Consider the following 144,179-nt stretch of genomic DNA (forward strand, 5'->3'; position numbering starts at 1 on the left):
TTTTTCAATGACGGAAGGTAAGGTGTGTGTGTTTGCGTGTGTTTGCCTCAGCACACACTAATGAATGATCCCTTCCTGTAGGTGGGGGGAAGCTGATATTGCAAAGTATTATCATCAGTCTGGTTGCCACTACTGCGTGCATTTCCATCCATACTGTCAACTGATGGGATTCATTAAGATTGGCGCCATCCAGTATAAGTAGCTGTCTAGGGTAGGTGTGTGTGTGTGTGTGTGTGTGTTGGGGGGTGGGTGGAGGGGTGGGGGGGGGTTCCTCTATTTCAACAGGATGATCTCACCTCCTGTCTGCAGCTCAGGAAGAAGAGTTTTCATTCATGAGGTTCATCCATTCACACATGCTCAGATGTGCAGGTGCACGTGCACACACTCACACTCACACACACAAGCAACATATCTCCCAATAGGATGCAGAGGAAGCATGAGACAATATTCAGGTGAGATCACTACTGGACCTGGACACCAGGATTCCGCTTCCTATTTCAAAACTCGATAAATGAAGGATGAATCAAATCATCTTTGATTATTTCATACAGTACCACAAAAGTGTTTTTCTCTCTATGTTGGGTCTGGGATAGGCTGCTCTAAGTTGTACTGTCAGTGGATCACCTAAATTCTAAATTTCAGTCAAATAATTGCGTCAGTCATTGTTAAATCCACTACATGATGTCCCATTCTGTAGCATGGCACCACCCAAAGTATTAAAAACTTCCAACTGGAGGAGCAATCAGAGAGTTCAGATCCAATCCAGTGTTCAGGCAGCAGAGCTCAGAAAAGGATTTGCCCAAAAATGGGCCGTGTTTGTCCATGGCTCATGCGCTATTCCTCCAACAGGTTTGGTGACTCAGTTCTCTTTGTGTTATCCTCACAAACAGACGTGGTTGAAAACACAGCCTCCTTGGTGGAGGTAACCACTGTCAAGGACAAGAACAATGAGTGCTTACTTTCATTATTCTATTCATTGCTAACTGATAAATAAATACTATTCATACTGTTATTTTAAAAGCATCCTTACTTTACCTTTCAAACTTTTGTGCAGCACTGTGTGTAGCTTTAAGCTTCAGAGAAAAGTGTCACAGTGTTTTCTGAATTATGCTAATCTAACATTGAGATCAAGCACTACTTTCATCTTCCAGGGAGATGAGAGATGCATCTGATTTCCCTTTGAAACCCCCGAGAGGCGAGAAGACAGCTCGGCAGCCTGCTGCGGAGAGCCTCTGGCTGCATTCTGGTCAGGAGAGGGTTAATGACAATAAAGGGGAGGATGGAGAAGCCTTCCTGAAAGTCACATGGTCTGTGCCAGGAAGGGACGCGGGGGTTGGGGGGGGTGTGTTGAGGAGGGGGTTAGAGGAGAAGGGCGCTGGACAGGATGGAGAATGGGTGGCTGGGGATGAGAGGAAAAAGAGGAGGAGTCCAGAGCATGTTGCCGTAGAAACAGAGCCAGCAGTTGGCTGGTGTGAAGTCAGAGGTGTAATATTAGGCGGTGACTGCAGTTAGATGTTGCTGGTGGTGTGAGGTGGGTGGATGGGAGGGGACGGGAGGGGAGGGGAGGGGAGAGGAGACGACGGGGGGGTGACTCACACTGCAGGACACACTCTGCATTCTAATAGATGGATACACACACACATGCTAACACATGACCACACAAACACCTTCCCTGGCTACATCTACAAAAACCTTCAACCATCGGTCCTTTTCTCATCTTTGAACCTCATGTGCCCCCCCATTACAGCTACTGCTGTTATAGCATGGCTCAGCATTACCCTGCGACGCTCGGGCTTCAGAACATATAATTAATTCATCATGTCGAAGGAAAATCCATTAGTGTACATCTTTGCGGCTTCACTTATGTGCCTTGATAAAGGGCATTTATTAGGGGGAACCAAATGCTTAGACAGGGTAGTAAACTATAGTCATGTAATTGGTGATGGTATAATTGTGCAGCACACACATGGCAATTAAAGCGATAATATGTGTAAACCACAGTCAAGATTATCATTGGATTAACTACACTTCCTAAATGCCCTTGAGTGCAGAGCCTTACCAGCTGTTACAAGGCAAGTGTAAATAATTATGTTGACGATTTTCAGGCTGTTTTGTGTCTCCTCTTTTTGGCTGCAGGGAAGTTAGCTTGCGTCTCATTAGACAGGCTTTGGGGAAATACTTCATGTTAATGAACTTTTTCTCTCAGGGTGGAGGACACGAAAGCATAAGCAGAAATGCTACACATATTTTGCCAAGCACAATTTTTGATCTTAACAATTAAAAAAATGGAAATTGTCATGCTTCGGGGCTGACAAAACAGTTCATTACAACAATCAATGAACGTGCTTAACCAAGATATATTTATATATATGGGGTTCCTGGCTTTATTAGGACAGTTTACAGAGTCACAACAAATGGAGGCACAAAAGACGAGAATGACACTGACCAAACACAAACCTCCATATCTATATAAATGAGCAAATCTGATAACCAAGCAGGCAGATGCTTGAATTAATTTGCATCAATAAAGAGTTAATAATTAATTATTGAGATTTTCATGTAAAAGTTATTTGGAAATTGGGGTTTTGTCTTTTGCTTGTTACAGTCAGGTACACTTAGTTATTCTATCAGTATCTATTGAACTTTAAGGGAAAAAAATTGATTACTCTGATCTCTCTCTACCATGATCCATATCCACTCATAACAAATTATTTGCTGCTTAAACCTAAGTGATGAGATGCTTCAAAAATGATTGTAATTAGAAATGTTTCCTCACAAGACAAGAAAATATCCTGTATTTGTAATTCAGTTATAGCTCCTGCAGTTCAAAGCAGCCACTGCAGTGTTATAACTCAGGGGAACGTCACATACACTTGCCCTGTAGCAAATAATTGACTTTTTGATTGAACCCTGCTTTGCTTTTCCTTTTAAGGAAAACAGGGGCAGGCTCATTTCCCATCAATGCGGCTTGTAAAACTGGAAGCAGCAAGAAATTCTCAAGCAGTGTGATGTTTCCACCCACTCCTGTATCTCATGGTGTGATGCTGGCCAATGGGAGCGCAGGCTCACTGGCTGAAGAACATCATCTTCAGGCTTGTTTATTACCCATTTGCCTGTGACTGTGACTCATTCAATTTTTGGGAAAAGGGAGCAGCTGCAGTACCCCTGTGGCAAAATGCAGTCTGATACCCTCCTACATGGAGCTCAGCTCCTGTAAAGAACTCCAGAAAGGCCTAAAAACTCAGATTTATTTTGAAACAAACAAAAACAGAACAGAAATGTACTTGCCATTTTACTCAAATCATGGCTCTTTACTTGATTTTGTCCTTACAGTCAGATACATGACAGGTTTGTTTATTAATTAGATGTATACGTTCTTAAATATGTTAAATGGTGCCATTCCTGAAGACTATTTTATCTTTGTTACATATGAGACATCCCTCATGACAGGTGTCATTGCTCTGTTAGGATTGCACAGTTTAGTTTGGACTCCACAACAATTATGTTTAAACAGCAACATGTCCATCAAAAGCCCATCAACAAACAACACAGAGTCTATTTCCTTGCAAAGTTAATACAGTGAAGTAAAATTTGTATTCTGTAGGAATCGGAGTCACCAATTAAAGTGTTATGCCAATTATCCACTTGACTCCATGAGATCCTGGATGCATTATGAGTCATTAATTCAGCCGGAATAAAGAGGCCAATTATGATTCGTTACACAGCTGTGGTGGAGGTGATCCACTACACAATGAATGTGACAGTAAACATTCTAGTTTGAAAAACAATAGGTTAATTTAAAAGAAACGCCCCACTGTGCAGCATCAGGAAACAACTTCAGCTTGTTGTTTCAGAGCTGTGCGCTGACCATGGTGCTGATCAGGGCTTTCAGAGACATCCCCTAAACTTCTGTTACCTGAGGCTGTGAATGTGAACAAAATCTTGAAACTGCTACAAATGAAGACCGAGCCGCTAAATCAAATTGCTGCAGTTTTCTTATCCTAGTAATAATAATAAATAATAATAATAAAAATCCTTATTTTTAGTTGTATTCTATTAAAAGCAGTACCTCTGTCAAGCATGCCACACTGACAAATAACTTTTACGGCTAAAAACAAGTCTAACAAAACAAGTTCTTTGGCAGTTTCCAAAATCTCAAACATGCCAAATCTTGTTTCTTCCTACATCTACATCCACATCCACCACATTAGGTGACTTGTTTAAAAGAATCAAATCAAACGTCAGATGTCAGAGCACTGCAACAAGATTCCAATAAGACACCAATAAGAGGAAGGTGATTTTCAACAGAAACCCCTTCACGCTTTCAGGAAGCCCCTTCAAAACAAAACAAACAATACTCATCGATTTCATCTCATAAATAAACGGCTGTCAATATTCCTGTTGGACTGGTGATATGCATTTCAGGCAGCCAGTGGAATGATTGAGCCACAGCGCCACCCGGCTCCCGTAAACTGCAGCTGCATCTGTACCCAACAGCTGGACAACCACATTTACTGATGTACATATTGAAGCTTTGCAGGGACCCTCGTCGCCCCGAGATAAAAAATAAAAAATGCTGCTTGCATTTGCAGCTGTATAATTACTAGTGCATTATTTACAACATCGGACTGATATATCCATACCGAGGAGCATCGGGAGGATGAATCCTGCCGTGCAGGAAACAGATTTTAGGAAATAAATAAATAAATAAATAACATACCTTGTGCAGGCTCGGTGATGTTGACTGACACCAAAAGGGCCGCTGGGTTTCCACTGATGGGACGGCTTACAGGGAAAGCAACAACGTTTGTTCTTTCCATACATAAGACAGTCCCGAAACGCGTCGCATCTCTCAGCAGCCCGGTTAAAACACGGATCCCATCTGGCTAATTACCTTGTCAATAAATTCGCAAGGCAATATCGCGAGAGCGGCATTGAGTCTGACCCTCTTTAATAGCCACACCCCGATTCCAATGTTGAAGTTCACATCTGCCACGATAATGCGACTCTCAGTCTACTTGTATGGATTCGATGTTGAGTGAAAAAGAACCGCAGAAATTATCAGTCAACACAGAAATAATTCGTAATCTTTCGAACACCAAGTCGAAAAAAATCAAGGCAGCTGTGTGGTTCGTCAATATTGATATTATTATAAATAAATGGCTGAAATGAAACAAATAACCAGGATTAAAGAAAATTAAAGTAAAAACAACAAAAGAGCTATACTAGCTAAAAAGCTACTATGATTACTTGTGCCTCCGATTAATTGATTGTGTCTTTATATAAAATCTGACCAAAAGCGATATACAGACCATATATTCAGTTTGGATGCAGTTGTGATATTCACGCAAAGTAGTTTATTCTGCAGAAGAAACATTTGCACACTTAAAACCAGGTAGCATGCATCCACCGAAAAGTCCAAAGTTTACTTTACATTTAACTTGTTCACTCCTGCAAGCAACATCCCCAAAGTTGTTTAAAATCCGCTCTGAGCATTGGTCTGTGGGTTTACACTAGATTGCTTTTTCACACAGAGGGACTCGGTGTTTTACTACACATTACCGTGTTAGTATCAGTTGAGGTAAAGATGTATTTTTTTTTCTCTCGGTGCCAATACAGGAATAACCAGCACTAAACATTCTTATTTGTTTAACCATTTATTTGCCAATCAATACATCTAACATCTCACAACATAACTGTTTTCTTTAATTTAACCGTCTAGAAATAGTCAGAAAATTTGTGCTACCATTATTTCCAAGAGCCCATTGAACTTGTCTAAATCGCTTTTGTCGTCTGACAAAAAAATATTATGGCTCCTAAATGATCTTTTATAAAGCACTTTGCTACAGGCGCCTGTGCCATCATCGTCTATATCAGCTTCTCCATGCTGTGTGTTTGTTTACAGCGTCCTCTGCTGTCATGAACTGATATAACATAAAAATGCACTGATATACATGGAGTTAATTAAACCCGTGCAGATATTATTAGGTATTCATTGGTTTTACGCCCATTTTTATTATTATTATTATTTTTAGACGTATTTTAAAAAACAGAACAGTCGGTTCTCAAAACAGACGGACCATATCCGGCCCAATTCCGGCGTATTTCCGGTCCGTCGGTCAAAGCCGTCCCCCGCAACGCGTGCACCCCGCCGTGTTTGAATCAGGTTTGAATGTGGCGTTTTTATGTCACGTTGCTTAAATTATCGAAAAACACGCCTGTAAGCAAGCCGGCAGTTGTTTTTCGGCTGCCACTTTCACAGACTAACCGCTGCTTTCTCTCTGTTGGCTCCACCGCCGCAAATCCTCGATACATGTCAAGCGCAGCAAAGAGACTGTGCTCAGAAAACATGACGGTGAAAAAGATCGGCACCCACAACGGGACCTTCCACTGCGACGAGGCTCTGGCCTGTTTTCTCCTCCGTCAGTTACCTGAGTACAAGGTAGGCAAAGAAAACCGAGGTGTGTTTATCGGTTTGCTATCTCCTTTTTTAACCGCAATCTTCTACTATGCAATTAAAATGCTTTTATTGCAACTCCCGGCATGTAGATGTTGTGTAGAAGTGTTTTTTTTTTTGGCTGAAATATTGTATTTGTGTTTATGCATTGGGTCCCATGTCTTGCTAAAACACACCTAATGGGGGTGCTGCTCTACAGATAGATGGATTGATCTTGCTGTGAAAAAATGAAATGCGTCTGTAATTATTCCAGCAGATATAGAAAAAAGTGAGTCAGGTTAATGGGTTAAGTACATGCAATAACAATAAGGCAAAACCGTCTGCAAATTATTTTGAAAGCGTCTTTAATATATAAAATAAATATATAAATATATATATATATATATATATATATATATATATATTTATTTATATATATACAAAGTTATATCATAAAGAAAATTTGCTTGTTGACTTAGAATGATCAGTGCAACCAGATACTAAAGGGCCAGCACCTTAAGTAGTATACAAAGAAATAATTGCATAATATATGGGTCATGACTTTATTTCATGGCATGATTTGGCAACATGCTTATTATTACTTATTATCCATCTACAAAAAAAAACCCAAAACAGTTATGTTTGTGTAATCTTTATTATATAAAAGATTTACCGGTCATGTCTTGAACTTAAGGTTAGGTCTATTTTTGGTGGGTTGAATTAAGGACACAGTATCTGTATAATTGGTTACATTGAATTTGTTTCAGAACTTTTGGTTTATAAAACTAAAAAATGAAATGAAAGAATGAAAATATGCTTCATTTCCTGAAAATGTTAATGTTTGTTTCATTGCTCAGGATGCTGAAGTTGTTCGGACCCGGGACCCGGCACAGCTGGCGCAGTGTGACATTGTTGTTGATGTGGGAGGAGAGTTCGATCCCAAGAGGCACCGATATGATCATCATCAGAGGTACAGCACTGACAGGGAGCTGTTAAAAAAGTTAGGAACTTTTTTTTTTTTTTTACTTTGAAATTTCGAGACTAATATTGACTTTAAAAGTTTCATGTCAGGTTTGCTGTCTTTGTATTGTTTTCATTAGTGGGAAAGTATCGAACCGACAGAAGTATTGTTGAAATGAAACTTTTAAGACTTCAGTGTAAGTCTGCACATCTTTCCTTCACTCCCATCTCAGTTTCATAATCTACTTTGGGAAGATCAGAGCTTCTCTTCCTTTCTTGTTGTCCTTGAAAACAAAGTGATTTTTTTTCTTTCTGGTTGCCAGGATTCTGTCATCCTGCACCCTGATTGCATGATTCATGAAGGAGCAGGCTCTATTTTTTTCTGCTAAATTTCATGCCAAAGTTCTGAATGATTGCATTCACTCGAAGTCTCATCACGTTAGTAATCAGCCCATTCCAGGTGTCTTATCACCTTAATGTCCTGATGATAATCAGAGACAGCTTTTATGACCACGGTGATAAAGACATGCCAGGGTTCTCTTCCCGGCAGGTGGTTAGTGATAATTAGCACTCCTTCAACTGAATGCCCCCCTGCTGTTGACTCACGAGTCCCCAACACTGTGAGGGGCCATAGGAGAATGTGACTGTCACTCGCAAGTACAGATAGGGGCAAGGTAGTTGTGATGAATGTAATTAGGTGGGTTGGTGTAGGAAGATGGAGAAAGCTGACAAAAGCGATTGTCATCTCAGGAGCACTTTATGAAAGAATAAAAAAAATGAACAAAGAAAAATGCATTGAGTGTGAACAGATGAAGATGGCAGAAAACCAAATATGTCATGATGAGAAATCGAAGCATGACCTTATACCAATGAAAGAGAAGCATAACATTTTGGGAAATGCTTCTGTATGCTTCTCTCTAAGACTGAAACGAGAAGAGTGATACCGCTGACTTAGAGCTTACGTGACTGAACATAGGAAACTGTGAGTCTGGCTGTCTTCACTGGTAACCAAATCCAGTTGACTATTGACAATGTTTATGGGAGTTTATGTGCAGTATTATTGATTGTCAATTTCCTGGAGTCTTGTCATTACTTTAAGCTTACCAGGAACAAGTCTATACTTCGGAAAGTCACTGCAGCAACCCTCCATTAAAGCAGGATATTTGTCACTTTTTTTTTATTCTTAAACAGAGCCGGTACAGCAGGAAACAGCTCCATCCTATTTTCAGTCTTTATGCAATGCTTAGTGAAGTCACTGTTTCCTCCAGCTTCACATTGAATTCACACATTTAGAGTGCAATATTAATCTTCTCAACTTCTTCTACAGAAGGACCCAAATTATTTCTGTAATGGTTGAATTATTCCTTAAAATCCAGGTCATAGACTTTATGATTATTATTACTGTAAGAATGTTTTTTTTTTTTATCCTTGAGGCACCATTTTATAAGAAACTGCTGCAGATACAGAAAACATTTATATGAGAAGAGAGCTGCAGGAAAATTGCTGCATGAGAAGTGTTCTCTGAATACAGATTGAGAGTTAATAAAGCACCACAAATCAGATCTGGCAGGGATTAAGTTTGAGGTTGAAATGGCACTCGCTGCTCCCACACAGCAAAGGAATACATGTAAAAGAAAATTAAAAATCGGTGACAGCGCAGCAATTAGGAATATGGTGTTCATAGTGGCACCCCATCCACAGAGAAATATAATAGTTATTCCTAAAAAGTTAGAAGTTTAAAGTGTCTGTCAGTGGATGTGAATCACTTTTCAAACAGTACAGCATGCCCCCCATTTCCCTCCCTGTACTGCATTATTATGTTCCTAAATTAATGTTAATGGCCAGCACATACATCTTCTGTACGTAGGTCTAACTTAACATGTATGAATAAGGAATGTCAGATTAATACAAACAGTGATCTTACACAAAATGCCATCCCCATTCTTGGAGCACTGTACAATTACAAATGGGCAATTGGTCTCAAATGCCGTTAAATGATTTATCCAGAAATTCAGGAATAAGACCAGCAAAGATTCAGTCTGCCACGCTTCCCGAAGACCTCCTAAATAAACATTTATTCTACTGTACAGCACCAGAGGTCACAGTGAAGTCTAAGTGAATTTAAATGCAGCGTCATCCTCTCAAAGGAGGACACGAGTAACCAGATAGAAATTTCTCAATCCAGTTAAGAGTTTTCAGAAATGACAGTTGCTAGACTGAATAATTTTTGTCAGCGTGATCAGAGAAAAATAAAGACTGGAGATGGAGTGTCTAAAGTTTTTCCTGGATGAATTAGATACCAACAGGTAATTTTGACTGGAGTAGATAATTGAATTTGAGTAGTTACAGTTACATTAACCATTGGTGACAATATAATCGTTTAAAAGTCACAGTTTCTGTTGTGTAACTAAGTGTGATGCATCAAGTTGGGTTATATTCAAGAGTGTGATGAGGCCAATTTTTGAGGCAAAAGTGGCCCAGCTGCCGCAGTATGGAAATCACACATCATTATATTCAAACAATGCTTATCACAACAAAGTTTTTGTCCAGCTTTTCTCTTCTACTTCACTGAGTTGGTTTGATCTTGTCCAGTGTGGGGAAATGCTAGTGAGCTCAGAGATATGACCAGCTTTGATTTCTCACAAATATTTTCAAGGCTTTCTTTAATAAGCATCTCTTTCAGCCGTTCTCCATTCCACTGTTATTTCCCTCTTGCTTATTCACTCCCATCTCCTGATAATCAGCATAGAAATGCCTCAGCTTGGCCAATTAGTCCTTTAATGGCTGTGATTACCCCGCCGCCCCCCAACATGTCACTCATTCATTTGTCGGTCTGTTTTCCGCTGTGCTGCAGCCCAAGCATCCTAATTAAGCCTGAATTAAATGACCAGCAGTGGCTCAGTGCTGGAGCCCACCCATCTCAGCACGTGGCTGAGGAGAGACCTCTGGTGGCTTTTATTTATGTGTGCTCACGCTTACAAACACAGCTGAGCACAGTCTCTCTCTGCTGTTAATGCAAATGCACTTGCTGAAGCTGAAGGGAATATTTATGGACACATCCAGTCATGCACAGCATAGAGCTAAATGCACCAGATACTTGACTGAAGGAGCTTGTTATTAGGAAAAGCGTGAATAGGTTCTGAGCAGCTAATAAACAGAACACTGAAGACTTCACCCAAGCCTTGGCCTCAGTATTGAATATTGGAAATCCATGGCCTGTGGGGACTGAATTAGTCCAGTCAGTGTCTCTCAGAAAGTATTGGTGTGTGTGTGTGTAGGAAAGTTAGCTGAAGTTGTTTTGAATTTTTTTTTTTTTTTTTAATATGTCATGATTCTTTTTTAACCCTAGAAAAGAAAATATTGTGAGAGTCAGAGTTCAATCCATACTAAAAAATATCAAATAATATAGTATTTTCAGCCGCACTCTTTGTGACCAGGGCTGCAATTGTAGGATATTTTAATATTATTGATTGATATTCAGATTGTTTTGGGGATTTCTTGATTAAACTGGAGTAAATACAATTTGAAAATATATTTAATTAGTTAAACAGTAAATACGGTAATATTGACTCATGTTAAAACTGACTGCCACATCAGACAACCCCTTGCCATCTTTTTTTGCTCAGATCGTTTGCAGAGACCTTCCACAGTTTGCGTCCAGAGAAGCCATGGATGACCAAGCTCAGCTCAGCCGGCCTGGTCTACTTGCACTTTGGTCGTCAGCTGCTGGCTCAGCTGACACAGCTGAAGGAGGGTGACAAGCAGCTGGAGGTGCTGTATGACAAGGTGAGAGCAGAAAGGAGGGAGGTTTTAGCAGCCAGTGGATTACAATTAAATGTGTTTTACTGCTTCATTGGAAGCAGATGTGTTCCATTGCCCCACTCTTGCCAAAATGTTGTCCTCTCTGGGATGTCAAATGTAAACATTTTGAATTTTCTCGTGGACATAAACTTGAAAGGAAATTAAATTATCAAAGCGTGTCTAACAGTTGTTGGCCATTTTCAAAAACACAAACCATGCATTTACTGTCAGTGGGAGATAGGACATTTTTAAGTTTAGTTTATAGCAATATGCTTCCTTCAGACACTTGTCTGTAAAGTGGGACCTAAAGTGTGAGCATAGAGACAGAGATGTGACAGAGATTCATCTCCAGATTGAATCTAAGGGCACCACTGTTATATTTAATGCATTTCATAGAGCTTGGTCAGCAGGAAGCATCGCTAAATGGAGCATGCCCAGGCACATTAAGCCGGCTGATTCTTAGGACTTGCATGAATATGAACTCGCACTATCACTGGCCTTTTGAGTGTCACTCTGCCTGGAGCACAGAATAACCCATTTATTGTAAGTGAGGGCTTTTATTTATTTTAGGATGTTTTATGTGTCACCCACTTCAGACAAAGTGAGCCTCTTTTTTTTTTTTTTTTTTTTTCCCAGAAAACTTGCAGGTCAGTTGTAAAATGTGATCTCTTGAGTGATTGACCCTTTGACGTACTGAGGAGTTCACTTTAAAGCCGTAAATCTGTTTTGGCTTTTCTGCCTCTCATCTACTTCTTCTTGGAGATTTGCCAGTGAACTTTAATGTAGCTGCAATTAGCCAAATTCCGTTTGGTTTAATAATTCAGATGAGCACTTCAGCCTTCAATAAATACCCATGCACTGACCAAGTGTGTTTCGATCTAGATAATCTAATCCCTGTACGTTTCTCTCTCCCAAAAGTCCTCTATGTCTTTGCAAAGCTGATTTTAAAATAGGAATCCAATTCTTCTTTTTAAAAACGGGCATTATTATAAAACCACCAATTTCCATCCGTTACAGCCTCATAACCTCTGAATTCTCTTTCACTTCTTTGCAGCTGTATGAGAACTTTGTGGAGGAGGTGGATGCTATAGACAATGGCATTTCACAGTATGACGGGGAGGCCCGCTACTCCATCTCCACCAACCTCAGTGCACGTGTCAGTTATCTGAACCCATGCTGGAACAGCAAGAATCAGGACACCGAGGTGATGGCATGAGAATGACTGATAAGTGAATGTTTATCCACTCTTAGTGCACAGACTGGTGGAGTGCATAACTTTTATATTAGTGTGAAGAAAATTGATGTCTAATATCTGAAATCTATCCCAGATTTGAATTAATGTCTGTTGGTTTGAATCTGTCATATGAAATGGTCAAATGAAAGATGTGTCATACATTATATAACTTATATCTTTGTGGCTTTAATTTAAAGTTGTTGTAGTTGATATTTTACAATATATCAAATCACAGCATAAAACGTTGGGTGTTCTTTAAACCAAGTTTCAGGTCATTTGTGATTAACACAGCTTCATGCTTTCTTGGCACTTGCCTCCAGTTTCTTCTGGAGTGGTCAGAGATCAGGCAGTGTGCACTTAGTGGTGCACTGACAGGGTGAACTCACAACAGGAGCTGCCTGTAATAATTGAAAAACATAGTGGAGGTTATGGTTGTCTAACATCTAAGCCTGTCTAACTGCAGTCATAATTAGATGCATGATGCGTGACAGACGTGTGTATGAAGTGTTCCTGTCCCTCCATCACTATCTTTCTTTTATGCACTATATATATTTCTATTCAAAATAAACTGCGATAGGGAGGTCAGACTGAGGTTTGTGCTGGGCATGACAGGAAGCTTTTAAAGCAGGGCTGCAAAGATCAGTGAGAAGTTGGCACTATTGTTGTTATCCAGGTTTTATCTCACTCAAAGTATTTGACATCAAACTACAGTGGAATTCAGATTTGGTGTAATATGAATGAGCAAAAGGACTTTCATCAAAATTACATCTTAAGTCCAGTAAAGTTTTAAAACATTTCATTATTTATCCCAATTTGTACCTCCATATTGATTCCTCTGTGTTTGACAATAGCCCGTATGTGTTTCCATAGGAGGGTTTTAAGAAGGCAATGAAAATGGTCGGTGAGGAGTTCCTTGGCAAGCTGGAGTATTACATGTCTGCCTGGCTGCCGGCTCGTGCGGTGGTGGAGGAAGCTGTTAAGGAGAGACATCAGGTACAAGACTGTCCAATTTAAGTTTACATTTTAGTTAAGTTTTCCCTTTCATTGTCCCTTTAACTTAGGTCCTGAGACCACTGCACACAATAACACGGCTAACAATGCTTTATTAGTTAACAACCTTTCAGTGTTTTCCCCTTTTTGTGTGCCTTTAAAATAAAAGCTGGCAGTAAAAACTGCGTTGCCTGATCATGGTGCTATAATGTTTCGTTCGTATTTTTTTATTCATATACTAGAATTAATTTGTAATATGGCGACTAAGACCAACTATACTTGTATATTACAATGTTGTTATTAGAAAATAAGACTGACTCTCCTGTTCGTGTACCTGCAATCTTCTTATGGCATCGAATTTTTATTCACATTTTATTTTTAATCACAGTATTCAAGAACAACTATATTTAAGGAATCCTAAAATACACAAAACCATAACTGTTGGTTTCCACTAACACTAAAGAACTTCACTCTTAAGGATTCTCCTTTATCATGCACATTACTAACATACGGGTTTCTGGTTCATCCCTCAATACTAGGTAGATCCCAGTGGAGAGGTGTTGTTGTTCCCCAAATCTGGTTGTCCCTGGAAGGAACATCTGTTTGCACTGGAGAAGGAGCTCAAAATTGAGACGCCAATCAAGTTTGTCCTTTACCCAGACCAGAATGGTCAGTGGAGGGTCCAATGTGTCCCTGCTGGGCTCAACACCTTTGAGAACAGGTGATTTTTTTTTTTTTTTTCCCCCCCTCCTATTCCAAATACAAGAGCTGTGTCTTTGTCTTGATCTTAAGTTTTTCTTTAGTTTGATCTGATTACAAGTTGTTTAAATGCCAATTCTGCTTCATGGGGCACACCGTGTGATATGCGAGGTGGAGGCACCTTAACTGACTTACTGCCGCAGAAATTAAGCATGCAGAACGCACAGGGATGTTGTGACACTCACTCACAGTTAAATTCTCCCAGAATGAATTTACTTTAAACATTGGAAGAGAACACAATCGCAGACGGAGCTTTAGAGTCTCCCAGGTGTGCTGAATTGAGTTGAGCTCGGGTGACAGGGATGATGGTGTGTGATTTAACTTTCATGCTTTTTGGACCGTTTGACAACTGCTCACAGTGGGCCGTCATGCCATCTGATGAGAGAGAAACTCCTGCTGGTGGAGAAAAACTTGTTTTTCGAATGAGGACAATCCTTTAGTTGATGCTGAGGTTTTCTTCTCGCGTTGCTCTCTCAGGGTTAGAAAGGATGTAAACTTACTACTTCACACTGAGTGAACCCACCAAAGCCCTTTCTTTATGCATACCCCTCTCATTCAGGTGTCTCTTTGTTTTCCAAATGCTAATGGATTGCTCTGCTTCAAATGCACATATACTGTATGCTGCTTGCTGGTTTGGCAGTTTGATGAAGTCCTTTACATACAGATACTTATTTAAATGTGTTCCAGCATTTTTATGAAAGTGAATATTAATGACATGAGATTCATGCTCTATTGAACCACAGACACACTCTCACAATCATAGCCCTCTTATAATATGAATATAATTTAGCCATCTCAGGAGTTGCATAGCAGCACAGAATAAATCAGTAGTTTGTGTGCAAATGCAACGTGCAAATATTTATATTCATAAATATTTTCTTGTCACTGAAGAGAAAAAACCAACCAGTCCTTTTTCTGAAGTCTGAATTTTAAATCAGAAATGTACTGTAACAAGAGTCTACCCGCAGCACTTCCAGATGAAATGGTGACATACTAATGTGGACCACCCTAAGGTGCTAATTTGCTGTAATATCTGAATACACAGAGGGTAATGTAAAGTGATGGATTAAGTATGAATATGATGGGGGCATGAAATAGAGTGATTGCGCTGATTTCATTCTAAACCTTTATTTATTTATTTATTTATTTTCTCAGCTGTCTTTTAGTTTTGTTTCTTCTTTCATATCGTGACACATCGGTCTACTTCTTACTGTCAATGTTTCAATTCCTTTTTTAAGCATCACAAACTGTCGAACACTTTGAATTGTGGGTGTGTCACAAATATAAATGCATCCTTCCCTGCAGCTGCAGCTGTTAAGCAGCATCTTCTAGCAATAATTATGTTTTGAAGCCACATGCCTTAAACACAAGGTGCGTCGTGCGAGCTCATTAAATTGCATCAGTATTCTTGTCAGTCAGTACATAGCGACGGTGGCGATGTGACAAAGACGCTCTGTGTGAACTTGTTGGATGATTAACACCTATCAAATCTGTGTTGGTTACCGCTGCAGGTGAATTGTTTATTTGCGGAAAATGTCTCCGTCATGTGCTGCTGTTCTCATAACATCGTCAACATCCCCAGTGAAGTTTAGTTGGTCTGATGTCTGACCTCCACACAAAATCTTCCCGAACACATTCCTACTTTACTTTTCAAATCCTCATTGGCCAAAATACTTGCACTCGAAAACTTGCAAGTGTGTGACACATTTTATTTTTAAAGTTCATTTTTATTGTCGTTTTCATCTCTGCCTCGTTGTGCAGATTTGTAGCAGGCTTTTTATTTTATGTTTCTGTTTGTGGTTAAAATGACAAGATGCCACTGTCAGGCAGATTTGATCAGCTGTAATAAATTAAAGTTAATTTGGTAAAGGCCTAAATGGCAATTGGTTGAAGAGCAATCTGCAGCTGATGTCTGCGGTCAGCCAGTCATAAAATTAATTTCATACTGTATGTTTTGCTTCTCTGCCACTAAAACAGCAGAGCCAATAAACACATTATTTTTGAGCTGTAGTAACTTTATCATGTAGTTATTTGAATAGCACACGTGTGATTTGAAAGAATTCAGATAAAATAAATTAATTCAACACTGAATTCACTGTGTTCAAAGGTTGTCAATCTCCCCAAAACGCCGCTCTTATGCTGTCGCTGGAAATTAAAAAAGGGAACGAGGAAGGAAATGTCAATATTGTTGTCTGTGGATCAGCTAATGAAGTCACTCAGACTCGTCTGTGTGTGCTGAATATTTTTTTAACGTTGCTCATCAGCCTAACCTCTCGTCATTTGCACTGAATACACATGCTTTTCTGATTATTATACGGCGTGTATTCAGCTCGATGAATTCTTTGATTCCTGTGACTGCCTTGTTGATTGAGTGCCTTTTGAAGGCTGGCAGCAGTATAAAGAACACAGCGCTGCTGGGTCAACAGTGAAGCTGATATCGATACGACAAAATTACACACAATAATGTGTATTGTTTCTTGTCATTGCCTTTTGAAATTTTAATACCACACAGCAAAGGTTGATTGCTTCACAAATAATGGAAACTGCGTTGTAAAGAGGGATTATAGATGATATATAGAATGGGTGGAAATCGATGAAACAATTGTGTCCATAAATAGGAAGTATATTGAAGACTTGGTGATTCTGAATGTGCACCAGGTAATAGTTGTATTTTTTCCTCTCAGCCTTCATTTGCTATTCTTCTCCTGTCTGTTTTATTTGTGGAATTTTCAAATTTTTTTAAATATGTTGAATACTGTTTGGATCTGAGGCGGATTTGCAAAGTTGGATGTACAAAGATTGATTTCATAAATCTAACATCTCTGATATCTGAATCTATGTTTGTGAACTGGCAGTCACAAACAGACAGATAATCCACCTGACCACCTTGCTCTTAACTGTTAGCACCTCTGACAGTATGCTCCCTTGTGCTTTTTTCCGGATTTGACATGTCATTATTGATACACTGTGAGTTGCTTGAGAGCAGAAGGAGGTCCCTTAGCAGATTGTGCCTAAAGACGCAGGATGAAGGTAGAATATCTTTTTGATTCAGACCTAGCTGCTTGGTTTCACACTTTCTATTATCACTTGTTTCCCTGAGCTCCCCACTGTCCTAATAGTGATTCCTTCTGCCTCTGTCCCCTCTCTCATGTACAGTACTTCTGTCTTTCCCATAATCAGCCTGTTCCTTTCATCACCTTTTTTCTTATCTGTCTTTGTCTCATTTTATTAATCCAGTTTCTCCCCTTGCTTTTCATCTACCCTCTCCCCTATCTTGTTGTCTCACCTTTCACACCTCCCCTTCTTCATTCCTTTTATTTATTTTCCAACCCTTCGCTGCAGAATCTCATGAGGCGGTCAGCAGCGCTTTGAACTAAAAAGACACAGGCACCTGTTTATGGTGGTTTAGTTCTTCAGAGGGATAATTCAGTGCAAACACACAGTTGGGGTGGAGCTACACAGGAACAATGGCTTGTGAGATGGATTAAAAAACATAGCTCCAGATGGCTCTTTCTCTGGGTGGTGTGCTTCCTCCCAGTAGGCATGTGCCATCTCCACGAAAGGGGTGTTGTTATCACCTGTGTCCCTGCCACTGCACCTGTGGGGCGGAAAGGGTCTATTTTTATCAGGATCACATTGCTGAGGAAATGTGAAACAGGAGAGGGAAGAGGGGAGTGGAAACAGCCCTTCCTCAGAGGTGCACAGTATCGGATAATATGGTAGGTTGACAGCAATACGACCTAGACCAGAACATTTTTAGAAATACACGCTGACCCAGTTACCCACTAAACCTCCGTTTTAGGGTTTCAGCTGATGAATATTGACCTATTTATTTATTAACTTTCAATCAGTCGTTAGGCCATTCAGATGTATTTCATTTCAGATCATTTCAGAGGTTGACACCTCACAGAGGGTTATGATTCTGTACAATCCCTCGTCGACATCAATGTTTCAATAAACCATTACCTCCAGTATATCTAATCCTGAGGAACATTTTTTCCCTAATGAAGCAGTCCTTCTCAATATATGTCTCATTATGGTATGGTAAATGTCTGAGGAGGGTCTTATTCCATCACAAGAGTAATTTGCTAATTTTCTGTATATTTTTAGACCGATCATCTTGAAGAATTGGAGCTTCCTGTCATAACAACAACAGTCATCCCCTCCTACTCCTTCCCTCATTACCAGCTCTGTTGACCTTTCCTTAGAGCTCATTTTCCAGCCATACTGTGGAGCTATCGATTGGTTGATTCATTTAACAGGGATTACTGGTTTGCCATGCGTCCCTCCACAGGTTGTCCTACAAACAGTCTTAATAGGGATATGTCTGTGTAACCTGGAGTTCATGGCATGGAGTTGGAGAAAAACAGTTTCAGTGCCTGTGTGCATGTCAGTCATCATTTCTGATCGTTTTAAAGCTCCTGGCACTCTGATGGTTGCAATTATGGATGAAAAATATTTAGTGAGAAGCAGAATATGTATGAACTGAACCCTTCAAATCGGGGAAGAGAAGACAAGAAAGTACTTACCTTGCTTCAGACTGGCAGCCTTTTCATTTGAATCCTCACAAGTTTGACTCTACAGTTCCATAATTTAAAAAGCATCTGACAGAGAGGAACAGAAGAATGAGGATGGCAGCGCATGTTTAGTGAAATCTGAAGCTTTTAGCAGATTTAGATGCGTTTGAAGCATTTAAAGTCTATTTCAGAAGCAGTGGAAGAGCAAGAGGTGAGTGATGAAGCAATGATTTAGAATAGAATCAGAATCTGAATGAAATATGTTTGAATGTATCAGTACGTTTAGGAACAGTGTTCTGAGATAATGGAGATAATAATCCCATCGAGGAAATGCGCACGCACACACTCAGAAAGTGGTAATGTGTTTTAAACGACGTGCTAAGCTATAGACAGGAGTCTGTGTTGCATCCAGTGGGTGGTAAATGAGCTGCTCCATATTTTTATGAATTTCCAGCCTCTGTGTGCTGCATTCACAGACGCTTTGTCAAGGTCAACTCTTAAATTCTCACAGAGCCAATCTTGTCCGCACTTTGTAAGATTGCCTGTTGACTCCGCCGCATTGTATGGCTCTCCGACTGCTGGGTTGATCAGTGATTTTCGAAATTACTAGAGAAGAATAAAGCTGATTCTGTAGGTCATTTTGCTGGGGATGATTGCGGTGGTGGTATGTGAGAGGGTTACTCTAGTTTACCTCTTATAGCAGCAGTTTACCTCCCATATATGTGTTCAGTTGCACAGATGAAAGTAATCAAAGTCAAAATAAAAATCGTAGTTAAAATAATTGTTTCTTTTTGGGCCTTTGTTGTTAGCAATATTTTTCTTTCTTTATTGATGAATACAATGCCAGAATATGGGTAATTTATTTATTTTTTTTAAGTCAGCATGCTGAAGCCCAAGGAGAAACATTCATATGCTTGTTTTGTCCAGCTAGCAGTCCTGATATATTCAGTATACTTTTATATAAGACAGGGCAAGAGGGGAAGTGCTTATGCTGACATGCACAGCACAACTTGTTTTGCCAAAGTAATGCGTCAACAGGAAGTGAGCAGCTGACCACACAGTGTCCATCTGTAAGCCAACGTGCTCCCCTGTTTTCCTTTCCTAGACTGTCCTTGCCAGAAGAGTGGCGTGGCATTCGAGATGAAGCACTGTCGGAGCTCAGTGGGATCCAGGGCAGCATCTTCGTCCATGCTGGAGGCTTTATTGGCGGGAACAAGACTCAGGAAGGAGCCTTGGAGATGGCCCGGAGGACCCTGCAGGCTGCCGCCCAGGCTCCTGCAAATGGAAGCAGCTGATTGGGCCGTATAGAACGAAACATTTTGTTCTCGTGGTCAGTTATTGTAGAGGATGGGGGGATTGATTTGTTAATTGGCTAGCTTCCAGTTTATTTGTCCAAACCAGGGCTAATGTTTTCTGTCTTACCAGAATGGGTATCGTAAGGAAATGGCAGCCTAATAACTTTGGGTCAATTCCCTGAATCCTATTCTCATAATACTGAGTCATATGGTGACTCCTTCCTGTTATCTCTTCTCTCTCTCTGTACTGCTTTTGCATTCATTTTCAATAAACTACTATTTGGATTATAAATTGGTCCTCTGTGAACAACTCAGTATTAGTCCATAAATGTCATCTTGTTTTTCCATCTCTGCTCACATCAGCTGAGGTAATACACTGTGGTCCGTCTAGCCAACCAGCATTTTAAAAGCCTGTGAATATGACGGCCGCTCCTTTAAAGGGCTCATTTACACGGACACCTGGATGCTGGTTCATCTTTTCATTTCCAGAATGCTGACATTAGCTGCAGCACTACAAAGAGATACGGACACTGCTTCCGCCGCTTCCGAGATCAAAGCCTCAATAATGAGGCCTGATTAATTCTGAGTTGGAATAAAAAATGTAATAAACTTCCAAGCGGCACGTAGAAATGGTCCTTGTGGCAGCCAGTGTCGTGCCAAGGTTGCTTAATGGCGCGAAGAGTCAATTTCCCTGTAATGAAGTTATGGGATGCGCCTTAAATTTTCTCATTAATTCTCCACATTTTCTTCCCACCTGGCTGTACCTGTTGCTCTCCACAAGGCTACCCTCTACCTCTTACTACATGTAAACTATCACTCATTTCATACCTCTAAATTTTATTTCCAGCGGTGCCGGATTTTGTTGTGTAAATACCACAGCAGAAGGAGAAGAAAGAAACGATTACCGTGCTGTGACTGAAAGCTCTTAGTGTTTCTCTGCTTCTTTTACCTGTGTTTGTCATTTATTGGTTTTAGTTGTGCGGTTTGTTCATTCTTGAGTTGCAAGACCTTTTTTTTTTTTTTTTTTTTTCCCCCCCCACTCACTTGTCTCCTTCTTTTTCTGTTTTCACCAAAACAGACGCTCTTGAATAAATCCAAACATCTGATGCCTGAGAGGCAATGTCTTCATCATGAAAACAAAGTGCTCATTGCTATCTAATCTATATTTAGTCTCAAGTTTCAACTGCGTGGTTATTGCTTCCCTTTTAGCTGAGAGTGCAATGGTTATTTTGAGCAGCTCTGGAAACATATTCTTCCCCCCAGCGTTTTCTTTTCCTGACTTCCTGTGTCTCACACACCCATTTTAGTGTTATTGCGCTGCTCTTTATTCCGCAGATTTTACAGTGACACGTATTATGTTGTAGTCTCAGCCAAACGTTTGTGTTGTTTTGGGAGGTACAGAAGATGACCCTATTTTCCCAGCAGGAGCCACTGAAGGCGCATTCACCATAACGGTGTAATTTCAGACAGTCTGATAGGAGCATCATTTTGAAAGGTCTGGGAGGGGACTGATGTGTATCCTAATAAGTATTGATTTGAGTTTCCAGCCACCACTTTACCCTTGCATGCGCACTTTCAGCCTTACTCATGATCAAGTGCACTTGCCTGATTGCCTTGCACAAGAAATTCACAAGATGCTGCAACTTTATTTTTGAAATTGAAAATGTGCTCAAAAGCCTTTTCCTGTATTTCTTTATTTTTTTTTTCTTATTTTTACTTTTTTTATTTTAGTCTTTGCTCTGCTTTGTCCCCCTGCAAAGTCGAAAATGAACTAGCCAGCATGAAGTCCTTTCCTGTCACCTAAATCAACCACAAAGCAAAATTCCTTTAATGCTTTTCATTATGTTTTGTCAGCAACTGTGTTTTTTTTCCGTCTGCGTTGTGGTTTCTAACACAGCACCAGTCCCCACCTTTGTGTTGGTCCTTAGTTGTAAGCGTTTTCAGACTCCAGTGCGAGTCCCAGTTGGCCACACTGTGGAAAAATGGTGCACTGAGAGCCTCAGCAGAGCACCTGCCCCCAGCACGACCTGTTGTTAGTGGATTTCATCCCCAGAGAATGATAGGCTAACAACGGGAAACGCTCCACTGCCTTTTTTTTTTTTTTTTTTATATCTCTGTCTCTCCTGCTTCAGCAGACGTGCTCAAACGCACAGCCAGGACAGGTATTTTGTGGCTTCTGTGCTCCTACATATTCCTACTAACACACAATGGACAAAATCATAGCTAAGCAGGGGCTCCGTGTCCTGGAGGATCAGATTTCTGTTTGTAGCTGTCAGAGCTTTTCCACTGCTTCTACCTGTTTACACATTTTTTTTTTGTAAGCTTCTTTGATTTGCACACTCTGGAGACCACAGCTGAACTGCTTTGCTTCACTGAAGTCAGGTTTTCCAGTCGTAGAGTTCACATTGTCTCCTTGCAATGCTCATCTCTTCCTGATTTTTTTTTTCCATATCTGATATGATATTCCATATCATATATTTTTTTTTTCTTCCCTCCAAGTAAATTGAACTTCTCAGAGATCATCATACCATTAACTCTCAATTTAGGGACCAGAAAAACAGACAATATGTCATTTCTTTTTTTTTTTCTTTTTTTTTTATTTAATCTTTCATTTCCTCATCATGCAGCCCTTTGTGCCCTATTCTCTTTCTGACAAACCAAAAAAAATAATAATAATAAAAAATTGGGCTTGTCGGCATCCATGTCTCTGACAACCATGGAGAGAATCACTTGTCAAGGGCATTCACAACATGCAGCATATAAAGTGACAGCAACAAAAAAAAAACAAAACATTATTTTTGCAGCATTTTTTTATTCTATTGGTCAGGAAGAGAAATGTCAGTTTTTGGCTGAGTTCTGGCTGAGAAGCTAGAGGAAGGACATGAGGAGCCACCATAGCTGTCAGACTCATCCTTTCCTCCCCCAAGGGCTCTTCTGTAGATCGACAAATATTCTTGCTGCTTATGTTGGAAGAGCAGTGTGATAGCAGGCCACTTGTGCCAGGAGTAAACCCTCATTAATAACATTTTTGAACACACACCGTGTCTGTTTGTCTATGTCCTTGCCATTTAAATGGAAATTTCTGACCCTTTTAGGTGTTGGGCTCCCAAGGTTGTAATGTTGTCCTTCCTCTCCTCTGTGTGTCTTCACTGGAAACCTAAAATTGGTGATTGAAGGAGGCAAATCTTTTAAAATTTGTATATATATATATATATATATATATATATATGTATATGTATATATATATATATAGTTAGTTTTTTTTTTCCTGCCTCATGATATTCAATCACATTTAGCAGGAAGAGCTAATACATGAAAAATAATCTAATCAAGCCTGCAAGTAAATCGGTTAATATCTCATCCTGAGGTGAGCAGTGTTTTCTTAGAAACCTCAGACTGATGTGATGATGACACACCTCCATGTTTTCCTCCTCGTTACACACAGACAGACGGAGGGAGAGTTTGCCCCACATCCCTTTCTCTCTCTCTCTCTCTCCCTCTCTCCCCCCTCCCTCTGTCTCCCTTGCTCTCTCTACCTTCCCTCCAGTTCGTCAGTCCAGGAATAATCCCTCTGCAGGCGACAAAAAAAGGATCCAGCACTGATTCTCCTCTCATCGCCTTTCTTTTTTTTTTTTTTTTTTAGCAGTATCAGCATTGAGGAAGAAAATGTCCAGTGACAGGTCCATTCTGCTGTCAGAAAAAGTCCAAAGAAAAACTGAAAAGGGAGTCTAGGACATAATAAACCAAAACCCCAACCCACCTTCAGGATCACAAACTTCATAAGAAACCGTCTACTGGTAAGTTATTTTTTGAATATATATTAAATAATAAACAGCATGGAGGATCGTTTAATAACCATGAGCTTCACCCTGTTTGGTGGAGTCAATGATTTCTCTTCCCTTTGTATTAACTTTTAAGGTGGAACAAAAAAATAAATAAATAAAAAAGGAAATGCCTTAATAGTTCACTTTGCTAATTTCAAAAGTTCCCAAACTGCGAATTAAAAACAAAAAAAAAATCTTTGTCTGCATGAAGTTTAAAATGTGTGTTTTGTTTGGTTTTTGTTTTATTCCAGTTTCCTTACCTCCATGGCCAGTCCTTGATGGTAAAGATGACATTTTGTCCTGAAAGTGCAGATGAATATGACACTCCAAATGAAGTCAGACTCAGAAAACAGGGATTCTTCCTCTGACATCTGAGCTATGTTATTATTTTTACTCAGGAACATTTCAGACGTTAGCTGTAATCACACTGGCAGCTGTATTTGCTTTTCAAGTCTCTCCCCATTCCTGTCTTTCAGCCTTTCTCATTCCCTCATCTCCTCATTTCCTCATTCCCATTCTTATTCATGAGCTGATAATTATTTTTCTTACTTGGGGATTTGCATGCATCTTCATTAATATGTTAATAACTGATGGATAATGAGTGATGAACCAAATCATCACCTCTGCTCACACAGAGACACACAGTGCCACTTGATGGGCATCACAAAGCTGTCAGTCAGTCAGACACACGGCCTGCTTGTCTGTCTGTCCGTCTGTCATCTTTGGAAGTATCAGACAAATCGAGGCCACTGTTATGGAAGAGAAACCTTTACATGTACCTTCTGTTCAGGGGAATAAGGAAACATGACGGTTTAGATTCTATTATGAAGACGGGGACGAAGCACAAAGTGCTTGACATTTAGGACGATGGCCTTTTAATCAGATTGGTTGAGTGTATTGTGATTTCCCCGTCTTGGAGCGAGACCACTATTTGGCCACGCATTTCAACAAAACAAAGACGCCCCAAGTGTATTTAGAGCATCACCCACATTAAAAAAGGAAAGAAATCTGTCTGACAGGCCAGCAAATAAGATGGAGCAGCTCCAAAATAGCTTAACATACATAACAGAACACGTGCAGTTTTTTCTCCAGTGGCTTTGAGTCCATCCATAGTTTTATCTATTTATTTATTTATTTAGCCTCCAAAGCATCTGAGCAGTGAGCAGACACTAACACCCAGACTGCTGCTGGGTTATTTTTCCAGCTTTGTCACTTATTGACACCATGCGACTTGGCCAGGATTGATGTTCTTGCTGTTAACAGTGTAGCAAGCAATACTTGGACTATTGATCCCGCTCCTCACTAACTCCCACCTTCACTTCCTACACCCATGGAATATGATTAAAGGAGCATGTCATCATGGGAAAGCAGATGGAGGGATAAATGAGAAGAACATGTATTGATGTCTCTAATGTGATGCCTTCCTTCTTGGGTGAGAGAACGTCAGACAATCATGCATCATGATTTATGTCCTTTAATGCAAAAATACAAGAGGTGTTTTCATACTGATTGGATCACTTAAAGTGCCATTACTGCTGCTTGAACAGTGATTCACCAGGGATCAGTGCAATAAAACACAGTTGCCTGCTCTAAAAGTCCAATTTCTTTTTTTAAGGTACGAACAAACGCCAGCACAAAATATGAATTTGTTGCAGTGCAAAATGATATAGAGGCATTCCTGCGCTGACATTTTCATCCTGTGGTTGCATTTTTCAGCTAAACTGGTTTAAGCTCATTTCAATGTCTCAATCTCTTTGCCCACTGACCTTCTTTTGCTACTCATTCTCCTCTTATGTGAATAATCTGCCCTGCCAGCAGTTGATTGTAAAGGTTTTTTAAAGGGTTTGTTGAGACTCGTCCTTCCACACTGACCCCCTTTTTCTCCCGGTTTGCCAGATTCTCCCGGTGTGGCCGTGTGTGTCTGTTTGGGACCTGGTGTGTGTCAGGGGGCTATGGTGACACGATGTGCGCAGGCTGGTGTGAGGAGAGACGTACCAGCATCAGTGGAGGTAGACGAGAAGCTAAAGGAGTGGATCTTCATTTATGGTTTCACATCTCGCTCTTGTTCTCTGTCCTGTGGGGCCAAGCTTCCCCCCACTGCCCGGACAGCTGCCTCTGCACCTGGGACACGGCCACCGTGCAGTGCTCAGATGCTGGGCTGCGGGAGATCCCAGAGGGGATCCCACCTGAAACTGTCTCCCTCCACCTGGAGCGCAACTACATTCGGAGCATCCCAGAGAGCGCTTTCGTCGGCCTGGTCCACCTGCGGGACCTGTACCTGTCCCACAACCGCATCGATTCGCTCGCCTCAGGGGCGTTGCGGCACCTTGGCCCCGAGCTGCGCCTGCTGGACCTCTCCCACAACCAGTTGAGGCAGGCCAACAGGGAGGAGTTTGGCTCCACACGTGCAAATACACGCCTCTACCACAACCCCTGGCACTGTGACTGCGCTCTCCAGGAGCTGATGGAGAGTCTGAACCTGGAGCCCGAGACAGTGAACGGGATCGTTTGCGAGAGCTCTGTGCGGGGTGTGGGCGAGGGCAGCAGGTGGGAGGACCCGGGGTCGCCGGGCGAGCACGCAGGTCAGCCGCTGGTCAAACTGTTGGGCTCTGGGGTGAATTTCTGCAGCCTGCATAGGAAAACCACTGATGTTGCCATGCTGGTGACAATGTTTGTGTGGTTCTTTATGGTCATTGTGTATGTAGTGTACTATGTGAGGCAGAACCAGGCCGAGGCCCGCAGGCATTTGGAGTACCTGAAGAGTTTACCCAGCCCGCGCAAGACCCCCACTGAGACGGACACCCTGAGCACAGGTTTCTGACCTTCTGCTCAGCCGTGATTCGAATGGAATCATTGAATTCCAGTTTTAAGCAGAGTGACTGATGAGCGCTGAATGGACCTTTCACTGCTGGGTTTTGTTACTCCCTGCACCCATACGCAATTAACTTACTATTACCTTTCCAGTTTATTGGTTTCCTCATTTCTGCATCACCACCACCATGCACAGAGACAAGAGAAGAAACTGAATGACGATGAGACGATGGAAAAAGGACACCTTGAAAGGAATTGTCACATTGTAACCCTCTTCTCCCGTTGTAGTCACTCTCTCCTGTTCTTTCCTTCACACATCATGTTGCTCCCTTTATCTTTCATTAAGCCCTAATTAGGAGTCTTTGACCAACTGACCTGTAATGAGCACTTGAAAGGCTCTAATCAGGTGGAGTGTGTTTATCAGGTCAAAAGGGATGGCTTGCAAACACAAATGTGTGTCCTTGTCTAATTGCTTGCTTCATTTGTGCGCATGTGCACACGTGGTGTTTTTGTGCGTCGTCGTTGTGGCAATTTTTAGTTTCATAGCACAGATGTCATTTAAGTCTTTCCAAGTGCTCAGCCGCTAAGCCAGCTGTTTCATTTCTTGGGGAGAACTGCTGATCTGGCTTAGCACTTGTACAGCGATCACTGATTGGTACAGAGACATTTTAGCAAGAAATCAGTCACTCTTATAAATGACATCGGTTTAGCCATTTATCCTGAGAGAGGCTGTTAGTTTAGCTTTAATTCATCTCTTGAGTCCTGCCTCCTTTCTGCACTGATTGCTGTGAATAAATTGTTCGGTTCTCCGATTTCCATACAGACTGCATAAAAGATTTTTCTTATCCACATTGGTAAAGAGCACTTGAAATGAAAATGCATTTTTTTTCCCACTAAATGCAATGCTTGTTATTTTAAAAATATTTTAGGTCCAGTGAATATCCAGCTCAGAGTAAATGGAACAAATTGTGGATGGATTAACAGCCTTTTTTCATTTCACTTGAGTTCATCGTAATCATTTTTACTGTGAGCTGGAACATTATTCTCTGAAGGGAGGGGGATGGAGGGCTGCTCGCCTTTCTCTCTCAGATTTGTAGCCAGAAATATTTAATCTGAGTTTGGATTTCTCAAATTGGGGTCAGACTAAAATTTGATTTCATTTTTCAGATTCAGTGCATTTTTATGCATTTGTGGAGTTTTAAAGCCTTTGTTGAGGACATGTTGGCTCTAACAGGGTGAGGAGTGCCCATCAGTTCATTTTATGGGCTCTCAGGCCAAAGGGGCTGTGAGCGACTGGTTTAAGAGGACATTTTTAACCATGCTAGCAGTGTGTCTGCTGATGCTTCTCAATGAACGTTCACATTTTCTTCTGAACACCGTACCTTAATAAATTTAATTTAGTCTAAGAGTAAATACATGCAAATTGCCTGATGTTATCAACGTGCGGCAACGTGCTGCTAACATGGATGTGAACTCCTTCTGTTACTATTCAAATGTCTTTAATGCCCGCTGGATGAAAGTGTGCAGCGACAAACTTCTAAGTATTCATAGATATAGTAAAATATAAATGTACTCCATTTTAGTTAACAATTGGGTCGGTAAGTGAAGACGAAATCTAGAACAGGCCAACATTTTGTGTCTGTAAATGTACTAAATGTGGTGTGTGCGTAATGTGAAATGGAGCTAGAGTCAGTCAAACTAGGATCACGATGTTGACATTGTTAGGATAAATGTAAAACCCAAAAAGGAGGATATTCTTTGACTTAAAAAAGAAAAAAATGTGTGGATAAGCCCTGTTGGTGTAACTGCACATGCTCTCATGAATGTTATGTTATCTGTCAGTCACAAATCAAACATTTAATGTGGATGTTTCCAGAGTTCAGTTTCCTGAAGCACTGACATAATATGGCCTTTGGCTCATTATGGAACAATGATGCTGAGAACCCACAACACAAGAACCAAGCATGCCATCTGTGTGTAGTTTTTTTCTGTAGGTACTTTTTTTTTTTTATTATTATTGGTGATGTATCTCTGTTCTGGTGGTTTTATTTTTTTTTCTCCTGTTTGTATGACATTTATGACCTAAACAAGGATCATTTAAAGATGGGAAACCATTACATTAAATAATGAATGAACTATCAAGGAGCGATGTCAGAAAAAAAAAAACAACAACAACAAAAAAATACATAAAAAATAAAAGAAACGTTGCTCTACGTTGTTCAGAGAAATGCTTCTACCATTTATTGCTACTGTTGAAAAGGGCAAGAAGATGAGAAGTAATAGAAATACAGGAAGACATTGGCAGTTCACAGAACGACCTGATCATGGTCGGCAGTGTTTCCTATTTCTACTCTACCATGCGTTAAAATGAAACGACTGAAAAACTATTTTACATATATAATAAGTACATGATATGAACTTTCACCACCTCCTCCTTCAACGGTCACTTTGTGTTTCTTTTTTTTTTTTTTCCATTCACCATCAAACAAATTCAAAATGGCCCTGCATTCATCCCCCTCTCCACTGCCTTTGTTTGACATCTGAGCCGTTTCTCCCCCTGGAAATATATCTGGACATCATCTTGAAAACACCAAGTGGAAGCAGGGCACAGTGAAATGTTTTAGGTGGGATTTTTCTGTTTTTCAAGAATTTCCTTGGGGAGGAGTGAAACCCATTGCTCCAGATATTTCAACACGGGGGAGAACAAAGCATGATATGAATAAAAAGCAACTTCAGCCTGTTACTTGGTTTTGTCTTTTATTTCCAATTTACATTAATTAAAACGTAACAAAAACAAGTCATGATCATAATAATAATATAATAATGCTATTATTATTAATAATAATACTATTATTAATAATAAAAATATACACAACCTCACACAAACGAACCCTCTGCACTGGCTGTCGAACTGCAGCAACAAAGTTAAACACACCTTAAATCTCTTCGGCTGTGTGCACGCCGAGGCAGAGGGCACGCCCTGTGTGAGGGGACTGATGGGAGGAAGTCGAGGGGGATGGGGGAAGGGTCAAAGGTCACAGCAAAGGGGGGCAGCAGACTGGGCTTTCCTGACAAATTTTTCATTTTTTTTTTTTAAATTGGTCATAATTTTATTTGCCTAAAATATGGGATTGGTAAACAAAGATTCAAAGGGCAAAGGTCTTAGATTAGTTTGTGATGTTTTTTTTTTTAGTGTGAGGTAGCTTTAAAATATCAAATAATATAAAGAAAAAAACAACAAACAAACAAACAAACAAACAAAAAAAAAAGAAAAAAGAATGAAATGTTCCAATTGGACATGCCCTGATTGCAAAATGGCTGATCAAGTACATGTTTGTTTGCTAACAATGGTTGAAGCAGAAGGGTGGGGCGAGGCAGGGGGCATTTATCATCCTGACAGCCAAATGCTCTCTCTGAGAAGCTGCATATATATGTATACACACATATACATATACATACATATATACAAGTCACTACAGATGAGTATCTGGTTGTTAAAAATTACAGACTGTTTTACAACAATAGCACCATTGTTTTTTTATTATAATACACAGTAACTTTTCGATACACTGTGGCGGTAGAAATAGAACACCTGCACTTTCTGAGTCGCTAGATTTTTGGTTTTTAAAGAGATATTAATATTTTAGTGGATATGGTACAGGAGTGACATGGTGGGCAGTTTGAAGAGAGGAAGGAAGCAAGAGAGGAGGTTGGTGGAAGGTTTTTCTTTAAATATGTGTAAGTGGGCTTTTTATTACTTAGCAACAAACTCAGTCCTATCGCACCTGGGACCCAAAACCTAAACAATAAATAAATAACACCAACACATTTTTTTTTTTATCTCTCATGTTCCCTGGAGTGCTCCCATGCTCTCCACAAACTTCCTCCTTCTTGTTCGTGGGTGTGGGGTTTGGGGTAGGTAGAGAGGGCTGCTGTTTACCCAGGGCAAAGTGGGGGGCATTTAGGGGGGAATGCTGGGTGTCCACGGGGCGGGGCGAGCTGACTGGAGGCAATGCTGGATGAATCACAGATGACAGTTGCTAGTGCCATTCAGTGCAGATATCCTACGGAGTTCGACTTGGAAAAAGCACTTTTTATTTAGAAAAAAAGTCCCATTTAAAAAAGTGTCTTGATTTTTCTTTTTCTCTCTTTCTCTCCTTTATCTGAAGTGTGCTCCTCTTTTGTTTTTTTTTTTTTTTTTTTTTGTTTTTTTTAACCCCAAATTTCCACTTTTTTGTTTCTCTTTTTTGTGATCCCTCATTCTCTACAAGAAGCAGACAGGCCCAATGTCGACGCCAAACTCCTGGTCTGCTCCACCAATATCCATGGGGGCAATGTCCACAATGGGGAGACGGGAGGTCTTCTGCGATCTGTATTCAATCACTGTCTTGCCCCACTGTCCTGTGTGTTTCTACTCAAAGGTAAAAAAAACAAACAAAACAGAAAGTAAAATGTATGAGAATGAGTTCAATTAATTGAGCCTCTGATCACCAGAGTAAGAAAAGCTCCTAATTTAAAGAGAATCTTAATTATGTTACAATTTGTCCCAGTGTCTGTGTTCTGTCTACATCTGTGTCTCTGCCAGCCTTACCGTGCAGCCGTCATCCAACACGCTGTAAGTGAAGCGGCTGTTGCCCTCCGCTCGAATCTCCACGTCATTGGAGCCCTGAAGCAGCACGGCCTTCTTCAGGTTGCCCACAGAGGCGTCCATGTAGGCCACGCTGTTCTTACAGTGATAGGTGAGGTTCTGAGAGGCCTCGGTGGAAAGCAGTCTCAGGAAGGTCATCTGAATGGCAGCAGTGTTAGGTGCTAGGCTGTCATCACCATAGCTAAACTGCAAGAGAAATAGGAAAGAGGAATACTTTTTTAAAATTTCAATTAAAAAAAAAATTTGGATTACAGATTACAATAATGAAAAAATCCATCACGTACCAGTACGCAATGGGCAGGGTAGCATGCAGGACTGGGTAGGTAGAGTGTACCCAACCAAAGTTACATCAAAGCACTTTAAAGGTAGGCCCTAACCCTAACTGTGACTAGACTGTGTCCCAATGGACAAGAGGGCAACAATCAATGTAATGTCTATATATATATATATATATATATATATATGTGTGTGTGGGTGTGTGTGTATGTGTATAAAAGAATGCAATTAACTTAAACCAAATTTCGGCTGACGAATAAAACTCATGATGCGACTTACGTGGAATCCTCCATTCATTGTCCCTCCAAACCAGATGTGTTTGCGATCTTTGCTCTTGCTGGACCACCAGTTCTTGCGAGGGATCTTAGAAGGCTTGGGGTGGACACAGGACTCTCCTGTCTCCATGTTGCAGAAGACCTTGATTGCATCAATAGTGCAGCCCTGATTGGGGTCAATCCAGTACTCTCCTACAAGTGAAAAAGGAAACATAAGCTTCTGATATTTTTCGCTCACATTAAAGCCAATGTCTAGTTGATAAAAATCTGTATATTGTATATACAAAAACAAAAATGTTTTATATAATTATATATCATCCACATGAAATGCCATATAAATTGTGTTTACTTCATCATCTCTCCCCCATCTGGCCAGTTCTGCCAGGGGCCACTCACCGCTCTTCCAGTCAGGATGGCAGAGCTTCAGGTCCCTGCAGGTACGAGCAGGGTTCTTCTTGGATCCCTCAGGGCTACGGATGTTCTCGATCTGGTTGTTGAGAGATTTGAGGGTGGCGTCAACCTCAGCATCATGCTGACGGAGGTTTCCGGAGGCCTGGTCAGCCCTCATGTACCTCAGAGGATCAGGAGACTTCTCAGTTTGACCCAAGCCAGCGAAGGCAGACATGTCGATGCCAGGGCCAGGAGGACCAGGGGGACCAGGGGGTCCAGGGTTTCCAGGGGGCCCCTGAGAGGAAAAGAAGAAAGGGAAAGACAGAAACATTATATTTAGCTTGTTCTCCCGTCTGAAATTAGACTAGACAAGTCCCTCCAAACCTCCCATGACAGGTGCGGAAAATGCTGCCATCTGCTCTGCCATCTTGTCTCTCATTTCAGTTTCCTAGTATTGGACTTCAGTCTCAGTTTGAACAGTGCATGTGTTGCAAACAATTTCAAATGATGTCATCAAGAGCTCTCACAACATCTTATTTACAGTTCTCTCATAAAATTCTTTCAAGATGTTTCTACACCTTGATGTCAGTGTAGCTTGATAAGTGATTTCAAGATGACTTTGCAACGTAAAACAGTAAAATTGTCTGAATAATCACTGAGTGAGTTTCTTTAAAACGCCGTTCAACTTAACTCCCTGACCTTTGGTGTTCTTTTCTGGTGTATTTATTTTTTTTTTTTGCATAATTACATCTGTTTAATTGTTTAATTAATCTGTTTAATAATTACATATGCTTTATTTTATGCATCATTTGATAACTGACTCTTTTTGTGATTCCTCTCTTTAAATTCCACTACTATAATGTCAGTGAAGTGACTGACTGACATGAATGATCTTCAGATGGAAACTGGTTTTTATTCCTTTGTGAAAACATAGAAACAACAACAAAATTGTGAGTTTCTAATATGTCTTATATTGTTGTTGTTGTTGTTGTTTTTTTGTTTTGTTTTTTTTACAGTATTTCAGGATGTGAACCCGTCATTGTACATCTTCAAGTGGTATCAAGACATTACTATAATTGATAATTTATATATTCATTAATATTTCTTCACCTGCCAATATGTCACGGTAACCGTGGTTTGGATTTATTGTCAATTCCTTTAGTGTGTTTATGAAATATTTGTCTCTGGAAGCAGGAAAGCTGTGCCTGCGGTCCCGACATTGAGCCCAGTGAACAATAGCAGCATGCAGTTTCAAACTAGTGCCACAAAGCAATTTTATCATTTTGGGCTTTGAATTTTGGGTGCCGTCCTGTGTACTCACAGCGGGGCCGGTCTCGCCACTGCGACCACGGGGTCCAGGGGGTCCAATGGGTCCTGGCAGACCATTTGAACCGTCCTTTCCAGCAGGGCCAATAGGTCCAGGTGGTCCCTATACACACAGTTGCAGAAAGACTTGATATTAATCTCTAATGACACTACACCTAAGAAGCTATTCCAATTTTATTACAACTGAGTATTTTCCAAGTATTTAAGCTCACTCTTTGTCCAGAAGGTCCAGCAGGTCCAGTAGCGCCCTGGTCTCCAGCTTGACCCTAGAACAGATGATGAACACATTTATACATGGTAAAAATAAAACCAAAACATCAATGTGAAGGTGCTACTATGTAAAAAACTGTAGCAAAATCAAGAATCACTAGAGGGTGGATGCATATCTATTCTGCCTGGATGCTTACCGGGGGTCCGGGCAGACCCTGCAGACCAGTGAAGCCTCTGTGTCCCTTCTGTCCTCTCTCGCCAGCCTCTCCAGCCTCACCTTTGTCACCACGAGGTCCTTGGGGTCCCTGAAAGCAAGTAGAGAACATTTAAATTCACCTGACCTGTATCTGCCATCTAAACTCCAAATATTCATTTCCCTACTGAATGTGTGTAAATGTTCAGAAAGATACATACAGGCATTCCTCTGGCTCCAGCAGGTCCTGAGGGTCCAGAAGGTCCTTGTGCGCCCTTAGAAAAAAACAAAAACAAAAAATTTCCTCATTTTGCATTAGAAGCTTTGTTATTACTGTCATCAGGTGATACTGTTTTTCCTTTTTTTTTTTTTAAAGCACCCTCGACCAAAAGCCTGTGTACACCTGTATGCACATACTGCACAGCCTGCATCTGTGTCCTACTGTGCCTATAAAAGTGGGTGTGGAATTCTTGCTTGATACAATTAGTATTAAAGATAAGAATGTAATTTTCCAAAAGCAACCCATGAGGTCAAATGTGACTTCTGGAGTAAGACAATTATTTTAAAGAACAATTAAAGCAGGACACAACTTTTTCACAGGCAGTAAAACATTTCCAAACATTTTTTAAATACAGTTTCCCTTATGCTGGAGCTAATACTCACAGCCTCTCCTCTGTCTCCTTGTTTGCCAGTCGGGCCAACGGGACCAGGGGCACCGGGAGCGCCTGGAGCACCGGGAGCGCCACCAGGACCAGTGTTACCGCGATCACCCTGCAGCACATGGACTACAACAGTTAGGACAGGGAAGCTATAGACACAGGATTGTCCATCTCAAGTCTGCACTGCAAGAGGCTACCTAAACAATGAAAACTAAATAAATGTAATTTCCTGGTCCCATGAAACAGTGCAAGAAAACGAAAAAAGAAAACAGCCGCAACAAGAGACAGGGCTGTTGTCTGCCATCAAAAGGATGAGCAATTGCTTATTTGTGGGATGAGATAAAGAAAACATAATGATGTATGATTCTGTTTGCATTTAAGGACTGAGTTTATAGTTATATTACTGCATTTTCAGCGCATTTTCAGCAATTTAGTCATTTTACAGGCGGTTTTAGAGCAGCTCTCGCAAGTGATGAATAAAATCCATCCCATAAAGCTCAATTAAAAATGAAACATATTTGAACCAGAGATGGTGATGCTGTTGTGCAATCAGGATCCAATAAGTTGATTAATTTCATGTCAACATAATTGAACTTTTGATATTTGTAAAACTTTGTGAAGCGTATCAGAAGCTTACAGGCAAGGGGCCTTGAACACATTAGCTACAATCATTTGCAATCACACCACACAGCGTTTGATGTGGCATTGTGTGTCTCTCACCTTGATTCCAGTTGCACCATCTCTTCCAGGGGGTCCATCAGATCCAGGGTTGCCCTGTCAGATGACCGAACAATATCCATTGTTAATAGCTTTCACCAGATGGCCTACTGAATACTGATCAGCTGTGTTGATGATGCGGCGCGAATACAATGCAAATATATATATAATATACAATATATATATATATATGATGCAAATTTCTGCGCATTTTAATGGTCTTGCTATCCAGAACAAAATTCTGCTATTTCAGCCCTCAGGTGTGAAATGACCAAAGGTTACATGCTGAGTGCTTTATGTTCTCTGACCTCTCTGCCAGGCTCTCCTGCAGGTCCAGTGAGACCAGGAGGGCCGACGGGTCCAGGGGGTCCACGGTCTCCACCACCGCCAGGAGCTCCCTGTTTTCCAGGCTCACCCTGAGAAAAGAATTATTGCACTTAAACTAAATGTTACAAAATACTATTACATTTTAAGACAAATAAATTCAACTCATTATTGGATCCAGTCCTAGTCCGATCTTGTTCAGGTGAAGTTGTTTAAAAGTAATGCTGAAGATATTACCAGCACATCTGCCTAACAAAGATGAAGGATCCGTCCATCCCTTGCGGGGATGATTTAACAATTACACATCGATAACACAGGCCAATTTGAATACTAATTTACGCACACACAAGCAAATTAATCTAAAATCTACATATATATGTTATTTTTTTGATAGCATGGAAAAAATGAGAGATGCCAAATTCAAACACTTGCTGCCTTCAAGGACACCAAACTTCACAGAAAATCTTCTGTTAATGAAAGCATATTCTATCGTTAAAAGATTTCTGGTTGAGCTCTGTTGCTTTCTTGGCATCCCCTTAATGCATACTGATGAATAATTCATGTTAAGGACATACCCACTGAGATGTAAGTAGAGAACTTGGTTCATAGTGAGAGCTCTAAGTTGGGGGAGCCAGCTTGCCTTGTGTCATGCTGAACATCAAATAAATCAGCAAAGCTCTGGCTCATGTTAGATGTGATTTCACTCTGATCTAATTAGGGGAACAGACTGACAGTCCAAAGCCTTTCTGAACTAAGCAACAAATCTTTAAGTACTGTGCTCTTTGTTTGCAACTGTGAGCCTGTCCCTGATTTTTTTTTTTTTTAATCCAATGACATTGGGATGTACGGCTGTAACTAACGCTCCTTTTTTCCTTCAATTGATCTGTTTATTGCTTTCTTGAACTTTTAAATGTAACCTACAAAAATGTCAGAAACCAGAGTGATAGGCAAGTGAGCTCAACACGCTGCACCTTATGGGAAGACAAGCCAATATGTATGTTAATATATGTGTTACTAAATTGCAGTGTGATGAGCTCTACCAGCACAAAAGAAAAAGGATTGCCAGATGATAATAATTACCAACACCATTAATACTTTACACAAAACAAGCAATTTCAACATGCCTCATTCCTCACATCTCTTTATGTTATTATAGGCAGCAAATTATTCAAATATTTTGCAGGTAATTAAGATAATACACTGCTTCTGTATATTGATTGCTTGAGAAGATGAACACTGTGTTTACTTACAGAAGGTCCAGGCAGACCAGGGAAACCTCTCTCACCACGCTGTCCTGGCAGACCAACAATACCACGCTGACCAGCCAAACCCTGAGGACCTGAAGGACCTGGGGGACCCTGTGAAGGGAGAAAAAGAGGCCGTGGTAAATGTGTTATTTGTTCCATGTACCAATGTTTTTCTTTCTTTTTTGTTATAAAACAAGCCCCAAAACAATTGATAATAATAATCAGCCTATGTCCTTTCTGATAAGGAAGCCTTTACTTTTATTAAACTGTAAAATGTACAATAAAGGGTTGAATAAATATATAAGTAAAGATTAAAACTAACCTTTTGAACGAATAAATCAATATAAACCTAAACAACCCTTTGCACACTCACCTGATCTTTCATTTTGTCTTGGCAAAGACAAAAAGTGTTTACTTTATATCTGTTCTTTTCAAAATTGAGCAAACAAAAAACAAACAAAAAACCTCTCTATAGGTTATTTGAGTATTAGAAAACAATAGTATAATAGGGTGCACTTCTGGGGTTTTGTTGTTGCAATGTGGTTGTACACCATCTGTCAAAGACAGAATCGCCAAGCATTATAGCTGGTTGACAGATGCATACAACTGAATTCAATAGCAACCTATTGTTAAGCTTGTTTTCAGCAAAGTTTTATTTGTGTCCTGTTTTTTCTCTTTGTGCTTCTGTTTCTGTCGTGTTTCTTGACTTTTGCGAAGACCTCTGATTTACTTATATCGTCTGTCATTTGAGAAATCGAGTGATGGAGCTACACAAATCAAGATGGACCTCTCCATCCATCCTTCTAGGTGTACTTCATCCACACCAACTAAATCCACTCTGTCACATGTACAGAAGTGTTAAGTGCTGAAAGCTCTCAAATGTCCACCAAAAAAAAAAAAAAAAAAAAAAAGTCTAGCTATATGGCTCAAGATTTCATACATCCAATCAATAAGTGGGAAAGGTCTGGACCCAGCAGCTTTCTCCGTGAGTATGTGATGATCAGTCATGTGTGATTATCTTGACATCTCTGTGTTTATGACAGGTATATGTGCTGTGCAGAGTGCAGGAAAGATAAAAGCCCATTGTGAGTCTGTCACAGGGTCTGTGCTGCCCCATGCTGTCATGAGTCCTGTCCCGGTATTACAGTCAGTGATGGACACTGACAGCTGTGTGTATTCACTGAGAATTTGTTCCAAGGATGTCCATTATTGATTGAATTGGCTCTTTGTGCAGACAGAATTACATAAGTTGTCAAAACTGTGGAAAATAAGCACTTTCAATATGTTTTTTTCTGCCCACAATGGACATCTGAGTTCACTTTGACAGTGTTCAAGAAGATGAGTGGTCTGAAAATGTGCACGTTGGTGGCACGTGGCGGGATTTCAGCAGGGTTTCATGTTGCAAGGTCAAGAAATCCCAGTTTATGAAAAAGCCTGACATTGTTTTGACTGCTATATGATTAAAGAAAGACAAACTCACAGGAGGGCCATCCTCTCCAGCATCTCCCTTCTCTCCAGAAGCCCCAGCAGGACCACGGAGCCCAGCATCACCCTGTCTGCCTGGAGGTCCACCATCTCCCCTCACTCCCTTGGGTCCATCTTTTCCAGGAGGGCCTGCAGGTCCAGCAGGTCCAGGATTACCCTGAGAAGTGTAAGGACAGTAACATAACATAAAGTCAGAAAATAACATGCCCATATGTGTCAGTTCTATGGAGTACAGGCCCACATTTACAAACAGTCGTGTTCTTGTTATTTCAATGAGCCTTAGGGCATCTGGGCAATAACTTTTAATAACACACATCTCGCATTTGCAGATTTACACGTTCAAACTTGTATCTCACAATGTTTTGCAATTCTTTTTAACAAGTGTATTCAGAATAAGCTCAACCAGTCCCATTGTGTCAGACTGTTTTGGCTGTGTGTATCTACTGAAACAGCAGGTGTGTTTCACAGGTACAAATTAAAAAGGCTTCCGGGGCCACAATAAATCAGGTGGCACTTAAGAAATGTTCATGTATCTGCTCTGTTGCGCCTGCTTCTTTCTTCAAATCAAGCTCAATTTCTTGTTCTTTCCCAATTATGGTGTACAGTGTATTTATATGTGTCTATATATACGTACATCTACACACACACACACACCATATGTGATATTCCCATATCACCGGATTTTGTCAAACAGATTAGTTAAGTCTGGGGTTGTTCACATCAGTGTGACGTATGTGGTATTGTGAACTTACATTGGGACCAGGAGGTCCAACACGGCCAGCAGCTCCAGGGAAACCAGTGGCCCCCTGACAGAGAAAGATTTATTTAGACAAAGGCAAAAATAACGCCACAAAATTATACGTTTATTCATGCCTCACTATCAGACAAAGCCAGCAGCATTTTTAAAGTCACTTACAGGAGGTCCCTGAGCACCGCGAGCCCCTTTAGGTCCAGAAACACCTGTAGGACCCTGGAAAACAGAGAGGTACATCACTGATTACCAATTCTATTTCTGCTTTTTTTATTTGGAGGACAATAAATTCTACCGAAAAACACTTTTAGTTGCTGTGAAATAATGCAGGAATATATTCAGTCAGCAGGGAGGTAGTCTGCCTCAGTTGGGGATCCGTTTTGTCTGGTGTGGCAAAAATCCCTGACAAAGGCAGCTTTCACCCTGCTGTGATGTTTGCCTTTCCACGATGTTCAACAAAGTGACAAGGGAGATTTTTTTTTGTGCATATTCTATTATTCATAAGAAATACTGTCAATCATTGTTTTTCTCACTGTTATCTGTGAACCCTTGAAATCAAGGGTGAAAGAAGCCTTTGTTTTAGCAGCAGTGAAGAGAAAAAATCTCAAGTGACACTCACTGCAGGTCCAGGAGCGCCAGATGGTCCTTGGGGTCCAGGCGCACCAGCATCTCCCTTCTGACCAGATTCTCCCTGCTCTCCTTTGGCACCAGATTGACCATCAGCTCCCTGGAAGAAAAAGACCGGAAGACGAAACATGTCGTCACCAAAACTACAAATGTTTGTATTTGTGAGTAAGCTATTTGTTAAATATTTACGGTGCTACATGATACTGGAAAATAAAAGTGTTCAAGGTGCAGTCGACCATTGTTAGACAAGAAAATGTGTTTATGGAAAGTGTCATAAAAATATGCTAATGTTTTTCACTCTGGGAAATATGTGTTTGGTGCTTGAGATACAGGTCATCTACTCTACTTGCTTCTGCATATTACTTTGATTTTGAACATTATTTTGTAAAATTTGTTCAGGCACCAGCTTTGTGGCGGTTCAACACCAAATAAAGGATTACTTTAACATCAAGAATAGATCCTTCTCACAAGAATACATAAAAATAGAAACTGAATTTTAAATCTCAGTCAAACCAAGTATGACTTGATATGAAATCACAACACTTTATTATCATTAATGTGGTTGGTGGCAAGTAGCCAAGAACAATTTTGTGGTACTTCTGCTTGTCTATATTTTCAATTTTAGCTGCTTTAGACTCACGTAGCAATATTTTAATCCAATCCCTTTGGCTACTTTGTAGATTTGATGTGATAAAGTAGAACTCTGCTCAATTCAATATACTAATAGAACCTTAATGGACCTAGTATGGCCATTAGCTTGTGTTAGCAGTAAGTGCTTTTTACTGTTGAAAAAAAAAAAAAAAACTCAAAAGAAAATTTCATTCAGTGCTCTTTCCTCCCTCATGTTTTTCCTTTCACACAAATATTGATTGAAACTGTGACTGTTTCAACAGTTATGAAAAGTCTACTACTGTCAACCACAGTTTCAAAGGAGCTGATGGTTGCTGCTGCTGATGTATTTCTCAACATCTATGTCTGTGTTCAGTCTGTGAGTTGATAAACTGTCATGTTCCAGCTTGTGAGCTGTGAAACAAAAATATTTAAAACCTTCTGCTGTTAATCATCCAGACATAAATTCAATTATTCATCATACTGCAACCCAGAGGGGGGAAAAAAAGATGGATTGTGTTCTCAGCAAAACATTGATGAAACTCCAAATGGGAGGATGCAGCTTATTAAAATCATTTAGTTGATGATAGGTTGGAGTCTTTGGGAGGAACTAAATAGATGAGGGATGTGATGACTTCCGACTTTCAACATATCTCTGTCTGCTGACTAAACCACAGAGGAAACCGTGTCAATATTAAACACATTTCACTGTCAGTTGTAACAGAGGTAAACGCCATACAATATCCAAGTGTTTAGGGATAGAAGTAATAAAAAACAAATCTGTGCTGGGTTAATATTTGTCATCTCATAGATTGTTATGATACAAAGCTGGAGTCTAATTTTCCAGGTATCAAATCCTCAAGTGAGGTTCGGGTACAATTTCACTGTAAATTGATTTGATTATGATCAAATTCAGGAGGTCATATCAAATTTCTGTACCTCTGAAATGTGTCATATAAATATGAACAATATATAAATAAACCTCACTGCTCTTTAATGCATTAATCGAAGATGAAATATTTTTTACTCTGGAAGCTGTGATTATTATCATTTTTTTTTTTTTTTTTTTTTACTTTTCTCACTGGCTTTTAAAAGAGTGCTAACTATAATACTTTTAAGTTTAATCAATCTGTATTACTTTGTAGTACTTTAAATTTTCGTGCATTTAAACTACATACAAAGACTAGTATTTCAAAGTGTTTTCTATGTATTGTTGTTGTCCAAACAGTTGTCCTTTTTTCAAATCCTTGAATTGATCTGGCTATGAATTCTTAACAGCTTATCTTGTTTGTATTGATGTAAATGTGAATATTCATGACTTTTTGAAAGTTCATTTGTTAATATGTCAAGATTTTCTGTCACTTACAGGGGGTCCAGCAAATCCAGCAGGCCCAGGAGGTCCAGTCTCACCCCTGTCACCCTGAATGGAGGAGGAGAGGAAACAAATTGTGTAGTTCAGGCTGTAACATCAGTGATTTTAGTGGCTATATAGGGAACTTCTGAAGGGTGTCAGGTGGAATTAAATCAGTTTACATTCAGGTAAATATGCACTAAATCTTCATGTGTTGAATGGACTGATAGACTGAAACTGTGAGACTTACAGGAGCACCACGGGTACCAGGAGCTCCTGAAGGACCAGCAGGACCAGATTCACCCTGAAAGGAAAGACAGCATTGAGCCATGAACATTGGGTTCATATCCAAAGTCAATAGCAGTTAATTATGATACAGGTATAAAAACCGACGTACTGTATTAACTCACATGTAGATTTAAGAGAAAAATGGCACAGAACTCACCTTCTCACCATTGGGACCACCAGGACCAGGAGGACCAATGGGACCAGTGAGACCCTGTGATAGGAAACAAGTGGAACATTTTTGGAAAAAAGCTGGAATCAGATTAAAAATTTAGTACCCCGATTTGTAAGAGCAAACGATTTGAACTTGAAGAATTACAAGTCAATACTTTCTCAACAATGTTTCTAACAACATGGATGAAAATGACTCACTCTGGCACCGTCTTTACCCGGAGCACCCTCAGGGCCCTTCTCTCCTATATCGCCCTATGGGATTTGAAAAACAATTCTGTTACAGGGCAGTTGTAGGCGTGAAAGTTGAGAGATTCAAATGCTGTTTTCATCATGACTTACTCTGTCTCCTTTAGGTCCAGGAATGCCAGCACCTCCTCTCTCCCCAGGCATACCCTGCAGGCCGGGGGGTCCCTGAGCTCCACCACCACCGGCAGGTCCAATGGCTCCCTATTAACAGAAATAAACAAGAAAATAAATACTGCTGTAACCCGAAGTCACTGAATACTTAATATAGAACTGTATGACGCAAGCGCCTGCTTGCAGAAATGAGGACACATGGAACACTTACAGATCCATTCAAGATTTTGGACTGAGAGTATCTTTTGGTCACATTTCTGATTGCATTTTCTTAGACTTTGTCTTTATTTACACATTAGACATAAAACATATGCTGAACAATGATGCTGAGTGAGAAAGCATCTACTTCTTCAACAAATCAGACGCGTACTTATCTTTGTCTTGAAATGCTCTGCTCGAAAGTTGTATTAGTCAAGGATTAGTGTAAAAAACTAATTCCAATGTTCACTATTTAAATCTCTATTTCTAGTACAAAAAAGGGGGTCGATAATAGACTATTCCACATATCAAATTAGAGGAAATGTTAGGAAATACAGAATTGGATTTTGTTTCTAAATGGCCCAAACATCGCCAATCTTATCAACGATGCTTTCTGCTGCAACCACAGAATGAAGATCAAATACAACAACTCCACTGCCTATCTGCAGGCTGATACTATGTAAAAGCACTCTATGCTACTGCAAATGTATTAAAATTACCCATCATTATAACTGCAATACAATGGGTCATTTTGCAAAACAAATCTTTCTGAATGCGCCTCAGATTGCTGCAGACTCTCTGTGGATTCCTCCTCCATCACTCATACTGCATCAGCACCATAATCCCCATCATCTCTATCCACTCCTGTCTGACCCCAAGAGGAATAAAACCTATGAACTGGGATTAAAATCGGACCAGATAACAAACCAAGAGTGGGCATTGCTCACGCTTTGAGCTCTTTTCTCGGCTTACACTGCAGTTGTCACAAATGACTGGGGTGGCTGAAATATGTTGGTGGCTGATAAAAAAAGTCACTGCGCAGCTTTTTTGGACATACACAGAGGTACAGGTTAGTTTAGGAATACAAAAAAATTAATCTTATCTCTAGAAATACACATATTTTTAAGAGCTCATTTAAATTGGGTTGCAGTCCAACTCTGGCAAACTGCTTTGAACAGTGTAGGTCCATAATTTGGTAAAAATGCTGTTCAGTGCACTGTATTCATCAAAGTGTTTGAACACCCTATATTGACATTTTTTCCAAATATGTGTGCAAAATTTGGGGTATCATATACCCCAGATGTCCCAGATTTGGACATCTGGGGTATATGATACTGGATGTATATGTACACACAAAAGAGCAATATATTGCCTTTATTAGTTATAAATATAATTACAAATCAAAACTACAATTTGTCACAAGATATTGCTTAGATGAAATATTTCTTCACCCTTAAAGAAGTATTTTATGTAAACAAGAAAAATATAATTATAACCCTGCATGACAGGCATGTTCTTTTTCTTGCTTACATATCTTGAAAATAATCTTGTGACCCTTTCAGATTTATCAGTTGAACAAACCCTAGTTTGGGACCCCCACATGGGGCTCTGGCTCAGGAAAGCTCATTTTCTCCAATCAGAAGGTGAGTGGCTCTCCAGTCTACATATTGAAGTGTCTTTGGCTAAGATACTGAGATGTAGATAGCCTCTAATGACCGTCTCATCAGTAAGAGTGAAATCATGTATAAATATGTGTGTGAATGTGAGTGTCAACCACTTTCAGTACTCAATAAGTAAATATCAAAAATGTATCAATGTATCTGCAAAAAGTTGCTCACAGACAACCATTAAACTATAAAATATGAGAATCATAACGTGTTGAATCTGGGCCGTTGACTTCCTGTTGAGAAAACACGAAATGAGAACAGCTCACCTCACAAAAACCTGAGGAAACTATGATTTAATCACGAGCATCAATTGCTGTGTTTTGGCTGCAGCATGCAATTACATTAAATTAAATCTGACATGAGTAACACAAAATACAATTTCCCAGTGGTGTGAGTATGTCTCAGAGAATTTAACGATTGGAAAATCCACCTAGCCTTCCCAATCTCTGAACTCACCTTGGGTCCGTCGGTTCCAGGAGTTCCAGGCAGACCTCTGGGTCCCTGCAGACCCTGAGGACCAGCAGCTCCTCTCTCTCCTGGGAAACCACGTTCTCCCTGAACAGAGACAAAATGACAATCAGTGGGCGTGACAAACAATCAAATGCCCAAAGAGCAGTGAAGTTAAAACAAGACTGTGAACTTACTCTGGGTCCAGTGGCACCAGCAGCTCCACCCTCTCCAGGAACACCCTGAAACAACAAAAAAAACTGATTGAGAGAAAAGTCGAGTGGGATCAGTGCTTGAAAAATCGAGCCACATAAGCTTAAAAAGAGGAACATCAGCACCATCCAGTCAACCATTTAGTAGAGAAACCCTAATGGTACCAGCAGTGGGAGTTAAAGACATCTAATTGCAGAATCCTCCAAACTAATTTGACCAAAGAATTTTCACCATCTCTCCCTTTCAAGCCTGAGAGACGTTGATACTATTTTCACACTGCGCTTATTAGACCCTACAAGCTTTAGTTCGCCAAAAAAATTCTACCCACCTGGTCTCCAGGCTTGCCTCCCTCACCAGGGGGGCCAGGAGGTCCGGGCAGACCCTGTGTGCAAGAAGGACATTTTAAAAAAGCGTTGACTCACAACAATAAATCAGCACCTGCTGGTTATGAGAATACGTATGCAACATTGAAAATGTATTTTAAATTCTGAAAAATACAAAAACAAACAAAAACCTAAAAACAAAACATGCTATAGTCGAGAATACTTGTGTGCATTGTTCTGTGAAACATCAGAGAACTGAATGACTGATGGCTGTCTTGTAAATAAAGAGAGCAGCACATTTAGTACCATACTTACAGACACAGTTAGAAAAACAGACTCACCTGGAAGCCAGAGGGGCCAGGCTGTCCTTGCTCTCCCCTCTCCCCAGTGGGGCCCTAAGTGGATAATCCGTAATTCATCATCAACTTCTATTATTAACTAAATTCGAGAGATTCGAGAGACTTTATTTGATGGGAAAATATTGCTAAACTTGACACTTACAGTTCTGACATTGGTCAACATCATAGGACTAGTTACTTTGAACAACATTAACAGTTTTTACATGTGAAATTAGGTCAAATGGACTTATTCTTATTCAAACACAACCTTTAAAAAATGAGCTGAAAGTCTATGAGTCGGTGATATCTGCCAATATGTTTCAAATACAGAACACTGATCGAGACAGTCCAGGAAACGGAGGTACTGAAAGTTGCATCTTAGCTCGGACTGAGAAAAGGGAGCAAAATATCAATGTCAAAGGTGGATGAGATATGAAGTACATACAGCAGGACCGGGGGGTCCAGCAGGGCCAGTTTCTCCATCTTTGCCAGGCAGACCCTGAGGAGAGGAAGACAGAGTGAGAAAAGTGAGGAGAAGGTGGCAAATAGATATCAACAGTCATACTAATAAGTAAACAGACATCTGATAGCTATAATTGAGCTTTTCAAGCTGCTTCTCATGTGGAAGCTGAGCTACAGAGAGCAGCAGATCAATGGTGAGCGTACATGCAGACCACCTTATCTAAATAAAACATTTCACTCTGATGTGTTTCAATAAATATTCCAGTATATTCTGTTCATTCTGTGACGGGATTGTGAACTATTAATGTTATAAAATGGAAAGATGGTGATATAATCTAACTATTTTAAAATTTAAACATGCTCTATCATTATGGAATGCACTGGTAAGTTATTTAATGCAGAATAGGTGGACTTACTCTCAGACCAGGAGCTCCAGCCAGTCCTTTCTCACCAGACTTGCCACCCTCACCCTAATCCCAACACAAACAAAATGCAGCATTTAGTTAAAGGGAACATCTAAGCCCTGTACCTTTTTTGAGAGCAGAGAGAGTCAATCTTTACTAGCAGTAATCCAGGTGAAGAGCATGTGTTTCACATTTAGAAGGTCTACATGCCCATATCTATGATAACAAAATTGTTACCTTTATCTTTTTTTCTTCAATATTGAACTTACAGTTGCTCCTTTGGGTCCAGGGAATCCCATGACACCAGGCTGTCCACGGGCTCCCTGTGGGCCAGGGGGTCCTGGACGTCCATCCTCACCAGGAGCTCCCTAGGAAAGTGAAGTCAATTTGCAGTTAGTGGTTTTAGGGCACGTTTGCGAATGCTACATGAAAACCAAAGTGCTTTACAGAGAAAATGTAAATCTATGTGGCTGACATGTAATCGTATTCAAATTGATTAAAAAAATTAAGTGAAAAGATGGGTCTGATAATGAGGGGTCAGAAATGGAAATTGGGGATGATGGAGATGATGATGATATAACTTAAAAGGACAAAAGTAATTTCTCAGAGAATTGGTGGTGTAGGTTTAGAGTGGGTTGTAACCGGAAAATAATCAGTCCGTCTGTCCTTATCATCATATACACCATATACACTAGTTCATGCCAGTGTAAGTCAGAGCAATTCAATCTGATGAAACCACTTATGAAACAGGACATGATGAGAGAAAATTGGTTGTGGTATAAAGAGAAAAATACGACGGATAATAGTCATTAAAAGAGACATAATTAGACCACTGTTGTTGAAGTTTTACAAAAGTGCACTTACAGAGGGTCCCACTTTGCCTTGAGGACCAGCATCACCAGGGCGTCCAGTCAGACCCTGAAGGAGGAAGAAACATTTGTGCCATCATTGGCTGAGTATGTGGACTAAAAACAACACAAATCTGGGGCTGGCACCAAGCTTTGCCAGGGAAGAAGAATGCCTGGAATAAGGAAATACTGTTCTTTTGAGATGCCTTTTAACTGGGAGAGATTACAGTCTTTGTAAAACAGCTAGCATTTTCATCGAGTTTAAAAATGCTACTAGGTTCCAGGATCTTTTCAACTAACTCATCAGGGGGCTAAAATTTGTGATATTGATGCACGGGCAGATTCCGTATTGGTTTTCAGCACATTTCTGTGAGTGTCCTAAATTTATGGGAACGCAACACAAAGTCACTGGAGCAACTAGAACATTCTTTATTCATTCAGTTGAGACAAAACCCTGCTCTTTAGCTAAATTAACCAGAAAACCTATTTGTCACAAAGCTGAAAATATGGCAGTTTTTCTAATGGCATGACATTTGGGGCTGTGTGAAAGTGTTTGAGGTGCTGAGATTTAAAAAATAGCAACACATTAGAACCAAACCAAATTTACAGCTGGATTACAGGACTGCTCCAGCATATTATTTTTAGTTGCAGTACACAATCTCCTGAAGAATTGATGACATCTGACATTGTGTATGTTGTACTGATGTTGACTCTTATAACTATAAATATTATATTCATTCTTCTTGCAGGTTTTAAAGCGGATCACCAAAATCTGTGATCAACACACTGTAGGTGGTATGGAATAATTTACCCGGGCACCAGGCAGACCAGACTCTCCAGGACGGCCAGGGTCACCGTTAGCACCCTTGGGCCCACTGGCACCAGCAGGTCCACGCTCACCAGGTGCTCCCTATGTCGGGAAAAAAAAAGAATATGAGACAGAGATGGCCTCTCAGTTAATCAATGCAGAGCCAACGCTTCAATATCGGAACCCCAGAGGAAACTAGATTCTCTTCCCAAAGTGCAGTAGTTTCATTGGCCCGCTGAAGATGAAAAATTTTAATTTTGACAGACTCATTTGGAATAAATACAACTGTGCAGAGGCAGAGAAGATAATGCAAAATGAGATGTTGGCTTTTCTGATATGAGACATGTTGGCCAGCAGTTCACACAGATTTCTGAGCCGTGCTGCCATCTAGAGGCCAAACGGTGGAGCCACATGTGTCACTGAGTCCTCTGAGGGAAGCTACAGACCAAGTTCACAGGCCAGAGAGCTCAATTCGGATTTTTATTTCTGCAGCTGTTCACATTACCTTCTGAAACATGGACTCCAAAGTGAACTGGCCATGGCCCTGATGTGACCCGCATGCGCAGTAGAAAAAAACAAAACAAAACAAAAACACGTCCTACTGAGCACTTTGTCCGTAAGAAGATGTTGGAAAAACAGACATGGAGGCCACAGATGTTAGCGTATAGGCCGTAAACTCTACGGTTTCATACGGTCTAACATTTCACTGTCCCTCCTTTGTTTGTTTTGTGACTTTCGCCTTCGCACAATTATGACGACAGTCCGTCTAGAATGACGTAGCAGTCACGTGAAATTCCGATGCGGGCGCATAAAAAAAAAAAAAAAAAATCCGATGGTATCCGATTTAAAACCACTTATGAAGGTATTCCGAATCCGATTTAAAATAATCCGATTCCTTGTTCATTAATTAACGATCAGATCTGGATCACATGGAGGGAAGAAAATGAGATTTGGGCCACTTGGACCTTAAACACAACCTTTGCTCTTAAGAGAACAAAAATGATTTAGTATGTTTTCATTAACTCAGTCAGTAAGATCCCGATCTGAGTTCACTGTGAACCACCCTTTAATGCGCTTCATTGACTACATCATTTCAAGGCTGTAAGACACTTTGTGCAATTGAACTCCATTCGATTTTTATTTTGGTGTAATGAGGTGAATGGTTATGCTTGAAAGATATTATCAGGGACAACTGTCTACAGTAAAAGATGTTCAGTGTTGTATGCTTTTCTTCTTTCATGCCCTTAAAAAAAGAACACTCAAGTTTGAGTTAGATCTCTAACTCAATTTCCGTGCCTATAAATGGTATTTATAGGTACATAAATAGATGTAAACACTGTGACTCCATTAAGGGATGGAGTATGAAACCTGCATCCTTTGGATTTAAAGACTTTAAGACCTACCTCAGACACATTTTGTCATAGAAATATATGACTTGGCTCTTTATTCCGTATTATTTATAATATATATACATATAATGCACTTTAGTAAAGGTGTTCTTAAACAATACAGTAGATCATACAGAATTGGGAGAACCAGTTTGAGGCTCAATTGATGCTTAAAAAATGCATGCTGCTAATTTAGAGTCAAATTGAAACAACTCTCATTGAACAAATCAACCTTTGCCAATTGAAATATAAAAAGGCAAGAAGAGAGTAAAATGTGTAATAATCAGAATAATTAAGGTACTGCCTTAAGCATCAGTTGCATTATCAGAAGTATCATCAGTAACTGTCTCCGTACACAATTAGAAATTTAAAGATGTAGTGTGAGTGGTTTGTCAAACCGAAAAGTAAAACTGGAGGAAAGTTTTGGTCGCAGATTAATCAAAGTTTGAACTTCATAAGTGGTAACTCAAGGAGCAGGCCCCACTCTAAGTAGGTGTTTATCCAGTCTGTGCTTGGTTTCTGCATGTGATCATGTGACACCTACTGTGAATGACAGTTGTGTGGAAGTGGGTTGAATGTGGCAGAATGCATTCAGTCCTATTTGAAGAGTCTTTGCTCTCCGAAGACTGTCACGGCAGAACAGCGGCTCTTCTCATACAATATAAAACACAGCACTACAACAGTGGAAAAGTCAGACTAGAAGGTTACTGAATCAGCCTGAGTGAAATTGAATTTCTGTTTAAAATGATATGATTTTTTATTTTATCAGTATTCACCCCACAGTATCTGACAATGTTGATATTAGATGATTCAGAAATGGGAGTTTAAAAACAACAAAGCCATTTCTAAGATCAGTTTTGAAATCCAATTTGGAGCTGATTGAATATGCTGTCAGTTTGTCAATTTCACAGATTTACCTCGCTCACACATCAGCTGCATTTCAGTGCATTGCTGCCAAGCCCTTCTCAGGAACAGGAGAAGCTATGACACTCACCTTAGGACCAGCAAGTCCATCTTGGCCAGGGAAACCACGGTTACCAGGGGCTCCCTGTACAGGAAAGACGAAACCAAGGTTATGGTAAAACAAAAATATCAACAATGCAACAACACTGAAAGTCAATAACTCTCATAATGGTCCTTCATTGTTCCTTGGTGGTACCCAACTAAATAAGGAAGACCTCCTTTGTTTTACATTCTGATTTGTTTGAAATGATCATTCTTCAAAAGAAAGAAATAGTTTCACATAAATACTTTGTGCCTGATTGGTGCATGTTATGAGGTTTATAAAAAAAACATGACAACCTTCGATCTATAGATCTGTACAAGAGCGAAGCTGTTATTTAATGAATTGCTGTAACAGAGTATAGAAGCAGAAGCATTTATAACCTATAAAATGAACTGTTTCCAGTACATACTCTCTCTCCAGGAGGTCCAAGTGGTCCAGCAGCACCAGGCTCACCCCTGGGCCCTCTCTTGCCTTCTTCTCCTTGTGGGCCATGTGCTCCCTGAAGACCAGCTGGTCCCTGGAAAACACATCCGCAACAAGAAAATGTGTCATATAAGTAAAACAATGTAAAAAGGCCCCCGGGAACAGGACTTCCAACCGTTGGTAGTTATTGTTGCTCAAGCTTTAAATGCCTAAATACAGTGTTTACATACTTCATTGTTGAAATTGAAATTATTGAAAGATTTTGTGAAATAGATCAAGAGTCAGACATTACAGGGACAATTGACAAGACAACAAAACAAAACTCACAATTTCTCCTTTTGGTCCAGCCTCTCCCTTGAATCCTGGAATACCTGGGTCTCCCTAAACAGCAACAGACCGAGAGACAAGCGAGACAGAGTGTAAGAGAGCAAGCAGCTTGTCATATTTTTTCAGCGTCTTTCATTGTTTGGAAGAAACAATCAGCAGCTGATACTGTTTTTGAATAATCTTGGAACTAAATAGTTTCCAAGCAACACAACAACAGGGGTTATTTGGGGTTCACACAGGATTTAGTGAGCACATACAGATGTTCCTTTGGGTCCAAGAGGTCCAGTAGCTCCCTGAGGTCCAGGGGGGCCACGAGGTCCTGGGAATCCAGGAGCACCAGCAATACCAGGAGCACCCTTCAAGGAGAGACAGAAGCATGAGGCCGGTCAGCCACACAGCGAATGAACCATCTGACCTGATGATTTGCAGATTTACAGTTCAGTTCAGTTTTAGAAATGGTTCTTAGCTTAAACTTACAGCTGATCCTTTAGCTCCAGGGATACCATCAGTACCGGGGTTACCCTGTGAAGTTGACAAAGCCAGTCAATATCCTTTCAATACAACTGGCACTGAATCACTGTTATTCTGAGACTGAGGTGCTGATAGTTCATATTCTCAGTTTTCCCTTTAGATATTAGGTTACCGCTGCTCACTTACAGAGGCACCAGAAGGTCCAGGTGATCCAGGAGTGCCAGACTCTCCACGAGGTCCCTGGGCACCCTCAGGCCCACGAGCACCTGTAGGGCCAGCTTCTCCCTGATCAGACACACAGAGCAAATAAAAAAAACATGACATAGAATTCAGACCATTGGCAACTAGCTAAAACAAAAGAGACAAATCCTACAGAAAGCAAGTTACAGAAAGAACCCCAAAAGAAAGAGCTTTAAAAAGATATTAAGACTCAACTCTTAAAAATCCTTTTCATTAGAAAGTGGTGGCCTATCTGATATACAAGACTACCCTAAAATGTACTACTCCAGTGTGATGTGTCTGCTTGTGGTTATTTGTCTGTTTCAAAAACAAGTAGTCCAAAAAAAAAAAAAAAAAGGAATCTACAAACTACACCACCGCCTTTTTTCTGGGTGAATATTTCCATTACTGGCACATCTGGGATCATGTGCTTGTCCTATCTCTGTTCAGTTGGTGTTTAGTTTCATGGAGAAACCACAAAAAAAGCAGCTGTGTGTTGCTCTTCATTGCAGGGGAACCAGAAACACAGACTGTTTCATTTTCACATAATATTAAAATACACTTAATAAACTATGAAACTCTTCCTCCTGTCATATGTTCAGGCTAGTTGCCTGGTTTTCCACTTCGGAATAAGCTCGTTGCTGTTTCTTGTGGTTGTTGTGTGGGGGAAACACAGCCTGTGCACTCAGCCTCTGTACTTGGACAGGTGACATCCGTCCAAAGTTCTTCTAAAACAATACTTGAAGTCAATTGGTGTTATGGCTCCATGGATTTGTTTGTTGTTCCTGTTTTAGCTTCTGCTGCTGCCTACTAATTTTCATTGAATTGTGGTATATATTGTAAAGCTTTCTTTCCGTCTGATAAAATGTGCTGGATTATAATTATCCGTCCCGCTGGTTTCAGTGATCTAATTTTGTGACATATCCCCGTTGTTACTGTTCAGCTTGTCCCGTACTCACACTGATGACTTGGCTTGCACACAGACCATTCATCCACATGACTGTTCACATGATGAGTCCCCAAGTTGAAGTCAGTAAAATATCAGAGAAAAAAAAAAAAACTCTTCATATTCATGTTCATGCTTTACTATTTCTCACTTTCTAATTGCATTGCATCTAAAAGAATCAATTCATGTAATTTTTATAGCACTAAATTGCAACCTTCATTATCTCATCTCATTTTATAGGGTAGGCTAAGGCGTCACAATATCATAGACAGACAGAACAGAGAAGAGAGCTTGATCTAATCAATATGTTTTATGCTGCTGTTGCAGTTATAGCCGGTCTTAAACTTTTATGTATTGTCATCTGCTGCACTTCTTATGAAGATATTTCCTGCGTCTTCTGGATTTTAGCAGTGGGTGACTTATTATCTGCCTCTTAACCTGCTGATGATTAGTGTTAGGCTTATTTTTTCCTCCTCAAGGGGTGATATCTATAAAGCCAAATGTGTAAATTTTATGGATCTTGTGGGTCAGTATGAAAAAAAAAAAGAGAGACTTAAGCCTCAAAGCAATATTTTACATTGTTTGCAGCCTCATAGAAGTTAATTAAATTCCTGCTCTATTGCTGTAAACTTTGAAAATCTGGTGCCATAGTAGTTTTTTTTTCTCTCTAAACCTCCTGTCAAGGCCAGTTGCTAGAACCTGCGACAAAAAGGGGAATATTGTCATTTTATTTCTAAAATAAAATAATACAAATGATTTCACGATCAATTAGTTTCAAAATAATAATTTGTTGGAGCTAAATAAGAACTGTCTATTGCTCAAATATGTATTTGTGTGGTTTCTATTGTGCTAGCAATTACATTTTTGTTAGTCTTGGGTTACTTTTATATTTGCAAAGGTTTGTTCATAAGGCTTTGAGAGGAAAAAGGTCAAATCAGGCTGCAGCGAGTTAACGGGCAGGCCGGATCCAAGCAGACAACAGGGTGGGCTGCTGAACGTTAAGCAAAGTAAGGTAATGTGAGATATTTAATGTTCCTCACCGTGGGATACTTCCTTGGATGTTAAAGCCACAGAAAAATACCCATTCATAGAGAAACTGACTCTCCTGCAGACAAACATTCAAATATACTAATTTCTTCAAGGGTTCTGCAAAGAAGCACCCCATTTATTATTCCCCAACTATCAAGGAGCTCAAAAAAGAAAGCAAGCTAGGCCCTCGAGCACAGATCTGAGCATGTCTGCCATGTAGGAGGAATAAATCAGAGGAGAAAAAGAGAAAGAAAGAGACTGAGACAGGGAGAATAACACTTTAAACCGCCCTCCTCCCTAATTTTCCACACAGATGGAGGTTTAGAACACTTTTCAATGCTGTGCAGCTTTCTCCAATTTCACTAAAGCATTTTAACTTGTCCATATAAATCCTCCCTGAGTGGCATGCTGCTGGTGTCTGAGATCTAAACTTGATTTGATGCAAGAAAGGTTTATTATAACTCGACAGAATTCATTCTTTTTTGGCTGTTACAAACACAGAGTTGTTGGGTTTTTGTTTTTTTTTTCCCCCCAAGGAAAATGTTTAGGCAGTCAGTTCAGTTACATTGGCTAGATTTCTCACAGACAGATGAAAGTGGAGAGACACTCTCTTTACTTATTCCCTCAAAGTGGGGAAAAGAAATAGGAAATAGTGGCATCAGCCGACTCACCTTTGAACCAGGAGAGCCAGGGAATCCAGGAGCTCCAGAGGGACCAACAGGGCCCTATAGAGTGGAAAACACAGGCTTTTAGCTCCACTATTACTATCTGAGACTTCAAGGGGTACAGATGTAGAGATTCATTTTATGCTCTAAAGGAGTGCATGTGTACAGGTGGGGATCAGAAGAGACAGGGATGCTTTTTGTTTATGTATGTATGTTTCACAGTAAATATTAAAGCAAACAATGACAACAAAGTAACTGAGACTCACTGGGGGACCAGCAGGTCCAGGCAAGCCATCGTTTCCACGTGCTCCCTAAAAAGAAGAAATAAGAAATTAGTCATCATCAAGTGATTCCAAATTATTGGATAAAAGTTTCCTTAAAATGGGACATAAATAGTTGCACACCACGAGACTAATGCCTCCAAATTACAGTGTAATTATTATAAGTGCTCCTTTTTGGCAAAAACCCCCCCAAAAACCTCTAAACTGTACTCAAAGGTCATTCTCTCCAACTGTGCAGTAGACACTAAGAGCCAAGGGAAGCAGCTTGATCGTGTTTTATGAACTAGATGTTTGGTTGGTGCCCATTAAGAGTTTTTAAATTAAAGAAGGGGAGAAAAAAAAAAACAAACAAACAAAAAAAAAAACTTACAGCAGCTCCACTGGGTCCAGGACGGCCTCTCTCACCAGGCAAACCACGAGGTCCCTATGTAGATGAGCGAGGAAAATACACCATCACAACCAAATTTCTATAAAAATTAAGTCTGGGTTTGTACATAGCATTCCTCGTGGATGTTTGATTGTTGATATGTACAGAAAATCACACCATTGGTCCAGGGGCACCGCTCTCTCCGGAAGCACCAGCCTCGCCCTAAAGAGAGGGAAGAGTTCACAGTTAGTATGGTGAGGGAGTCATAAGTGAAGACGGTCTAACGTTTGGCTCATTTCTGATTTTTTTGTTACTTGGCAACAGCTGTTATTTCTGTGTCTGTATAGTGTCAGTGAAAAGTTATCTTATAATGATGATGTTATTTCACTTAGCTTTTTGTAATGATCAACAAAAAAACACCACAAAAACTACCTTGGCACCAACAGCTCCAGTTTCTCCCTTCGCACCATCTAGACCTGGATAACCCTAAAAGATGGCGCGGACAAACGTTGCATGGTTAACCAATAGTAAAACAGATACCAACCACATAATCTTCCTGGAAATCATCAAGAGTCAACACACTCACTCTGTGTCCTTTGATGCCGGGCAGACCAGGAGTTCCTGGGAATCCACGAGCTCCCTGCAACACGAGAGAAGAGACAAAGTGCAAAAATGAATGATGTAAGAATGATGCAGCTTTGTGGCCACCACAAAGATAAAGACAAAAAAACATATTCCAGTTTGAACAAACAAACATCCTGAGGAATCTCACCTGAGGTCCAGTTGGTCCACGCTCGCCTGATTTGCCAGGTTTGCCAGCTTCACCCTAAAACAAAAACATACAGGGAAAGTTGTATCAGAGTAAAACGGATGAGTGGTTCAGGTTACTTTCTTTTAACTGCCATATAAGTATGTTTTCTGAAAACGTTAAATACTCCACAGTGTAATTATTATTGTTAATTTGTGAGAGGGCACTCCTGGTGGACAATATCCAATATGTCATGTCTGCTGCCATCGTGTGGCCAAATTCGAAATTACACTCTTTGTCAAGCAGATCAGCACTTTCCACATTACTTTTAAGAAAATGGGAAAAGTAATATTTCATGTTATGTCACACAATAGATAATACTGGCTGAGAGAGTCCCTTATTATAGAGGGAAATGGATGCAAGCTCTGATGAAAAAAATAAAAATAATTAAAAAAGGTTAACATATGGACCTATGCCATGAAGGATCTGTCCCTCCATTGACAATGCAATGCAACATTTCCCATTTTAAAGTCTAAGGTTTTTTATTTTTGCTAGTGTAGTGGTAATGATACATTCAGAAACAAAACAGATGCAAAAACAATAGTTATTTGTGTAATTCAGTTGAGTTTGTAAAAATGCAAACACTAAGAGTTAAGAGAGGTCAGTAAAAAATGTCTGATGGAGACGCTATGATGTGCCCCTCTCATGCTAGTTTACTAAACAGGAAAAAAAAAAAAAAACAAGATTTAAAAATCGAAACACACTATTTCTGCCTTTTTATGTGGTTGTGGCACACTTACATCATCTCCAGCTTTTCCAGGAGGTCCAGGGGGGCCACGGGGACCCATGGGGCCCTATTATTGTGAAAGAAAACAGCAAAGGTGAGACTCAAGTACAAGTTACAACCAACAGGGGGCAGCATTTTGAACCAAAATTCACAGAACACTATAGATATAAGGCTCAAGCGTGGCTTTGGCCCTAAAGGGTGGGGCCCCTGGTCTGCAAGTTCATCAGGATTATAAAAGTTTTGTTTTTTTGCTTTTTCTTAACCTTCCTTAACAGCCTATAGGCTTCTAATGTTTCTGTTGTTAGAACTCTTGGCAGTTTTCTTCTTTATTTCTCCTCATCCATGACTAGATCTTAGTTGTACACATGAAGCCATGAGTGTTGGCGCTGATGGGGTTATGTGTGTCTGTGTGTGCATTGTGAAATGAATTAGTAGTACACAAATCTCTTTGTATGCAAGCACATTGAGCAAGAATGAAAATATCGTGACTGTTGATGGGATTAGCCAATGAGAAAAGGTCAGGATTAACGAATAAAGCGAGGGAATAAATATCTATTCGATCACAGTTCAGCTGTTTCCAGTCATTGTCTTCCTTACTACGCCTCTATTGGCCTATTGGTGCTATCATACTTTTTACATTTAGATGACCTTTGTCTTTTTCTATGTATTAGTTCTCATATTTAGTAAAACGTGCCTATACAATGGCAAAAGGGATTTGAAATCAAAAAGAGAAAAACGTTAATGACATGCTGTAGGTCGTTTTCTTTCTGATGGGAAAAAAGTGACATTGTTATTTAAAAGGCTAAAATGATTTCTGGACTTCACTGAGGCAACACTGGGAACTGTCTACAACTGTCAAGTTATTTTCTTGATCGTAATCATCCATAATGATGTGCTGGCATGTATTTGAAAGGAAAGGCACCTCCACCTGCTTATCTGAACTCCGTGGAAGCAGATTAACACAGCAGTGGGGAAACCCGGAATTGTTTACCTGCTGAGGGAGTCGGAGGGATGGGGCTGCTGTACCCTCAGAAGGGGTAGAGGGAGAAAATTCAAAGGAGAACTTGCAAGAAGGACAAAACTAAGTGAGAGGCTTTCTGTCTAAGCGGAGTTGTCTGAGAAATATAAACAGGATTGGTGCCATGACTTTCACCATTAGATGTCAGGCTTCACACAGATGTGAGTTTCTAAATGTGAGGAATGACTGGCTGTAAGGGTTGTAAATGTTGAAATGCAAGGGGGCGGATACTTAAATGCAGGATATAGGTTTAGTGGTTGACAATGAAAGGTTAGAGAGTGTTGATGGAAATAAAGCGTAGCTATAATCCAGGTATCTGTGGCAGATGTTCCCACATGGAGTTGTGAAACTGAACAGGAGAAGGTTGAACAGTTCAGTCATGCTTTGGTGCTTTTCTGATGACTTCTTTTGGTAAGATCCCATCTCCCTTGCAGACACTACTCTGTATCCCCAATTTCTGATATTTGCTTTAACTTTGTCACCTGTCGAAGTAATTTCAAATTTAGAGACAAGCTCAGAAAAAGAAAAGAAGAGAGGTTTATAGCAGCATTGAGATGAAGGGAGAGAAAGAGGTTATAAAAAGGACTCTTGAGCAAGGATTTATAATAATGCATGTGCTGTGGACATGTGGGGGAATAGCACTCTGAGGGCCACTTACAGCTTGTCCGGGTTCTCCAGCCTCTCCTGGGTTGCCTTGGAAACCTTGTGGGCCCTGATATGTGGAAAGAGGAGACAGATTGTTTGATGAGGAGGTAGCTATTATGTACAAAGTGTCAGAGATGAAGCAGAAAAAAGACTGGCTATCGATGGTGACGTACTCAGGGTTGGGTTAGACAGATCAGCCGAATAGAAAATTAATCTTCTGCCTTAATAACCGAGTTTGGGTAAAACAACAACAAAAAAAAAAAAGAATGTTTGATTGTGGATACATCTCAAAACAACAGTCAATATGTCAGCATGGGCTGGAAATCAAGACTATTTTCTGACTATTTAATGACAGAGATAGTTAATGTCTGTAGAGTTTTCTTCTTGGGATGCAACTAAGCTTCACTTTAAAAACATTAAAATATAGTCTAAAAAAAAAAGCCCTTTGCAACTTCTCAAAGCCCCAAACCAATTTTTCACATGTGTTTTTTCTGGCCGATAGCCCAAAGCAAAAAAAAGTGTTAAATTCAGGAAGGAAAGGAAGGACACTGTCAATACCCTGAAACCAAATAATGGGCTGATGAACTAATCAGCTGACTGGACATGTGCTGTATTAGCATCACTGACTAAAAATAGAAAAGCAGTTGCTACAAAAGAACGTCTTTAATATATTCCTGTTGGTCTACATTACAAACTCCAGCCTTATAAAATGACTTGTCTCTACAAATGTCGGGCCATCTGTTTGCATCATATCTAAGTGCAGGGATACAGTAGGTGCCCAAGGAGAAAATGCTCCTCTCCAAATGTTGGCTTAAGGTAATAAAACCTTCAAGTCGAGGCAAGTCAGCTGGCACTGCCTACAACTTAATAGCTCTGGAAGTCAGAGCTCAGTTGGGGGGCAGGAACAGAAAAAAAGGTGGGTAGGTTGTGGATGGAGGATAAAAAAGCCCAGTAGACTGTGTGAAAGGTACATTTTCAGGTGTTCTACAGTGCGTCTGGTTTGTGGTCTATGAAAAAAAGTCTGCAGCTGGGAGGCTAAAGTATCCGCCATGTGCCACCCTCCTCCAACCGCTCCAACCGTGGGAGCGTTTGTTGGTTCTTATTATGTTAAAATAAATAAAACGTAAATATTATTAAACACACTAACTGGAAGTAGATGGATTTAGTCTAGACACCTTTGTTACATAACTCAGGATCTAGTCTAAAGGTGGGTGTGTTTTATGTGTGGTTTAGTGAGAACAGCAGGTACTTACAGGTGCTCCGGAGGGGCCAGGTGGTCCTCTGGGTCCCATAGGGCCCTGAAGGGAAGAAAACAGGCATGAGACACTACGTCAGGCGAACTACATATAATCACAGGCACACAGGACAGCCTGCTGCACAAACATTTTACACATTTCAGGAGGAGTATTAGGAAGAAATCCTGCACTCTCATCCATAAAAATGTTGTCATAAGCTATAAAAAAAATAAAAAAATTAAAATCAACATTTCACCTGATTTGCCCTAAAACCATACAAAACCTTAACAGCTCTACTGGTCAAATCCATAAAGAGCGTGAAAAATTCCTCAGTAGCATTTAGACTTGCTTTCTACCCTTCTTTTTTTTTTTTTTTACTGCTTTTTCAGATCTCTCATTTTCTTCTAATTTCAGATCCTTTTCTCCAAGTCCTGTGTGTTTCTGTAGGTCAGCAGTCATGCTCTTAAGGGAAGTGTTTGAGCTCTACATGACTTCTTAAACTTTGACATGGGATGAAAAACTACATCATACTGAGCTGAGAAAATTTTGGATCTAAGGTATGTGAGATTCCGGACACCATTTCACCTCAGCTGAGGTTTCTTAAACTACATTTTTTCTGCCTGAACCTTAATCTCCTCTGCGAGTGATTCTTGCTGGAGTCACACGAACATGTCATCTGTAATTCAGCTTCATGCCTCAGCGCTCAACAAGAGAAAAATCACATTCTGTGGAGGTGATAAGCTGAATCTTTAGAAAATCAGCTGTAGCTGTCAAGTTTCCCAAGAGTCCATGTCCTTTAGTTGGTTAAGGCAAATTATTCAGATTACTGAGGGCTGCTTTCACCAAAAATGAAAACATATTCCTCTCGGTATGTTTGCTCTTGAAACCTTTCATTTCAGCATCATGGCTTGGCTTAAAATAATCAGACATGGCAGCCAAAGCAAATGTCAGAGCCCGGCACAGTGGTCCTCAGAGGGGAATGAAAGTCACCTTTCAGTGGGTGTGGGTACCCTCCACCACAGTGGACAGCAACATATCAATGGGGTTCTTTATCTCTGCGACCTTCTGAAGGAGTGTTTGAGGGGGCGCACGTGTGCGTACGTATTTGGGTGTACATACATCTCAGTAGCAGCGTTGTATGAGTGTGTCTGGGTACGACTTAGGGCCACATGCGGGTGTGTTGGATGGGTGCAAATCAACATCAGTTCACTCTGTTCTTTCACTGCTCTCTCTGGCAAGCTAAAGTAAATGTGTGGAGGCTTCAGAAAGGCCCAGCACTGTGGTGTGTTGTCAGACATGCGGAAGGACCGACAGTCGTAATGGAACCACACACACACGCACACACACACACACACACACTGCTGTTAGCTTTAGGGATCTAATTGACTCCAGCTGCCAATGCCGCCCCCCCCCCCCCCCCGCTCCCGTCCCCAACTACTCCATCTATCCTGCTGGTAACTTATACCTCTGCTCGGCTGAGACACTGCCAAACTCTCTAACCCAATATCGTTCTCATTGTGCTCGTCGCTCCATCTCAGGCAGGTTCTCATGCCAGCTAACTGACGGCAGCAGTGGTTTTTCATGGGTTTGCAGTGTAATGACAATCAATAGCTGTTTCCTCAATTGATCAAATTACCCTTCTGTACTCCATGTGAGGCATTTATTTTCTTGCCTCTTTTGGCCAACACTTGGGGAGACTTTTCATATTTTAGGTCTTAGATACTTGCCAAAACCATTTAAACATGCACTGCTACGTTGCCATTCATCATTCAGCTCCATTGCTGAGATATTACAGATGCTGGCTGATGGAGAATTTTGACGAGTGTCTTCACTTGGAAACACAAATCTGTCTAAGCACCCGGCTATACTCTTTTGCTCAAATTGAGGAATCCTAGTAGATTCATAAGCAACTGACAAAAAAACAATACAAATAAAATGAATGCACTTGCTCACCATTGGTCCTTGCATCACACCCATCTGTGCACCGCCGGCCTTCTCATCAAAGCCACCAGCCATCTGAGCAGCAAAGTTCTGCAAAAAGGCAAAAAGGCAAAAAGGAAGAGGTGGTAAGATTTTTTTTTTTTTAACTCAAGATATATGAAGGCTCCGTAATGTACATTTAAGCAAATCAAGCTTTTAAAGTATCTGTTGGAAGTCGTTGCCATCTGTTGAAAATGAAAAGATGTCATATTGTCTGCAGGGTAAAAAACATCTGTTTGAAATAAACTGAAAAGAAAAGGCCAGCAAAATTAAATGTAGAAAAAAAAAATCTGACTACATAAACTTTGAAACCGAGATGGGGCTGTCCATTGTGCAAAACGTAAGTATCCTGTGTTATGTGTATGAGTTTATGTTGATTTGCAGAGTTTGGAGGATGCAGTGTCGCTTTGGCAGGAGAGATGCTGTCAGCAGCAGAGCTCATGATGAATCCTGATGCAGACAGAGGAGTGGCAGAGGGCATGTGAACACTTTTCATCTCTCCCTCCTTCACAAAGACTCTCCTTGTCTCCCCCCCCACCCGATGTCTGTCACGCTCCCTCCTGCCCTTCCACCTCCCCTCCCCTCAGACCACCTCCTTACTTCTTTTCTCTGGCAAAGAATGAGCGGCATTCGATCCATTCTCTCTCTCCGCATCCACTCACTCTTGTCTTTTGGCCTCCTCCTATCACCAGGAGTTTCCCACATCTTTTGTATACTTGAATCCCTCCCTGCTCTATTTTACCATTCTCTCTGCTTATTCCACCCATTCACAGTCTGGCCCTGGATCAGTATTTGACCTGTCAGCTCCTACATCTGCAGTGAATGCCAGTCCACCACCCATACTTACTCCACCGAGGCCAGGGGGTCCATTAGGTCCTGGAGGTCCAGGGGGGCCAGGGTTTCCAGGGGTGCCAGGCTCACCATCTCTGCCACGGGGACCAGGGCTTCCCTGAAATAGATTTGAAAAATAAATAAATAAATAAATAAATAAATAAATAAAAGCAATAAAAAGCACATTGAACTGAAATTGTTTTCATTATCACTCAGTCTGGTGGTTTTCTACATTAATTAAATCATAGCTCGGACCATAAAATTAGATTTTTTTTTAAACAGAAAGCCAAGAAACCAAGCACATTTGAGAAGTTGCATCTGACTTATTATTTTATGGACAAAATCCTTTTGCTTTATTTCAGTATCTCAAGCTTGTTTATGTTTTTATGTAAAGCCTTTTTTTTTTTTTTTTTTTTGACAAACCCCATAACTAAAAAAGCATATATGAGAATAGAAATAATGTTGAATGTCAAGAGTGATTCATTTTAGGCCTGTGTGTTAGCAGTTGAACTCTGAAGTACTTGGGATAAATCATTACACGGTCGCTGGCAGACGATTCACTGCTGGACTACATTAGTCAGGTACAGCTGACAGGGACTTAATGTTTGGTCGGACCTTCTCCAAACTCCACTGACACTTGACGTGAGGGAAGTGGACTACATTTGACTCACTGGTAGCAGGAGACAGTAGATTTTTAAACTAAAAAAGCTGCAACATTCGGTTGAACCTTCATATTTCCAAAATTTCCATTTCAAGGAACTTCTTTCCCTCGAGGGTTGAAGTGCACAGGGATCATTTATCAGTTCAAATCAGACAAACTGGCATACCTCTGTGCATGTAGTGACAAATTACCCTGCGAGGGGGTTCTTCAGCAAAGAATGTGATCTCAACCTCTGCTAGCCAAAACTCAGTCCACCTTGCTCTTGAATCTACATAAACAAGATAACTACACAACATAAACTCAGGGCCTGCAGCCACTATCACACGAGCGTTGTTGCATTAATGTGATGATCAAAGCCAGGCGACTGCGGCGACGCTGATTTCCCTCACTGACTGACAGATTGTGAGGCCTTCGAGAGAGAAGCATAAGTTTAAATTATGAGACTCCGACAGTCCCCACATCTGTTAAACAACCCAGACCACACAGCCTAATGGAAATGACACATGACTAGTTAGACTGAGCTGCTCAGTGAAAGGCTGCCATTCTGCAAAGCTGCAAGCTACAGCTTGCAATTCCCCCCACCCCCATATTTCCCACTACTGCCCCCAAAGACCTCAAGCTATCAGCTTCAATAGGCCATAGTGTACTTCATAGGGGGTGCGGGCCTTGTTTTTTTTTTTTTTTTTTTAGGCCGAGATTATGAAAATCATGAAATGTAACTCTCCTCAAACTGACCTTCTCTCCCTTCTCTCCTCTTGATCCACGGGGTCCTTGCTCTCCTGATGGGCCCTGGGTGAAGAGGAGAAGGTGAAATGGTAACTTCAGGTGTGATCCTTTACATTTCAGTTTAAGAGGCAGATGCAGCTTGTGCCCTCTGCCAATGTTAGCCAGAGGCAGACTATTTCTGTCTTTCATGGATACAAGACAAGAGAAAGTACAACAATTTCTGAAATGCTGAAATAGACACACACCATTGGGCCAGGTGGTCCTCTTGGTCCTACAACCTGCACAAGTAAAGGGGAGAAATGATAACGTTAGTGTGGCATATAAAGACGTGTTTGTTGTGATGCGCAAACTGAGTGTGCTCTTTACAAAAGCAGATGCATTAGCACATGTGAGGTTTATATTCGCCCTTGATCTCCCTGGACATGAGGGGGAACATTATCTCACTCCCATTAGAGCAGACCTGCTAACCTCTTCAGGCAAAGCATTATCTGATACAATACAATAAACAATGTTTTCTTATTTCCTGCCATAAACTTGTATTCCCTCAAAAGGGTAAACATTTCCAGGTGCAGCACTGCCGCCGCAGACAGTTTCCCCGGCCGCCCTCTTCCTTGCTCCCCACTTCCTGGATTACAAAAATCTTTATGGAGGATTGTATGGAGGATTTATTATGCTCGGCCATCTTCCTGGTGAGTGCCCTATTGGACCTCCTTCCTCCTTCTCTCTCTCTTCAGTGTATACTGATGGTACAGAATCTGATGTGACATTTTATAACACTGATAATAATGAGTGACTAGTATTATTTCTTCAATTAGTCAAAACAATTAGACACATCCATGCTTCGTTGGTGGAATGTAACTAAATATTTTTATCTAGGTATTTTGAGGGAACTTCTGTTTATTGCTGTTTCAGAGACAAATGTGCTTTTTACTCCAATGTATTTATTAGACATCTAAATTTACCAATTTTGGCTGATTAAGATTTTAAAACCAATCAATATGGATTAAATAATCTAGGAATTATGTAAAACATAGTTACCACATTGATATGAAATACTGTAATAAAATATATTTAATATATCAAGCTTTTTTGTATTATAAAATGTGTTACTTTTGTTAAGATGCTTTCATACTGCTACTAAGGCTTTTAATTATGATATTGTATTTTTGTCTTGCTGTATTGTAACTTCATCTGCTGTTACAGGTATGGGTTTCACATGGAACTGAAGAAGAGCTCTATCAAAACACTAATAATAATGATGAAGTGAAAGGAATGATCCCATTGTGTTTTCAGTGTGAAGGTTGTGTGATGTGAACTTACATCAGTAATGTCTCCGGGTTCACCTTTCTGACCCTAATATTGAAAGAATAAAGCATAAAAACATCAGTTAACATAAAGACTACAAAATAGTTTGAAACATTTTTTCTGATTTCAGTCTATTCTCTCAACCACATTTTGAGATTAATTTGGACTGGAAAGTTGCCGTTTTATTAGGAAACTGGACAACAGTCAAATGACAAAAATAAGTATCCCCTACAGTATCATCAGACACATAAGTATGGCACACAGTGTGGGCCAGGAAATAACTATTATCCATCCGGCAGAACCTTTTAACATCAAAGTCACATCTAAATCCATAAACTACAGGCCCCTCCAGCAGCACTGACATCAGTCTGGGACAGATACAGGTTTAATTGCAGTGGCTGGAGAGCATCATGATCAAATACCCAGACTAATACAAACACAAAACAGAGCTGGGTCAACATCCTACAAAGGTCTCACCTTAGCTCCAGGGACTCCTGTTGCATGGTGAGGAAAGGAGGGGGGGGGAAACAGATTGTTAGTGACTGATCATTGAAGGTTACACAACATTACCTGGACACCTCAGAAGTCTGTACATGCTTACAACCAGTTGTGCTTTCTGAATCTATCCTACTCCAAAGACCACCACCAAATCACACTTGTGGCACCCAAAGAGCCCATCAGGATTGAAAAAGTGTTGGCTGAATCACCATCTTAAGAGCTTGAAGCAGAAGTAAAGAAGCAGTAAGTAAGAGACTTGTAGGAAGCGAAAGCATTTGTAGGAGCTCTAATATTTTAGTCTAATATTTAGACATGTTCAGCAGCACGTATTATCATCGCAACATTAAATTAGGCCAGAGCTGCATTTTTGTTTTTTTTTATACTGCAAAACAAAGAAGCATTGTTAGCTAGAAATCATGATCATTCATGAGGTTACTCACTTTAAATGTAGGGCTGGGAATCACTGAAATTTAATCTAGATTTCTTTTATATTTGCCACTAGTCCCAATGCAATAATAAAACTATAGATTCTAAGACAGGGAGCAGAACTTGGAATGAAAAAACACTGGCAATGCTTCTTAAACATGACTTCTTAACTGTTATGTAATACAGGTAGTCAGAGGACACATGCCTCCATAAAATGATCTAAAAGCTGCAAAAGTTTGATTAAAATATGGAAGTACCTGCTTACATAATACTGGGACAAGATTCAAATTTGACCTGACAGATCAACTGTTCATACACAGTTTTATAATCTGTGATCTAAAAAAAATTCTGTTGTACTGAGTTTTGACAGTGAACCCTAATTTTATGTGGGTGATGGCATGAACTGATGCTTTACAGGTTACATACTTCTTAACAGGCATGTAGATTTGCTTTAAAGTCAAGATAGGTATTTTATAAAGCATTTTAATAAATTTGCATGCATCACCAACAGCGACACATCTGATTTTATTCCTACTCCTCAACCATAATTGTCCACCAGCAAATGGCCATCTTAAATGTGGTGAATAACTCCTTCAAAACTCCTTGAACCTTCAGCCGAGTGTCACTGTTTTTTGTTTTTTTTTTTTCTTCTTCCTTGCCATCAGATCTGCAGAAATCCACAGAGAGAATATAGAGTAGAAATGTGAGGCCGTGTCTGCTTGACTTAGGTATTTCCTTAATGGCTACCACATGTTTTCATGATACTTGGGGGAAGGACAGAGTATTCAAACAAGATGGGGCCAAGGTGAGCCAGCTATAGAAAAATGACAATGAGGAAGCATTTTAGTGAAATTTTCTCAGATGTGTCACTGTTGGCTTTTTTGTTTTCTTATCATTTGTTTGCTTTGGGGATAGGAAACAGTTTTAAAGTCAAAAGGTGGCATTGAGTAAAAGCCTGATTGGTAGAGGTTAAACTGCACACAGCCAACTTTTGATTGATACCAAACTGTCCATGTGTCATTTTCTCCCCAAAATAAACAGAATGATGCTTGACAGTAATTTATTTATGAGAAGTGTGAGATAAATAAATTACAACCAATGGGCGGAGATGGGTCAGCTGCGCAGATGGGGCAACACTCTCCAAATGGGATTTCAGGTTTGGGGCAGTCTTTTAACTCCTCGCAGACAATTTCATCACACAGGACGGTTCCAGTGTCACACACACAGATGCGACAAGGTTCAGGTTTCCAAACGTCCTTGTCGTTATAGCGCTGTCCATCCTGCGTACAGCTAAAAGCATCTTCCTCTGTGTGTTACACCACGGTGAGGGACACACAGAGGCAGAGGCAGGTAGATGGTGGGAGGAAGAAGAAGATTATGTAAGATTATACATCACTTGTGAAGAGCAGTCCCTTCAACATGTAACTAACAAACACAGTCCTTTTACTGTAGGTCACAAGAAACACATTCAGTATATCAGCTTTGTTGGAGAGCATTGGCTTAAATGCAAAACTAACTTGATAAAAATGTGATTTGATATTTCGCTGATCTTTGTGAAAACTGATTTCTGAGAAATTCACAGTGGCAGCTACATGCCAATGATACTGAGGCTGGTCGAGATGGGCTGTATTACTCAGCAGTATGTCAGCAGGGTTGACAGAACAGAAACGCTTAAACCTGCATCTTTAAAATCAGAGCTCAAAAACACTGATGAACAATTGCATCAAAAATGTGTTTTTAATACACCCTGTGCGTTGTCAAGGTCCCTAAAATAACCTTGAAAGAAAAATGGTTTCATTGCCTCCCACCAACTCTAGGTGCAGTTACTGAGCCAATACGTGCAACCTCTAAAGGAGCCACATGGTGGCAGTGTACCATCACATATTCATAATGAGGCTGAGTAAGACCAGCAGGAAACCCTCCAATGGCTTTATCTACATCTACAGACCATGTGCCCAAATTCTTCAACAAGTTAGAAACAGGGCTAGTGCAGATTGCAGGAGACATCCTAATTAACTCCACGCCACACAGACGTTGTATTCAGGAGATGTGAAATGTTTGCATTCAACAGCTTGGCAAAAATTGCGGTGGAGGTGGGGCATGTTTCAATAGGGGTACTGTACGTGGTCTAAATTACACCACTCAAGAAGGTTAACAGTGGACACTGGCAATTAGCCATATTCTAGTTTTGCAGTCTTCCAGTTTTCTCAATTGTCAACATCAGAGCAGACACTTGCTAAAAAAAAAAAAAAAAAAACAAACAAACAAAAACAAACCCCAACCCTGATTAGGGCTGCTGAACCTGCACCAAAGGTAGAAAGTGTCTGCCATCAAAAGAAAGGCCTCAGGCTCCAGAGATTTGATTGAAAGTAGACGGGCCAAGTACAGTAGCTATATTTACCTTTGAGGACTACTTAGGTCTAGGTAACCTAACGGACCTCAGCTGCAATGAATGAGGTCTTTCTGGAATGGGACAGAGCGGGCAATTCACAAACTATTGCCTTGTATAAACATAGGGCACATTTTAAACCCCATCTGGAAGCCATAGCTGTGTCAGATGCCAGTTCAAGCACGTCAGGAAAAAGAAAATGGTTAGCTTTCGTGCACATACCTTGTGGTTTTGACATTTAGATTTACAGGCCTGGATGTACTATCAAAGGCCTGCACCTGTCTTTTCACCCACTCAGGTATGAAAGATTCCTCTGAAACAGAATATTCTGGGACAAGGGCTCCTCTATCTGCCGGAGAGCTGATAGAAAGCTGGCTTTTCCTCACTGGGGTTCATTTCTCCTCCCATGTGTTGGCAAACATACGGTTTTCCAGGGAGGTAAAATCAACAATGAAAATAGTAAAGTGAACCCATGTGCTCTAACTTTTAGGCCTCAATCCAGCTCTAACCCCTGTCTGATTAGTTCCTCACCTGCATGAACCGGCCAGTCAGTGGTCTCAAAACTGAGAGCTGGAGAACTGACCTATCTGCTGTGCTGAGGTCATGATCAGACCTCTTTACCACTTGACTGTCTCCCAGAAAAAAATTCTGCCTCCAGTTAGCGAAGAAGAAAGGGCTTTCATTATATCCAGGGGCCTGTGTCTCTGAAAGAGTAACGTGAGACTTGCAATTGCTTTGGCATGAGCATTTTTCCCTTTTTTTCTCATTCTGCTGAAAAAAAAAAAAAAAAAAAAAAAAAAAATCTTTACTTCAGAAGCTTAATAAGTCTGTCTTATCTTATACTAAGAAGACTGCACTTAGGATTACAATTTAAATATTCTTGTCTTAGATTTTTCCAATAACTTTCTTCTTGCATCTTGGCTCTGTCTCTCTCTCTGGGCTGACTGTCACAGCTTATGGGTAATCTTTAAAGCAGATGGAAACCCTGAAATCATATGGAACATTATTTCTGGCCCCAAATCTGCAGGAATACCTGAATTCTCACGTGTCTCTTGCAGATACTAAAATCAATAGTCATGATGAATAATCCCAGGCCAACCTTATTTAAAACTTTAGAGACAGAGGAAAGTCTTCAGGTGTGATAAACAATAGAAGGGCCATTCAAATCTTATTGGAGGTTTCTTTAATGGAAATTTGGGGTTTTTTTGTCCACCTTTCCGCCTCAACACGCCAGGATCTGCCTGGATGCCCTCTGACAGCAATGGAATGTGAACACTTTTCACCAAAGGCTCTTGAGCCTGACCACCTTTCACTTTTCACCCCCCCCCACCCCCTCTATATTAAGTGAATCTGCAGTTAAAAGGGGAACTTGTCAGGGCCCCTGAAGCACCCACAGGTGCCTGGAAGCTTAAGTTAGAAAGAAGGGGGAGGCAGGGGTGAGGCAGAGAGAGCAACCCTGGTGGATCAAAATCTGAATATCGGGATTTTTGCCTTCCAAATTATAACCAAGAGTGCAAATTCCATCAAGAATGAAGAAATGCTGACGAATTCGGAACATGAAAGACTCTGCAGAACCAGGACATCAAAGTATCTTTGCGCGCATTATTTCGCCTAAACTTCTGCTCATCACTTTTACGCACGTCCACATCTCTGTTATACTGTAACTTTATCACAGTTCCAACACACAGTGATATCAGTGGGTTTGGTAGACAGGTCCACATCTATCATAAAAACAAACAAACAAACAAAAAACTCCACCTGCATTAAGAGTACTCAAAGGTGAACTTTCTGTGCGTAAAGGTTGCGAAGGAGACATAAAAAAAATCCCTCCAAGCACGAAGATCGACGTATTTCAGAATAATGTAACCCTTAAAAGTTGTTTGTTTGTTTTTTTATGTCCAAATACACTTTCCAACAAATTGAAGCTCTTCTTCAGTAAAGCTCAGAGGAAAAAATAAAATAAAACTGTCACTTACGCTCGTCCTCCTCTTGACATCTCACAACGGCTAATAGACAGACTTGGGTCGCTACAAGGAGCAGTACAGTCCTGGAATCCATAAAGCTGAACATGTCTAAATATTAGACATGCAGGGCCCTTCAGGGAGGAAGAAGTGTTCTCAGTATTTAGTGTGTGTCCCCAGTTACAAAAGCCAAACCATTAGACATTCACCCTTGCCAGAAGAAGAAGGGAGAAAAAAAAAAAAAAAAAAAAAAAAAAAAACACCGATGGGGGGGGAAAATCCAGCGGCAGGACCCGGACCTGCAGCACAAACTCAGCACCGACCACTTCAGGCCAGACGCTGTAGTTTTATGTCCCCGTTGCCTTCAATGAATCTTCGTATATTCCCAAATATCAGTCCGGCCCCTTACCCCCAGTCAGGCTGAAACCTGAGCCCCGTTTCCATTATCCCAGTCTCAGACCACTCCTTTCTCCATGTGCTGCTCCTGAACCCAAAAAAACTGAAACTTTTTTTTTTTTTTTTGTGCCCTCCCTTTGCCTCCCCCCGCCTTGTTCATAGAAAGCATAGCTATGTCAGAGTGGGTTCGTTCCGCAAAATCAAGGTGCTTCTTCAGTATATGGGCATGTGCAGTTAAGGAAAAAAAAAAAAAAAAAAGTCTAATTCAACCTCCAACTGTTGGTTTAGACTCCTCCAACACGTTGGGATGAAATATTTGCAGAATAACATCAATCATCAGTCTATGAGTTACAATGAAAAAGTGAAAATCCATCACACATCCATCCCAAGTGTAACTGGAATAGATGTGTCCTTGAAGCACAGTAGAACTGGGATACGAGAGAGAAAGATATCAAGTAGAAGACCATTTTTAGCAGAGTTACCTTTAAAAGTTCCCCTCAACTTGGAATATTAATGGCAGAGATATTCAGTGACCACACAGAGAGGAGTATTCCAACCTGCCAACTATATTTATGACTTGTCTGTAAAATAAATCAACAGAATTCATGTTTAATACGGCAATACACAAGCATGCACGTCTCCTAATGATACCTTTTACATCATGATAACGGAAATATGGATTCTTATTCCCAATAATCTTTCAGATCATTGATGATGATGTCGTGTCATCACTTCTCAGTAAGTCAGTGCTGCCACAGTTTCATGATATGACCTTAGTTTTATAGCAGGGAGTGGATTATTCACCGTGTGGCCAAACAGTAAAGCAGGTGAGGACACATGATTCTCATTCATTCATCTTTCTGATTAGCAGTTTGTAAATTCAAGCCACAGAAGGCTGAATTCCTCCATTTATGAATTTATGTGTTTGCTCGAAATAAAACTAATTCTTGATTATTTCATGGATTTATAGTTTACGAGACGATTACAACCAAAAATGCCAAAACACTTGTATGCTCCAACTTCTTTTTGTGTGTGTGTGTGTGTGTTTGTGGAATTCGCTGGTTTGGATAACGACTGCTGTCAATAAAACATCTTTTTTGGACAAAAAAGATTTCACTGGGAGTTTGCACATGATTTAATAATGCAGAAAGCATCTCGCATGATTGCCAGTAAATTAATGCCAAACGGAATTGTTATTGCAAATTGACTGTAAGCATTAAAGAAGCATGATTTGGGTTTCTGTGTTTAAAAAACAGAGCCTTTCTTCCTTCATGAAAGATGAAGAGAGTTATACCAGAATGGGGAGGATCAGGGGTCTCACTTTTTTCTTTTTAAATGCTAAGACTCCTGTAGATGTGACAGATGTAAAAAAGTAAACTTAAAATACTGTAGTTAAAACACAGAGGAAGCCAGACAGTTGCTTTTTAGATTACCGTCCGTTTAGGACTCCGTCTCGATAAAAGAGAAAGTTGACTTACACACAGCATGCAGAAATATTTAAAGAAAAATCTAACTGAAGATTCAAAAGTAAAAGCAATGAAGGATGCCAGCTAGAGACAGCTTTTTGTCAGGGCTCAACTAATGACAACATTTTTGTTTGTCATGTGGCAGAAACATAAAATAGAAGAAAATGGAAATAGTCAAACAAAGCACAAGCAGTAACTGCCGATCATCATTCTCTCTGATAAAATAACTTTTTGTCCAGATTTAAAACACAATGGTTGCAGCAGTAAACGTTTTCAGAATATTCTTTTTCATGTGGCGACTTCCAGGACCAGTTATATTTACAGAAGCAACACATGGCCAGACCAAGCAGCCGTGATCTTCTCTCAGAATCCACAGCTTGTGCTATAACGACACTCATGTGCAACTCAGTCACAAGAGGCTGAGGTTAAAAGTCACAGCAACTAACTGAGCACTGATGCCACGAAGACCCACTTGTGCTCCATAGTGACAACAACTAGCTGTATATAAATGGCAAGGGGCAGTTTGGTTGCATCATGTATGTGTGGTCATCACCCCTCTGCAGGTTGTGACCTGCACCAGGCGAGCTTTGACCTTTGACTTTCTTACACTTTATTTGACAGTGGAGCAGCTGGCGTGTCCTAAACGTGGAGCATTAGCTGCACTTTGTGACTCTTGGCCACCAGTGGAGAGTTCTGCTTGTTTGTTGGGTCAGAAAAGCACACGGCAAGCCAATTGTTTTGTCTTTTTAAAGCAATTCAAGCGCATAGCTGATCACAGGTTAATGGTACAGTCACGACTCACGAACGTTCGTTTTACAAACATTCAGGGATACGAACAGACAGAGCGGCAAGTTAAAATTGTGTCAGAACGCTCCAGTTACCGACTGTGAGTGCAAATTAGCCTACGCCACTGCAGCATCACAGTTCTTTGTACTGGCATTAGCACTCAGACGTTCTCTTTCATGAACAAACAACGTACGAACAATTCAGGATATGAACGTAACCCGTTCGCACACTGGGGAGTGTCTGCATGTCCTGTTTTACACTTCAGTCTCTGGCAATTGCAAACAGACCCCTGCAAGTTTGTTTGAGTGGAAAAAGAAATGATAATTTCACTTAAATACTTCACTAGCTAAGCTATGTGGGTCACAGCAGTCATATCGAAGCATTCGCTCACTTCTAAACTATGTCAATGTGTTTAATGTAAACATTTCATGTAATCCCACAACATTGCTTTTTACATCGAGATTAACTTGCAATTTTGCATTGTTGGTATCGTATAAAGGACTTATGTCTGACTATGTATATAAAAATTGCAAGCAAATGAAAATTGCTCTCATTTTGTGATCTTGCGGCTTGCCCCTAAGCACTGTGCCACCCCGGGATCAACAGGCGTCTACTCATTCATAGGCTGAAGACCTAAAATCAGTCGTAGCTTTTTATTCTGCCGTTGTACGGTCTGACTGTAATCAGCCAATGTTTTGTCGACTGAAAATGTGTCTGCAGTTACGGGCAACATACAACAATAACATTCTGCCTCTCAACAACAGTGCATATGTTGCTTCACGGTCTCAGTGTCTGGATGTGTGAGGCATCGTTGAGTGGAGGTGTTCTGTGCATGTACGAGGTAAAACAGCCCACAGGTGACTTTAAAGAGACTCTCTTGAATATGCCGCCCTGCGTCTGTCAGTCTTTGATAATCTTGATGTTTCCGCACTGTCATCTTGCTTTCTGTGAGCGTGCACGCATGGTTTAAGTATTAAGGAGAGTTGTCAACAAGACATTGCTTTGTTTCAGATGTGGGAAGCTCAGTTGTACCTGGAAAAGACAGTGGCTGCGGTCTCCCGTTTCTGGATGTTAATGACTTCTTCAGAGTGCCTCTGTGCTAAACTGACAGACGTGTCCCGCTCTCCAACAGGGCGAAAGGTTAAGGGTGACAGAGTCCCCGATGCTGCAGGAAGGATGAGAAAATAAACTCTGGCACTCGACGTATCAAAAGTGTGTCATGTGAGCGTTCAGGCCCCCAGATTCAGGAGCCATTCTTGCCAATGCGAGCATAAGATATCACCTACTTTTTCTTTTTGCCCTTTTCACAGATTTCTTAACACGATTAACACGATTCTTTGTAGCACGGATGCGCTGCAGACATTCAGGAACTTTGCTTTATTATAGGTTGTCTTTTGAAAATGTGCAATTGCTAGGTATGGCTTTGAAATATTCTTTTTTGCAATGGTATGATGAGACGAATGATAAACGCAGCTGCAGGAAATACAGTCTGCCGTGCCTCTTATGATTCCCGCTGAGAACCTGTGCTTTAAGGAGGCAGAAAATTATGGGAAGAATCAGTGACTATAGGTCTGCAGTTCTTTAGGAATGAAGGCTGTCTGGAAAGATAATCAGAGAGTATGGGGGAAAATAAAGAGAGAGAGAGAGAGAGAGCAACAGGCACAGACAGAGATGGGAGTTGCAGAATAATAGAAAATGAGGGCGAGAGTGAGAAGAGGTGAGGTGGGCGGGAAAGATGGAATGCAGTGAGTGAGGAAGGGTGTGGCTAAAAGAGGAGGACGGGGCGGGACCCTAACAGTACAAAGTAGACGGATAATGAAAGGGGAGAGAGAGAGAGACTGAGGGACACAGCAAGAGAGCTGCAAACAGCATGGATAGCTTTAACTTGGACCATGTGAGATTGCCAATGAAATAACAAAAGTCATGACATCACCAACTGGGTTGGATGTGAAACCTACCACCATAATAACACCACTCCAAATGGGGATAGTCCAACTTTATTACCGACCCGACTTACTTCCATCCATCCCTCCATTGGCCGCCGCTTTTTCGTTTCCGGGTCGCGGGGTGCAGGAGCCAATCCCAGCCAACGTTCCAGACGAGGGCACCAGTCCATCACAGGGCCAACACAAAAAGACAAACAGAGACAAACAACCATTCACGCTCGCGACACCAAAAGATGGAATGGTGCCTGTGTGATGGTGAACAAGAACAATATGATTAAACACTTTTATGAGCTCACTCTAAAATGAAAAGTGATGGTTTTTGCACCACAAAATGATATCACGTCTAAATCAGACAGCCACCCAAAATTAGTGTCAATAAATCCACTGTCTCGACTTGTAAACGCTGCTGTTTATTGATGAAGAGTGAAAATAAAAAAAAGGCTGGGAACCAGCAGCTTGATGTGTTTCCAGCAAAGCAAAATAAACTGAAGCCACGAAAAAACTGAGGCGTGTTGGTATCAAACAGCGTCCCAAGACTTACATAGTTAACATGAAACAGTTGAATCATGTTTGGAAGCAAATATGTTTCTGTTGTGCGTTCTTAGTATTTTTCCAGCTTAAACCATGATGTCCAAATCATTCTTCTGCTCTTACATGGTTTATCTTATCCAAATGAAAACTTCCCAGAGCTGTCACAGATGCCGTTATCAAAACGTCTCACCTTTTGCTTCGACACGGGAAGTGCACGGAAATGACTCGCGGAAAAACATGCACAAAACATCCAGATTGTAAAAAATGTTACACTTTCATATGTGTTTGGTCATACCGTCGCTCTGCGTGTGTGCAGACATTTCTGCATCTTTGTGTGTGTTTCGGAGTGGCTACCTCTGTGTAATTCAGACGCAGACACCCCTCTGTCTGGCTTGTTGTGCATCTGTCAGTAACACAGCCCAATTATGTTTGCATAAGTCAATGACTGTCTCGCACAAAGCCCTCACTATTTGAATTAACAGCAGTTGACACCGACGTGTGAGCTGACAACGAGTTGGACTCACCATAAGCTATGAGCAAGAAGGAAAAGCCTCACCATATTTAGAATATACATTTTGAAAGAACAGAACCGATAGACCACAATGAAAATATTTTTTGTCAAAAAAACAAAAAACAAAAAACAAAAACAAATTTTGGACATTGAGCACATAAACAGAGCAGGTGAGTTAGAAGGAAGTCAGGAAAGGAGCAGTAAATAGAGGAAAGCGGCAGAATGTGGCAGCGTCTGTGGAAATCTCTTCAAGGAGTCGGGGGCGGGGAGCTCTCTGAAATAGTCCAAATCTCTGGAAGAGCTTGGTTTCAGCGGGCCGGGCATGTGTTTTTGAGACTCCTCCACTGTGAGTGATCGAGAGAGCGAGAAGGGAGGGAGAGAGTAGTGATGATGATGAAGGAGGGGGGAAGAAGTGGAAACTTTATGAGCATTTGTGAACGCTTACGTGCACATTATTGAACTGCTTCACATAGTTTTTGAAATAAAGGGTTTTTTTTTGGAGGGGGAGAATTAAAACTGAGATATCCTGCAAAATAATGATCGCAATAATACTGATCAACCTTTCATATAAACACTCTTACAGTGTTGCTTTTGTCTGGGTTTCCTCATTCAAAAAGTAGTGCCGGCAGACAGCCATTGGAAACACTTCAGGTATGAGAATAATATGATTTTAACAGCAATAGCACCATGAAGCTTTGATTATTATGTTGTTTTTTTTCTGAGCATTTCTCTTCTACACTGCTCTTTCTTGTTCCCCTCTCTGTCCCCTTTTCTCTGAATGTGTCTGGTTTGTCTATCAGAGCGATCGATGTTCCTACCTCTCTAACGGGCCCAGCTTTGGGACTTAGGGAAGGTTTTTCTTTCGGCAGGACTGTCAAGTTTCCTGCTAGCTCTTTTCAATACACCAAACACATCCAAAGCCACTGCTTTTCATCTGCATGCTCCCGTAACACTGTGTTCTGTTTCCACACGGGTACCACGGGCCAAAGGCAACTGATATACGCTGAAAAAATGTTTCATTTAAATAAACAAGTTAAATTACTATTCCTATTTGTTCATGAAAACACAATTAGCCTTTGAATGATCTTTGATGGTTTATTTTGGGTGCTTCGTTCAATTTAGTTAGTGCTACAATCTCTCCAACCCTTTCTAAATGTTTTTGCAGCTTTTGGGGGATGCTGTGTGGAGTCACCGCTGTGGTGAATGGTAGCAAAGGTTCCTGCTGAAAGGCTGCTTGACTGTTGAAGTGTCAGTGAACACCGATGGTCTCACACCTGTGCCAGCTGGCTGCTGGCCTCTTGAGATTTGCAACAGAACCTGAAGAGCTGCCATTTAGCTTGCTGGTAAACTGCCTGATGCGCTTTTCCTTTTCTTCCCTCTCATCCATCTCTGCAGATGTAAAATTTTACATATAAATGCAATTAATCAAACAACTTGTTTTACCAAGACTTTTGGACTTCACTGTCTCTTAAAAAGCACATTACCCATCACCTGTTTTCATCTGCTTTTATAACTGAGTGGAAACAGATATTTGAAAAAAATTGGAGCAGGTCAGATATTTCGAGCGGCTTTTACATTTGGTGGGGGTGGAAAGTTAGTGTATCAGTGAAAGCTATGAGGAAACTGTGGAAGAATAAGCTTCCCAGGTAGGTCAGTCAAAGTATTCAGAAAAAGGGGAGAGAGCCATCAGACATTGTCTGAGAAAGAGCACCAAGTTTGAAATGCCTGCAATCTGCTGAACAAGTGTTGTACTTAGTTTTAAGTGCTTTTTTTCCCAATGAATATATATCTGGCATTTTAATATCTCCAATTAAAGAAAAATTCTGACAAAGTGCAGCAGAGACTGATGTCAGTCAAAAACATCAGCAGTGTTGATGGACAGACGAGGAAAGTAACAAACATGTTTCTCCTTCACCACGTCCGCATCGTTTTCATTTATTGGAGGTTTAGCTGCTGTTTACTCAGTTACTTCGTCTTTCTGTTGTTTCTTCTTCTTCTGCGTAAGTTTAGCGGCACTTTGCCCGAGAGCTAGAATCACCAACTGTTTATATTAAAGTGCCAAACTCATAATATTCCCAGAAGAGAAACATTTTCTCTTCTTTCTGCGGTTAAACTTTGCAGTATATTTGGATGGAAACTGGACAATGACACTGAAGCTGGCTGTGTTTTCAGAGACAGTTCTTTCCATTTGAGTTGCAGTGACAGGATATTAACCAAAATAAATGGGATCTAAAAGGCTGAAAGCTTATTCAAGATATCAACTTTGTTTGTCCAACACAGACCTTCGAAGCTTCATCTTTACATGAACTTCTGAATATACCCATCAGCACTAACTGTGACTGTGACACAACATGAGGAAGGGGAATGATAATAGAAAGCAAAATCGGTATTTGGTCTTCAAAATGGGCACCTGTAAGTTACAGTCTCTGGTATTTATACACACTAAAAGAGGGTTGTCATGTTAATTTGCAAGAAGCAGCAATATTAGATTGAAATAAAACTTGTGTCAGTAAAAAAAAAATATTACATAAATACATTAAAACATCCAATCAGATGCAAAAGTTGAACTGAATGAACTGTCACTAAGTTCAACTTGTAGAACATGTGTGCTTCTATCGAAAACAAGAGAATAACTTTCCTGTAGATCTAAGCTGTGACTGAAGTTTGGGCACACTCACCATCACCACCATGAACTTATTGTGTGTTTAAGGCTAATCAGTGACAGCTGTGCTAAAATGTGTAATTCCCATTCTAGCAGGCCAGATGGAGAGGATGAACAAGTGACAAACTGTCTCCATGTGATCCATGCAGATCCATCTGGGAGTAATTTACTTCTTCTGATTTAAGGAGATGCTAGCAGTGAATTTATTGAAGTCCTCAAAGTTTTTTCCTTGAGGGGACAAATACTTTTCACCTTCAGTCTGAAAACCATTAGTCAGTGTTATAAACTGGGTAATTCCACAGTTTATTTAACATATTTGTTGGTTAAATGTAGTTTTACATATTTATTTATATATTCTTTCTGTCAATTAAATCTTTATACCTATTAACTATAACTATTGTTTTATGTCTGATGCATGCTGTAACATGCAGTTTTCCTCATTGAAGGACCAATGAAGGATTATTATCTTATCTTTCCTTAAAATACTGTACTGTACTGTGGCATCATCAGACTTTACAAAAGGGCCCTCTGAAACATTAAACTCTACTTCCAGTCTGAAGTTAGTTTTGTGTTACTAAGAATAAAAGATTAGCATTTTGTCAGAGAAACTGAGACCCCGACTAAATTCTATGTATACTGGCCAACTAAAATTGAATTATGAAATTACATCAAAATAAATAAATAAGGAAAATATAACAGCTCGCGTGAATCCAACATTCTACTCCTTTTACGCATTGTTCAGATGAACTTTCACTTTGGCAGTCTGACAAAAAATTCAGTTCAGCACATCAAAAACGTGTCCTAGTTTATGCGCATCTCATAAGTGATGGTTGTGACACAGTCAAAACACTGGAGGCCGTGTTTGTGAGGAGGTACTGTATTGTGGAGTCTTGGTGGCCTGCGCGTATGGAGCTCATTTCCTGCAGCAGATCAGAGCAGGTTAGACATATGAATTGGCCTATTTATAGATGTTGAGGAGTCCTGCAGATGAAACCAGGTGGCAGAAAGAAGGCTATGACTTCAGTAGGAGTTGTTAATGTGGTCAAATGTGTAGATGCAGAGCTGATAGTTTGATAGCTGAGCTGATGTCATACTGTGGATCTTTATGCCAAAAGATTCAGTGAAGAAAATGAATTTCGATTCCCGTGTGTAGCGCTTGCACGTGACTTTGACTTTGTTTCAAAAACTCCCTCCTCGAGCGACCAATGCATGCTGAATACTGTATGCGACAAAAAAGAGGAAAGATGTAAAGAAATGAGCTTCCATTTCATTCTGGCTTTAAAGGTCAGAGCAACAGCTGCTCAAGCACACCTGCAGAAACTGACGGCAGACCTGCTCACCTCCGTATAGCTGCAGTGATGAACTTTGCATCGAGTCACTAAGAAATCCCAGAACAGTGGATCAGGACATCAAAAGAAAAATACCTGAAGTTGTCTCTCTTTTAGAATAATCTCACGTCTATATCCTATCTCTGTATCGTTTTTTTTTTTTTTTTTTTTTTTTTTTTTACCCCAGACTCAAAGATGTATCTCAGTGCTGTTTATCTTCCTGAAGCTATCAATTACGGTGATGAAAAAGAAAAATATCAAAGTGAAGCCACCACCTCTCCAACCAGAAAATTACCCGCCATACGACAGGAAGTCGCAGCGACTCAAGATTTAACTCACCACACCTACATTTGGTAATAATTATAAGGCTGTCAGTCACATTAATTGGCGTCAAGTTGCAGGAAACATACTGTATACAAGCGGGCACACAGATTCAGACACACCCCTTCATCTCGCTTTTTCCCCTCCTCTTTGTCTGTCTGTCACACACCAGCCAGTTGACACACACACACACACACACACACACACGAATGGCTACTTTCTTTTCGCCATTGGGCTAGCAAATGAATCAAACTTCATCTGAACATAGACAGACTTATAAAAAAGCTCCAAATCAACTCATATCTCAGCCTTCGAGCGCGTCAAGTATTCTTGTGTATTTGATAACAGGGTCATACAGTGCAGCCTACAGTTGGCTGAGTAATCCACCAATCACAGAGGCTCCTTTTTAGTGGGGTAATAGTGGGGTTAAAGCACGCCAGAGATTCAGATGACAGACATTTCACTGAGAACGTACCATTAAGTCAAAGCGTGCCTGTTTTTTTTCTCCTTGAAGGTTTGTATTTGGGGGTGGAGGGGTGTATATTCACTTGATGTCAGTCATTCAGCACCCTTTTTAATGCTGCAGAACCAACTTGTTTCTGGCATGCGGTGCAATCATGTAAATGGCAATTTTTTATAAAACCGCCCCCTCCCGTGTTTTGGAAAGGCAAGAAATTACAAAATCATTTGAGTCATGTAAAGAAACTTACAAAGTAGAGATCTCAACATGTGTGTGTTTTTTTTTTTTGGTTTGCTATTGCAGGAGTTATGCTCATTTGTGTTCTTGCCAAAAGTTTCCACAGAATATTCTTACCACTCAACCGTCCGCTCATTTTCATAAATATGGTAAAAAGTAGACCACATATTACTGACATTGATCTTAGCTTAGCATAAAGACTGTGAGCAGGAGGAAAAGGCCAGCCTGGCTCTGTACAAAGGCAATAAAGTCTGCCTGTCAGCAGCTCTCCAACTCTTAGCTAAACACCTTACATCTTACTGGTTTTAAAGGGTATTCTGTGTATTCTCAACTCAAACCTTGACAGTTCATTGTTATGCCACTAGCAGCTTTTGCAGCTTGGAGATAGTAGGTATGAACTAAAAAGCTCACTTAACTTGTCCACTTACTTCTTTTTGGCCCCCCTTGTCAGATTTTTCCCCGTTTCATGCCCAATTTATGAAGTTTTCAGTGACTCAGTTAGCACACATCACAGTAATGTGTGATCACAGTTTGTGAGAGTATTATGTCCTGCTAGAATTTTGTTGACTTTGGACAGAAGTTACTTTTCCAGTCTATTTCCAGCCTATACAATAAGCTGAGATCGCTTCTCTATGCATGTAAAAGTATACACAGGTTTTCATTTTAGGCAGCTTTTAACACCAATGTTTAACGATTATGCTGATTGTGTCTACAGTTACTAAACATCATTATGTGGATCAGGACGCATCAATGTATGATGGCAAATTAATCAGAAAGAGAGAGAAATATTAAGAATATTGATTATTTTAACCATCAGCTGTGCTGCGGGAGATCAGTGAGTTACATAATCACAAGGCAAATCCTGTAGGTTGCTGTAAATGGAATGTTCCACATATAACTGCATGGCTGCCGCTCCCGGCCCGAAACCATGAATCATGGGATCAACATACATCCAGGAAGAAAGAGAGAGAAGAGAAACGGAAAGAGGGAGGGGGTGAGGGGGGGCAAGGTGAGGAGAGAGAGGCAGAAAGAATGAGAGGGAGGGAGTTAATGGTATAATTTCTCCTGCCTGAGGTGTTGTGGAAAATAGATAAACTCTTGGGACAGTTAGAACCACCACGGCTTTGACTACGAGGTGGGTTTGAGACAGAGTCAGTCCAAAAGAAACAGACCCCCATTTCAAGAAAAGGAGGACAGTACTCTTCTGGAAAACAAAGACACATTGAGCACTGCGCCTGTGTTGGAAAGATGAACTGATTCCCAGTACCTCAAGCTGGATTGTGTTAGGCAGACAAAAAAAAAAAAAGGTAACCTCTAGTGTTAATGAAAAACAGGAGTTGTGGGTTCTCGCTGTCCTTATGTGGGACTCTGTCACTATCGCTGCACCGGATTGGCTGAAAGCTTTTTGCGATCGGTAAACAAACTCTAGTTTATTCCCCAGAGGCCTTTTCCTTTCGCACTTTGTCTCTGCGTGTCTTTCTGTTTGTTTCACTGTCTTCCCCTCCAGCGTGCACACCTTTCTAGACACCCACACCCACACAAGCCGAGTGGGCAGCAGAGCTTCACAGCTCTCCAGGTCTTAACTGTCATGCTCCTTGGGAAGCGCTGAAGGATCTTCTCTCCTCAGCTCGTCTCGGCCTCCATCTGGAATCATTTGGCACTGAGCACTTTACAGTTTGGCTGTACAGCTGGTGCGCTCCTGCAAGTCTCAAAAGAAAAGGCAGAAAGGAGGATCAATCAGTAGAGAAAATGACAGTAAGTTTCTCAGAGCTTTAGCAGATCAGTTGAGCCTTGACCTCAAACAATCTCTCAACAAAAAACCTAACACAGACTGAAAAAACACAGCCGATCTCTGTGCGTAAATACAGATGCACTATGGCCTTTTGCTCACTCCTCATCTGTGCAGCACTAATAAAGCAACTTGCCCTCGAGATGTACTTTTCATCCCCTAGTTTTTAGCTTTTGGTTGATTACTCCTTAAAATGTTATGTAATTTCATGAAATAAAACATGATCACTATTGTCTCTGGTACCATGTTGTGTAGAGTGCCAAAGTCCAAATTTCCATTTTTTTGACTTTTTTTTTTTTTTTTTGCCTAATTCTGATTATATATAATTATCTATTTTATTTGATATATCTATGTGTAATTTCTTTGTGAATGATGTTTGCTGGATGGTGCTGAAGTTTCTTCTGTCACATCTCTTTTTATTCAAGCTGTCTCATTTTATTTATACATTACCTAAAGTGTGTCATTGATCTTTCTGTCTTGGACGCAGTGAAATAGGACCTTGAAAATTAGATTTTCTCAATAGGAGCGAAATTATTAAACACCAACGCACCGCTGCCTGTTTGTGCAGGATGGAGTCATGCAATAAATTCTGTGGTGGCCGTCCTTTGGACACTGGCCTGTTGCAGCTCTGACATCTGCAATGGTCTCACCCCAGCTGAATCAATAAAAACCAGCACTGTCACAATGGTGTTCTCCTGACCCCGACCCACTCACACACATCCATGTGGACGTTCACTCACACTCACACACACACAGACATAGCATAGCAGACATACGCTTAGTCATACAGGAAAGCAGTGGCACACAGGCGCACACTCACACATACAAGACACCAGACCCTTCCCAAACACGTGCATTCCTCACACCAGAATGAGATCCTGAGCTTCTTCCTCGGCTCTGTGCCCTTTTGGACAAGGAGTCTTGTTACGTGGGTCCAGCCATGGATTTCTCTTATACACTATGTTTCTGCTGTGAAGTGCTGACATCATGCTGTCAAACCAACTGATGGATGTTGAGCTGCATGCAGCACAATACAAGGTTTACTGGTACATGGAACAAAAACTTGATTTCACTTTGGTCTTTAATTCTTCTTTTAATTTATGGTTTAAAGGATTTATGGGCCAAATATCTCAAATTTATTAGTATTTCCTTCTAAAAAGACACAACTTTGAACAAGATGTGACAATGTTTTGGCTGTTCCTACTGTGGTGTCAGGCCCAGACTGTGCAGTTTTCCTTTATCCTCTATGAACTTTCTCTCTTTTCTTTTAATAACACTGAAAATCTGCATTTAAGGCACTTGCTGACAATCAGTTATGAGTCACTACAGAAAGAAGTCACGAATACATGTGTGAAGTTGATGCAAAAATATTAGTTTGATCCCCTTTAGCCAATAACAGCCAGGATGATTTCCTGGCACCGTCGTTGATTTAAGTTGTTGTCTCTCGTGTTGTTCCACATTGTTCATGGTAAATAATAGCTTTTAGTGACAGGCAATCAACAGTCATTATCTTAGCTTGAGCAGATGAAAATAAAGGCACCACAGAATGAAATCTTAAATGTCCTGCAGGTACACAGAAAGTGATGTAAGTATACAAATTGAAAGTCACAAATACACAGAAACTTGGAAAGGCACAGTGAGAGCCCCACAGCTTGACACTGAAGTGTACCTCCGCTAAAGTTGGCATAACCGGTGAAATACCTCCTGACTTCCTGACAGCGTCTTACCCAGCATACGCTTTAAAGCTGCTGTGGTTCAGTAATGGATGCTGGTGCAGAAATAGATTACAGCAAGTTTCCTCTGTTGGTCGCTGCACCACACTGGCTCATAATTCTCTCAGAAAAACAAAGAATCTCATTCACTAATTCTTCTTGCTCCTGTTTGTTTTCATGGCTGTTTTGATCTTCACAACAACGCAGACTCTGAAAGGGTAAAAATAAATATGTTATAGGGCTGCATTGGCGCTATCACAGTCTTTCATGTTGGTTACTACTTTTTGATTTCACCTTGTTTCCACTCAGGTTTCCTCTTTTCTAATTGAATGTGTTCTAGAGGAAGCAACACTTTGGGGATGAAGACCCTTGTGAACTGAATATATATATACAAGTTTTTTTGTGATGTGCAATCAGTTGTTTAACATAAATCAGCTGACATGCAAATGCCTCTCCCTCTTCAGTCACTTACCAGACCAGCAGAATACAGATGCTTAGCACAAAGGTAGACAATACAGAGCAGAAGCTAACTATTAGAACAAAACAAAGCAACATTGCATACTAATCTGCCTGTTTTGAAAAACGATACCAGTAAATTTTGCTCCGCTCTTTCCTTTCAGTCCTCGGGTCACGCTCAGCTCTCGAGCCGATTTAGTAATCTGGCTGAAAGCAAGCCACATGGCTCTCTATTTTGTGAGGAGATCCCTCTGTGTGGCTGCTCATTCCTTTGAGCCGGCATCTAAGCTTCTCAGGAATGCTGAACGCTCAGACTTGGACTGAGTGTGCAAAGTGTACGTTCGTGTGCAGTCACATTGTTTATTGCAGCATTTTTTTCTTTGTATTTGTGACTGAAATAATGCAACAATATAAGTTTGACTTGGCACTATTTGCTTCATTTACACTTAAAGAAATAACCGCGGTTATGTAAAACACACAACAAAGCTTCTTTCTTAGCAAAACAAAAAACAAAAAAACAACATTGTTGTTCAGTCTGCTGGCCCTCCAGGACCCTCAGAGTCTTACAGAATTATGTTTCTGAGTCACACGTGATAATCTCTCAAATGGGTCCAGTTGAACTCGTTAACCCTGAGGCTGGTGAAATGGGTCAATTCTTGCACCACAAAAAAGTTTGGAAACTTTCCCTTGTAGTCAGCCTGAAGAGATTTGATTATGCTTTATCCTGCACATTTCAGGTGCTAACGGGTCTAAAACCAATAATTAAATCAAATATAATAATCACATAAACAAATATCTCTTTGAATTGCATGTTTCAAAGTAATTTGACTTTTAAAAAAAATCCTGTTTCTCTTTTGTATTTGCGCTTCTTTTCTGGCTTCATTGACATCGAGCCTCGCTTTCTAAAATATACCTTCTTTCTTTGGTGTTCATGCACCTCCAGCTCAAAATGGCGTAAATACATAAATACCATCATCACCATCGTAGCTGTCACTTCCGCTTCCTGGAATAATTCAGTTAAACCCATTTGGTTTTCCTTTAAGGTTTGGTGCACACACTATTCTGACACTATTCTAAAAGCTCAGTGAATATATACCTTGCATTCTTCACGTGGCCCCTGACTCTAAATGAAGACTGTGACTACATGACTGCTGCACATGTCAGTTGGCTAAAAAAGTCCTGAATTCCCAAATTTATGAAGTAACAATGTGTCATTGCTGCTTTTACAACTTGTTTCTGCTGCTCCCAAGTTTTTAATAAATCATTTTAGTTAGGTACAAAAGAATTGTGCCAACAGTAGTCACAAATTTAATGACAAAGCTGGAGTAATGGAGCTCATGGAGTTGGTGGTGTTACAAATATTAGTCTGTTCTACATTATTTTAGATGAAGCAAATCTCGTTGATTAGCAGGAGATGAGACCATTGGGTCCCTACGTCACAGACTTAAGTCTATTTTTGCTTCCATGCCGTTTAAAAAACAACCAGCCCACACTGAGCCACAGAACATGGAGAAGCTCTTCACTTTGGCATATTACGGGTTTTTATAAGCAGAGCATGAGCCCTGAAATCATGATACCCCCCCACCATACTTTGCCTCTGCTCCTCCTCCTGCTGAACCTCTGAATCTAATCAATAGACTTTTTGAGCTGGCCTGTTTGGTTATAAACATTTTTTTTTTTTTTAAAGAGGGCGAAGTCTGTTGATGGTGGCCGACTTCCAAAAGCTGTGGAAGTGAGAGCGGAAGAAAACGTAGGAGAGAGATGGCGTGATGGAGGAAATGAAAACAGAGAGAATCAAGATATGTGTATTCATTTATTTGTGTGTGCATGTGTGAAAAGGCTGTACAGTACTTTGTGGTCTCCTAAGGTGAGTTCAGTGGCAGCACATGGTGAGAGGTTGGACTGTGTGCTCCCTCCCTCACCCACTGACACAATGGGGCTCTGTGTGGTGGACCTGAGGAATGCTGAGAGATGGCAGGACTCTGGAGAGGAGAAGAGGGGGTTTGGGGGAGAGTGGGGAGAGGAGAGGGAGAGAAAAGGGAAAGCTTGTGCATGGGTAATGGATAGGAAGAAACATGACTACGAAGAAAATTTTGACTTGATGTCCCTTCATGGTGTTGGACATGTTGGACACTAGCTGGATTGGCCATTCCCTACTTGAAATCTTTTAACTATCTTTTTTTTTTTTTTTTTTTTTGCATTTTTAGATTATTTTAGGTTTGAAAACTAACTTTTTTTTCTTATTGGCATGAATCAATGTGCCCTGTAAGACCAATGAGGATGGTGTTTGGTGAAATATTAAGTTCACTCCCTCCTTCCTTATTTGTTTGAAAGTATGGAAATATTTAGATTGCAAAGTTCTCACAAAGATTACTAAACTACTAAAAACTGATACTCATCTTACATCACTGATGACATGTGAAACACCTACCGTGAATCTTAATGAAATAAATTGCAATTTAAGCTAAATATTATGACTCAAAGTAGAGTGTACATGTGGAGGACGATGTCTGTCTGGCCCTGTGATGGACTGGTGACCTGTCCAGGGATACTGATAAGTGGTAGAAGATGAACGAGTGAATGAATGAATTAATGAATGCTACATAGCCAATGTTTGGTTGGTTTACTTCACTCTGACCTACAGCTTCCCCCATTGATGTGTTTACATTATAAGAAGTAATAATCTGTCCTCTGAGCAGCATTAGCCCTTCAGGACAGACTGGACTGGATAACACAGTGACTCTGTGTTGTAAAGTGCCCAAATTAACGAAAAATGAAAACTACATACTAACTTTAGAGGAAAAAAAAGAAATGATGGCAAGCATGGAATTGCCGGAGACAGGCAAAGACAGACAAAGGAATGATATTTGCTACTAAATTTGCAAAGTTTCTTCTAGTTTGGTAGCCTGAGTAAATAGGTATTCATACTAAGGTTTGCTGTGCAGCCAAACCAAAACTAACATGTAGCGCCTTTTTAAATAGAACTGCACTGTTATGATTGGAAGTAGAATTGATACAAGGATGAAATGGAGGTTGGTTTTCGGGTAATACAGGAAAGATAAGAAGTCTGAGGTAGGTGAAGTAAATATGTGGGACAAGGAGGAAATGAACGTGGCGGAGAGATCTTGGAAGGATAAGAAGGTGAGGACTGAAGAGAGAGGGCTGAGGAGAGAAGTTAGAGATGTGGATGTATGAACAGGACGTGGTGAACGTGAGGGCTAGAGTTAGAAATAGGACGTAAAAAGTAATGTGGGAAATGTGGGATGTGAGGGGACGATAACGCCTGTGAGACATCAACAATATGACTTCATCGAGAAAGAAAGACAAAACAAGCGAATGAGATGATGTCAGAAAATCAAGAAGAAAGGAAGGTGTAGAGCTGTCCTACGCACAGAGATCGAGGGAGGAATGAAAGGACAGACCAACAAGATGTGGGAGGAGCTTGAGTGCGGGAGGAGCTGAATTGCTTCAGGTGACTAGAGGAGAAAACAGGAATTGAGGAAAACACCAGAAATGGATAAAGTAAGGAGGATAAAGGAGGAGAGAGAAGGTCAGGTAAGAGGTACAGTGAAAGGGAGAGAGGAGAGAAAGGTGATGGCAGATTTGTTTACAGACTCCCCGACACCGAGCAGGCTCCAGGGGTCTAAAAGGAGACCAGGACTCTGCAGTTGGCTGACCTGCTGAGGGCAGTTTAAAAGTGTTTTCTGATGCCTCAGATAGGAGAACCTGTGACTCCACAGTCCATTCTGGATATGGGGTCTTCAGTGAAAATAAGCACAGACAAACATGAAAGACGACTGTCCTGTAACAAATTCAAAGACTTCAAAAGTCAAATTTCACAATAAAGTATAAAAACCAAGTCTAACAAAATCACTTTCATATATACTGTAAAGCTTCTGAAATATGAATGTATGGAAGAAACTACGTTTCCATTTGGCAGATGTTATAAAAGATGTAATTCTTGAGACCACTGATTAACCTGTCATCTCCATATGTCAGAGGCTATAATGCCTATTTATCTGTGTCTCACGACAGTCAATATTGCTCTGGTTTTCAGCTCTATGTTTTCAGACGTTTTGTGCCCTACTTGGATCGTGGAATTTAATTTATACTTCAGATGACTTTCGACAACAATTGAGATTAGAGACTGATACACTCGGGTAAAATTTCACCACAGAGTCACTGGGCTGCAGAGCTGCTCTTTGCAAGCAACAGATGTTTAAGAGGACTGGTGGTTTTCATTTTGGTGATCAAATACACAGTAATTGTGGGATAGCAAACACTGAAACATGAACAGAAGTGTATTTCATTTCAGGCTGTGGGTGTCCTTACTACACATCTTTCTTCTTGCCTCACTTCAAGTCGCACTATGGCCATGTGTTTTTCTAATTTGTCTTCAACATACAAAATCAATCAACATTTCTACCAAGTTTTTTCTCCCACCAGAAAACCCACTTTAATATTTCTCTGCAGGTATCTGTAATCCATTCCAGCTCCAACTGAGGGGAGAATACTTCAGGCCATGATCAGGGCAGCTGAAGAGAGCAGGAAGCAGGTCACTGGGCTAGTGGAGATGGTTACCTGCATGGGCAGACAAAAGAGCAGTGTTCTGGATGAACCACAGCTAATATCCTCCACATATGGTGGTGATATATCTGAAATAGATAAAAAGAAAACCAAACCCTGTGGCATATTTGTCCTGCGGTTGTAGTTATTCACGTGTGCCCACGAATATGAATCTTTTACACAGAGAGGCATGTGTGAGGGCTGAAAATAGTGAAACACGGTGTTGTATTTTGGTATACAGTGGGGAATGACTATGCTGTGTGTGTCTGTGTGAGAGTGCGATTCATAGCACAGGAAAGACTGTATGCATCCTGGTGAATGCTGCGTCTGTGAACGTGTGTGTGCCCAACCATAGAACATGCATTTATGAAGAGGACCGACATTGAATGCACGGCGCAGTGCACTATAAAAATCTCAGATTAAAGGGCCCCCTTGTGGAAGGAATGCACGTCAACCTTGTCAGAAAAAGACCGACAATCCGCTAAACTGCTTATACTGCACCATTAAACAAAATGAATTAAACATTCTTGCCAAACAACTCAGAGGTATCTGGAATGGAAGCACTGGCATTATTTCCTGTTTTTGATGGGCTCATTCCAGAACAGTGGACTTACTAACACAAAGGGAGAGTTGAACCTTGATGGAGAGATCTACTGCTATTAAGGTGCCTCATTTTTCGTTTGATAAACTTGGGCAATGTGAGGTACAGCAATGTGCCATTTGGAAGTCCTATACAAAATCAAGTGGATTGCTTGAGGTCCTTCAATATGTCTCTCTCGTCATCTGAATGTGAGGCAGAGGTCAAAACGGAGGGAGAAAAATGTAAGAGTCACCTGCTTTCCTGTTTTTGCACCCTAAAATTCATCAGTCATCAGTCCATCCACATCCGTTTAGGACCCCAGTTCCTAGCTGCAGCACGGACGCCCCTGCTTTTATCTGCAACTGGCAGCAATACAGTAAATAACCTCAGAAATTAGATGAATGGCTGCCCCGTTCACCTGTGTGTGTTGAGGCAGACGAGGGGGGGCTTTTTCTGTAACTCCCAAAAAAACAGGTAGAGGAGATCAAAGAAAACAGCAGAGGCTAAATGTGTTTAAAAAAAGATTGGGGCGCCGCTTGTTTATAAAATTGTTACCAGTTTGTTCCCCTTTGATCAAAACTATCTACTTCTATGATAACATCTCAAGGTAAGTTCACACATATCATAATAATCAAAGCATTTCAGAATAACAATGCTGGGTTCAGTGGCAGGTGTGCGAGGGATTTGCCACTTTAACATGAAATAAATCAGGTGCACAAAAATAAATTGTAGAAGCTTGCTGATTTTACACGTCACCACTCACATTAGAAGAAGGATACTTGATCAGAGCCTGATGGGGTAGTTCATGTTGGGCACAATTTAAACAAAGATGTCTGCGCTGCGACGGTAATGTATACGTTTTCCACCCGTGGGTAATTACAGTGCACAGACAAGCTGCAACAACAGCTGGGTTCAGGGGGAACTTGGTTAATATGCCAACGAACAATGTGGTCTTAAGCAAACTCTAACACAGATGGATTGGACGCTCTATCTTTTTATTAAGGCTTTGACCAATTCAGCAGATATTGAATTTTATGTGCCGCATAAATGTTTGCAGTTGTCTTTCATTTTCCTGGAAAAGGAACGCAGCGCAGCAACCGACTATCACGTTAATTTACTGGATGTGCTCGTCTCTTATCTGTCAGTGGACGAAAGGGTTGGTAGAATTATTAACTGACCAACTGCATCGATGGCGTTTCAGAGTAGTTGACTGTTGCAGCAAGTCTGAATGGGCTGCCTAAGCAGCACAGTGTCTGCTACAATGGTCGACTTTTCGAGGAATCGCAGAGAAATTAAGGTGTGTTTTAGTAGCCGCCTCCATGTGTGTGTGACCACCTGATTAGCAGACCAATTTGATATTTTGTCAAGCTAATCCTGATAGCTGATGTTGATAGAAAAGTGTCATTAAACCCACCATTTGTGCTTTCTCATACGTTTTATAGTTATTTTTATTTCTATTTTTGTATATTTTGGAGTTCTGTTTTGTTTTGTTTTTGTAAATAAATGTAAATGGCATTCCACACCTGTTAAATCTCTCTTTTGGGTCATTTTCATGTGCTCTTAAGGGGGAAGTTCGAATGGAGGGTTGACATATGTATGTTTTGGTTGCAAATAGAAAAAGAAAGAAGGAGCTGATGAGGTCTGTTCAGGAGCCAGTGGGCATGATTCCACCTCCCACTTTATCCAAATGCAAGTGTATTGTGGGGGTAGAAAGTCAAATTCCCTCTCTGGCAACAGTATTCTGTTTAAGGCAGCCAGGATGGAAAAAAAAAGAAAACCCTCTCTCTGTTTCTGATGTTTCCACAGGTAAACTCAGCTCTGGAGCAGAATTATTTTCTGAAACTGCACAAACTGGGAGGGCTGAGATGTTGCCGCTCATCTGTTTGCTCCACCAAACAGATGAGTTCAGCACAGCAAATGTTTGAGGAGAACCTAACTTCCAGGCAGGGAAATAAACCATCCTTGGCTACAGTCATAAGACTGCTTTCACTCATTCAAATTTATGATTTTTTTTTGGTGATGATATTCGCACCATAGGAAAGACTAAGTTTCTTTTTTTTACCTGATGTTTTAGATAAAACACATATAAATAACAAACCTAGATAGCATTTGCTGAGTGATGTGTACACCTGCTGAAAAGCCTACATTAAAAATATACATGGACTTTTTCTAAAACCTGATTTCAGGAAGACATACATTATTCCCATTTCTAGTCTGTACAGTAACTTTTGGCGGTTTGAATGCTATATTAGCGAGCAACACAGAAGTTAGAATTGCACTTTATTGCCTATTTTTTCAAATGATACCTTGCAGTAGGACATTTTTAATCATTACCTCTACCTGTCTCTTTAGACAAATTAGTTCACGAATGGGATGTCTTAGGCTAGGTCTAAACCTTGACACTCACTGCTCTGGATAGTTACAGTTATGGTGGACAATCAATGATAAGGGGCAGGGGATTAAACAAACTGTCATTTCAATTACAGTTTCTTCACCCGTGTTTTTCTTTGTTTCTGCTCTACTTTTCTCTCATAAACTGCCTCAGTCAAACCTATTAATTATAAAAGGAACATGATCCAGCCAAGTGATCGCCAAAGCACATCAATTAGTCCTGTGGTCTGCACGGAATGAAAACTGCATTATTTCCCTGAGAATAATCCAGACTGTCAGAGTGCTGTCATATAATTTAGTAGACCGGCAGTCTCTGTCCTACTGGCCTCTATGGCTGGATGATTCTCGTCTGCCGTCTAGGTTTTGGAGTTTTCATTATGACACTGAATAAAAAGATTGAGAATAGAAAACCCTGTCCTCAAAAAATGGATTTATACAACTAAACTTAATAGCAAATATTTTTTAAGGAAATTTAAAGTGACCAGATTAAGATTTTTATTGCTATCATTTGTTAATGTATGTATTTACTGAGTATGAGTAATTTATGTAGAAATGACCCTGTTGGCTTGTCCTGTGTTTCATGTATGTGCCACGTTATGAAAACATTTTTTTTGACCTCATGCACGTTTACCTGCTGCTCTCTACAGAGAGCCTTCTATATGTCTGGCTTGTGGTATCCTTTGGTCGCCGAGGTGGAACTATGCACAGCCCAGGTTGGTAAAAGTCTGGATTGTGAGGTGTTCACCTCATACAGACAGCGAGAGCTTTTCAAGCAGCAGAGAACAGGCTTGTGTCAATAGTGGGAAAGACAAGGTCCTGATTTATCCGGGGGTCTGACGCGCTAGAATTAGCTGAATTACCGGTTTCCAGGCCTTATATGAAATGCCCACCTTTCCAAGAATACCTCACAGTGAAATGAAAGAGGAGGTAGTCAGTGCAAGGAATTTTCTTAGGTATAATCTGAAAAGGAATGCTAGGGAAGGGAGTGTTTCAGCTCAGGTGTGATGAATAGTAAGGGTCTATGGTACTCACGGGGCTCCCTTTGTGGTAGCTGCAACATGAATCGGTCCAGAGTTTGTGAAATAATGACTCTCTCTTTTTATTTTCCAGCTCAGAGGGAGGTGGCTTTGAAAAGCTCCCAGAGGAAACGGGGAAGCAGAGATCCCTGGCTGAGCAGTGAGTGACTCTTTGTGCCTTGTGCCTATTTTTGTTGCCACAGTACAATAATACAGCATTCATCCATAAGCCACATATTTAGAGAAATGATAAAATTTCCTTGTTTAATTCCAACCCTTGTTTTTTTTTTTTCCTTCTTTTATCAATACAAGATTCCTTTCTTGTCACTTTCATTATTTGCCTGCCGAAGAGTTACACCAGATGGGTTATACTTTAAAGCACTTTGAGATTTTTTTTTTTTTCTAATTCCATCATAAATTTATCCCTCAAAATAGTTTATGATTAAGTAAGTAGCAACCGCTTCTTCTCTCCAAAACTACAAAATCACACGTGTCCCCGTCCGAGTGTCCTTTTATCCCATACCTATGCTCCGTCACTAACACATAGATCATGAATCACTGCCATTATGCCCTGGTGTTGTTGCTTTTCTATTCTCAAAGAGTGAGAAATTAAAGTAGCTGCTTTAATCATCCATGTTTATGTCTCCGTGTTGCTGCGTGGTCGGTGATTAGAAGACTTAACAAAGTCTTACATATGTTTTGTTCATGGAGACTTTCACCCATTCTAGTTCAACACCTACAGCAGCTTGGACGGTTTCCAGAAATTAATCAGAGATGAATACCAACATGCTCTGCGGCGCAGCAGAGGCTCAGACAAAACAAAACGCTCTTGTTTCTCTTTGGAGTAGAAATAAAAGACGCCGAGTTGAGAGAGGAAACAAATTCTCCTTTATCTGTTGGCTCTTTGTGTAAATTGAGCACGATCTTCATGTTGATTTTGGATGAGCAGCAGAAAAGATTTCCAACCCTGGAGACCAGACATTTCCGATAAGCCAGATAGGGGGGCACAGCCTATAGGGAGGAAATGTAATCATCTGTCCTACCCAATATTGCAAAAATCAGTCAGTCAGCAAATCCTCAGGTCATTTTTCACAAAAAGCAAACCGCTGAACTTGGGAGTCCTGTCAGTGCTTTCACAATGATGGATTTATTGCTATAGCGGCTACCACACTGGCGACATCGCTCTCAGTTGAACCACCACTCTTGTCCTCACTGAAACATCGTCAATGATAAAAGAGTGTCACAAAATTTTGCACTGACAGTTTTGGTCCCACAGTCCACCTCGTAACGTTTCTAAAGAAATGTAACCTGGGTTATGCTCAGAGCCAACATAGTATTTGAATTCATTTATGAACAGCCGAAGTTTTATTACTGCGTCTGATATTCTGGCAGATGTGCCCCTTGCGCCCCTGGAAAATTCACATCCAAGAAAATCAAAACTCAAAGTGTTTAGCGAGGTCAGCAAATCAAGACAATATTCCTGCTTTCACTTTATGGCATATCAGCAAATCTGCCTCTCTGGGAAAACTCATAGACCAGCTCGATAAAATCCAGTGGACTCAAAGTAAACTCAACCCAGCATAAACTTCTCTTGGCTTCTTTTGAGGGGCTTGGGAGAGTAAAGCACAATAAACAGGTCCCCCTCTAAAGGTCCACAACAAAAGCAAATAGCCCCAGCCTGGCTATAGCTTTATTAGCGGTCAGCTGGTTCCCATTAGAAAGGCTTTGTGAATTGCTATCTCCTCTCAAGAATCCCAAACAAACTGAACTTCGGCTCTGTTTGTCTCCCTCTAACCTCTCTACACATCCATCATGCTTCTTCAGGCAATCTCCATGGATACCTCTGCCCCCCCCACCTCCACAAACAGGGGCTGGCCTTTGAGACCTCTCTGACCACTGATGTGGTTACAAGGCCACTTCGGTGTAGATGGTGTTGAGTGAGTTGTAAGACCTCTGTTTTTTCATTGCATGCCTTTGCCATGAAAGTAATGATTTGTAAAACTCTCTTGGGCATATTTAATATTTATCTACATTTAAAATGCATGTAGGATATTTCAATAGACATTTTTAAAGGTTTTAAAGGTTTTATTACATGAATCGCGTGAAGAGACAGAAATGAAACACTGAATTGATCCTATTAAAAAGTTTTCGGCCTCATATAACTTGTTTGTGCCATAGATTTCATTTATCGTTCAAATATTGGAAATCTGCATTTAGTTTCCTCATTGATGATGAAGTGTTTGAGATGATGTTGATGATGACAATGATGAGTTGATTTTCAGTCCATTGCTGCTGTTGTAAACACTAAAGTCGGCATGCAACAATTGGGCTTCTTGCAGGAGTCCAACGAAAGCTTGATTGAAACCATTTCATTAAAATTATTTCTTATCTAGCTGTTTTTAAATATATGTCTTTATTTGGAAGCTGTCCCTTGAGGTGGATTAGGTAGGGCAGACAGATTGGCGTTGATTGTTCCTAAGAGAAATATTGAACAAGACCAGCTGAATTTGTATGCAGGTTTTTCATTTGCGACCTTGACATGACAATGTCATGGCCATGTCTAAACCAGTGTGACTACAGAGAGGCTACGTTTTTGTTAAATCATCAAAAAAAATCTTTACAAAAGATGTGCTGAAGTTGACATATGGAATATGGAAACAGACTCTTTCCTTTTTTTGCATCAAATAAAGTTGGTCTTACCTGGAGGACTGAGCATCCTTTGTTGAGCCCCAGTTCTTGGGTGTCAGTGCTGCTCTCAGACATCCCCATCTGGATCAAAGCTCCACCAGTTTTGCCCTCTTTACTTCCTGAGATAAAAAAAAAAATAGGATGGGTGGAGGGAAGGAGAGATACAAATCTTTATATTTATTAAACAGAAAGAAGAAATGAAAATACCCCCCACCCCCCTAAAAAAAAAAAAAAAGTAAGAGAAGGATATGTACAATGTAGGTGAGATTTGGGGCCATGCTATGTTGGTGGTCACAGCGGAGGGCCACAAAGATCAACATGACCAACTAACAAAGCTACCATTCATATTTCTTTCCCGGTAATTGAAAACCTTTCCCCCCTGATGAGTTGGTGGCAAATATGCAAAGAAAACAGACAGAGAGAGGTCCCTGCTGTGATGGATCAGGATCTGTTTGCTGTGAGCCACATTCAGAACTCCACATGGTCAAAAAGGAACCAAGCGTTCTGCACCCCAAAAGTGCAGAACCGGGATAAAAGAAAAGGGCAGGGCATGGAGAACTTGAACCTTGGAGGCCATGGACCTGTTCTGAATCCTGGACGCGCTCCAGACTACTGACCATCTTTCATCTTTTAAAGAATAACCCACCAAAAGTTAGAGAATCCTCAGTAGAAGAACGCTGAGGGTGGAACTTATCAGGTGGAAACACCAGGATTTTGATCAAGATGCGTACTTTGTTTTAGGTTAACGTGGTTTAACTGCCATGACTGTCACCTGCCGCCATATGTTTTCTCAGTGCACGAACCCTCACCAACCTATGAATGAGTTTGTAATTTGACTTGGAATCAGCTTCAAAAAAAAAAAAAAAAAAAAAGACTCAGATGTAGATGAGGGAATGATCAAAAGGGAGAAATAGCTTTGGGTGGTCCCTGAGCTTCTGATTGCCCCTTATAGTATTTTGGAAAAACTTTATTTTGTTTGGGGATCTCAGTCTTCAGGGAGCACCAGTGTGAGTTGGGACATCCTGTTTCCTGTGGTGAAGATGTTTCTCTCTTTCCTTCTCAGGCCTGGGGCGCTGCCTACAGTGCTGGAGAAACTTGAAGGCCATTGATTGTTGATGTTTTCAGAAGTGTGTGCGTTAGAATTGGACGCGAGATCAAAGTGCCTGACACAGAGGGAATAATTAGGTCAATATATCTTACAGTTGCTATCAGCGTGTAATGAATTAGCTGATAATTGATTTTAGCTTACATAATACTGCGTACATCAAAAATTCTAGTCTTAGGAAGGAAGGAACTAAGGAATATGTCCAAAATTCCATTGATTTTGTGTTGTAAAGCTTGAGAGATGATACATGTTTTTATTTCCTCATGCCTTCAGCAGTCAGATGTTAAGCCATCCTGTAGCAGTGGTGTCTTGGTTGTTCCTGAGGCAAAGTTAAAAACTAGAGATGAACAAACTACGTAGGGGATTCAGGCCAGCAGAAGCCATCACCTCGTAGGGTTTGCACTTGCACTGAAAATGTAATTTCGTTCTGTTTTCACATTCTGGTTTTAATGATTTTTACCATGTGGACACTTGTGTTTCTCATTCGTTTGTTTTATGCGACTGATACGTTTTATTTTTCTGCTTTGTAAAGTTCAGGGGTTTAGAAAAGTTTATTACTATGTTCTATTACTATCCACAGTGTACTTTTACCCTGTCCAGACTATTCTTGAAGTTTTTTTTTGTTTTTTTTTTTTTCACACAATGAACTCTTTCAAGCTACAATGGCTCCCCTGTTATGCGACATACTATTAAGAACCGATTCAAGTCCTGCATGTCATCTGTAATTTTTGGTCATTCTCAAAATAAAATATTACAGACAGAATGACATTGATTGCAAAGTGAGCTGCTCTGTCTGCTCCCCTTTTCTTCACTTTTACACTGAAGGGCAGGTTAGGGCTGGAGGAATGTGGTAATTTGAGTTAATGGTGGTGTGGATAGAGGGGGCAAGTGATGTATAGCTGAGTCTTAGGAATTACCTGAGGAATGAGAGAGCATACTTCTACGCTCCTAAACTGAGAGAGACTATTATAGATCTTCTTACAGTGTCTAAGCGTGACAGTCCAGCTTAGCTTTTATTAACTGGTATTCGAAACGTGGAGAGGACTTGCTTTTCTTTTGTGTCGTTCTGAAGGAAACATAGTTGCTGCTTTGAAAATATGGTCATTGCCGAGTAGCAAAAGACACAAGATAAACAGGTTGAGGTTGTACAGTGCAAAGACACATGAAATCAGCCTGCGGTTCACTGTGTGTTACCAAAGAGGCCTGAGAAGGCAGAGCGGTATAAAAAAAAAAAATCAGCCTGACAGACTTAATCACCTTATCAGTTGTCACCTCCCTCCTACAGCTACCTCATCAGCTGCTGTCCTCCTGTGATGACAGGTTGAACCTCACCTGGTGTTACCCTCAGCTCATTTGCTGCACTGCTGACCGCCAGAGGAATGTTTTCCCAAGGAAACAGGTTCCCATCCCTTATCAGTTCACAATACATTTGAGGACGAAATACATTATGTAGTTATTTGACATCATAAAAGGATTTCAGTCAGGTTTACAACTTAGCATGAAATACCTCGACTCATTTGTGACATTATTACCTTGACATCTTTTGAGGTTACTCACTGACTGATATTCAGCTTTCATTATTTGCAGATTCTCAATCTGGGGCTGTTTTCTGCAGAGCATCACAGTGGCAGGAAATCCTTGGAGGACTTCCATGACGACGCCATAGAGGTTTCGAGGTCAGTGGTTTGGAGTGATAAGGACAGGTAAAGGCTGTCAGGATAACCAGAGTGAGATGAAAAAAAAAAAAAAAAACTGTAATTGAAGAGAGAGTTTTCAGCCAGTGACTGATCTCTGACGGGCAGTTGGACATGAACACTAGGCACTCTGTGTCTACGGAGGTGATGTCTACTGAGAGATGCTATCTTTACCTCACTGACACAATGGCCTCATAGATAGCAGACAGCAGGTCAAAGCTGCATAGCCATACTGCCGGGAAGAGTGCGCCACCTACAGGCGTTTACAGAAAGTGGGACAGTGGAGGTAAAGAGAGATTTATTTATTTATTAATTTTGATACACTGTCCAGTCATTGTAGAGGTGCTCAAAATGGGGTGTCAATAACGTTTTTATTTTTGGACTTTTGAATATTATCGTTATTATTAAATTTTACCTCTAATTGATCTTTAATTTTCTAGATTCTCTTACTGTCAAGGAAAATCAGAAATGTGTGTAATTGTATTATTTTTCAGAACTTTCTGACTCCCATCCTCCTACTTGGATCTCAGCGCCAGGCACACTGTACTTACGCAACACAAATGCATTTTATAAATCGTACCATTGGTGCAGGGGAAAAAAAAAAAAAAGCAGGAACAAGACTGACAGCAGGGTGCTCAGGCAGAAGGAGGAAATGGAACCAAGTCATAAAAAAAAAACCACAACAGTGAAGAAAAGACACGAAAATATTCACACTTCCATCCCTTTATAGACCATTTTACCGTCATGGCGTCTGTGGCAGCTCTTAGTAGGTTTGGCTGCACGGCTGCTGGAGCTATTTCCTCTTTGGCATACATTTAACTCTCCTCTCATGACGAGACGTTCTGGCAGGAAGGAGGGGAGATGAGAAGAGAGAGGGGAGAAGAATGGAACTTTTTTTTTTTTTTTTACTTTTTTCTAAATGAATAGCTGCCAGGTGTCACAAAAGCTATAAGAAAGCAAACACATCTACAATACACTGTAAGAGCTCCCTCAGTCACTTGTTAAATTCCATGTTTAGAAAATATTGTCACGGGAGAAACTACATCAGTGGAGGAATTTCTCATCCACTCTCTTTACCTCTTTTCTTTACACACTTCTGCCTCCTCCCTCTTACCCACATTTTTTCATCACACTCTTTACATTTCACCTTTCTCTGGTATTTCTCTCACTTTCCTACATCACTACATCACATCTCTCCATTCCTCTTTGTCAGATGCCAGATATCACACAGTACTCAGTAACTCATTTCAAAGATGTATAAGGTGGTTCATCCCCAAAAAAGTTGTATTACATACTCATAGCTCCAGCTTCAGGTTTGTGGTCAGAGGAGTCACTGAAAATAATATTATTTTCTGAGAGCGCGCCTCCATCCAAAACCACTATACAACTATGTTATCCTTTTTTATTCGGACACACGGCCATATCATGAATTATGCTGCAACTGTCCAAATATCTGCTTCAAATCATCTCAGAGTCAGGGCAGTGGTCACTGCGTTGGTAAAAGCAAAAAGGAAAATGAAACCACCTGTTATTTAATCTGCGCTACCAGCTGAGCAGCTGGCAGACAGCTGACCAGTTTACCACTGGGTGCCAGACCGTCTGTGAGCAATTTGCATTCTTTTCGCTGAGTGTTTGACAAATTTCAGCCACCTTGTTAATATAATAAGTGAAAATACATCAGCCTGAAAAGTGTTTGACCAGTAACAGTGAAGCTTAGGGATTTGCACTTTGACTAGTAGTTATAAAAGTTAACTTTACGTACTGTTAGTGAAAAGTTTCAGAACTTTTTAGGCATATTTTTTTCTGTACATTTTAATTGGTGCTGTTGGATACTTTTGTCTCTGTGCAGTCAAAAGTATACTTTGGTCTCTAAACTGAGACCAAATAGGTGCGAAATAAAAATAAGTGGGGATTACTCTTAGTAGGAAAAACTGGCCCAGTAATATAGCTCCAATTTGTCTTTGAAAAGTGCAATGTGCAGTGAAAAGACACACCCTGGCTAAATGAGCCCTGACAGGCTCTCAGAGACGCCAAAGGAAAAGGCACAGGGCAAAAAAAGTCATGGAGCGAAATGGAAAACAATCCAGAAGAGAGACAGGAGAAAAAAAAAAAGCAGGTTACATATTTTTATCCACGTTTTCTGAAGGGAAATGCACAATGTGTTGCCTTCCTTGTTGTTCTTAATTATGGGTGATAATACCTTATCATACACGAGGCTCATGTAATTGGAAGATGTAGCTATAACAGTTGTGCTTTATTTTGAAAGATCTCGCAAGACTAGATAGCTTTGCCATCTGTGTTGCAGCAGTAGCCATAACAGTAGACAACTCCACGCATTTCACAGCATCTGCCATAAATATGCTCCAACTATCTTTGCATTTTACACTTTGTGCTGTCTAAATGAACATTTTTTCCCCCAAGCATTTCTGATAACTCTTTTTTTTTTTTTTTTTGCCAAATTTTACAGGTCACTCCCTCAGACATGCTATGAGACAAACAGTTGGTAGCTGAACCCCTGGCCAGGTTAGGGGATTACTGTCTAACTCCATCCTTCAAAAAGCCTCCAAATCCAGCCCCTTCTTTCATTTCAATTCTCTGTTCTGTCACTGAGCCTGCTTCTCTCTCTCGCTCTGTGAAGTTTTGCCAGGTCATTGCATTTACAAGTCTGTGAATGTCACTCTGCTGAGATTTTACTGAAACTTCTCAGTGGCACCCCTAGCAGTGCCCAGTGTGCGCCTGCGTGTCATTATTATTTATTGAGATCCTCCACATCATTTCACCTCACTGAAAGTAAGTGAGAGGGCAGTTATTATATGCTGAGGTTAAATACCCCTTCAGCCTGAAAAACAGACCTCGGGTCCTTTGGGTCATTTGGTTATTTTCTCTCTCTTCACTCCTACAGCTGTAGGGTTTTTCTGGCTTACCCATCTTGTTTGTCCCATCTATGTTTGAATCCTCTCTCACCCGCTGTCACCCATTTTCCTTGGTGTTTGTAGGCTATGCATTCCTCTGTCAGTTCGACATGCAAACCTGAAGGGGAAAAAATACAGATTCAGCGCGAATACTCTTCCTGATAAACGCAGACAATAATAATAATAAAAAAATTATGACTCAGTAAATAATTTGAATTCTGTGCAGATTGTAAATTATTATGTTTACAGCCACACTAAATATCCTAGTTATGACTGTTTTTTGAGTGTCTCAGGTTAAGACCTGGGTTAGAGTTAGAGTTAGTTAGTCAACCGTCTTGTGGTAACTGAGATGATGAGAAATCAAGACATGAAGACTCGATCCGAGCCCTTTATAATATAATAATTCTGATTACAGGGTTATGAATAACCAAGATTCTAATATTCCTCATAAACACCAAATCCCAAACATAATCAAAATCAGGATAGCGCCGTGAGTTTAAATGCAAAGACTAAACCAATTTATACAACTGGCTAATCCTTCATCCTGCAGAAAGAAATATCTCTCTTGCTATTTTTTTTACATATTGTTTGGACAATAAAGGACACTTGCATTGGAATTTATCATCCTTGGATAATGGCTTTACTGCCATTTGGCCCATACAAAGTACACCAAAAAAAAATGCAGTTCAGTTTTTTTTATTAGCATGCCGTGGAATTTTATCAAGGATTGTGCTTTAAAGAGTCTCTTAGACAGAATTAAACGGTGCTTTGTTGGGTATCATTTTCAACCAAAATGAATATACAGCCACTTTCTATTTATCTATTTAGATTGTATTGGGTAAAATGCCATGCTAATGTTTATTGCAATGTAGGAACATGTAAACCAGTACAACACTTTAATTAATGTTTTATGTGACTTGATTTTTTTGTTTTTGCCAACTCATTACAACATTGCCATTAAGGAAATTACTCTAACAAATCACACCACTGCCAGAAGATTGGTGGTCTGCCAGCACCAATACTGCTTTTAACTTTGTTTGACACAGTGCTGGTTATTTAGGGAAACTGAGCAAGTCGTTCCACGATACAAAACAATTAGGAAGGGTTTTTCAAATTTACAAGTGAAACTGATTTTGAAGGGAAATTCATTTGTCATATTTATTTGAAATAGTATGCATGTTTCTCACTCAACACATACATGCCGTGCTGCCATAAAGCAGGTAAAGTGTGTGTGTACTGCCTATTTTACTTTTCATCAGAGCTGTGCATTACTGTATGTCTTGCTTTCCTTTCTGCCTCTGTCCTGTCTCAACGTGCGACGGAAGAATGCTGTCTCCTTTGACTTTTCACTATGTTTAACCATTTAGATGTGTAATTACACACCATAGGGCATTAGAGCCAGGGGCCAAATTTACTTGAAATTTTTTTGAAGGAGAAATGCAATTTCTTTTGAATAGTTTAAAGGACAAAGCCTGAGAATATCGGAAATACAGTCCTTAATGTACATCTTACCGTATAACGGCCTTATAAACTGACTTGCGTTGCCTGGAGTAGGATAGCATAAATACAGTTATGACACCAGCTCTGCCTCTGCGACTGAAGTTAGTTTCTGATGTCGAGTAATACTTGTTGTGTTTAACGGTTCTGCTAACCCTAACCATGGCCCCCAGTGTAGAGCTGTCTATCAGTTATATCCATAGTGTACTAAAGTGGTGTCCATGTCGCCCTGAGCCTTTGACACACTACAGACACCTCTCACAGTACAAATTAAGTGCTCATTTCTACACCCCATGGATTACATAAAAAATCTTTATATTTTTACATTTAAACACTAACTGCTGTTTTAAACACAGAAAAACTTGCCGTCGGAAACTTGGAACCAACATAAATAGTAGACAACACAAGCGCCTGACCAGCAACGTGCTCAAGGCAACTGGACGCCATGTACATGGATAAGCTCAAAGAAAGCCGTCAGTGTCTTCACACAGTCTTCTCCCCAGCATTTCAAATGTGAAAATGTGGCTTTAGGTTCAGTCAAATTAAATCCAAAACCACTGGCATTACCATCGGCATGCAATCACAAAGCGGCGCCTACAAGTAGCTCCAAGTACAAGTAGTTGAGAGCCCCAACTCAACAGTGGAGACTTTATTTTGTGTTTTTGTTCCCCCATCAGAGCACTGGATAATACAAAAAATTTCAATATTTGTGCTAAATATGAAACATAATCCACCCAGAGTGCTGGGCCAATCTGTGCATCATTCCTTTTTCACATTCATTTGAGAATCCACAAGTGGAAAATCCTTATTTAGTTATTTGTTTACGAATGGGATACGGGTTGTTTTTCTTATTTTTTATCTCATATTCAGAACAAAAAAAAAAAAAAAGAAGATGAAAAAAATTGGCCTCTGTTATGACAACTGCCATATTTGTCTGATAATTTTGTCTTCTGTAAGATCAATCTGTTTGTATATTTGGTGTCTGTGCCTATCCAAGCAACCGTTATTATACTTCCCTGTGCTATATTTGTTGACTCTCTTCTGACATCTGGGCTGCAGCCAGAGCTGGGAGCACTTCCTCTAACACTTCCTCTATAGTTTCTGTAACTATGACCTCCGTCTGTCCTGCCATACTATTCTATGTTTTGATTTTAATTTTGTAACTGGGAAAAAAATCCAAACAAGAAGGGCTTTACAATGTTTTCCTGAAGACATTTAGGAGTAAAATAACTGGCAAAAGGCTCAGTGGGATGCAACGGGAATATTAGTCGTCAACGTGACACAATCTGGTGACAGAAACGAGCCCTCCTGTAATTTGGCCCTATTTTATTTATTTATTTGTCAATAACGTTGTTTCATCGACCAGCTGTGCCTGGCTACAACTACAAGTGCCTAGGAGTTAAGAAGCACGGGGCCTTCATGTGCCTCCATCTTCCACAACAAGCCAGCGAAGAAACCAGTTTGTTTTTTTTTTTTGTTTGTTTGTTTGTTTTTTTAACATGGTTCATAATCTCTAAGTGTTTAACTTTAAGTGGTTTGTTAACTTTGTATCCTGTGTTTACTCCTCCTCCCTTCCCCGCTCCTCCGCCTCCTCCTGCCGCATCCACATCCTCCTGTCTCCTTTCCCAGACAGCCTTGTTAGCAAGTCTACTGTTCTCTGAACCTGAGCCAGTAGGGAAATAATAAACAGATTATTTCTTCAAGCTCACTTGACATAAATTATCGCTTTGCTTAGCAGTGGACTTGCTCGACTTCAGTGACTCTAATTAAGAAAATTACTCTTCTAGGTTTACAGCTCTCCAGTTCGAGTCTCTTTAATTTAGACTTTGCTGAACCTGTTACAAAACACTGGGGGTCGTATGGAAAAAGCAGAAAACAACATTTGGTTTCTGCATAACTTAGGTCATCTACAGTTTACCTGACAAAGTTTAGTCTCAGTAATTATGCTTAACCTGAGAATAGTTTCATGCGGTAATGATGACATTATGCAGTGCAGCTTCCCTTTCAGTAACTATTTACACATAACAATCCAAAGACTGGTTACGTTAATCTTGTTTCTTTTCAGGAAAATGTTCAGATATTAAAATTTTGGTGTTTAACATAGTTATAATTCAGGAAGACAAGACAAGACACACTAATAAAGAACTTTACATCTCATTACAAAGCAACAATCTCTTGCCTTTGAGGGGTGAAACATTAAAGCCTTCCTTATTCAGATGAACCGTTGAATCCATCAGAATTAAAGCACACCATGGCTTTACTGAAAGGTTCTGCAGGGGGTATGACCAGCATTTCCTGCTGGTGGTTTTGTCGGCCTGATTTGGCACTAGTTTTACACTTTCACACATTTGAAATGTGAAAGAGCTATAAAAAGTTTTATATGATATTTATGTTGTATTCTATTGAGTCATTCAGGCTGGGGATATGTATTTTATTCTTTGCAAAATGTATGCACCCTGTGGAACAGTTCTCAATCACAAAGCTGAAGAGCTTTAGTGGGTAAATTGTGCCATCTTGTGGTGAGGCAGTTTTTTTTTTGCAGCACACAAATTTTTAGCATTTTACAACACGCATCAGTATTGTCTCCAAAACACTGCGACTTCTGTGTGTGCCTCTCCTTGTTGACAGGAACTGACTCAAACTGCAAATAATAAAAGAGGCAAGGTCATAACTTTAAGTTGAACATTGGGGGGGGTTCAGATTTCCACCTGACCCAGGTCTGAGGATAATGAGGCCCCTGTCAGCTACACTGGCCCTTTATACTGTTTTGTGTTTTGTGTGTTTTTTTTTTTTTTTTTTTTTTTAAGTTGGGCAGCTTTGAATATGTGATCAACTGTAATCAATATTGATACTAATAAAAAAAAAAAACTTAATGAAATTAGGAATACAAACTTAATTTATTTATTTTATTTCATAAAACTTTGAACGTTTTATTTTTTTGACATTTTTTCCAAACCAAAAGGTTTTCACCCTAACTCACACACACACACAAACACAGCTGTAACAACATATTAGAAAACTTTTACAGGTGTTCTACCTGGAGGTGCTGTGGCTGCACACCCACGGCGACCTGTTATTACCGGACTTAACGAGAGATTAATGACGTTACCTTTAATCATCATTATAAATGAAGGTACTTAATGTTTATATCCGACAAGTAACTGTGTATTAAATCTAGTTATCGAGCCAAGCTAAGGTGAAACGAGACTTAGCTTTGCGGAGCCGCGACTCTAACTCACTAATTCCTAACTCCATTTTTGCCGTCATCCTGCATCTAGGACAAGAAGTACTATCATAAAAGGAGGAAGATGGGGAACTAGTCATGTAGCACACAGGATGGTCTATTAAATCAAGGTGAATAGCAGAGACAACAACACAAGGGAACACACAGCACAACTAGCAGAGACCAGACCGGCGACAGACCTCCACAGACCTCCACAGACCTACACAGACCTCCACAGACCTCCACAGACCTCCACAGACCTCCACAGACCTCCACAGACCTACACAGACCTCCACAGACCTACACAGACCTACACAGACCTACACAGACCTACACAGACCTCCACAGACCTCCACAGACCGGTCTGTCAACCGATCGATTCCCCATTAGAATTCCTGTTCCCTCCCACGTTAACTGACGCCGCCCACAGGACCACAGAACAACTGGTTCCACGGGAAAAGCAAAGTGGGACAAAATTATTGACAATTTGTGTGAGATTGCAGCGAAAAAAAGATTTCCTTATTGGTTTGATCATCTGTTATTTCATTTGGTACTGCCAGTCATTTTCTTTAATGGAAAAGAGTGTTTTGTTTGTTATTTGTTATTCCACGCTTGTTGGGCAGGCTTTCAGGAAAAAATATTTTAAATGTTCAGTGAATGGATCATGGATTTTCGGACAAATCATGCACATACTTGGAGCCTATTTCCCAACCCAACTTCCCAAAGGTGCAAAATGGATACATTCGGGTGGCCAGGATGTGTGTTTGTCACGTGAATGTATGTTCATGCTTGTAAAATGTACAAACTTATGTTTGAGCTTGTGAATTATAAAAAATATGCACGGTATCCGGTGGGTGTTTCCAAGGAGCAGAAATAAGTCATTCGCAGGCGCTCTGCCCGTTTCCAAATAAATGGTAAGCAATAGTAACATTATACGTCAAAAAATAATGTCATCAACTCGTCGGTCGAGCATGCTAACCAGTTAGCTAGCAGTCCATTTCGAAGCGACTAACTAGTGTAAGTGATCCGGCAGTGAGGTTCACTTAACGAAGGCTACTCTCCCACAGCTAGGCTAGCTGGCATCCATTTACATAAACACTGACAATGAATGGCCGAACAAATTAATTCTTGATTTATGTTTTTATATAATAAATAACATTCCAGTAACCTACACATTGGCTTGTTCCATTTCGCTTCCTGAACACCCAGCTATGTTTCTATTATGTTTTGTACAGACGAGAGACTAGACCAGACCCCCCAAGAGACCGGACCGCTCCAGAGACTACCACATTGTCATGTTTATAATAATCCCCCCCCAAATTTTCTGTAAATGCTTGTATGGATGATCTCTTCAGCATCATATCATCAGTATATCAAACTGAATGAATGATACCATACAACAGTTTTTTTTTTTTTTTGTCATTTCAGGACATATTTGATATGTCATATGTTTGATTTCCAATTCTTCTATTTTCTTTATTTTATTCATTCTAATTTCAGACCCTTTTTTTTTGCCAAGTAATCAACAATTTTAGGAGAGATTTTACCTCTAAACTCTACTCATGACTCCACCTCTTCCCATAAGCCCAATGTGACACAGTGGCAGGGTGAGGCTCTGGGTGCACTGCTGGGGCTCGACCGCTACAGAGGACAAGGAGGCCAAGGCCGGAGTGGAGAGAGGTATCTTCTGTCAGCAGCTATGGACTACCAACAGAAACTGGCAGAAAAACTTACCATCCTCATTGAAAGAGGGAATGGTGTGCTGTTACGCATGAACTACATTAAAAAGGTGAGGGTGAATGGGTATTTATAGATTCGTGGAAGAGAGACACGAAATAAGGAACTTGATTTTTGCCTCGCTGATGTTTTCAGCGGTTGTTTCAGCATACAGCTCAGTACGGCTTGATTGTACAAATTACAAACTTCTTTTCTATCTACAATACAAAGAATAATTATTGTATAAAGGCAACACATGAAAAGCTCTTTTCTGTACTACAAAACAGTACCAGAGCACTACGCAATTGGATAAAAAACCAAAAATGTTGTTCAACAGTGAGCAAGTTCTCAGGTGCTGCGCCTATAACTTAAATAATCAGATGATGTGATTTTCACAAGGACTAGTGTTTGTATAAAAGCGTTTTGTGCTTAGTAGTGGCAGTATAAGGAGCACTGTCTTTCAACTGCAACTCAGTATTTAGAGGAAATGGAAACAGGAAGTCTGTCTGTGTTGTCAATCATCTAAAATGTCTGTTGTTCTGAACAGAAAACACAGAGAACAAAATATATGAACAAATACAATGCGGTGAAAAAACGTAATGACAGGATCAGTCTAATTATTTAAACTATCGTAGACTGAAGGTGTGCTTGCTCATTCTGACATCTCAGGCATTTCTGCATGTGGAAAAACAGGAAGTGACACTTCATGTGGAGAAATAAATATGCCAAACAAACCTTTTCTGTAAATGTGAGCAGGTATAGTGATGCGCTGTTCTGGCCAAGATATGAAAAATTATATTCAGAGGCATTCGAAGCCTCATCCAGTCAAGATTAGCTAAGAATGTAATTTATTTCTTTATTTGTACTGTTCACGCATAGGAGCTGCTATTCAGTCTCATAGTGCCAGGCTCTGAACAGCCCGATGGGAGCAGTTTGATCTTACATATGTTGCTAAAGGTCCCCTTGAGGGTGGACGTTGAAGGAGTTTGCAAGAACGGCATTAGTAATCCTGTCTGCGTGTTCCCAAACAACCTGAGCTTTCAGAGACTTTCTGCTGACAAACTCTTACTGCAGGGAACGAAATTGGTCAGACATGCTGCTGGGAAGGTCACAGTGTGATGTCCAAAGTCGTCTCGTGACACCTTGATATCATTTCTCTACCTCTTTCACAGACCTGCACAGACTCCAAGCAGCGGCCGTCCATCCTGGCAGATAAAGCCATGGAGCCTGCTGTTAAGTACATCAACAAGAAATTCCCCAACATTGACTTCAGAGGAAACATCGTAAGCCTTTTTTTTTCCCCTCCACCTTAAACATGATCTTATACTGTAAGTTTTCTGACATATTTTAGATCCTAGATCTTAGAATACTAATAAAAGATGAGTGTGAGTGTTGCCCAGCTACATTTACTTTGACACAATGGAAATTTTCAATGAAAATGAATATTTTTCCATGAACTGTCATCATTACTGTGTATTGCAGCAAAATCTGACGGCCATCCAGCGCCAGAAATCTCAAGTGTTGTCTGCCACATCAAGCTACTATGACTCTTTCCTGGACGTCATAGAATTCAGGGTGATTAGATATCTTTATCTGTTTTCTTTTCTTTTTTTTTTTTTTTGCTGAGTTGTTCCTTCTTTGTTTTTTCTTTCTTGCTCCTTCCTACGTTTTGCATACAGTACACTGTAATATATATATATATATATATATATATATATATATATTTATTTATTTTTTTTTAAGAAACTCATTAACATGAACCCAACTATTCAAACAATGAAAAGCAACAACACATCATTCTTTAAGCATGATAGCACAAGCATGGTGGCTGCATTACACAAAGAGAGTTTTCTTGCTTTATTTCCTTCTGCACATTTCTTATTTCATTCAGAATTTTGGCTTGCAGATTACATTTACAAATAGAGCGTTTTATTCTGATATAGGATAATAATTTGATTCTCTTCCAAATATCAGTTTGTTACACCCGCCGTACATTTGCATATTTCTATGATTGAGGTTGCAGCTGGGCCAAGGCATCATCTGCTTTTCTAGAACTCAGAATAACTTAATCATAATGTTACATGGAATATGCAGATGTCAAGTAATTATATGGCTTCAGAAATGCATCTGAAAATCATAATGTGTTAGAAAAACACATTTGAGGCTTAATATGATTGAAATGCTGCCGTCTGTATTTGTCATTATAGCCTTCTCTTTTCCTTTTTCAGGACCACGTTTATGAACTGCTGAACACCATAGATGCCTGCCAGTGCTTCTTTGACATTGTAAGCGTTTGCCACATTGCTTATAAGAGGAAGAGCTGAATTTACACACTGCATGTTTGCATAATTTGACAAGCTCTTGCTCTTGTCTTTTTGTCCATTCTGTTCCTAGTGTGGTGTTTACTCTAATGGTGGCTGCTACATACTGCATACTGCCTTCTCGAGTTCTGTCCCACAGCTTTTTTTTTTTTTTTATTTACTATCATAGTAATAGTGGCAATGGGTTGCCTTGTGCACTACATATATCCTCCCGCGTGTTTCACTGATCTCTGTCCTCGATGGGCTGAGCTTCACAGTGAATGGAGAGAATTTTAATCAGCTCTCTTGCTTGGATTTATTTGAGGAGCATCTCTACACAGAAAGACCTCTTAGGCCAAACACAAAGGAAGATCGCTTCTGATCTAACACATTTCTCACTGTACAAGATTGCAATTATTTAGCATCTAACCTAATTTTTTTATTCAACAACAAACCTCTCTGTTTTACATTCGCCATTCAAATTAAAAACATCCCAGTCAAATTTGATTTAAAGCAGAAAAGCAATGAAGCAATATTCATCCTATGTCTCTTTCCTTCAAACCGACTGGCTCCATTTGCAATATCTAGTGTGACTGTATCTACATTATGTCCTCATGACACTTGTATAGATTTAAGGGATGAGCGTTTACTACACCAGACCGCACCTGACTTTCATTTTGATTTCAGGCAATCAACTTTGACTTCACCAAGAGCTACTTGGATCTGATCATCATCTACATCTCAGTTATCATAACGCTCTCTCGCATTGACGACAAAAAAGCCCTGATGGGCATGTTCAACTGCGCTCATGAGATGACCAACGGAGCCAGGTAGGGAGAAACAGAATTTCATAATGAAAGCAGAGAAACAAAGGAGGTAAAAAAAAACCTCCCTCCATTTAGCATTCAGTCAAGGCAGTGCCTGAACGTACGTTTCCTGCCTATGACAATAACCCTAACCCTAACCCTCATATGCTTTGATTTTATGCCAATTTTCAAAGCATCAACATAAATTTTCTTCTGATCCGCATAAGTAATTGGTACATTAAAAAGCTCATACTTTACCTTTTTTCTATCCTCACATTTTGCCTGACATTCATTCATACAATCCATAAACACAGGGTGCTCATCTTAGTTTGCGATGCGAGCAGGAAGCAAACACAAACATGACACATCACACAGGCACAGCTAACTCTTTGAGAACAACCGGTCTCAAAGAAATACAGATGAATATGATTTCTGAAATTCAAAGGTTTTAGTTAACTTTAGCTTCAGTGGTGTTGTTACAATGTTGTTATAATCTTTTCTTGCTTCTCCTTTCTACATTTTTTAAACTGTAAACACTAATTAAACCTGCAGCGATCCCTCCTATCCACGACTCGGCCAGATGGTTTTGGAGTATGAGCACCCTTGGAAGAAGCTCACTGAGGAGTTTGGCCCTCACACGAGGGTAAGTGCAGCATCTCACCGTGTGCATGTGCAAAGGTGGACAAGCTGTTGCGTGTGCCTTCCAGTAGCTGTGTCATAAAACAAACTATTCTTTGTCCTTGTTTGTTCGTTTTATCCAAAATTTGAGCCAGTCTCTGTTGAACACTTTTTCAGCTGTTTCCTCCTTCCTCCATCTCTTTGTGTGTTAAAATCTCCACACTCGCTGTTTTCTTAAATCTGTCTCGTAGACTGTGACCTCAGCGTTGTTGTCGCTGAAGATGGTCTACCCTCGCAGGAACTTGCCAGCTGAGCAGTGGCGGAGCGCCCAGCTCCTGAGCCTGCTCAGTACTCCAGGGGCCATGTTGGAGCCCACCGCCTGTGACACTGTGAGTCCTGCCTCCTGTACTTATCTCTGACAGAGGGAAGAGGAAGAGGGTAATGTCTGAAATCTAAACTATGGTTTTCCCCAGTGAACTGGGACAAACAGACATAGCCAAAGGATGCAATAACAGTATAAATATAGTCTTTAAGCTGCAGTCCCTTTGATATTACCTCTGTGTCGCTTTACCCCCCCAGTCCCACTATGGGACTATCGTTTAAAAACAATTTGTCTTACTCTCTGCTAACCTCTCTACCACTAGTCCCTGAACTTATTTTAACTCCCCCCCTTTTTGCACAGCCCAGATCTCATCATCCTGCTCTTTTCAAACATGGCCAATAATGTAATACCATGATCCCTCTTGCCCAGAAACTAACCTCCAGGGTGCCATTGTCATTACGGAAAGATCCAATATCTTAAAGCCAAAGAGACTCACTCATTCAAAGTCTAAAGAGGATACTGTGAGCTGTGATACAGAGATATATTTTTCTAAGTTAAAATATATTTTTTTAAGGATAACCATCACCATTTCAAGATGGTTGCAATGTTAAATGTTAAACTTACATGCAGAACGATATGATGACTAACATATAGTTTGCTGATTTTGCTTTTACATTTGTAAATGTGTCTGCAGTGCCAAGTAATAAGCTTGCTATCCACTACAGATGGCATGCGAATACCTGCCGATGGAGGTGATGGAGCGTTGGATTATTAGTAAGTCCTTCTCCTTATTGATGCCCTATCTGGTAAGAATATGTTGTTGAATACACGCATTTACACAATATAGTTAATATTATTAGTTATGGTTTCAATATCAGATTCAGCGAGGTCAGAATAAGTGATCTCTGTTGATCAAGAGCTCACGCAGGTAATTAGTGTCATCAGAATGAAAAAGCAAGTCTTACTGATTTCATCACACATAGCAGCAGAAATAGTCTGATCGGATCATGAGTTTTGCGGATTCTCCTTCTTGTAGTCGGCTTCCTCTTGTGCCACAGTAGCCTGAATAACAACCAGGCCTCTCAGGAGCTGTGGAAGATGGCTCTGCGGAGTGGCCTCTACGTCACCCTTGCCAGGGACGAAGTCCTCAACATACACAAAGTCTCTGAGGACCTCTTTGACGGCATCAAAGGGTACGGAAATACATGCTTTTTGGCATTCCACTCATCAAAGGCATGCAAATTTTAAAATATCCCACTGAAACCTGAGTGTTTATTTAGTATGCATGCTGATGGAACTTATTGGCCATGTCGACTGTACACTGATTATTGTAATGTGGTTTAGCAACCGAGGGATGACAAACAAGTGTCCATGAATGATTCTCACAGGTCACAAGTTAAGCATAATTAAATGAAATCACGAAGAAAGATAAAGATGCATGCTCTTAGGATGATATAGCCGAGGTGACACTCAAGTTTACTGCCCTTGATTGCTGATTTAGAGAAAATAATAAGTGTATTTTTACAAAATGTCTCTCCCTACAAAGCTAACCATGCAACTGAAGCTATAATTTCACATTACTTCTTGACTACTTCAGTAACATATAATCAGGAGAAGACAGGGAAGACATGGGTCTATAGTATACAAGTTAAAGAGAAAAACTAAGTGAAATTATTAAGGGTGTGCTAAAAAACAAAAATCATTTCATATAAGAATTGCGATTCTCATCTGCTACGATTAAGAATCGATTTAAAACATCCCAAAATAGATTAAAAAAAATAAATAAAACAAATCCTCAGGCTGTCTGCCTTGTTTTTTTTTTTTTTTTTTTTTTTTCCCCGCCCCAAGTTTTTCTAGGGAGATATCAGGTCACCAGGTGCATTTACATCAATTAACCTAGACATGTTCAGGTGCCCACACTGGGAAGTGAACCACGGCCACTCCGCTCAAGTCACCACATTCATTCAATCATTCATTCATTTATCCATGGGTAGGGGGCCTGCATTATTAGTGACCCCTCTCTGAGCATTTTCCCAACAGTTACATTCCTTTTTATACCAGGGGAAACAAAAAAAAAAGTTTATGTAAAATGTCGGCCTGAGGATGTCATGAGGATCCTTTGCACACCTACAGATTGTAGCAGAAATCATTATGAATCAATGGGTTTTGAATCGAATCGAATCGTGAGATAGTAAAAGATTCCCACCCCTAGAAATTATACAAAAATTGGTAATTACAGAAGGTTTACTGATTTACAGGCATTTCAGAGGATAAATGCTCAGACTACTAAGTCTACTAAGACAAATATGACAGATTTTTGCTCACTATCAGTATTGCTTGACCACAGCAATTAATTTAAAACCAGCTTTTATTTATTGTTCACCTTATTTTTTATTTTACTTTATTTTTTCCAGATATGGCAAACGAGTGGCAGACATCAAGGAATGCCGTGAATACGTTATAGCCAACTGGTGAGCTTGGCAGGAAACTAATCTTTGTTTTTAATCCTTGTTTGCCATACATATTCATTATTTACTGAGCATGCGTGTTCATTTGCTCTCTTCATAACAACAGCGGGGCTTTGCACAGAGAAAGGAGGCACTTTCTGAGAGGAGCATTAAAAGAATTATTTAATGTGCTGGAGGATGAACCTGGACTTCTGGGACCAAAGGTAGGAGCCCGGTAATGAGCAGAAGAGTTGTGCCTGAGGAATTCAAATGAGGCACTGCTTCAGGTTATAACTCTGCTGTCTTTGATCTAAATCCAACTTACATTTTACACTCTGGGGAATAGATTCCTTTGAATGATTCTGCATTTTACAGTAATCATGACCTTTTACTAACTTTAGCTTATACTTTTTCCGAAATGCTCCTCTTTTGTCTCTGATCCATGTTCCAATTCGATCCCCAAGGCCCTGTTTGTCTTCATGGCTCTGTCGTTTTCCCGTGACGAGGTCCTGTGGCTGGTCAGACACTCTGAGAATATGCCAAAAATAAAGACGCCCGAGGACTATGTTGACAAGTAGGTCATAGGTGCAGCGGAAGACCACCATGGACTGGACTGGAAAGATCATGTTTGTGTTCTCAAATCTGGTACCCAGTCACTCAGAGACCATCCAACAGTGGAGAGAATGACATCACACTGTGAAAATCTTTTGTATTCACTTGGTATTCATTCATGCATTCTTAATCCTAAATCCTAAATCCTAAAAAAGAAACTGTGGTGTCATTTCAGAAGTTCCTTTTCCTTAAGAACATTAGTGGCGCAGCTGTGTTTATACTAGTTTTTTTGTTTTTAGTAGTTCATTTATCCTCAACTGTTGGCGTTTTGTTTTATTTTTTTTTCCAGTCAGATGGCAGAGTTGCTGTTCTACATGGAGAAACTAAAAGCTCTCATGAAAAAGCACAACAAAGTAATACAGCGATACCATCTTCAGTACCTGTCACAGTTTGATGCTTTGGTTCTCAATGACACTATACAGGTAGTGGCAGTTTGTGTGTGCGTCGTTATCAAATGAAAGAAAGAACGATATATCAAATATCGCCTGTTTTTTTCTTTTTTTTTTTTTTTTTTTACATCAAACTGTGTCTCCTCTGCAGAACATGCATGTGTGTCCTGAAGAGGAATCTGTCCTGATGAGTTCATTTGTTTCAACTTTGTCTGCTCTCTCAGTCAAACAAGGTATTTAAAACTAAATTACCTTTTGGAAAAAAGCCTAACCCTAACCCTAACCCGAAAAAAACATACACTGAAATCTAGAAATAATTCATTGCATTTGTCTGTACAGTGGACAACAAAGAAGAGTTTGATTTCAGGCCGGTGAGACTCGACTGGCTGAGATTACAGGTAAACAGGTTTAATCCATTGCCTTTAATCTTACCTGGAGTGTAACAATTTTGTTTAATCAAGTATGATACTTATAAATATTTTGTTTATTTTGCTCCAAAGCATAACAAATTTACTTTAAGGCACTTTACATATAAAGCAAGCCTAGATCAAACTCTTTCTATCACTCGTTCTATATCAACATAAATTCCTCTGCCTCCTTTGTTGTAGGCCTACACAAGTGTGAACAAGGCTCCTCTTCCGATAAAGGACTACCCCGACTTAGCAAAAGTGATGAACCTCATCCAATTTCACACCAGAATGGTGGACAGTGTGGAAGAACTTGTGCAGGAGACATCTGACGTGTCCATACTTGGGTCAGCCTCATTACGTCGTGTCTCGTCTTATCTCGCCTTTTCATGTCCTGTCTCATACCCTCTCCTCTCATCTGACTGGCAAAATAAATCTCAACAGTTTTAACCGTTTTTGTTTTCCAGCTTCTACCCACGCGTCTTTGAGAAGATGTTTAACCAGAGCAGTGAGGAGATGACCATGAAGCGCTACCTCATGTCCTTCCCTGCTGCCTGTGCCCACTTTAAACATTGTGGACACCCGCTCTGCCCAGAAGAGGTCAGTGTTCAGTCGTCTGTCTTCTAACCTGTTTCACATCGGCTGCACTCGACAGTAACTGCACACTCACATATGCTGCTATTTGTCTTTGCTACTAGATAGAGGCAATGGAGAAGAGGACTCTGCGCCTGTGTGTGTCCTTCCTGGAGCAGATTGCCAAGCAAACCAGTAATGTTGTGTTAGAGATATGTGCTGAGCAGTGCAACCTCAACGACCAGGTGAAATCTGAATCCTTTTCAGATTTAGGAAAAAAAAAAAAAAAAAAAAATCAAATTACTTTGTGCAGATTGATTCTGCCAAACTCCGTATCAGAATGCAATTATTCTAGTCGCACCTTCCATCAGTGGATGTAGCTGGAGGCAGAGGACAGACCGGAGGATTTGAATAAGATGATAAGACAGGCCTATAACTGTGGAGGTGATTAATGTGGTGCTGTTCCTCTAATCTCTTGAGGAAAATATGAGAAAAGTGTTTACATTTTGACTGTGTTCCTGCCATGTGAACACAAAACTTCCATGTTTATCTTTGAGCATGTTCCTCAATATTTGCTTAACTAAATTCCCCTTCTCTCTCTCTCTCTTTCCCCCTCTTCTCTCTTTCACTTCATCCATCTTTTTCCACTTGATAACCCCTTAGCTGTTGCCTAAGCACTGTGCTGAGACCATCAGTGCAGCCCGCCATAGAAAGCAAAAGAAGCCTGTGCCAAAGAAAGGAGAGGTCCAGAAAGAGAAACCGGGTGCTGAAAGCTTGAGGAAAGACCGGAGTGTCGTCACTAAGTCAGCTTTTTCACTTAATTTCCTCGATTGTCACCATCTGTTCTTATCTCACTGTGTCTTACTCTTTATTTATTTATTTTGTTGGCAGAAGAGTTTGCAATAGAGACATCTCAGTTTTCTGGTGTGTGCAGCATCATCACCAGTTAAAGAACAGTTAAATAATGCCTGGGTTTGATACCGCTTGTGTAAGAGTCAGGGTTAAGTTTTTTGCTGTTGGGCGAACCATTCTACTCTCAGCTGCATTGAGCTGATCTAGACTGAAATCATTTCCTCCGACCCTTGACATATCTCTTTCCTGGCAAGACTACAATGTAGACGCTCTGGCCAATAGGCACTGATTGGTTTTTGAACTTCATTACTCTTAAAGTAAATGTGCTGGTACTGAATCAAGATGGTGTTCCAAGAAGTGGAACACACTTACCATTATTTGGTAATATCCTGTAAATAGCTACAGCATGAAAATTTCTCAGTTAAATCTGAAGTAATTCCGTCTGCCTCACTCCTCTCAGCTTTCCTCCCACTATGTGTCATCTTGGCCGGGGGGGGGGGGGGGGGGGGGGGGGGGGGGGGGGGGTTTACAACTTTCAAATGTGTTTATTGCCTTATTTGTCTGGGAGGAGCACATCTATACCACCGTCATTGTCAAAATATTTGTCCTAAGGACCTGCAACCCCAACACACACACACACACACACACCTCACCTCGCTCTCTCCGTCTCTCTCTCTGTCCTCTAGTGTTGACAAGATGCATCTGATGCTGACAGAGCTTTGCTCCACCTACAGTCTCTGCACTGACTTTACTGTCTTTGACCACATCGTCGTCCCTGCTGAGTTCCTCCTCTCTCATCTGGAGACACGCCTCACAGAGTATGATGACTTTGGGGGGGGGGGGGGGGGGGGGTCATTATATTTGTCCAAACAAATGTTGAGGATCTAATGAGTCATAGTGCTGTATAAAAGATCCCCAAGGTAACAGTTGTGCTATTTCTTTTTTTAGTCTTCCAGATATTTTTTTTGTCCTCCTGACAATCATGGAATAATTTGGATCTTATTTCCTCCAATGATACTTCCTTTACTCACTACTTCTTCTATGCCAGGCAGTTTTTGCCCAGTTAAAAATCAGAGAAGAGATCCATCATGTCACTCACTTGCTCTGTATCATCTCAGTTCTAACTGTTATTTAGATTAGGGCTTGGTAACAGGGCAACCTTATGTTTCTGTATATACGCTCTGCTTAGTCTCCTCTTAGTTGATGATTACCTCCCCTGTCACCCTAAAATTAGTACCCTTGAGTACCAGCATGCCTGTAGCGATCGGTCTTTCCATAGCTCAAAATTATAAATACAGTCCAGTCAAGGAGGGAGGACCTGGCAAAAAATAAATAAAACTGCAGTGAACCCCCTGGAGCGGGGAACGTGCTGATCCAATAAGAGTTATGCCATGTCACCATGGCTCGTTTAACCTGTTTCAAGGTCCCATCTGTCCAACCCCGATTCTCTAGCCTGGTAAGAAGTGATGCTGAGTGCACATGTTTCCCCAGAATCATCGTGAGAATGGCTAATTACAACCAGACCACCCAGGAGATAGCCCGTCCCTCAGACCTCCTGGCAGGGATAAGAGTCTATACAGCCACCCTCCACAGCCTCTCCAGCTACATCAGCGTGGACGTCACCCGGCTGGTGAGGAGCGTCCTGCTGCAGCAAACACAGCCGGTGGACTCACAGGGAGGGCAGACTATTACCACCCTCTACACAAACTGGTTTGTGTGACATATCTTTTGTGTGCTATTCACTGACACCGATAGAATACACAGAAATTTATAGGAAGTGAAAATACACATGCGGCGTAGTCAGGAGTGCAAAATACAAGGTGTTGGTTTCTTTCTGTTCATTCACCTTCACACATCAACTTTCTGGGAGGGCTGAAGAATTTGTGCATTTTGTTTCCCCCTCAGGTTCCTAGAAAGTCTCTTGCGTCAGGCCAGCAACTCCCTCATTGTCCACTGTCCCACAATGCTTTGCTTCGTCAACCAGACTACTGACAACGAACAGGCTTTCAGAGCAGAAGAGTTCTCAGACGTGTCAGGTCAGACCCAGATCTTAATGGCAGTAACTGCATCCGCACAATTCTGTGCGTTTTATCGATGTTGATATCTGTATGCATACTGTTGTCTTATCAAAATTTGAAGTGCAAAAATCGAAACATTTTTATGCAACCACCCATTTCTTTACAAACAAAGCAATGACATGTGAGAGAAGATTAATACAAAGTCAGAGTTGCTCTGATGATGTCTTAATAAATATAGGTCTTTAGTGATGCTCATGTGTGACATTCAAAAGCAACACACACATAACTCGGTGCTTTTTATGCTTTTAATATTCTATGTTTGCTACTGTAGTTTCTGCACGTCACAAGGACTTCTAGACACAAGTAACGCAAACACGTTTGTTCTATGAGAGACTTTCCATGACAGGTGTCAAAAGGAGCTGGTGAGAGAGAACCTCTTTCCTTTTCTTTACTTTTTAAAGACACGTTTTCACACTTGACAGGTTCAAGAAGTTCCCCTGTCCTCTCAGATTAAATGAGCAGACCCTAGATCCAAAAAATTGCTCACTCATTTTTGAAAAGGCAAAACTTGCAGATCTTGTTTGCTCCTGTGACACCACATTGCAGTGGGAGCGATATTACTCAAGAGGATGTGGTGCTTGTTATTGTGGTGGTGTGTTGTGTTCTCTCTCACATTGCCTGTCATGCAGTTTATTCTGACGCTGCCTGGTTAATGTAAACTTCACTGTTGCTTGTCCTCTCCTCCGCTCTTTTGTACGTGCAGCATAGCTATTCCAGCATCCCCCTTTTCTCCTCCCCAGAGCCTCCACGTTGCAGTGTAGGAGCAGCGCACCTCCTCATGACTGTATCACGCATCAAGGCTGTTTTCACTCCACCACAGAACTCGGCTTACGCACACACACACACACACACACACACGCACAGCAAACCTTGAGCATTATGCAAACACCTACGCTCAGAGATGCATTCATGAGACATGGTGCCTGGAGACCGCTGCACTTCATCATCATCGTAGTCTATATTTACTCCTCAGTGAAGTATATTCCCGCCTCATTGCGACTCCACTTGCTGTTCATTTACCACCGCCAATATTAACCACACACACCACTATCCATCCATAATCTGACAGAGCTGTTGAGCTGAGTGAAAGGTCCGACCGCTGCAGATCGCTCTCTCCAGTTGATTCAGCGCACTCACAAATCAAATGTAATCTTAGCCTTTTATGTTTCTGTTATCAATTCAGACAAAAAAAGAAAGGGTACATCTCTTGCCAAGCCTCATTGTCTTTGTTTTATGTTTGGCTTCTTGAAATGTCAATGTCAACTGAAGCTCTGTTGATCCTTCACTTTCCTTCAAACATGATTTTTTTTTTATTATTCATGTAACCCCTTAAACAGAGCTACGGGCCCTGGCAGAACTAATTGGTCCATATGGCCTGAAGTTTCTCAGTGAGAACCTGATGTGGCATATCACCTCTCAAGTCACTGAGCTGAAGGTAAAGTATGATGATCCTTTGAAGACTACAGATTTTATTCAATGGCCTGCTGAGTTATGTGCTGAATAATGCTGGGGAGAACAAACAACCTCCGTAAATCTCAAATGGGGATGTGGGCAAGTATTATTACAAAAAAAAAAAAAGTTTTAGCTGAGGTGACCGGGGGCTTTTTTTTTTTATTTTTCAACAGTTACTCCTTTAGTTGCTATACTAGTCCAGGAGAACAAAGGGTGTGGGGATGATTTCTGGCAAATCAAAAAGCTATTTTAGTTGGCTTTATATATAAATATCTGAGCCATGTATTGAAAAAAAATGTGTAATTACTGCCCTTACAAAGCAATCATCACAGAGCAATGGTAACGCATCAGAGATGACATTTATCTTGTTAGACTTATGCATCTCTTAAAACTGTAGCTCCTCATGTATAGGTAATCATTTAGTGCTGCCTCGCTGTGTCAGGCTCTCCACCTGATCGATTTGAGGAGTCGTACTGCTGCTGCTGCTCTGACAGAGCTATGGACTCTTTGAACGCAGGTTTATCTTTTGCTTTGAATTCTCGTCCCTTCTATCAGAAACTGGTGATTGAGAACATGGACATCCTGGTACAGATGAGGAACAACTTTGATAAGGCCGAGGAAATGACCCTTCTTAAAAAGAGGCTAACAGGTGAGAAGTGGAAAGTGGGGAACAGCTGAGGAGAAGAAGAAGTGGCGAAAGAGGTGGACAGTCGATAGGGAATAGATTAAAAGTGTAGGATGAAAGGAGGTCGTGCGAAAGGTACAAAGTGGAGGAACGTGAATGTGATGACAGAGAAGATGATCAATAACAAGAGTAAAACTAAATATAACTACAGATGAATCACTGAGCAGGAACATTATAATATCTCGATTGACTCACATTCACAAACGCCTGAGGAACGTGTTCTTTGTTCACTGTAGTTCTGAAAAGCTTTCAGTATGGAGATAAGCAATGAGTTATTCTATCTTTCAGGGCAATCTGAGGCACTGAATAAATGGAGAAAAGGGTTGATGTAATGGTCCAACGTCATGTTTACATTTAGATTATAAATGCCTCGATTATGAAGCTTCAAGCCCTGATCTGTTTCGTGCGCACTTGTAGGCGCAGAGAACGTCCTGAAGAGGATGACCATCATCGGAGTGATCCTGTCCTTCAAATCAATGGCAGAGGACTGTCTGCAAGATGTAATGCCTAACAATATTTCATGTTACAGTCATGAGCGGATGATAAACTTCTGATGAGGCTGTGATAAATGTAGATACAGGGGGCGAAGAGAGCTGTTATCAACACATCAGAAAGTTTTTAAAGGTCCTTTATAAAGTTGGAAATATTGGATTAATGGCAAAAAAATGGAATTCAATATTTACACACTGTGTCCTTGAGCTTTCGACTGTATCTAGTTGTATTCATCGGCTCTGCTTTCACACACAGTGTTGTGCCCGTTCCTCACTTCCTCACAAATGTCACAGAGTAAAAGTGAAGTCGTTTCCTATTCTTTTGCTAATATTCTTCAACTAGATTGGTTGCAAATTATATCGTATGAACTTGAGTTCACCGTTACCCAAGAATTCAATAAACAATAATTAAATGAATTTTTTTTCCAGTTGCACCTCAAAGTTTACAAAAAATAAAACAATTAAATAAAACATCAGTTATAGTTAACTTGATGCTATCTTGTGATTATAGAAACTGACTGAAATGATTGACTGCTTCATATACGAGGAACTTTCTTTTATCATATGAGTAATTGCAGAATTTCTTATCTAATCTCATATTCTAGATCCTGCATAAGCATTGCCCGTACCTGATGGGCCCCATCAAGTGCCTCAACAATATCATTTCCCCTGAAACCGACATCAAGGTAAAACATGGATTTTACCTTAATTTTAGAGCTTCATTCTAATGAAAGCCATCCACATGTTGAGCTGAAACAGAGAAACAAAGTGCGCAAATCGGGTTTTCATTGTGCATGAATTATCACAGCAGAGTTTATTTTCACTGGTTCGACTTGTGGGAGAATTTAGGTTCCAGGGATATTTCTGTAATGACATTTATCCAAATGTGTATTTACATTTTATACAGTGAGTAGGTGACTGGCTGACATCAGAGGTTGAGAAAGCAGAGTATACTTCAGCACAATATGAGACTGAATATAAATTATCAAAAAAAAAAAAAAAAAATAGACATCGGGCAAAAGTAGAATTCAGCTGAAGAGTTGCTCAGAACCATTTCAGTATTCCTTCGTAGCCTACCAACCAAATTAAATTCCTTATCTCCCTCCGGAGCAATTTCTGCAACTGTGGCTCATGAACTGCCTCTCCCTTTACTTACGTCTGGTCTCTGAGTGAGGCATAACAGCCGTGCCACAGCCCGGGCCAGGATAACCCCAAAGACGTCAGCAGCCCACTCATGCCTCCGTGAGAGAGACTGGTCTGTGCTGCAGCTTTGCACTCAAAACCACATCAATGGAAACATTCTGCCCAGACAAGCCAGCCATCTATGCACCCAGAAATAGGGCAAGGTCAAAACCTGTGTCAGGACAAAGACACCCACTGCAGATTTAGTGTTGCTCCTCTGAGAATATACGATATGTCACTTCGGTTGCTCCTGAGTAAAACACAAATCTCATATCCGCTTGATATTGTCAGCGCAACAAAATGATTAACATGTAAATGGTGCATCAAATTGAATCCATGAAACCACGGTGGTGAGCCTGTAAATGACTCAGATTGCACAACCAAACCAAAAAAAAAAAAAAAAAAAAAAAATCTTGTTCAAGTTTCTAAAAGATGCCAGTTATTTCATGCTCTATTGTGAGAAAATGTGCACGGCATGCAGTGTTACATAAGTAAGCATTTGACTGAGTGGTACTTCAGTCGTTTTCATGTCATGCTGTCTTACTTGTATCCTTCACTACATTACAGAGGGAAATTTAATTTCTCTCAGTTGTGAGTAAGATGTAGTTTGTTTATTTCTTATAGAGTATTTGCATTTTTTGGGTAGATCAATCAACTTTTTATTTACCCCATAATATGATGGATAAGACAGAAAATTACTTCTAACTGGGTGTTGAGTTTAAAACTTTCACAGTCCAAACAGCGCAGAGTTCGAATGGAAATGCTGAACAAGCTTATGCAGAATCTAAAAATGTAAAACAAGATCTTTTTTTTTTTTTTAATCACTATGAAAAGGTTAAATTGCACTTGTTCTGTCAGTATTAAGTACCTCTTTGGCACAGAAGCTTTTAACTTTTATCTACTGGCATTGCAGGTGACTCTGCGTGCTTTCGAGTTGATGTCTGCTGCTGGCCTGCCCTGTGATATCAATCCTGCCCTGGTCGCGGCTATTAGCAGCATGCACACAGGTAACATTAAAACCATTAGTGCCGTTCCTAACACCTTTGCGAGCTTAATGAGAGCGTGGTCTTTAATCTTCTTATCTTTGGATTTTGTGCAGACAACACATCCATCGAAGAAGAGTACAAGCTGTCCTGTTTGCTGCTGGTCTACATCGCCGTGTCCCTGCCCACCCTGGCCCTGGACAGCAACTCATGCTACAACAGAGAACACGGAGGTGCATATGCGATCATTCATCTTCATCTAAAACAAACTGCCTGACAGTAATTGAGCTCCGGACAGTCCTCCACCGTTGACTAACCACTGCTTCTTTCAGCCATTACTTACCAGCTGCTGACAGTGATAACAATGGTACTCCACCCTGAAACACTATGCTTATTAGCATCTCTGTGTATCATACTTTCCAGTCTGACTGACGTGGTCCGCGGCAAAGTATGTTGGTTAATGAGAAACACATTTCTGTTGCGAGACTTTTGTTTACAGATAACTTCAGCTGACGTGCATCGATACAGTTACTCTTGGCATGTGGCCCTGCTGACCCTGACTCCTGGGCTCCGGGCCCTGGACTGCAACATTAAGAGCGGCAAATAGCAGAGATTTCTATCGAAGCTCAGGGTGGCGTTTGCCTCAGATTATTTTCTTTGTCTCTATTTTCCATTGGCATGCTTGAAAAAGATTTAGCCTGTGAGCCTGAGGAAATATGTTCAGCATGCTTCCTTTTAAGTGTTCTGGATCACTGAGTAAATCTCTCTGATTGTTGCACCGCGAAAACATCCTCTCCGGTTAAAGTCGCCGGATGTGCTATTCCATTCAGCCTATTTCTAAGTGATGGATTTTGTATCTTTATCTTCTCAGGCCACAACAACAACACCCACTGCCTAGCTACAGCTATCAACCAGCTGGCTGCTGCCATGTTCACTGTCCAGAAGAAGAACATTGAGCAGCACCTCAAAGAGTTTCTCTTGGTGAGTGGCGAATATTTAAATGCAAAATAAATGGCATAATAAATCAAGTGCTTTATATTCCATTGTTTATACTACAGCTCTTCATGCATCCAAATATTATTGAAGTCCCTCATAGACCTATACTCCTGGAGACGTGTAGATATTAAAGGTTTCTCAGAAGGCCGGTGATTTTCTTCATCATGACAAAGAATTTCAGCAACACCATTTTGGGATAAAGTTTCTTGGGCACATTTTTTTTCCCCTCAAGGTCATGTCCAACAGCCTAAAAGAAAAAAGGAAAAGTTGTTTGGTCGGAGTGTTTTGACTCTTGTGTCATTCCACAGATGGCCTCCTCCACTCTGCTTCAGCTGGGACAAAATGTAGAGAGAGTGGAAGTCAAGAACCGAGAATCCATCTACCTGCTTCTACACATGGTAGGTTTGCCGGTACAATATTAATCAAGTCTATTCCAATTTACACTAAGACATAAATGGGTTTATAATTTGACTGGTGGAAAAGTCTTGGACTCAGTAATTGAGTTTCTTTTTTTCTTTTCTTTACAATGAACAGTAAAGCCATCAGGGACTTCTCTTACGGCTTACGTCTTATCTCTAGAGCACTAATAAATGAGCGCTTAAAACTTAAGTAATTAGCTATGACATTTAAAGCATTTATAGCAAGTTTTCATATTTTAAAGTGGTGCTAACATTTAAAATTGATGGAGAGGCACTTTTTATCAGCAACACAAATGAAAACTAGCAGGCTTCCGTCTGTCATTTCTAAAAACTACAGTGCGCAGGCTGTTTCAGGAAATTTGTTTACAATGCTAAAAACAGTAATTCCCAGTGCCTAGTTCTTTTGGGCTCAGGGCGGACAAGTTTTGGATCTTTTAATGGGATACTAAATAATAGGACAATTAAATTATTGCGTTGTAACATTTTGATTCATTTAGATCGTGGAGAAGTCTCCTTTCTTGAGCCAGGACATGCTGGAGAGCTGCTTCCCATACGTTCTGCCCCGAAACGCCTACAGGGAGGTGTACAGGTCCTTCATTGTCACTCTGGGCTGAAGACTCTGTTGAACTGTTTAATTTAACTTGTATTTATCTAACTAGGTGTTTTAATTTCCATGTGTGGTTTCTTTGCCCAACCACAGCCTGTACCCTAGCCAATATTTATCACTGTTATTCCTGAAAATATTTCAAGGCAGTCAACCATTTGATGTTACCACGTTGTTCATCATCCTAAAAAAAAAAAACAAACCAAAAAAAAAATTTCCTTTTTCTTTTTTTCAGTCCCTATCTGTCTATTATGATGCAGATTTATGACTACTGCAATATTTCCACTGTCAGCTTGAACCCTTTGCGTCTAACCTCTTGTTCAGTATTTTACATCAGCTCCAGGTACAGTAAATGCCATGTCAGTGAGGAAAAATGCCTTCAAGTACATTTAGATTGAATCCACATCTCTTCAGATTTTCGAAAGTTTATCAAACTAATTGTTTGCGTGCAAAATTATTTTCCACAAATAAAGATGATAATTGCAAGCTGTTTGTTTTCTCTCGTCTATATTCAACATGTGCTGCACAGCTATTTCCAGTTAGTTCTCCACCCTCGCTATTCTCCCAGCCTTCCTCCCTAGGTCAGAGGTTTGTCTTTCTCGTAGCTCATGTGCATTTTAAATAATGCACTCCAGTTTTACAGCATAGAAATAGCTTGTTGCTAATTTTTGCTTGGCGTGGAGTGATTTTTATTTTACAACCAGCGCAGTTCCTCCCTTCTTCCTTTGCTCTTTCTTTTGTCCCCTCCCCTCTGGTTCCTTGCTGTATCTGTGTGGTTGCTACACTGGAGATATGGATACTCACATCAGTTTGTGAACAGCATGTGTATGTGTGCGTGAGCGTGTATGTATGTGTGTGTAATTTATATTTGTGGTTTTCAAGGCTGGGGGAGCCACCCTTGTCACAAGGGCAGGAGCGGTTCAATTCCCACTACAGGCAACACTGGTGTGAATGCACAGTTGAACCTTCATGAATAAACAGAAGGTCCTAAAAGCGGCATTTTTTCAAGTCACACACTTTGTGCCAAACCTGAAGGTTTAAATTAAACAGTATAAGTGGGTGGGTTTATGACTAATAAAGCAGAAATATAAAATGGAGAAAATAAAGAAATGATTGAAAAAAGAAAATAAAAAAAAATCCTGATGTATCAGGTGTTTTTCAAAGGAAACATTACAATGAAAAAAAAAAAAAAATTCTTGTATTGATACTAAGGTAATAATTCTGTGGCAATATTCATCTCTTCTGCCAGTGAAGGCTTTGCATGCAAATAAAGTGTTCCCTGCAGCTCCACTGTTTCTCCTGTTCCAAGACTCTGAGGACAGTTAATGGTGGAAACTCTGGTCCTGATATGGAGACTCTCTGCTGATTGTGTTTGTGATGCACAGCCAATCCTGCTGAGTTGTGGAACTCGAAAGATTATACACACACACACACACACACACACACACACACACACACACACACACACACATATACACACATATTTTAGACACTGCAACTACAGCGTACATAAACAGAGAAAAGGACTAGATGCATCTGTGAGAGTAAACAGAGCAGCATAGATTAAATATAGCAGCTGAACACACGCATTCAAACAGAAGACAATCAGTCACACATTCTGGATTTTATGGCAAAACACAGAGGCATAAGTTAATTCCTGTCTCTCCGACCAACACACGTGGTCTGGAGCCGCGGGAGAGCCAGAGGTCATGACATCAACTTGGAAGATACACAGAGCAGATGATAGACATCTCAGTTCTGTGACATGGAGATCCACACAGGAATGGTGAGACACCACTTCAATGTTTTATTCCTCTAATTCAAAAACCTTTGCATGCATGCCTATATCGGCCAATCCCTGGGTGGTGACAGGCCACAAGTTAAGAGGGATTGTTTTTAAAGTCAGCAGTGTGACTGTATTTTTACACAGTTTCTGTTAGTCATCATTAATATGTCTAACACTACACAGCAGTATCAGTGAATCCGATATATTGCTTTAATGGTAAGAGCTGTTAATAGTATTAATGAAGCTGATGTTTGACACGGACAACGTTCGCACTGTCATCGTGGAGCAGAGTTACACTTCCTAAGAGATGAAGCTGATGGAACTATTTGCAGTTGTGAATTAAATGTAATTTCAAAACGCTGAACTTTAGACGTGCTGAAATTCAAGGGATTTACAGTTTCATTTGGATTCATCCACTTGATACCATCACTGTTAAAAGTTGATAATATCTCACCTATGTCCAAACCGGTGGAGCATGTGATGAATCAAGGACGGCTAGTAATACAATGTGATTTTTAAGTGAACGCATTCTTGTCAGTCTGAATGATTCAAACGCAACACATTGTTGAATGTCCACAAAGATTGTTTTTCTTTTTTTTTTTTTTTTAGGATCTCTAACAATGACCACTCACGGTTAGGAAGCGTCGATTATACTCTCTGAGGGAGAATTTTTCTTAAGTTTGTAGCGCCATAAATAACATCCCATCACCCTCGCTGTTTCAGAGTGGAAGAAGAAAACTCTCTGACACAATACACCCAAAAATTGTTGGCATGGCTTCACACCACAAGAGGTAGTGCTAAGTGGGAAAACATGATTTTTGTGATTTGGATTCGCTGGTCGCAAATGAAACCCAGATGGCTGATTGGGTGTGAGGTTCATCTCACAGACAACAGAGACGACAGTGAGAGATGTTAAACTTTTGACCATTGTGTTGATTTGGGTGGCACTACAGTTAAAAAAAAAAAAAAAAAAAACTGTCCCCTGTGTCCCTCAGAACCATCAGTTTCTTGAACATCTCGTTCCCATGCAGGGCCACAAACATTTTGATGTGATTCATGGTGCCACTAAGTCAGAGTTCTCTCTCTGAAGTGTAGAGTCTGAGAGTAATAATTGGCTCAGGTCAGTGGGTGGACGGAGAAGGATCAGAGGGTGTATGTTTGTCATCATCTGAGAGAGACTTGGAGGATGACCGACGCATTGGGTGGGGGGGCGTAAGGCTCTAGTTTAGAGTGTAAAGCAGAAGCCTGGCAAGCACACAAAAGAGAAATCAGTTAGGAGCCTTTAAATAACCACCACTGAATGACTCAGTCCTTCTGTTGTATCTAATTGCCATTTTTAATTACCATCACAGTATAAATGACTGCAGGTCTATTTTCTGGCATTTCCGCTTAGCTCACAACATTTCTCGGCGTTTCTCTTGGTGGGAGAATGGCAACCTAATGTGATACACGAGAAGGAGAATCATATGCCGTAATATTGCTTCTCTTCATCTTCGCAGTACGTCGTGCCATGTCAAAGAGCATGGGAGCATGAGAGACAGTCTGACCCGGCAGTTAGAGCAGGACAAGCGAGGAGGAAGACGGACAGCAGGCAGGCAGGGGGCTTTCCCAAGCCAAGTTGTAGCACAACTCTCCCAATACTCTATAAATAAAGATTAGTAATGGAGTTCTGTAAAACCAAAGAAGTGCTCAGGACTGGCCATCGTGGTCTTGTCTGATCTTGAAGGTTTGCATGCTCTCCCTTTTTTGGTGCTCCAAAGGACATAAAACTGTGAAAACCCTTTTGATCTGACATTCTCACATTACACTCAAATGGCGTTTTATTAATCCGATAAGTTAGTAAAAATCATATTCATAGTTTATATGTTTTCATTTGTGACTGGAACGGCGGCGCTCTCCCTTTTTAAATTTTGTCTTATTATCCTGTTAAATCGTTTTTATTTTTGTCGGGAATCACGCTGATTAAAACGATGTTAAAGCTCACACTGAATATTGTTTAAAATGTAAGGCTGCCCAAATTCCCCACAGCACAGAGAGAAAGCACTTAACCTATAGAGCTGTTGTGGGTGGCTTTTGAGGAGAAGCTTTGTTTATGTATCTTGGTTTGGGTGACTGGTGGGTTTCAGTGAAAGACTCTCTGTGTAGTTCCCCCGATTTGTGGCTGCGGTGGAAAATTCTCATTTGGGATTTGAGTACACACGGCTTGAAAGCCTCGCAGTCAACACTTCATCAGTGAGCCAGGTCAACCAGCTCACTTCACACAACGGATGTACACATTCACATACACATACACAAACACTCACTCACTGACAAAGACACACACACACACACCATGTTCTCGCTCTCTCTCTCTCTCTCTCTCTCTCCCTCACACACACACATGCTCAGGCAGTCTAGCCAATCAGAGTAAAGTGGAGTAGGTCCCCCAGAAGTGGGTGGGAGAGCTGTTGAAACAGAAGTCTGTCTCAGGACACACAAATTTGGTGTTGACTTGGAGAACTTTTCTGCTTGCTACTCCTCAGCAATAACTTTTATTTTGAATCCTTTTTTTTTTTTTTTTCCCCCCTGAACTCTGGGGTCTATAAGGGCACAGCTTGGAATGGCTGAACTGGTGCGAATCCGTAAGAAACGACTGCAAATCCCCATCTCTAGGTAAGACAGGGGGCTAAAATTAGTAGCGAAAATAACACAGTCAGCTATCTACATGTTCAGCCGCTGTGTTAACGCACAGTAAGGTCTTTTTCCAACATCCCACATCTTTGAAATTAAGTTGTGTTCTGTGCATTAAGGCTATCTGATGTAGGAGTAATGTTCTTGTTCTGCAGCACTGGAAATTATACGACTCAAAATGCACCTTTCATCGAACAGTGATGACTGATAATGCATCACACCTTAGCAGATTGTAACTTGAGAGAGTTTGGCAAAAAATGGAAAGGTCATTCTTACCGCCAAAGTATCCTTGCAAAGTATGCTCAGTTAATCAAGACTGTATCCAAATATGTCGTAGCATGAAAGCAGACACTTGTTGCATGAACACCTATCTTACTCGCTGCTGTGGGAGGGAAATGTACTGCCGAGGTGATGGGTCATGTGGTTTTGTTTTGGTTAACACACTAATCTGTAGGTGTCTGCACAGCTCACAGCTTCAAATCTTGGGTGTTTTTTGGATTACTTTTTGACAGAAATTCATACATTTCTTTTGCAATGTTTGTTACTATTTACAAGTGTCATTTTACAACATTTTGTACTGAATTACATTGCAATCTGAGTAGGATTTAAGTGTTCGTTCCTTTTTTTTTTTTTTTTTTAAGAAGTATGATTTGTGCTGACATGCTGACAGAGATGATACTGTTCAAACGCGTCTACATTACTATGCTGATACGCTATTAGTAAGGATGACACTATGCAGTGTGTAGATTCAACAAAGTCCGAGCCAAAGGGAGATTTGCCTCTATAAACAAAGGTTCTCAAGTGCACTTGACGAGTAATTTCCTGTAAACCTCCTGTCAGAGGCTACTCTGCTGTGAACAGTTGGAACAGAAAAGACAGCGTTATCATGAAAGATTACTCTGGATTGAAAGTGAGCGGTGGCATTCAGATGTATGCTATTTTTATGACTCGACGGCTTTTGAAAGCCCTTGCCTGCGTGATAGACACTTGAAAAGCTGTGAGCATCTCATCCACAGGAGTTGGCTCCACAACGTGGTCTGGCCCTGTTTGTGCACAATCATTGTGGTCACAACACAATATGGGCAGCTCACCAAAACATTTTAGGGGTATTATCTGCGATATAACTGCATATCAACTAAACCCCACCTTTCAAAAAGGTCATAGAGAAAATAAAATCCCATTACAACATCTAGATTAAGTTTCTATAAACTGAGCGAGCGTTTCTTCATCAGATGCTGCATCATCTGTGATGAATTTATCACAAGCATAATAGTGCATTGTTACTGCAGGTGGACACCACTGAAGATGACATGAACTCCAGGCATTTCCTGTTTATTAAACTGTGGTAGATAAAATCATTTCAGCCATTTTTACTTTGTGTTTTGATTATATGTTTCAAAAGCAACAGTGAGCAACAGACCGAAACGCCAAAACACGATTCTCAACAGGGCCCATTTAGACAAAAAATCCATTACATAAGCCTCTGATAATGGGAAGTTTTCCTCTCATGGAAAATTTGGCACAAAAGATGCCCTTTTCCTACTGGCTTTCTTGGGACATCTTGGCATTTAAATCAAATGCACTCTTTCATTCAAGGGTATATATATACACATGCAATTTTTTTTTTTTTTTAGAAATCACCTCCTGAACTTTGACTCTCCCATAACATGAGGTACTGTCAATTAACAGAAAGCTTCAATCACACACAGTCATTTAGTGCAAAATTACATTTTCTTCTGCAGCTATTATTTTTATAGTTGTATCCAATGGTATTTAATGTGAAAATGTGAATGTTAATGTGTTTGATGCCAAACTGCTGTAACCTTCAACAATTTTCACACCACGATTGCTTATCAGCGGCCAATGTTTTCAGTGGCGAAGCAGCTTCCCTGCACTTTAGAAAAAAGGGCATCTCTTGTTTCATTCTGTTTTGATCACATCCCAATTCATGATCATATTCCCTTTCAGGCTGAGGAGCATGCTGAAACAGCTGGAGGAGAAAGATGTCGACTTTGAAGAGATCAAGAAGAATCTGGATTTCACAGCTTCTTTGCTAGAGGCAGTTTACCTCGATGGAACAAGGTAAGATATAGTTGGATGATATGCTTTTGAAAACAAAAGCTAATTTACTGACATTTTAGATCAATTCCCATCTATTCATGCTCTTGTTTCATATTTTCACATTTCACATGAAAATGGTTCTTTTTTTTAACCAGCAAAGCTTGAGAAATACAAAACCCAATTGTGATGCAAAAATAAATTATTTAAATTTTTTGTTCTTGAGAAATCTATTCCTCAAAGATTTAGCTGTTGATAATTTCCTTAAGCAGATGACCTTTAAGTCAGGCTACATACCTCTATATGTCATGGATCTCATTACAGCAGTAATCTCACATATCTACAATCTTCTTTTCCAAATATATTTTTCCACTTCTGGGACAGACATATAAGAGCAACACAACACTGATACAATTTTCACTGCGTATGGTAGACTTGAAATGGGGAAACCAGTTAGACTGGCCCTGTCCTAAAGAAGTTCATTTTGCCCACCACCTCCTTCAAGGTTTTTTTTTTTTTTTTTTGGGGGGGGGGGGGGGGGGGATCATGTCCTGTTTGTTTAATCAAAAAAAAAAATGGAGTTGTTTGGGTTGTGCGTTTAATGGCTGAGAGCAAGAATATCTTTGAGACTATCTTTGCAAATCAGAAGTGCATGATTAGCTCTTTAGGTCAGTCTCAGTTTAGTTGTCCAACTCTTACGTTTAGTTTCAGAGTCAACCTCATCCAGCTGTCAGTGAGCTACTATTTTTTTTTAAAGATGCTTTATGTAGTTTATGTCAGCCAACGAGCATTGGTTGTTATATAGTCACATGACATTGTGTTTGCAGGACAAGAGCTTAGAATACTTCCTCTGATGAGTGTTACTTCTTTATCCTGAGCTGACCGAAAGGGTAGACTCAACACTATTACGGTGTAGCATTACAAGGGAAAAGGCCAGAGATTGTTACCTAAGGAGAAGAAGAGATAGAAGTGGAGGTAAAACAAGAGTTAAAATTAGTGTCGTTTCAACCACTGGAGGCAGCCCTTGGTGACTAAAGGAATGAGGTTTGATGCTAAACTAAAGTTTTTTCTAGAACTTAGATCTTGCAAACTTAATGATTTTAGTTTCTTTTGATGTTCAGCTTGGCGACTTTAGCAATAACAGATCTGAAAAAACAAGACAAAACACTTTATATGTATATTTCTCTGTTTACTGCCAACGTTTCATCATGACTGTACTCTTCCACTGAAGATCGTCCAATTCAGGACTTGTGTCTATGTGGATGTCTGTTGTGCCTCTCAGGCAATGTCTGGACTCTGAAGATGATCTTCAGCAGCTGCAGTCAGACGGTGTGCCTTTGGAGGTCACTGACTGGCTGGCGTCCACCTTCACCCAGAGGGTTCGACGGCCTGCGCGGCGCTCAGATGAAAAGCCCAAGTTCCGCAGCATAGTCCATGCAGTGCAGGCTGGGATATTTGTGGAGAGGTATAACTATATATTGTGTCACTGTATTATATTTTGGGATGATTAAAAGGTTGATGTAATGAAACTTTTTTGAAACAAATGTTCCAGAAATCCTAATTGTGCCATTTTGTCAGGATTTTTAATACTTTGGTAGCAACAACGCAGCTACTGCAGAAAATATACAGAAGTGGTTATGTAGCTAAACATCTCTTTCATGACACCTAAATGCAATGATATAAAGAAATTATCATCTCATACCATAAAATTCCCATTGTAAATGATGGATTTCCATATCTGTACTATAACTCTAATATAAGCTCATACATTGTTGTGATTTTACAGCCGCAGAAAACACAGACAACTGTACTGCACTGTGAAACATTAACCTCCTTTCCTCTTTAAAACATCCTTCCAAAGAGGACAGGGACTTTGGAGGATTTATAAACAGCTCCTGAGTTGAGTTCACTGCACAGTGTCAACATCTGAACTTTAACTGAACTCAACATAAACATTGCATTATTCCAGGATGTTCAAGAGGGCCTACACTGCAGCCATGCCAGACCAACCGGCTGTGGTTGTAAAATGCCTCAGGGTAAGCCCCCACTCATCATAAGTCTCTTGGCGCATTGTGTGTTTTTGAAATAAATTAGGCATCACAAACGAAACAGTATAGACAACAGCACAACAACAAAGTACGCATCATAAATGCACTCTCTTCTCTTTGTCCCTGCAGGATGTCGACCGCTGGAGCTTTGATGTATTTGCACTGAATTCAGCCTGCTCTGATCATGCTCTACAAACTCTCTTCTTTGAGCTGATCACCAGATATGAACTCAACAGTCGTTTTAAGGTCTTTCATTTATTTATGTAGAATATGCAGTCAGCTACAATGCTACAATAGAAAGATATCCACAGGCATTACTGTAGTGTGTCTGTGTTTTGGATGATAAATAGTTAATATCATCATGACAGGCATATGGCTTTTCTGTAGTGTTTCAGGGATAATTTTTTTCCAAGTTATATTTACAAACTGATACAAACCCCTTAAACCTTGAACTTTTACACACCATTTTAATGATTACATAATGTCATTTTCAGATCCCCATCTCATGCTTGACAGAGTTTCTGTCTGCGCTGGAGAGAGGATACTGCAAATACAACAACCCTTATCACAGCCACGTCCATGCTGCTGATGTGACTCAGACACTGCACTGCCTGCTGCTGCGCTCAGGACTTGTGGTACACTCACTCCCCTGAATGCTTAGCATTTTAAGCTCCTGATGTTTTGCTGTTTTGACCCCCTGTGTCAGCAAATTCGGTGAAACATACCAACGAACAAGTCACAATTCTTCTGTCTGTGAGTCTGTGACATGTGGCTGAGCCCCAAAATGATCAAGTCTCAGTAAGACATATTGTCTCTACGACTCTAAGCCGCAGTACTGGCATTGGTTTGACGACAGTGATCACACATACAGGATAACCCTGTTTAAGTACGGTTAGTGCAGGCACAACATGAAAAAAGTCACTTAAATATATCTGTACTGGAGTGCACCACCTCCAGGAAGTAGCTGTAAGCTCAGAACCTTAAGCTGCAACCTAAAAAAAAAACAAACAAACAAAAAAAAAACCTTCTCTGCCCTATTCTGCTTATATATGTCATAAGTGCCAGCAGTTACAATGCAAGAGGTACGCAGCGCGCCTTTTGACGTCATCACAAAGCGACGCCCACAGGTAGAACCTATTGGAGTACACGTTAAGCTAGAACGGCAGCTCAGCAACCCTAACATTAAAATGTTAAACATTTTAAACACCAAACATAATCCTTCCACAGCTTTGGATTCATGTCAAGCTTTGTAACTCTGTAGAGTGTAACTGCAGCAGCACGGAGTCTCTCCTGAACACCAACACCTGTTCGCCATCAGAGCCGTCGGCACCGATAAACTCCACCCCCACAGGCCTCCAGAGGCCACACAGCGCTCACATACCTCGGCTCCGTGTTTCAGGAAACTTCCGTCCAAAGCAAAGTGATCGGAGAATCCCAGAGCCGCTCCCTCATTTCCGTCACCATGGTGGACGCGTAGTGTCGCCTCCAGCTGCGGCCAAATATCCCGCCCCCTTTATATGATGGGGGCGGAGCTGTGATCCGCAGTGCGAAAGGCCGATGTTCGATTCCCACATCCGACCCCCCCCATGCACACACTACACACACTACACACACTACACACACATGCCGTCACCACTAGTGCACCGACGTTGCCGCGAGCTTGTGACGTAATCGCAAACCTAGCCCCCACTGAAGCACACAGGGCGAGACTTTATTAGTAAATTGGAGTTTACTCACTTTATTCAAAGATACAGTATTTCTCAATTTTATATGCGTGTGTGTGTGTGTGTGTGTGTGTGTGTGTATTAGACAACAGTGGAGGCCTTTTGTACTTTGTTTAAGCCCATGTCAAAATGCAAACTAGAAGGGCTACCAAAGAAACAAACCTTTTCCTGTCAAAGTGCAGCATACTTCATCTGCCTGCCGTGTGTTTCTGTAGCACTGGCTGACCGAGCTGGAGGTGATGGCGTCACTCTTTGCTGCTGCCATCCATGACTACGAACACACTGGGACCACAAACAACTTTCACATCCACACTAAGTGAGCTCTTTTGTTTTTTATATATATATATTTTTTACATATTTTAACCCAGTTTTATAATCCCCCTGGCCATATGTATACTGCATCCTGTTATGGAACTGTAGAATAATAAGACATGTTAGAAAGAGTTTGGTTGAATTACAAAATAGATCTTTGCGCTATAAAGAAGGAGAGAGAGAGAGAGGAGAGACTGTGTGAGAGAGAGCGCATACTCTAAAGCAAACACATTATCATGGAGGGAAAACAGTATTTTTAGATGCTGATTTTCCTCATAGGAGGGATGAAAAACGCAGTCTCTTGGCACCCGTCATCATCTTCATCATGCTTTATTCTGGGAATAAATCACAAAGATGCTTGTCCATAATGGCAGAACATATCTTAGCAAGGCCAGCTAGCTGCACAACACTTATCGCTGAGTCTAAAGCACTGTGAGACATGCAGTTAGAACTCTGCTTTTGGCTGCATTAAAAAGAAATATTGGCAATGATCATCTTGAATATAGATTCATATTGGGGAAAAACGTCCATAAAATCCTTTTAAACATTTCCTTTCCACTATCAGTCTGTCCACATTCATATGACTGTTTGTCAAATTGACCGTGTATTTTCATTGTAATGGGAGAAAAACAATCCATTTCAAATTCAGTAATTATAACTAATACATTGTAGTCCAAGTCGGCAATGAAGTCGAACTTAAAAATTGTTCACAGGCAAGCAAACAATTTCCTATAAAAAGAAAAGAAAAAGTGAGCCAACATCGTCCCACAAGCTTCACAACAGGTGATAAATAAGCAACATCCTGCCTGAAGAGCTGCTTTGAGGAGAGGTTCAGATAGAAAGCATTCTAATTTTCTAATTGTCTTCAGTAGAGCTGGTGAGGTGCTGGTGTAAATGAAGATGGAATTGACCAGGGGATATAAATATTGAAATGCGGTTTTCATTTTCATTTTCAAGTTGAAACAAAAATATATTTTCTTATTGCCCCAAAATGAGCTTAATGAAATATAAATAAAAAATGTTGCTCTATCACATTTCCAATGTGGAGTAGACTTGGAAATAAATATGATAAAAAATTCTGAGGTTTTCCATTTCCATTTTGTTCTTGTCATAGATTGGCCACACGAGGGAAAATGCTAATTGAATCATTACATTTTCATTACACCTTTGTCCCAAAAAGCACAAACACTTTTTAAAAGTTAAAATGCTATTGAGGAATTGCTTTCACATTTGAAATTCTGCCCCCATATGCATCCATACATTCCAGTGGAGTGAAATATCTGGTACGTCTCTATTTTATCTAGAGTGTCAGAGTATTTCACCTTGACTTTTTGCAGTGCACCTCTGATAAAGTGGATTATGTAAATTCTGGCAAAGAAATTTGGATATTAGTTAATCAACTTGCTACATCGAGTCATTAAAAACCCTTTGTTTTTATCACCCAGTTTTTTTTTTTTTTTTTATCACATCCCACTAAACCCGTCACTATAGACCTACAGTCCTTGTGTTTAACTGGCAGTGTTGCATACACATTGTATTTACCGATGCATTCGTTTTTTTTCTCTTCACTTTCCTTTCTCTTTTCTCTCCCTCACCTTCCATCTGTTTTCCAGGTCGGAGTTTGCATTGATCTACAATGACAGGTCTGTGCAGGAAAGCCATCACCTAAGTGCAGCGTTTCGGCTGCTGCAAGATGACCAAAAGAACATCTTCATTAATTTGTCACGAGAAGAATGGATGTAAGATGCAACGTTACATCCAGACCAAAAAAGAGTAATATTTTTGTTTTGTTTAAATGAAGCTGCCATTGTTTGATCACTCTGCGTAATTCACCAGTGATCAAAAAATTACAGAGACCAGAGGCCATCTCTTACCATCTCCACCAACCTTTCAGTCGACAGGTAGGCAGAGGGCTTGAAGTGGAAAACCAAAGTGCTCTCTCCACCTACATATCCTTACAGCTAAATGTTACAAATTCTTTTCTGTTCTGAGAGATCACTTCCTGTAATACAGAGAGAGGACAACCTTTTAAGAGTTTAGAACAAACACCAAACAACTTTTCTTCAGTGAGCACGTTTGAATTATAAGTGCAAGGATATATGGGCTGGAGAATATCTTATGATTGCTAATATGGACATTTGCTGAACAAGACAAAGACACAGTGAGTTATTATCTGTACAGCCTGCAGTGCCTTGTTGACTCGAAATGCCATTTAAAAGTCCAAACACGAACACTGAATCAGTGCAACTAATGAATATTACCTGTACAGCTACAACTAAAGTCTGAAGTGTCAGTAGCTTTCTTTCTGTTCGATAGACTTCCATTTTCCTCTTCTAATTGTATTCAAAACACATAAGTGGGAACATGGGCTCTGTAGTTTTAGTCCATCCCACACACCATACTATAAAAAAACCTGCTTACGCAACCAAAAGTGTGTTAATCTAAAATTAGTCCTCAATAAATAAAAAAACACAATTAGCTCTTATTTTAGCAATGTTTACTAAAAGCTGCAGTGTCCAACTATTTCAGGAAAAAGTTTTAGCTTTACAAGGGGAAAAAAAAGAAACAATTATACTTTGAACTTCAAACTTTTTGTTACTGCTATTACATGGAAATATAAACAGCACATGGATTGGCAGCGATGGGGACATTAACTCTCATGAGCGTAACTGCCTGTCAGGCATGAATTGTTTGATCGTGAACACTTTCCAAAGACCTCCAAAGATAAAAAAAAAAAAAAAAAAAGAAAAAGAAAAAGAAAGAAGACCCCATTATTGATCAATACAACATAACTTACTGGTAAGTGACTCATACAGTAATCAGCAGTGGAATACATGTGAGTCACATCTGCTTCCTCTGACAAACAGGGAAGTGATCATTGAGATCAAATCCTGGTGACCACGTCCCTGATCATTGGAGGAAGCAGTCCACTTTTTAACATCATATTGTATCAGTAGCAGCTGAAGTAATTGTCAGCTATGATTGAAGGTCATCGCTCATGAAGTTGAACTAAATTAGCAAAATTTGTATTCTTTTTCTGCGATTGAAAACAACCCTCATGTCGAACTTGTGAAGAGGAAATATCTATACTGTGTATGCAGCTTTCATCCTCACGGTGGGTGATGCTTGGAGCACCATATAAACAGTATGTTATTCGTTTATGAGCTCTGCAGATACCAGCAGAGATCGACACCAGCACTATGCTCTTATGGGTTTTTCTAGCATAAAGTGTTACCATGGGAACAAGAAAATCCATCAGTAAATTTTAAAAGGTTACAATCCCACTGAGTCTTCCTGCTTGCCTTTTTCACTCTATTTAATTCGGAGCCGTCATTCAAGGTAGTCTAATGAGCTTGTTTACTGCTTTGCGTGTTTTTGTTGTAGGGAACTGAGATCACTGGTTATAGAGATGGTTTTGTCAACGGACATGTCCTCCCACCTACTCCAAGTCAAAGCGATGAAATCTTGTCTACAACAACAAGAGCGGTAACACAAACTGACTGTGGTGTTGTTGCGTCATCACAAGGTTACAAAATGAATGTTCATTGCAGATCCAGCTGATAAGCACTACTGTATCCTACTGAGGCAGAAAGGCTAATTATTATCACCCTCCAGTATCAAGTCTGCTTTTCAGAGAAGTCAACAGCACAGCAACAAGAACGAAACATGCATTATTCTTTCTTCAACAGGATTGACAAGCCCAAAGCACTGTCTTTGTTATTGCACACGGCTGACATAAGCCATCCGTCCAAGCCTTGGGCTCTGCACTCTCGCTGGACCAAAGCTCTGATGGAGGAGTTTTTCAGGCAGGTAGGAGCTCTAACGTACCCGAATCATTCACATGACTTTTCTTTTCTTTTCTTTTGTTAAACACAGCATAAAATACGTTTAAATGCAACCATTGCCATCAAATATCATTTGTAATCGTTTGAAATCATCTGAAAATTGACCTCAAACATCAGCCAGGAAATTAAAGCGTAATCACAAAGTAGCCTTTCAAATGGCTAATAACCAAAGAGGGATTTAAAAAAAGAAATAATTGCAAGGACAGTAAAATAAATTTTGTGGCTGGGTGACTTCAATCTGATTAAAAATTTGTGAGTGGAGCTGAAACTGGCCTGTGGAAATCCAGCAGACAATTTATTGTGGGGAGGCTACGTGATCATAGGAATACAACCAAACAATAAAATATTGTTTAGAAACTCTTGACACTGTGACTCATATGAAAGAAACAGAAGCATAAAAAACCCCCAACTCTCTATGTAACATTTCACATTCTTTGGGGCCTTGATTCTAACCTACTTTATCAGCCAAAGTTAACTAAGAGTAAAAATAATTGGATTCAGTGGAATTAAGCAAATCAACTAACATCAACAGATGCACTGCAATAACAGAAAACATGGCAACATTTCAATGTGGCATCTTTACTCATGTGGCCATTGAAAGGAAAAGCTTTTGTTCTTCTTTTCAGAAACAATATCTTCAAAGCATTCCCACCTTTTCTATCTGATATGTATACTTCAATCTGTTATGACTCAAAAGGGTCGGAGGCCTAATAGCTTTGTGGATTATTTACCTGCAATTCTGAATGAGTGGGAAACATTAAGAAATGAAGGACTCTCCGTCCTTGTGAAATTTTGGCACGGGGGGGGGGGGGGGGGGGGGGGGGGGGACTTGTAGCTTGTGCCTGCTGTCTGTAAGATGTGAACTGTCGATCATGAATTCTTACGACCTGCTCAAAATGCCATTTTAAAGTAAAAGCGCACCGGGCCTTGCCAAAAGGCAGAGAAGGAATTGGCAGGCTCTGAGAAACTGGCACTTTAAGTGAGTGGGGTTTCAGTAAATACAGAAATAACTTGCTATGTATTTTCATCTCCTCTCTGGGTTTTCTGTTTTCACTGCCTGAATTGAAAATGAAATAGAATACGGGAGATGTCGCGTAGCCCTGTTTCTCTTTGATAGTAGCATGTAAGAAAAGCATTCTTGATGTTTTTTTGTTTCTTTTTTTCTAAGCGCTTGCATGGATTTCTTTGATGAGTAAGAACAATAAATCTCATTGGTGGTGTTATGGCCGGTGAAATCAAGCAGTCTTTACAACGTTATTTTCAGCCAACGTGTGAGATGCCTTTAAGATATCTTCTTTCTCTTTCTGTCTTTGTGAGGGCGATAGAGAGGCAGAGCTCGACCTGCCCTTCTCTCCTTTGTGTGATCGAAAAACCACCCCAGTAGCCGAGTCCCAAATTGGTATGTCTCACCAAACAATTTCCAAAAACCTGTTTTCTTGTCGAGGATGTATTCCAGTTTCTCTTTTTTCCTTTGAAGACATGAAGACTCAGTAAATATATTGTATTGAATAAGCACAACTTTCATAATTTGTTCTCTTTCAGTTCTCTCTATAGATGTAACAAGTGGCAAGCTTTAGTTTAGTGATGATGAGACCCTTAAAACCTTTTTAAAATGTATCATTTTTAAAGCCCAGAAGCATCACGCTTTCACATGCATTTCACATTACTCTTGCAGGTTTCATAGACTTCATAGTGCATCCTACGTTTTCTCTGCTGACGGACATGGCTGAAAAAATAGTGATTCCTTTGGTGGAGGAGAATCCAGGACCGCCAGACCCCTGCAACAGACACAGGTATCTACACCAGCAGGGCATGTATCACAGTGGCACCTGTTTAGATTTAACACACTGTTAACTGAAGGCTAACACCAGAGAACCACTTTTTTGGAACCAAACTTGTCAATTTCCTTGCCTGGAGTTGGATGTCAGTTGTTTTATATGATGCCGCAGTGTATTGGTGACTATGAATTCCCTGTAAGTGTCAGTGTGAAAGGCTGTTTGTCTCTCAATGCTGGCCGTGTGACGGACTGGCTGCCTGTCCAGGGAGGCCCCGCCCTCTCCAGGGGTATAGAAAATGATGGACGGATGGAGTTTAGTCTGTTACTTTGCACCAAATAGTTTTTACAAATTGCTCAGGATACAGGTAGGATATATTGCTAATTAGTGATCTTTGGAGGTCCTTTAATGGATTTTGTTTCCACCGTACAGTGTCAGACACGTCCGTGTCAAGCCAACAAGCTTGAAATGGCTAGCTATTTATCAAAACATGAGCTATGAGATTGATGTCAATCTTTTTATCCAACTCCTCACCCTAAGACAGCAAATGACTGAATATCCCCACATTTTTTACCAATTCCAATAAGACACATTTAAATTTCATTGAACCAAATGAGCAAGAAAATGAAGTGAGAAGGATTAAAAGGAGCTAAAAAATTGGAAATAAATACTGTTGGTATATCATCGACAGTAATCTTTGGAAGGAAAGCTCCCGGGGTCTGCAGTGGAGTCTCGCTCACATCACAGCTGAGCTGGTGAGTTTCCGCTCCACATGGACACGGCACACCGAAGACAACAAAGTCAAATGGAAGGAAAATGGCTCCAATGGTATGTTACAGTGTGTTCATTCGTTTTCGTAGAGAGTATATAGCCTACAATGAGAGATCAAAGACCTTCTTGGGGTCTTAATAAGCATTTCACCACAGAAGAGATCGATTTCAAAGAGTTTTATTGGTTTTGTTGATGTGATTCAGTAGCTTTTCAGTATTTGAAGAGGTTTTTACAGAGTGAAAGTCCTGGACATTGTTTTACGCTGTCATCATTTGTGCTGTTTTAATGTCAAACTTGAATTGATCACCTATGAAATGTTTGACAACCTCAGCTAAAACAAAATTAAAGACTGTTTTCATTCTGAGATAAGTGACTTATTTGGCAGGAACAAAGCCACTTGACTCCATGATGTGCTCAGTCTCCCTGATTTGATTTGTTGTCTAGATTCATTTCAGAGTGATCTCATGAGCAGTATTAACAGGTCCCGATATTGTTTCCTTTTCGGCTTAACAAAATTTTCCTTCGCCTTTTCCAATATTCTCCTTCCCCCAGGATTTTCAGATCCCAGACTGACAAAAGAACAAAGCTCCAGACAAGAGGAGCTGTCAGAAGAATCTCCGCAAGAGACCACCC

General features: G+C 40.4%; 5 protein-coding genes across 8 annotated transcripts in view; 4 read left to right on the top strand and 1 right to left on the bottom strand.

Moving 5' to 3' along the window:
* Window positions 1-6,114: 6,114 nt before the first annotated feature.
* On the top strand, window positions 6,115-20,278 carry myg1 (myg1 exonuclease). 2 transcript variants are annotated; one of them, XM_029502509.1, is made up of 8 exons: window positions 6,115-6,166; window positions 6,327-6,442; window positions 7,294-7,406; window positions 11,023-11,182; window positions 12,252-12,401; window positions 13,302-13,424; window positions 13,961-14,142; window positions 19,803-20,278. In XM_029502509.1, exons 2-8 carry the CDS (start codon window positions 6,350-6,352, stop codon window positions 19,990-19,992), a joined length of 1,011 nt encoding a protein of 336 aa, XP_029358369.1. In that variant the 5' UTR covers window positions 6,115-6,166; window positions 6,327-6,349; the 3' UTR covers window positions 19,993-20,278. The 2 variants fall into 2 exon arrangements, with proteins under 2 accessions (XP_029358369.1, XP_029358368.1); XM_029502508.1 differs by lacking the exon at window positions 6,115-6,166 and having other exon boundaries at window positions 6,173-6,442.
* Window positions 20,279-23,641: 3,363 nt separating this feature from the next.
* LOC115043327 (leucine-rich repeat-containing protein 3-like) lies at window positions 23,642-29,367 on the top strand. Its single transcript, XM_029501671.1, has 3 exons — window positions 23,642-23,789; window positions 24,068-24,097; window positions 25,713-29,367. The coding sequence occupies exon 3, from the start codon at window positions 25,780-25,782 to the stop codon at window positions 26,635-26,637; it is 858 nt and encodes a 285-aa protein (XP_029357531.1). The 5' UTR covers window positions 23,642-23,789; window positions 24,068-24,097; window positions 25,713-25,779; the 3' UTR covers window positions 26,638-29,367.
* A 1,427-nt stretch (window positions 29,368-30,794) lies between these two features.
* Window positions 30,795-70,560, bottom strand: col2a1b (collagen, type II, alpha 1b). 3 transcript variants are annotated; one of them, XM_029501669.1, is made up of 54 exons: window positions 70,368-70,560; window positions 67,096-67,302; window positions 65,556-65,560; window positions 65,094-65,126; window positions 64,019-64,051; window positions 63,783-63,836; window positions 62,403-62,504; window positions 61,529-61,606; window positions 59,594-59,638; window positions 58,354-58,407; window positions 56,691-56,744; window positions 55,915-55,968; window positions 55,729-55,782; window positions 55,575-55,628; window positions 55,320-55,364; window positions 55,146-55,199; window positions 54,761-54,805; window positions 54,501-54,554; window positions 51,822-51,920; window positions 51,642-51,686; window positions 51,422-51,520; window positions 51,165-51,218; window positions 50,824-50,931; window positions 50,403-50,456; window positions 48,024-48,122; window positions 47,229-47,282; window positions 46,634-46,732; window positions 46,377-46,430; window positions 45,944-45,997; window positions 45,502-45,555; window positions 45,166-45,219; window positions 44,822-44,866; window positions 44,634-44,732; window positions 42,514-42,621; window positions 42,373-42,426; window positions 42,161-42,214; window positions 41,966-42,019; window positions 41,731-41,784; window positions 39,748-39,855; window positions 39,294-39,347; window positions 39,130-39,183; window positions 38,373-38,534; window positions 36,896-37,003; window positions 35,630-35,737; window positions 35,325-35,378; window positions 34,609-34,716; window positions 34,167-34,220; window positions 33,950-34,057; window positions 33,755-33,808; window positions 33,538-33,645; window positions 32,223-32,511; window positions 31,831-32,018; window positions 31,219-31,461; window positions 30,795-31,038 (listed from the first exon to the last, which is right to left on the bottom strand). In XM_029501669.1, exons 1-54 carry the CDS (start codon window positions 70,459-70,461, stop codon window positions 30,892-30,894), a joined length of 4,461 nt encoding a protein of 1,486 aa, XP_029357529.1. In that variant the 5' UTR covers window positions 70,462-70,560; the 3' UTR covers window positions 30,795-30,891. The 3 variants fall into 3 exon arrangements, with proteins under 3 accessions (XP_029357529.1, XP_029357528.1, XP_029357530.1); XM_029501668.1 differs by having other exon boundaries at window positions 65,556-65,572; window positions 67,099-67,308; XM_029501670.1 differs by lacking the exon at window positions 67,096-67,302 and having other exon boundaries at window positions 65,556-65,572.
* Window positions 70,561-108,232: 37,672 nt separating this feature from the next.
* Window positions 108,233-126,771, top strand: nckap1l (NCK associated protein 1 like). The gene is made up of 31 exons (XM_029502084.1): window positions 108,233-108,414; window positions 109,514-109,624; window positions 109,824-109,916; window positions 110,570-110,626; window positions 111,329-111,471; window positions 112,000-112,090; window positions 112,317-112,454; window positions 113,113-113,161; window positions 113,424-113,580; window positions 114,802-114,858; window positions 114,962-115,058; window positions 115,299-115,408; window positions 115,736-115,868; window positions 115,987-116,068; window positions 116,175-116,233; window positions 116,444-116,589; window positions 116,710-116,842; window positions 116,941-117,060; window positions 117,479-117,618; window positions 118,354-118,485; window positions 119,159-119,377; window positions 119,573-119,703; window positions 121,083-121,180; window positions 121,753-121,846; window positions 122,300-122,382; window positions 122,979-123,059; window positions 124,469-124,562; window positions 124,655-124,771; window positions 125,410-125,519; window positions 125,843-125,932; window positions 126,451-126,771. Exons 1-31 carry the CDS (start codon window positions 108,325-108,327, stop codon window positions 126,565-126,567), a joined length of 3,372 nt encoding a protein of 1,123 aa, XP_029357944.1. The 5' UTR covers window positions 108,233-108,324; the 3' UTR covers window positions 126,568-126,771.
* Window positions 126,772-130,895: 4,124 nt separating this feature from the next.
* The window catches only part of LOC115043530 (calcium/calmodulin-dependent 3',5'-cyclic nucleotide phosphodiesterase 1B), a 13,625-nt gene continuing 341 nt past the window's right edge, over window positions 130,896-144,179 (top strand). The window contains exons 1-14 of the mRNA XM_029502085.1: window positions 130,896-130,995; window positions 132,982-133,095; window positions 134,354-134,536; window positions 135,041-135,107; window positions 135,249-135,365; window positions 135,614-135,754; window positions 137,059-137,159; window positions 138,769-138,894; window positions 140,540-140,641; window positions 140,845-140,965; window positions 142,318-142,399; window positions 142,676-142,793; window positions 143,467-143,603; window positions 144,099-144,179. The exon at window positions 144,099-144,179 is cut by the window's right edge and continues 341 nt beyond it. Of these exons, the coding sequence (XP_029357945.1) occupies window positions 130,943-130,995; window positions 132,982-133,095; window positions 134,354-134,536; window positions 135,041-135,107; window positions 135,249-135,365; window positions 135,614-135,754; window positions 137,059-137,159; window positions 138,769-138,894; window positions 140,540-140,641; window positions 140,845-140,965; window positions 142,318-142,399; window positions 142,676-142,793; window positions 143,467-143,603; window positions 144,099-144,179 (1,543 nt within the window). The 5' untranslated portion in view covers window positions 130,896-130,942. The remainder of the gene's footprint in view (window positions 130,996-132,981; window positions 133,096-134,353; window positions 134,537-135,040; window positions 135,108-135,248; window positions 135,366-135,613; window positions 135,755-137,058; window positions 137,160-138,768; window positions 138,895-140,539; window positions 140,642-140,844; window positions 140,966-142,317; window positions 142,400-142,675; window positions 142,794-143,466; window positions 143,604-144,098) is intronic.

Source organism: Echeneis naucrates, chromosome 5 (genome assembly GCF_900963305.1).
Source record: "Echeneis naucrates chromosome 5, fEcheNa1.1, whole genome shotgun sequence".
Lineage (NCBI taxonomy): Eukaryota > Metazoa > Chordata > Actinopteri > Carangiformes > Echeneidae > Echeneis > Echeneis naucrates.

Excerpts from the sequence above, each read along its gene's own strand:
- col2a1b (XM_029501668.1), bottom strand. The coding sequence starts at position 70,461 with ATGTTCAGCTTTATGGATTCCAGGACTGTACTGCTCCTTGTAGCGACC. Across the intron at positions 39,184-39,293 it reads GCGGTGCTCAGGGACCTCCT|GGGGCCACTGGTTTCCCTGG; the intron begins GTAAGTGACTTT and ends TTTCTCTGTCAG. Across the intron at positions 34,717-35,324 it reads ATGGTGCAACTGGAATCAAG|GGTGATCGCGGTAACACTGG; the intron begins GTGAGAGACACA and ends CATGTGCTGCAG.
- myg1 (XM_029502508.1), top strand. The coding sequence starts at position 6,173 with ATGTGGCGTTTTTATGTCACGTTGCTTAAATTATCGAAAAACACGCCT. Across the intron at positions 7,407-11,022 it reads CGATATGATCATCATCAGAG|ATCGTTTGCAGAGACCTTCC; the intron begins GTACAGCACTGA and ends TTTTTTGCTCAG. Across the intron at positions 12,402-13,301 it reads GCAAGAATCAGGACACCGAG|GAGGGTTTTAAGAAGGCAAT; the intron begins GTGATGGCATGA and ends GTGTTTCCATAG.
- LOC115043327 (XM_029501671.1), top strand. The coding sequence starts at position 25,780 with ATGTGCGCAGGCTGGTGTGAGGAGAGACGTACCAGCATCAGTGGAGGT.
- nckap1l (XM_029502084.1), top strand. The coding sequence starts at position 108,325 with ATGGACTACCAACAGAAACTGGCAGAAAAACTTACCATCCTCATTGAA. Across the intron at positions 112,455-113,112 it reads AGCCCACCGCCTGTGACACT|ATGGCATGCGAATACCTGCC; the intron begins GTGAGTCCTGCC and ends TATCCACTACAG. Across the intron at positions 119,378-119,572 it reads ACCACCCTCTACACAAACTG|GTTCCTAGAAAGTCTCTTGC; the intron begins GTTTGTGTGACA and ends TTTCCCCCTCAG.